This window comes from Dermochelys coriacea, chromosome 1, assembly GCF_009764565.3.
Source record: "Dermochelys coriacea isolate rDerCor1 chromosome 1, rDerCor1.pri.v4, whole genome shotgun sequence".
Lineage (NCBI taxonomy): Eukaryota > Metazoa > Chordata > Testudines > Dermochelyidae > Dermochelys > Dermochelys coriacea.
The window spans coordinates 309,694,885-309,839,063 of NC_050068.2; the positions used below are offsets into that span (position 1 = coordinate 309,694,885).

At 42.7% G+C, this 144,179-nt stretch overlaps 2 protein-coding genes and 1 long non-coding RNA gene across 6 annotated transcripts; 1 reads left to right on the forward strand and 2 right to left on the reverse strand.

Moving 5' to 3' along the window:
• The first annotated feature begins 202 nt into the window (after positions 1-202).
• On the forward strand, positions 203-10,976 carry WNT16 (Wnt family member 16). The gene is given in 5 exon segments (XM_038395253.2): positions 203-489; positions 603-844; positions 3,004-3,290; positions 10,513-10,615; positions 10,618-10,976. Coding segments are annotated over 5 exon segments (1,086 nt in total). The 5' UTR covers positions 203-394.
• On the reverse strand, positions 10,898-70,775 carry FAM3C (FAM3 metabolism regulating signaling molecule C). 4 transcript variants are annotated; one of them, XM_038395308.2, is made up of 11 exons: positions 70,415-70,589; positions 57,733-57,794; positions 54,019-54,123; positions 53,004-53,033; positions 51,271-51,394; positions 36,890-36,948; positions 35,329-35,379; positions 34,538-34,622; positions 31,525-31,651; positions 29,891-29,999; positions 10,898-11,034 (listed from the first exon to the last, which is right to left on the reverse strand). In XM_038395308.2, the coding sequence occupies exons 2-10, from the start codon at positions 57,743-57,745 to the stop codon at positions 29,910-29,912; spliced, it is 684 nt and encodes a 227-aa protein (XP_038251236.1). In that variant the 5' UTR covers positions 57,746-57,794; positions 70,415-70,589; the 3' UTR covers positions 10,898-11,034; positions 29,891-29,909. The 4 variants fall into 4 exon arrangements, with proteins under 4 accessions (XP_038251236.1, XP_043351622.1, XP_038251194.1 ...); XM_043495687.1 differs by lacking the exon at positions 10,898-11,034 and adding an exon at positions 60,158-60,228 and having other exon boundaries at positions 28,108-29,999; positions 70,415-70,503; XM_038395266.2 differs by lacking the exon at positions 10,898-11,034 and having other exon boundaries at positions 28,108-29,999; positions 70,415-70,775.
• A 37,986-nt stretch (positions 70,776-108,761) lies between these two features.
• Positions 108,762-132,925, reverse strand: LOC122457827. Its single transcript, XR_006277502.1, has 3 exons — positions 132,915-132,925; positions 123,261-123,264; positions 108,762-108,884 (listed from the first exon to the last, which is right to left on the reverse strand). It is a non-coding gene; the product is annotated as an uncharacterized LOC122457827 (long non-coding RNA).
• Positions 132,926-144,179: the final 11,254 nt, after the last annotated feature.

The following is a 144,179-nucleotide window of genomic DNA, read 5'->3' on the forward strand; positions in this document are numbered from 1 at the left end:
CGCACACAGACGGCGCGTACCTCTCCCCGAGTGAACCCCGCCGCTCCCCCCGGAGCCTGTTTCACACCGGGAGGCCTGCGCGGCAGCGCCCCCTAGCGGGCGAGCCCTACGCGAGCTCTCCGGACCAATGGGCGCTCTCTCTAATATTCATGAGCGGCCGCGGGCCAATGGGCGGCCAGGCGCGGCTGGAGGGGCCGAGAAGGCTGGGCATGGAGGAGCCCAAGAGGAGCCCGCTCCCGTTGAAGCGAGGGGACCTCGGCCCGGCCCTGGGCTCCCGCGGCTGCCCCCAGGCCGCTCTCGCCGGGCGCGGAGCAGAGGACGAGGCAGGATAAGGGGAAGCGGCCGCCGGGGCTTGTCACCTGCCGGCCCAGGCCCGGGACGGCGGGCTGCCTCCATGGGGAGGGCTGGCTGTGGCTCGCCTCGCCTGTGCGTGCGGTGGGCAGCGCTGCTGCTAGCGCTGTGGCCCTGCTGCGCCCACGGGAACTGGATGTGAGTCGGCGGGCGGGCGGCGATGGGGCGGGCGGGACGGCCGGGGGGAGGGGGCAGTGCTGTGGCCGAGAGACTCCGGCTGCCTGGCTCTCACTCCCGGGCTGGTTCCGCAGGTGGCTGGGCATCGCCTCCTTCGGGGGCCCGGAGAAGCCGGGCTGCGCCGGGCTGCCGCTGAGCGGCCGCCAGAAGGAGCTGTGCAAGAGGAAGCCCCACCTGCTGCCCAGCATCCGCGAGGGCGCGCGGCTGGGCATCCAGGAGTGCCGGGGCCAGTTCAGGCACGAGCGGTGGAACTGCCTCCTCCTGCCCCCCGACTCCGACGCCGCCTTCTCCGTCTTCGGCGCCGAGCTGAGCAGCGGTGAGTCCGCGGGGGCTGGGGGGAGAGCGCCCAGCTGCTGGGGGGGAAGGATCCCGAGCCCGCTGAGCGCCCCCGGGCGCCTTGGCCGCCGACCAGCGGTCGAGCCCCCCCTCCCCTGCAGCGCAGCGGGGCGCCGGGCTGCGGAGGCCGCTACTCCCGCCCCGTCCCCCGGGAGGGCGCGATCCGCCCATGCGCCGGGGCCAGACGGGGGCGCCGCGCGGAGACGAGCCAGAGGCTGGGGGCGGGGGGGGGGGGGTGAAAGTATCAGGGAGAGCAAAGGCGACCTGTCCTCGCTTGTGGAGGGCAGAGGGGCCGGGAGGGGGGATCCCGGGAGCCGCCCGTGCCCAGCGCCCCCAGGGCGTCCCCTCCATCCGCTGCTCTCCAGATACTGGCTGGAGTAGTCAATGGGAATTGGCTGAATCGAGGCTTAAACTAGGGGTAAACTTGTCTGCATGAGATGAAAGCATCAGATCCTGCCAGAAGCTCTCTCCGTGCTTTCCTGGAGCCTTGCTGACTTGGCATCTATAGTGGAGCAGGTTGTAGGGTCTGGGCCCAACTTAACAATTAAACACAATTATTTTCAAATGTGTGTCACTAGAGCACGTTCTCTTTGAATATAATTATTTTATGTCAAATGTTTGTGGCTTTAGATACTGTTAATAAGTTACAACCAAGGCATGGATCGCAGACGCATACAGAGGAGTAGTGTCATTGCTCCCAAACACTTTTGCACATGGTTCAGTTTACTCACATGAGTATTCCCACTGAAGTCCTGTGCATAAAGTTACTCATCCATGTCAGTGTTTGCAGGATTTGGGTTCAATCCCACGTTACTTGCCTGAATGAAGAGTGCACAATCAGGTCCTTATTCAGTAGTTTAAGATTGTATTTTGTTCTTATGTAATGGTTGCTAAATGCTATCATACAGCACTTGTGAACTAAACCACAAAAAAAATAACTAAAAATAAGCAATACAAAGTAATGTAAATTCAGAAAGGGCCATCCTTGCAGTTACCACTGTGAATAACATTATTCATGTGTACTCCTGTGAACATCAGTTGGGCCCAAATTCAGGGACTGACCCTGCAGATACTTACACACAAGTGTCTTTACTAGTGTGAATAGTCTCATTGGTGTTTTTTAAGGGAAAAGTTGTTTTGGTGCCATCAAAACACTCTAGTAGAAATGAAGTTCCTTTTCAGTGAGCAGTATGGAATAACTAAAACTCTCTTTATAACAGTGGAGAAAATAGTAGTTCTTCAACTGGTGGCAGGATGTTTTAGGTGGCCTTAATGGTGTGCTAACCTTACCAGAGCCTTTAAAGATATCAGACCAGATTCCCTGCGGCAGTCGCTTTATGCCACGCCTCCAGCAGAGTTTGGCTCTAAAGCTGGCTTAACCAGCATGGGAAGAGTCATCCCAGGGCAAAGACCATCCATTGGTGGCATAAAGATAGCACTGGGGCTTTATTCCACTTCCCCTTCTTAATGCCAGCTTACCAGAGAAAAGGGGGTATGGCCAAAACACCCTTGTACCACTCTGATCCCTGGCTGTGGTTTCAGCTTCTTGTGATTGTTGCACCCTTTGTAAATTAGAACAGCCCTGAGGTTCTTAAAGGTGGTATACAGTGGGATCTGGCCCTGTACAAAGGCAACACTATGATCCTGGGTGTGCACAGGTGAGCTTCGGGTCACCCCATGATCTGAACCATTTTCTCCTTATTCAAATCAGTATTAATGGTGGAAAGCAGCAGGGCTGGAGAGAAGTTTTCAACTGAAATTTTTTTGAAATTTGGTTAAAATTTTCTGATGCCAAAACCCCCAAAATCCACTGAAAGTGGTGAACAAAATGACACATGCTCAGAATGAAGTAGCATAATTAAGGGAACAGTCCTGAAAAAATCAAATGTATGTGAGTAGTCCTTCCGCATCTGTGAAGTCTTGTTAGGTTGGAGTCTCAGTTCCATTACGCTGGTGTAACTCCATGAATCAGGCTCACTGACATCAGTGGAATATGGTGTAAATAATGACTGTAGAGCTTTTCATTATTGCCCTTGAATAACAGCTACTGGGGATTGACTTCCAAGATTCATTTGTGAAAATTAATAGTGGTCAGATGTGGTTAATCTCTAAAATAACATCTCAATGCATTCTTTTTAGGCACCAAGGAAACAGCCTTTATATATGCAGTGACGGCGGCAGGCCTTGTACATTCAGTGACTCGATCATGCAGTGCAGGAAATATGACTGAGTGCTCGTGTGATACAAACCTGCAAAATGGTGGCTCAGCCACTGAAGGCTGGCACTGGGGTGGCTGCTCTGATGACATCCATTATGGAATGTGGTTTAGCAGAAAGTTCTTAGATGAGCCTATTAAGAATATAACTGGAAAAGACGGGAACGGACTGATCTCAATGAACCTGCACAATAACGAGGCTGGAAGGCAGGTATGCATTAGAAGTTAGAAATCGAACCAAATGCTCGTTAGATTTAACTGCCCAAAGTGGCATTAATGCAAAGAGGCCTGATTCTGACTGCAGGTAAGGATTGGGCCCGTGGCAAGAGCCAAACTAAAATCTCCAGAGCAAAGAATTTCATAACTGAGGCTAAAAATCCAGGCTATCATCTATCTCACTCACTTTATAGTTAAAAATAAAAACCACAAAATAATTTTGAGTCAGAGGTGGAATGCAGTAGAGACTTTTACCTTTCATGCCCCTCCTTTAGTAAAATTTAACCACACACTTCTCAGAATAATGCTTGTGGCTTTATTTCTTTTCTGTTATATACAGTGGGCTGCCTTTTTTTGGAACCTTTTTGTGAGTTGACAGAGTGGACATCAGGTTTTTGAACTGGTATAGTCTATTTTTTTAAAAATTGCTCTTTACTTTGTTGCCTACAGTGTATTACATGCTGTAATATAGACCCATGAATAAGCATTTGTAGACAGTTTATATACAGTCTTTTCCTGAAAGAAGCTGAGCACCCACAACTCTCAGGGAAGTCAGCATAAGCTTTGAAATCAGTTGCAAAACTCCCATTGACTTCAGCAGGATCAGGATTAGAGCCTGCTGTCTGCAATGATCAGGCGCTTGCCTATCACTCTCTAAGCTCTATCTACACTTAAAAATTAAATAAAAAATGTTAGCGTTGAGCACCATAGTTAGATAGAGGTAGCCCCTTGTCTTGACCGCTTCCATCGATGTACGCAGCATCTATGCTATAGCAGCATAACTGTAGCTGTGTGGCTGTAGTGTAGATAATCCCAGGGTAGTTCTATTGAAATCAATGGACTGTTTGCAGAGTAAGGTACCACTTTGTGTGAATGAGAATGGCAGAATCTGCCCCAATGAGAATCTAGGAATTTAGGACCTTACAGGATTGCAGGCATTTTGTAATACAGAACTCTGCAGTACAGCACAGAAAAGAGCACTGTAGAAATCATTTGGTGCACACATCTTAATATATGCTGCATTTTTCTAAAGCGCAGCACTGGTTTTTTGTATTAAAAGAATTTCATCCATAGCAAGCTTGAAGCAGTTAATGATCTTTAGCCACACTGTTTTTGCAGAAGAGCTGGAATTGTTGTTAAATACCCTTGGAGAAAGTATGCAGACTATTTTGTGTAATTTCCATACAGTAAATATTTTGCAATTTAGCTGTGAGCTGTTGGGTAAAGCAAATATTGCGGCCTTTATGCAAAGTGAAAGAAAAAGCAGCCCTCATTATTTGCAGTTAGGATTTTACTCTAACTATGGTATTAGTGAGTAAAATATCAGCATAAATTCTCTTGATTGTCCTAATTTCAAAATCCTTAACGAGACGTTGGAAAGAATTTAAACTGGTGTTCTGGGGCCTACAAGAAGGAGGTTTTGCAAGATATTGTGCTATCCTGTGACCTTTCATAATAAATACCATTGTGTTTCTGATGCTATGTCATTGCAAGAATAGTCTTTCAGGGACTGATGTGACACCGTTCATTTGGAATAACTGGTACTGGTTTTGGTATGTGTAGAATACTCCAGTTCCTGTTCCATCTCCATTCCGAACCCTATGTTTAAGCTTTGATATCCTAGTTTGCTCTAGGACATGTAACTTAGAAAGTAGGAAGGATCCGAAGATCAGAAAGGAAGAGTGGTCCAGTGTTTACTAGTCTGAGACTTGGAAGATCAAGGTTCAATTCCCTGTTCTGTCACAGAGTTCCTTTGGCAAGTCATTTAGGTCCAGATCCTCAAAGGCATTAAGGGAGTTGGGCACCTAAATACTTTTGAGGCTGAGGGCCTTAGCTTCACTATGTCTCAGCTGCCTTTCTGTAAATGGGAGGAAATAATTCTACTTTACCTGACAGGTGTTTTGATAGGTGAATAGACTTGTGATTGTGAGTGCCCAGATACTATGATACTTAAGATTTCTAGATAGACTGGGGGCCAAACACTCCCTTCTGGTTCCACAAGTAGAAAGAAGAAAAAGGAATCAACCTGGGTGGGTTGGGCTCCATCGTATGCAACCCCTGTTTCTCGAAGCACTGTAGAAACGTCTCCCTGGATGCTTCTTGAAAATAAGTGGGTACAAGTGAGCTGGTGACAGGAAGGGTTAGTCTCAGGAGTCTTCTTCCCAGTTCCATGAAAATTCCAAGTGTATGTTAGTTCTGACCCTTTCATAATGAACATGCTCTGTACCCCTCTTGCTAAGAGGAAGTTGGAGGCAGCAGCAGTCCGGACTAGGGCTGGTGCAACTACTAGGCGGTTGCCTAGGGCTCCAAGTGGTTGGGGGCGGCGGAGGAGTGGAGGTGAGCTGGGGCAGGGGGGGCGGGGAGGGCCGCCTGCAGCAAGTAACGGGGGGGAGGGGGCGGCGCACAGGGGAACTGCTCCCTGCCCGAGCTCACCTCTCCTTCGCCTCCTCCCCTGAGCACCGTCCCGCTCTGATTCTCTCCCTCCCAGGCTTGCGCGAAACATCTGATTGGCGCCGCAAGCCTGGAAGGTGGGAGTAGCGGCGGCGTGTTCGGGGAGGAGGTGGAGCAGAGGTGAGCTGGGGCAGGGAGCTGCTGCACGCGGCTCCCCGGGCCAAGGGAAGGGGCGGCAGGGAGCTCCCCAGGCCAAGGGCGGGGCGGGGGGGGAGCGACAGCAGGGAGGGCTGCCCCGGCTGAGGGGAGGGGGCAGCGGGGAGCTGCTGCAAGGGGGCTCCCTGGGCCAAGGGGAGGGGACGCAGGGAGCTGCCACAGGGGGGGCTCCCCGGGCCAAGGGGGCGGCGGCGGCGGGGAGCTGCTGCAGGGTGGCACAAGGTGGAAGTTTTGCCTAGGGCATGAAACCTCCTTGCACCTCAGGACCATTATGAGAACACTGCTCCTACAGGTGCTGGGGAGGGGAGATGTGGCAGCATGCAGCTTCCACATGGATTTCCTTGGTCTCTGGTGGGTCTCAGAGGAAGGAACCTCACACCTTTCTCTTGGGAGTGGGTGCAAACCCCTCCTCTCTCAGGGAATGATCAGGCTAAGATAGAGAGTCTGAACTCACCGGGTTCCATGTCCCATAAAGGAATATACTAATTGACCCATCAGAATATTTTATTGACAGATAGAGGAACTCACAAGTGTATTACATTTCTTAGCTCCAAACATACTAGATAATGATTAGGGGACAGGATGGCTCAGAGGATGGCTAATGGAGCCATTTGGAATTGGTTATTGGTATGATACTGAATGAAATGTCTCCTGCTCAGTGGCCTGTGTGAAATGAGATGATGGTCTTATCAAGGTCCAGGTAATTGTCATCAAAACCACAATCCCTGTTGGCACTCTTGGTGACCACATCGGCAGAGTGAATTGAATGGGTGTGGACTGAAGTACTTTCTCTGCCCTGTCATTGCTCCCACCAGTGTGTATGGTCTAAACAGAGGATTCAGTCACCAGTGTAGCACCTTTCACAAACACTAAATTCACCTCACATCTCTGTATACACACCTGCATACATAACCCATAAAAACACTGCAGTGCATGTGACAGTGACCATATCGCATGAGGTTCTAGCTGTAGTGGTTCAGAACATATTGTACTTTGAAATGCCCTCAGATTATGCAGAAACAGTAGACCATCATTTCCAGCATTCTGACACAATCTGGCCTGCTTTCATTTAGATGCTCACCATTAGGCACCAAAGTTTGGCCTCATGCATAGAAGCTTGTTCTATGGCAATCTGTTGTTGCTGTCAGAATATGAATACACAGCCTCAATGCTATCCTTGCAGTCACCTTTTACAGCAGAACCACACTTTAATAAGGAAGGTGCATCCCACATCATGAAGTACCATGGGGAGAGGTGATCAGAAACACTTAGATACTCATAGACCAGACTAGGGGTGAGAGTGAGGCACATCATCCCTTTGCCCTTTTTCATTTATGTAGCCCCAATCCTCCAAACACACACATGCTTAATTTTACACACAAGAGTAGCCCCACTAACTTCAATGGGGCTGTTCATGTGTGGAAAATGAAGTTTGTGAAATTATTTGCAACATCAGGGCACATGTTTGTACAGCGCCTAGCACAATGTGGTTTCAGTCTATTTGGGGATGCTACATTTTATAATACATATAATAATAATGATAACTAGGATAATACTTTGAAATAGCATCTCTTTGTAAAACAGGCTTACTGTTTACATTCTCTATATGGTTTCTGTTTTTCTTTGTCATTTTTGTAGCTTCTCAGGTTATTTACATTGTAACAATGGCCCTCTCCTCTCAGAGCATAGCTTCTCCTCTGCCTTAATCATAGTGAAGTCTTAATGCCAAAGCTGTGACTATCCAATCATTTCCTTATCAACTGATTCTGAAGATACAAACGCAGGATTATGACTGTACAATAAGTAGTGAGGAAGAGAACACAAGTGTCTGTTGTAATTGCAGCAGTGAATCAGAGTGTTACTGGAAGACTGTTGTAAATTGGGGATGCCCAAGAGTGGTCTGGGCATAGGTCCTATCCCCCATTCTTGCAGAGGAGCAGTTTGGGTGTTCCTACTGCCTGCTGCCCATCCGGACATAGCAGCTTCCAGCTCCAGATATGGCCCACAGGCACTGTTCCCTGTAAGCTGTGCATGTCTGCGTGCGCGCACAGATCCTAAACCCAGCGCATACGGTGAAACACCATGTGCACAAAAATTTGCACAGAAGCACAACAATTTGCACAGAAAATTTTTTTTGCGCACACGGCCTGTCAAAAATTAGAGGGAACATTGCTCACAGGGTCTAGAAATGTTGCCTTCATCTCCTTCCCAGTTAACTAGGTTCCATCTGCATTGACTAATGGTTCTAACAGGTCAGGGCACACACCTGCTATTCCTCTTTAACGGCTCTGTGAATGCCTCACTTGTTTGACTTACCAGCGACCTCGAGCAACAAGCAATTTCTGTTCATGCACAAGGAAGGTAAAAGTCCAAGCAAATATGGTCATGTGTATTTTTAATAATGTTTGTAGAGTTATACATAATTAGGTGTGACCTTGAAGATCCAGGCACGTTGCCAGCGCAGCCCTCGGTATCACTCTGGGCTCAATCTGGCAATGTGATGAAAGCCCTGAACTCCCACTGAAGTCAATGGGACCTAGTCAGGGCGGGGTCCAGAGCTTCAGCCACGCTGATAGAAATGTGTTCATTTTTTGTTCCAAATTTACCATCATGTTAAAACTTAAGGCAGGGACAAATCACTTCCTCTGCACCAAATTATAACAACTACTCATTTGTTAAACCATGGTGTGTGGAGGGGGGCGGGATTGGTGCCAGTCAACACACAAATAAAGATAGTCCTTGGCTCTTGGAGTTTGCAGCCTAAGACCCTGATTCTTAAATCTGTCCTTTGTGGATGGAGTAGTCCCCCTGATGTCACTGGGGCTCTGCATGAGGGCAGGGCTACAGTGGCTCTGATCAGTCTGCAGGATAAAGTAAGAGTTGCTGTGAAACCCAGAGGAAGGTGTTAAATTGGTATTTTCCTCCCCCCCCCCTTCTTTCTTCCCCTTTTATAAATGCTAGGGTGGGGAAGGCATGTGATGGACATGGGCGAGTATTTGTGGGCATCATGGAGAAAGTGGGTCTTTGGGAGGGATTTGAGTAAACAGAGGACAAGTTTTTTTCCTAGGGATGTTGAATAATTTGCTGCGTAGTTTATGTGGAAGCGTGTGTTCCTGTACAGATCTTCTAAGATCTTCGTATTGGTGGTAAAGATACTCAAACTGGAAAACATACCAAACTCTATTGCCTTATTAGTCTGCTGTAGGCTTACCCCAAGGGCCCTTTTACACTCAGTTGTTATGAATCAAAGTAAATGCCCCTTAACCTTCTGCACTAATAGCTTAAAGAATGTAGCTACTTTGCTGTAAAAAGAGTTTAAAGAGAAGCTTGTAGCTCCACTATTAAGTCTTAAAAATCAGCCTTTTTTAACACTCTCCAGCTACTGGTGCTTCAAAACAATGTCATCAATAAATTGTTTTGTGATTAAAATATACGTGTTGTGGGAGTGTAGGACAGGGACAAGTTAGATACACTACAGACAACTATAATATGGACTTTTCCACACAATTACCAATGAATCCATATGGAGTGTTAATAATGGAGACGTTAAAAATTTTTTTGGCTTCATCATTTTGCTAAGTCTGTGTATATGATAGTTTTTTAAACTTTTCCAGAGTTGTGTCATGTACCAATAGACACACCTCATTGTTTACTTCTACATATGACCATCCATGAGAGATTGAAGGGGAAACCATTACACTCAGTCTGCTAAAGATCTGAGCTGCAGTTCCAGCTGTAGGAAGTTAGTGCTTTGTTTACAGTCTACAGTTTTTCAAGGCTGGCTCCAATATAAGCTCTGCCTAGATTCTTGTGTGTGCTACAGAAGCCTAATTAAGGCTGCAGACACCCTTTGCCCTGCAGACAGTTTTTATTAAGTCAACTTATATCTGAAAAGGATTTCAAATTTATTCCACCCAACAGAAACACTTCAAACAGGAAAGTATTAACTCTACTAATATTTCTAAAATACTGCAGTTATAAAAAACATGGATAAGTTACACTATCAAAACACGTTAGCTAGTATTTGTGTGCAGTGAAAAAATGCATTGAAAACAAGACATTAATGGCAAAATTAACTTAATACCTACCCTACCTACCTACAATAGGAGAGCCTGATCCTGTCAGTGTGACAGCCACCTGGGACTTCACCTAAGCCCCTGGATCTAAATGTCCTCGGTTAAATCCACTCTCATTCCCAAACTGTGCACTGTTAAACATCATTGCTATGTTCCACTGAAGAGGTGGATGCATTTCAGCGATGGGTGGAATGATTAAGTATATGTAGTTTGGGGGAAACGTTGAATCCTTCAGAATGAAAAAAGGCATATATGCCAATTTTGAAGGAGTAATAATGGAAACTTACAACTTATTTTGTCTTGCTAAGATGAGCTGCACCTGTTCAGCACCTCAAAAAAGTCAGGCCCTGTGTGTGTCTCCAGCTAGGTACCCAGAATGAGTAGCCACTAAAACTTTGTCCCTGCTGTGGCCTTGTTTCCCCATCATTAAAATGCTTGGAGACCTAGGGATTACCAGCGAATGAGCAGTATTTTTAATGAATGAGGGAATATGGTGGAATTAAAGTCTGAATATTGGTCTTGATTTGTTTTCAGGCTGTAGCAAAGCTGTTGTCAGTGGATTGCCGTTGTCATGGAGTTTCTGGGTCCTGTGCTGTGAAAACTTGTTGGAAAACTATGTCTTCATTTGAAAAGATTGGCCAGTATTTAAAGATAAATATGAAAACAGTATACAGATATCAGACAGACTAAAGAAAAAGCTACGCAGGAAAGAAAAAACCCAACGGAAAATACCAATCCGCAAGGAAGATCTTCTCTACATAAACAAGTCGCCCAACTACTGCGTAGAGGATCGCAGACTCGGGATTCCTGGAACACAGGGAAGGGAATGCAACCGCACTTCAGAGGGACCAGATGGTTGCAACCTTCTCTGCTGTGGCCGTGGTTACAACACTCACGTGGTCAGACACGTGGAGAGGTGCGAATGCAAGTTTGTCTGGTGCTGCTATGTACGCTGCAGAAGGTGTGAGAGCATGACTGATGTTCATACCTGCAAATGAGATAATCTGCCTCCGAAAACCAAAGCAACTTCTTCCTGCTGAACAGGACTTATTCCTCCTGTGTTGGGATAACAAGAGGATCAATCTCAGTAACAGAGCTCACAGAATGTATTGTATTCCAAACCATTTGGTTTCTATCAGAAAGAGCAAATCAAGACAAGTAGTAGCCTGCACAAAGTGATAAAGTAACAGCAAAAAAGGCCATGCCTTCTGAGAAGTCCAGGTGGATAGGTGACATATTTGAATATGTAACTCCACAGCTAGTTAGGGGTATTAAACTTTTCATCAGCAACAGCCATAACATGATGATCAAGAATTGCCTTAACGTTGTCAATAAATACAATGGAAAAAAGTCAAGAAGAGGTATTGGCTTTTAATGGCCACAGGCTAAAGGGATACTGGACATGTGAGAGGTGTCATGGAGTCCTCACTCCCATCTGTTGTTAATGGGAACCATTCCGGAACTAGAATTACCCAAGTATGGCTTGTTCCTGCATGCTGCTGAAAGAAATGAGAATGCAAAGCTCTACTGTTGAACATGCAGTGCTTGATTAGCCACTGTGCAGTCATGTAGTGTAAATGTGTTGGTGCTCAGTAATGTGAGCTGATTACGTGGGAGAGTGGGGATAACGGGTATATTTCAGGTGGAGATGGGGCATGGCCAGGCAATTAGTGCTGGAGTTCATTCTAGTGAATGCAAATAGTGTGCACAGTAGCTGCCATTTTTAGTATTTTGACAAGCCCATCACTCAAATGTGCTTAGAAGTGAAAGGGGGGCAATTGTGTAGGACAGAATGGTAGCTGAAGGAAACAGACTGCTGCAGCCAGCTCCTCCAGGTCTCATATGCGTGGGGCACAGTGTTCTTGCCAGCCCCATACCTTTAGCCCCACTGCCCTCAGCGTACTGTACTATTGGGTCAAAATTAACAATTCGCCATCTTCAGATGTTTTGGTGGTGGCTTAGCTCTGGTTCTCTTAATCCTCAGCCACATCACATGCAGGATCAAACCAGGAGAAATTTATCATAAAGGGAAATAAATTTTTTTCCTCCTGCCTTTAAGAACATAAGTATGGTCATACTGGATCAGACCAATGATCCATCTAGCCCAGTATCCTGTCTTCTGACAGTGGCTGGTACCAAATGCTTCAAAGAGAATGAATGGAACAGGACAATTTATTGAATGTTCCATCCCGTCATCCAGTCACAGCTTCTGGCAGTCAGAGTTTAGGGACCCCCAAAGCATAGAGTTGCATCCCAGACCCACTTGACCAATAGCCATTGATGGACCTATCCACCATGAATTTTTGCAGATACAGTAGCTAGAATATTTCAATAGATCACTCCCCAGCCAGTGTTGCTTATAAAACAAGATCAAATGCATAATGTATTTGATAGATTGGCTCACACCATTAAAATATTTACTCTATTATTTTTCTCCATTTTTGGCCCATTTTTATTTACATCTGTGAAAGGATGGGAACCATTCAGGGATTAGGCATTACCCATGCATAGCTTGTTCCTGCACACTGCTGAAAGAAATGTGGATGCAAAGCTCAACTGTTGAACATGCAGTGTTTGCTCAGCAACTGTGCAGAGGCATCCATGTAGTATATGAAATGCATCTGGTGCTCATTGTTTATTTGTATGTAATTATGTGTTAAATACTGCTTTAAAAGCATTGTGTGAAAGGGTTTTGGTTGCTGAAACATACAAAGATGTATTTTTGATAAGAAAGTTTATATTTTGTAAATATTTAAATTATGCAAGTTATAGAAAAGGCTTTAAAGGCATGTGTATTAATTTCTCTGAACTAACATAAGATTACATTTGACATTTGCTGGTTAGATCTGTTACTCTTGCAGTAGCTTTTAACTGACTTTTATTTGCTCGTGTAAGGGGAAAAACATGTATTTGAGCTATTACATAAATGACTTATTTCTTACCACAGGGCACTTTTAGATATTACAGCTAAAATACACCTATTATAACACACTGAGAATTTAATTTTTTAAATGAGCAATTGAATTATATTCTCTACATTTTCCTTTTCTCTTAATTTGCTTTGCAACTTATTCGCTGAGTGAAATCCTGGCCCTTTTGAAATCAACGGCAAAACTCCCATTAACATCAGCGAGGCTAGGATTTCACCTATGGAATCTTATCAACTGTAATTTTTAAAAACAAACTAGCATAGACGTTTTAGTTGAGAATTTAAAAGTTGTTTGGGTGCCTAATTCTCATTAACTTTAATTAAATTTCTAATTTAATTGGGTGTTGAGGTCCCTTAGCTAGGTTTGAAAATCTCAGCCTTTACTCTCATTTGTTTGAGGAAGACCTAGAGAACACAACAAACACTTCCATTTGTTTTGTACTTATGTTATTTTTCTTGTACATGATGATACTGGATTTGTTCTCATATTTCCTGTTAGATTTACACATGAGGTTTTCTAAGGAAGCAAACTACATTTACTGACATCAGAACCACTCAAGAAAGATTCCAGTTGGGTGAAATTCACCACTGTTGCCAAGTCAGCACAAGGCCTGACTCTATTTTGAGGGCTAAAAGTGTGACATACATGGTTCATATGCTTTGTGCGGGCCCTCTGCTCAGAGATGGATTTCACCTACTCATTTATATCACAGTAGTGGAAGGCTCTGAGGCACCTCAAGAAGTCAGTTCCTTTGGCTGAATCAGGTTTAAGTATATCTAGACCAATCCTTGATGGATATGTATCTTACAAACCACCAGTGACAGGGATTCCATAATGGGAGTTTTTCCTGTATAATGACTGCAAGCTATAATAATTTATAAAATATGGGATTACGGTACTCTTGAAGGGAATATGTTACCATAGAGGGGCAGAATATATAATTTCTCCTTAAGAATAGATTTCCCCCAAATCTAAATTGGATTAAAGAAGGGATAGTAGAAAGAGATACTCCATCTTGGTACCTCGATGGAGAAGCTGCTTCTCTCAGTCACGTTCCTTATCACTCTGTCATTTTGTAAGCAGGGAGCAGCAATTTGTGAAAAGTAGCAAAGCTGTGAAAAATGCCACAGGTCTATTTTTCCAAACAAAGATAATATGATCTCTTCTTTAAAACTCACAACCTATGTTAATTATTTATGTCAGTTTCAGAAAAACCATGGGCTGGTATTTTAGGGAGAGAAGTTTAAGCATGATGGGCTAATTCATCCTGGGAAACAATTCTGTCAAAGTCAGTGAAGTTACACTAAGGATGAATTTGGCCCATTTTGGTTTGCATGCTAATTGTGTAATTTACCAGTCTCCATGGACGATTGAAGCTAGAGAAAACCACCTATTGAGTGGAGATCTCGCTCACTAAAGGAAAAAAAATATATTGCTATGGAAATTCTCTCATCTTATCAGCCAAATTGCTCTGTGCTGGGGCAGCACTTTCTAGTGCCTTGCCTAAATTGCAGGATACATAGTGTAATACTACAGATATAGTAGGAATAACCAAATGAGGGGATTAGAGAGCAAAGTCAGCATGGGCCAGTCAGAGGAAATAGTCAAAAGGACACATATTAGGACTGAGATATTCAAAGGAGCATATGAGTGTCAATGTCCAGCTTCCTTTGATTTTTATTAGGAGTTGGTTACATGACTTCTTTGAAAATCTCAACCTAGGATGTTTGTGTCACACTTTTAAAAGTTATAAATGACTCATTGGGCAGTGAGCACTGTAGCAACAATATTTGTTAAGAGATATGGCTCCGTTAATATTAAATAACCTAGCTCAAATATAGCACTTTCATCTATAGATCTCAAAGTGCTTTACAAAGAAAATTGATACCATTAATCCTATTTTACACATGGAGAAGCATAGAGAGGCAAAGTGACTTGCCCAAGGTCATCCAGCAGGGCAGTAGCAGTCCTGAGACTAGAACCCAGGTCTCCTGAGCCCCTGTCCAGTATTCTATCCTGCAGCTGTTTCCTACTTCAGCTTTTGGGAAAAGGAAGGTGACTTACTTTATAGTAACTGGAGTTCTTTGAGATGTGTGGTCCCTGCAGGTATTTAGAATGGGTGCATGTGCCCTCGGGACCGGAAATTCTTCAATAGCAGCATCTGTTGGGCTGCACCTCCTTGTGCTGCGAACTGAGGGCATTTAAGTAGAGAAGTGGACCCACTGCCCCTTCATTTCCTACTCTACCACAAATCACATGCAGATCCAAAGCAGAGGGGAAAGAATGTGGGTTGTGAATACCTACAGGGACCACACATCTGGAAGAATTCCAGTTACTATAAGGTAAGTAACTTTCCTTTCTTTGAGTGCTGGTCCCTATGCGTACTCACTGTGGGTGGTTCCTAGGCAGTGCTTATTTAGGAGGGGTGTGCGTGGAAGTACATGGCACCACAGTCTGCAGAATGGCTGAACCAAAGGATGCACCATCTGCTGAGCTCCAAGTGACTGCTCTGCAGATTTTAGAAAGAGGGACACCTTGCAGTGATGCTACTGCGGCAGCCTGTACCCTAGTTGCGTGAGCTGATACCAAGTGGAGGAGGAGTTGCCTGTGAGCTACTAGCAGAGGAAAATGCACCCACAGATCCACCTTGAGAGTCCTCTGAGAAGATAGTGCCTTACCCTTCCTTCTTTTGGCAAATGAAGTGAGCAGTCAAGGAGATTATCAAAATGGCTTTGTTCAATCCAGGTAGAAAGCCAGGGCCCTTAAAACATCTAGACAGAATAATCTCGTGTTGTTTGTAGTATGGTGGGACTTTGGGTAACATGTAGGCAGATGAACCATGTAATTCAGATGAAGTTTCCCGGGACCTTAGGAACAAACGTCAGATATAATCAGACGGACATTGTCTGTATGAAAGACAGTATAAGTTGGGTCTGCCATAAGGGCACCAAGCACACCTACTCTCTGAGCTAAAGTAATGGCCGTCAAAAAGATAGTTTCATTGATAAATGCAGGAAGGAGCACGAAGCCAAGGGCTCAAAGGGTAGCCGCATAAGTGCTGCTAGTACTAAGTTCAGATTGCAGGGTGGTGTAGGTTGAGACACCAGAGGAAAAGTTCTAGCAATGCTTTTGTGGGATGAGTAAAAACTGAGTAGCTCTCTACAGGAGGGTGCAAATGTGCTGATAGTTGCGAGATGCACTCTCAGTAAGCTGACTGGAAGTCCTGGTGTCTTTCGGGAGAGGAGGTAATCAAGGTGATAGGGAAGTTCTGGAGGAAGGATGCTAAGTGGAAGCACTTTTCCCTGTCATCTAAAACATGTAGAAGGGTTTCTACTATTAAGCAAGATGGATTGTGCTGCTTTTGAACAGGTTCATTTTAAGTCTGTTCGCTATCAAAAACCCAGCTGTCAGCTGGAAGGAAGTCAAGTTGGGATGGTTGGTTTTGTCCCCCATTCTGAGACAGTAACGTGAGAAATGACTGTAGGTGGTCAATTGCCGGGCTATGACACAGCCATTATTGACTGACCACAGCCATTATTGTGCTATTAGAATTACTGTCACTGTGTATTTTCCAGAGAACACAAGGTATGAGGGGAATGGGAAGAAAGAAATACGTTACACTTCTGAAAATAGGAATAGGAAGGCATCCCCTCTGGAGTCTGGACCCTGGCCATTGCTAGAGTAATAAGCTCGGCATTTCATGTTTTCTTGGGTGGCAAAGAGGTCCCAGGATGGGTACCCTCATTGTTGGAAGATTCATTGGACCAACAAACAACAGAGATCCCACTTGTCATTGTTAAAATGCCTGCTGAGCCTGTCTGTCAGGGAATTCATGACTCCCAGAAGAGGTGCTGCTAAGAAGATAATGTTGGGTTGGATGCATCAGTTCCCTATTCATACTGCTTCCTTACAGAAGGGTGTAGACCACTTCTCACTGCTTGTTTATGTAATAAACAGCAGTTGTGGTCTCCCATCCTGGAAAGACATGGGGTAGGTGTCTGCTGAATGGGGGTTGAAGGTGGTGACAGAACATATGGTTAGCAGCGATTGAACAATTTGTGAAAATACCTTTTCAGAATGTCATATCTCCGCTGGGGCTGGGAACCAGGGAGTGGTGGATGGACAATGTTTTGATGTCCTATACTAACAACAGTTCCATCAGAATTGGGGACTCCAGATCACAATAGGTAGCCAAATCCATCTAGAAGGGTGTATCCCTCTTTCGCTGGAGGAGAGCTTGTCGGAGTCTTGTTTTGGGATGGATAGTTGAGGCTAAGACCTGTGGTGTGATACCATCGGTGTTCAGGGCATGTGCTCCTTATCATCTTTGCATCACTCAGAGGACAGTTTTGGAGTAGCAGATGTTCCTAGTACCACAGGTGCCTGCCCAATCTCACCATGAGCTCCAGGTGAACGCTGTCTAAGGCCAGGCTTCAGCAAGACTCCAGAAGGGGAAAAGCTGCTCTCTTCTTTGAAGAATAATGAGCAGACTTCTCAGTCGTCTTGTGCATCTCCTTACCCTCATCGTGCTTGCTCTTAATTGAGTCTGTCAGCTTGGTGGGGCATTCTGTCAGTGCTGGCAGAATGTTACTTAGTGGTTCCGGCTGATGAGCTGGAGAACAAGAGGACCGTGGATCTGATCTTGGGCCTCAAGCTAGCTTCATGAAGTGTTGGCAGAGCTGGAACTCCCGAGCTTGCCTAGCGTGAGAAGGAAAGGAGTGGCAAATCCCACACTTAGATGGGATGTGTGCCTACCCTAAGCGGTAGAGGCATGTGTTGTGAGGGTTGCTCACCCGGAAGACTCAGGGACAGGTGAGGCAAGATTTAAAGCCCAGAACCCTGGGCATAAGGCCCCAGAGTTTGGAAAAGACAGGGGGAGGAATCACACACACCACTCCCAACTCTATCTAAAAATAAATAACTATTTACATGTAAATATCAAGGGGAAGAAGGGAATACTGGCACAGGAGAATTTCCATCACAGACCACAAGCAGCAAAAGAGGAACTGAAGGGTGTGGTTGGTCCATGTCACCACTTATGCCCTTTGTTTGAAGCACAAGGAGGCATAATGCACAGTGCAGACCAGCAGACACTGTATTGAAGAATTTCTGCTCCTGACCACCAACAGTGATTACCCACAAGGACCAGTACTCGAAGAAATTGTGGTTTATCAGTTACAACTATATGGTAACTGCTGGCATTTTAATATCAACCACAGCATCAGCAATAAGAAAACGATCCCCACTGTAGCCTCCAGTAATTTTTTAAAACAAGCAATAGTAATGTAAACAACTCTGAAAATGCATTTCTTAAACATGGACTCTCATGATTCATATTTCTGGAAGGCAGTTGTGTTTCTTCTACAGACAGGTGGCAAATTCATTGCTGGTGTAACTCCATTGAATTGAGTGGTGTCTACAAAGTCTAATTACAACATTAATTTCAGATAACTAATGCCAAAATATATCAGACCCTGATCTAGGTTCTGCTGTCACACTAGGTTAACTTCTGTGTACTAGCTCATGTTTTACACCAACATAGAGAACAGAATCAGTCCCTTTACCAATGCGCCAGTTTAGTAGGATTGAAAATATGGTAGAAGATCTGGAATGTGACACTGAAATTCATTTTGCAGATATCTCAGTGATTTGTGATCACGGTAGATGGGACTGGAATCAGGATTCAAGAACTTAATCTAAATGCACCATTCCTGATGTACAGTAGGTATCTTTTAGTTAGATTGCTAAACAATGGGATGTAATAAATAATGGCAAAAGTTACTAAACTTTTAAAAAAACCCACAACTAATTTAGGGCTTGTCTACATGGTACATTAGTGTGCATCAGCTTGGGTGCAAATTCTAGTGCGCACCAGATGATACAAGCTAACTGTCCATGTGGAACCTTCTAGTGCACATTAAAATTCCCTAGTGTGCACTGACAATCCTGTTTCAAATCAAACAGTACTAAGTCAGCATCCACTAGGGAATTTCTCGTGCACAACCAGCAGGGGGTGTGAGGACAGTTGGTGAGAGACACACCTCAGCTGGTGAGCACTAATGCACCAAATATAGAAGATCTTAATACACTAATTGAACAACTGGATGTAGGTCCAGATATTTATTATAGCTACATGACATATAGTGCCATGTATCTTAGGAAATCTGCTACTGATCTTGAGTCCACTAGCAAGGTAGAAATTCCATCACATACACGAGATCAGAATCTGTCTTGTAGTTTGGTCATTTTTCTAACTCTCATGTGTTTACAACCAGGCAACTTAACTGTTAAACAGCTGTGCACTTGCCCATGTTATTGCTTAAATCAAACACAGTTTCGTATGATCAAACTTGCAATATGTATGATTCAAACTTTTTAATGTTAAAAAACTTGAAACTTACTATTGGGAAGGATTTTTGTAACCTCTTTCCCAGACCTCTGAAAATTTGTGTCTTATTGGGAAACAGAAAGAAATGTCTTATGATCACTTCTGTTTTCTACAGCCGAGACTAGAAACTTTAAACTATGAGTTAAAAAAAATGATCATTCCTAAGGTTACATTATTCATTTCCTTTTGTGCTGAAGGGTACATTGTACTCCATCAACAGCAAAGAAACAGGTCCATGACTGAAATAATATCCTTTTCTCCCCTGAAAGAAACCCGCACACTATCAGCTGAGAAACTGGAGAGCCACTGAAACATAACACAGTGGATAAATTTTGTTTCAAACATCTTAAAGGTCAAATGCATTGAGTTAGAGAATCTATTTGTCTATCATCATTAAAAGGTTCTGCATAGAACAACATAACTTTGACATTGTCTAATTGCAATTTGGAATGTATTGATGTGGGATTGCTGATGTTTTGATTTTTTGACTTGCTATTCATCCGTGATTACACCAATTACTGCTAATTAAGGAGTTACCTCTAATTTAGGCCTTGTCTTCACTGCTAAAAAAGGGTGTATTTTTTATCTTGGAATAGCTCACGTCCGTTAGTTACCTGAGGTAAGAAACAGATCTTTTTAAGCAGCGAAGCCAAGCCCTTAAAGAAAAAAGTAACTTAGTTTAGTGCTAACTGGTTTTGGAGCTTCACAGTCTTTGTGCACTTCTTGAGATTCCACTCCATAAAGGGTAAGACGATTGGTAATCCTATAGCACGTGCCATGATGTTAGTGACTCCTGACCCAATGTTTATGATCATTGTCCGCAAGAACAGAAACTTTGATTCAAGTGTTGTAGACAAAAATAATCTAAAGTCCATTTATTGAATAGACATATTGACTATCATGAATTAGTGATGAGCTAACACGAATGTTTTTGGGTACCCGACTGTTACATTAAAATCATACCATCTCCCACATTGGCTCTCAGAAGTTAAAGCTCTGAGTGCTAAGATAGATTTCCCACAAAAACCCAGGTACCATGGAAAGTGTTGGCAATTCAGTGGTTAGCACTGCTTCCTTTTACTCAACACCTTACTACTGCTTTATTTTAATATTAAGAGGCAATATGCTACTGGAGATGTAAACGGAGGTCCTAATTACTTACAGTCATTAAAGATCCCAGGGTACTTAGGCCAAATAGTGACATCGCCCCTGCATTAGTTTGGATAATAAAATTTTGCCTACCAAAATGATCCTGAAATTTCAGTTGGATACAGTATTCTTCGCTTCTTGACCTAAGCAATTGATTATTGTTGCCGTTATGGTCCAATTCTGCTCCTACCAAATCTCAATACGAGATCAGCTATTAACGTCACTAGGAGCAGGATTGGGCCCTTAAGTAGCCAAGATGGTGTCATCCCACAGGGATTAGGATGAAATGATATTGCTGCAGATATTACTTTCATGGATCAGTAACTGTTTTAAAAGACAGGAAACAAAGGGTAGGAATAAATTATCAGTTTTCACAATGGAGAAAGGTTATTACTGGGGTCCCCTAGGGATCTGTACTGGGACTAATGCTGGGCAACATATTCATTAATGATCTGGAAAAAGGGGTAAATGGTGAAGTGGCAAAGTTTGTAGATGATACAAAACTACTCAAGAGTTAATTCCAAAGCAGACTGCAAAGAGTTACAAAGGGATCTCAAAAAACAGGGTGACCGGGCAACAAAAGGGCAGATGAAATTCAATGTGGATAAATGTGAAGTAATGCACATTGGAAGATATATTCCCAACTACACATACAAAATGACAGGGTCTAAATTAGCTGTTACCACTCAAGAAAGATCTTGGAGTCATTGTGGACACTTCTCTGACACAATCTGCTCAATGTGTAGTGGCAATCCAAAAAGCTAACAGACTGTTAGGAACCATTAGGAAAGGGATAGATAAGACAGTAAATATCATAATGCCATTATATAAAGTCATAGTAGGCCCACACCTTGAATACAGCATGCAGTTCCTGTCATCCCATTTCAAAAAAGATATATTAGAATTGGAAAAGATGCAGAGAAGGGCAACAAAAGTGATTAGGGGTATAAAACAGCTTCCATTTGAGGAGAGATTAAAAGACTAGCGCTGTTCATCTTGGAAAAGAATCAACTAAGGGAGGATACGATCGAGGTCTATAGAATCATGAATGGCATGAGAAAGTGAAAGTGTTATTTTCCCCTACACAAGAACTAGGAGTAACCTGATGAAATAACGGGCAGCAGGTTTAAAACAAACAAAAGTAATTACTTCCTCACACAATGCACAGTCAATCTGTGGAACTCATTGCCATGGGATGTTGTGAAGGTTGAAAGTATACCTGTGTTCAAAAAAGAATTAGCTAAGTTCATGGATGATAGGTCCATCAATGGCGATTAACCAAGATGATCAGGGATGCAACCCTGTGCTCTGAGTGTCCCTCTAGCCTCTGACTGCCAGATGCTGGAACTGGCTCACTCAATAATTGCCCTGTTCTGTTCATTTACTCTGAAGCATCTGCACTGGCCACTGTTGGAAGACAAGATACTGGGCTACATTGACCACTGGTCTGATCCAGTATGGCCCTTCTTATATTATGTTCTGTGCTCTACACAGGGATCTCAAACTCAAATCACCACAAGGGCCACATGAGGACTAGTACATTGGCCTGAGGGCTGCATCACTGAAACCTTTTCATAAGATACAGAAGTATAGTGAAAAATAAAAAAAAATGAAAAGTAATATAGTATGCTATTAAAAGTAAATGTATTAACTTGTTAAAAACTTTAATGTAAAGAGGAGTTTTAATAAAATCTAAACACCTGTAACTATTCCTTATGTGGTCAGTAACACTGATGATTATCTACAAACAGTCTATCAACATAGCTGTAATGGCAGGAACTTTTTAAAAGTAACTATTCATACAAAATACGTTGCCACTTTTAACAAACGTTCTTCCCAACTACTCTCAGCATGCCTTGCTCCATCTCTAAGGCAGCAGCTCAGTGCAAGGTGGATTAGAGCATGCTGGGAGTTGTTGGCCTCTACTGAGTGAATTTACTCAGCAGTCAGCACCTGTGTTGAAGCATCCGAGTCCCCTAGGAGGGTCGGGGATTTCTTTCCCACTCAAGCGTCGTTGAGGGTGAGAGGCACGGGGAACAGGCTTGGCTTTTGTAAACTGGAAAATCCAACATCCCTGTTCCCTCCCCACCCCAGCCCCATGTATTTCTCTCTGATTCGCCTTCCCTTTCCCTCCCTCCCAGTGTTAAAGGAAAAGGGCTTTTCCCAGTGACTGGCTGCTGCTCCTGCTTTCCCAGCTCCCTTCTCCCCAGCGTTTCACACTGTGCATGGGATCAATGGCGACAGATTTAAATGGCGAGTCTGTTTGGCCCTCCCTTGAGGGAGGGGAGATTTGAAGAATGGCGAAGGGGCTGGCTGCGGGTTGGTGTGAGTCAGGGCACAATTGGAGGGGAGGATTAGGGATGCAGGAAGAGCAGGCTCAAAGGCCGTTTGTCAAGCTTGGGTAGTTTGACTCAGGTAAACTTGAGAGAACTGTGGAAACGGCTCATTGAAATGCATGCAGCAGACATCCCCACCCCCCAGAGCGAGAGAGACTGTAAACACTGCCTTAAACAGCAGCTCCGAGCGTCCTCCTGCCTGCCCTCCTCCCCAGAACACGTGTGGGAGCTGGCAGCAGCAGGGCCAGAGGTGGGTTATGTTTTGCTGATCCAGCTAACTTCTTCCCTGCCCTGCCTCTTCCTACCCCTTCCCCGCCCTCATTCCAACCCCTTCCGCAAAGTCCCCTCCCCAATTCCACCCCTCCCTGCCCCATTCCAACCCCTTGCCCAAATCCCCGCCCCAGCCCTGCCTCCTCCCCGGAGCGCGCTGCATCCCTGTTCCTCCCCCTCCCTCCCGGAAAGTCCTAAGTGCCGTCAAATAGCTGTTTGGTGGCGGGAAGAAGTGGGAGGTAGGCGGAGGAGTAGGGATGTGGAGTGCTGGGTGAGGAGGCGGCGGCGGGAGCTATGGCGGGCTGCAGGAAATAACTCTGCGGGCCGTGTGTTTGAGACCCCTGCTCTACACCAATTCTTCACCTCTTCATTTATGTTATAGTATTTATTATAAAAGTTAAACATGGTCTCCATTTTTCTTCATGTTATGTAGAATCAAAAACATGCCTGTTAAACTATGTCCTTTACTAATGTTCTACACACAAAACTTAAGACAAAGAATTATTTGCATAGTGCCTCCTGCGTATTAAGCACTTCACAGAAAGATACAAATCAATGAGTTAGATCCACAGCTGAGGTGGGAAAGGGACAAAGTGGCTTTAAAACAACTCATTGATCCCAAGAGGTAACTGAGGGCCATCCTGGCTTCTAGCATTACTTAGAGCAGCATCAGAGCTGCTCTTATGTTATGCTGTCTATGGCCCAAAGTGCCCATTCCACCAACTGAGGATCATGGATACATTGCAGTGCAGCAGCACCTCTCTCTCTTCCCCAGCCAGGCTTCCTATATCAGCAATCAGGCAGGAGAATGATGCAGAGCCAGCTGAGATTTCCCTAACACAAAGGGAATCCTTAGCTGTTCACGTCCACAGGTTTTATGGCTGCTTTGTGCTGACCAAAATGGCATAAAACTAGCAGAATAGGGCCACAATTCTGGTCCAAGATGTCTGTTCCACAGAGTTTATTGCTAGATTAACAATGTAGTTTCTTAACATTAGTCCAATGGGAGAACTAGCATCAACAGATTTTTTGGAAGAAGCATGTTTTGACAGGGGTTTTCAAGAAGGGACAGGTGTAGGCAGGGAAAACTAGATCAGGGACAGTACCAGCTGCCAAGTTTCTACTCAAGACAGGCCCAGGACTGAACTAGCAGGAATGCTGCAGGTCAGGAATTAAGTACATTGATGGGACAATACAGACAACCATCACAGTCTGCACTATGCCTGACTCAAGCCGCTGATACCAGTCCTCACATTCCTAAATAGTGAAGTTATTCTGGTTTTTCCTCCCCTTTTCCCAGAAAGTGCTGGCTTCATTTTTTATGTTTATTGGTTCTTTTAAACACTTTTTCCTAACACACACACACAATACTTCTGGGAAATCACAACCACACTTACAACCATTATGCACAAGCTAAGAAACCAAGGGCTGTATTTTCAAGGGTTCTCTACTTGTGTGCCCAGCTTAAGACCTGTGAGGGGATATTAAAGCTGGGCAACCACAGTTAGTGGAAGCTTTTCAAAATTCGCTATCAGGAGACAGATAGTCAAGATCACTTGTTCTGTGCAACGCAGACTTAGGTGGGAAAAGGCACTGGAAACAGGCAGAAGGCTCTCACAACTACCCCACTGACCCCATCAAGCTCTCTCTTACCTTTACAGTATGTGAAAAGCTCAGTAACCACACAAAGTATCATTAGCAGGGCAAGAAACTAAGAGTGGCAGTAACACTTTGATTTGTGATGCAGGACTCTGGTTGGATTAGATCCAGGCTGAGCTTCCCTTTGGGAAATTGAAACCAGTCACACTCCCCTTCAATGTGTTGTAGATATTAAAATATGTAGGCCTTTAACATTTTCCTATCTCTGTCCTCTTTGCTACCCCCAGCTAGTCCTTTGTGCCTCGCATTGGGAAATGCTAGTATGGATCTTCATAAGAGGATACTTATCCTTTTTTTCATGCCTTAAAATAAGTAAAATAGTTAATACTAACAAAATATCATCACTGGCATCTGAATTAGCTACCACTGAAATAAGACAGCTCATACCTCAGAGCTATAGTTTCAGGCTCTCTGCAAACTCATGCAGATCAGTTACATTTGCTCCATCTTTTGTTTTGGTTCTACTTTGTTTTGCAACCATAGTAGTTAAAAGTTTTAATTTTTAATCAAAGCTGACATCATGAGCCATGGAGGAGAAGATTTACACAGCCCTCAGCTAGTCCCCTCACTCACCAACAGGGAAATGCACCCCACTCTCTAGGGAACACTGATGTACCCGACACTTTGGTATGTTAGTGATTGAGACACCTACCCACATTGGAGTCCCTCATGCAATTCAGCGACAGGGCATTGCTCAATGGGGAGTTACAAAAACAACTTGCTGTAGATTTTCCAATGACCTTATGCACAGACATGCTGAACCAAAACTGGAAAATTGCTACATAGAATCATAGAAATGTAGGGCTGGAAGGAACCTTGAAAGGTCAAGTCCAGATCATCCCTGACAGGATACTGGGCTAGAGGGACCTTTGGTCTGACCCACTAAAGCCGTTCTTATGCCTAAACTTGTTGATAGTTTATATCCATTTGTTCTTGTGTCCACATTGGTGCTTAATTTAAATAACTCCTCTCCCTCCATGGTATTTATTCTCCGATGTATTTATAGAGAGCAATTATATCTCCCCTCAGCCTTCTTTTGGTTAGGCTAAATCAGCCAAGCTCTTTGAGTCTCCTCTCAGAACAAATATACCTCCTCCCAGTTTACTGCAAACCACAGATAACTACTCTGAGTATGGTCTTTCAACCAGATGTGCACCCACGTTATATTAATTTCATATAGACCACATTTCCCTAATTTGATTATTAGAATGGCATGTGGAACTGATTAGGTTGGTTTGGCATGATTTGTACTTGACAAATCCATGCTGGCTATTCTTTATACCCCTATTATCCTTTAGGTGCTTACAAACAGATTACTCCAGTATCTTTCCAGGTACCAAAATTAGGCTGACTGGTCTATAATTCCGTAGGTCCTCTTTGTCCCCCTATACTACGCTATGTTTGCCATTGGCCGGTCTCTGGGACCTCAGGTGAGGTTTTTCGTAGGAGTGGGTGGGTGAGATTCTGTGGCCTGCGTTGTGAAGGAGGTCGGACTAGATGATCAGAATGGTCCCTTCTGACTTTAGTATCTATGAATCTACCTGTCCTCCATGAGTTCTCAAATATAGTTGATAATGGTTCCAAGATCACCTAAGATGAACTTCCATCAGGCTCTGCCTACCAGAATATATCTAAATACGATTTCATCTGTTCTTTCCCTATTTTAGCTTGCATTCCTTCACCTTTCTTGTTAATATTGTGTGGAGGATCTGGTCACCGTTAACCATATTAGGAAAGACTGAAGCAAAACAGGCATTAAACATCTCCACCTTCTTGATGTCATCAATTATTAGTTTTCATTCCCCGCTACGTAGAGGACCTACAATTTCCTTCATCTTGCTCCTAACGAATTTAAATACCATCCTATTACCTTTTATGTCCCTTGCTAGGTGTAACATTCATTTAGTGCCTTACCCTTTCTGATTTTGTCCCTACATACTTATGCTATTGTTTTGTACTCCTCCTCAGCAATTCATCCATATTCCTACTTTTTGTAGGTTTTTGTAAGTTTACAGGTAAAGAGCTCCTGATGGAGCCATACTGGCCTCTTCCTATTCTTACCATCTTTCATTCACAGTGGGATAATCTGCAGTTGTACATTTAATACTGTCAAATTGTTTAATACATGCTCTTTAGGAGTCACATCATGGGTTAAATTCATCCCTCCACCAAAGTCAAGCAGCTCCCTACCTTCATCTGTGTGAACAGTCAGAAGCTTGTGAAACATTTATTGCCTCAGGAGTTAATGATAATAGTATTAAAAAAAAATGTATGCAGATTGCATTACTTGGCTCAAACCACAAAGCACAGATTAGAACACGAACCTCTGCAGTTACTAAAACCTGTTTCTTGTACACCCTTCGACATTCAGCACATATATCCAATCATTGGAAATTTGACAATTTAGTATGAAAACTAAGAATTGGTCTACATTACAGAATTAGGTCGACGTAAGACAGTTTACGTCGACCTAATTAGGTCAGTGTACACAATACAGCCTTGTCCTGCTGATGTAAGTGCCCTACTACACCAACATAATAACTGCACCTCCACGTGAGGCATAGGGCTTACGTCAGTGTAGTTAGAGCAATGCAATGTCCGTGTAGACACTGCGTTACTTAAATTGGCTGTCATTCTTGTCAATTTCATGCTCCATGTTGGAGTGGTGAAATTGACAAGAAAGCCTGGGGCTTGTGGTGGACTCCAGGTACAGCCTGGTTGCCCCCCAGCTTGGCTCCCCACTCCCAACCAGATTGCTGATTGTGCTTGCTGCTGGGAGCCATGCTGCCTCCAGGCTCCCCTCTGGGCTGGTTTCTCGTCTCCCTGAGTGGGGAGCGAGGGAGCCTCGGAAGCTGCCCCCCTTGCCCATTGGGGAGGAGAGGGGCATGAGGGGGTAGCTGGTCTCCTAGCAGGAAGCCCTGGCTCTCAGCTCCCCAAACTGCCTGTCTTTAGTTGGTGGAAGCGCTCCTGGTGAGGATGTGCATCACCAACAGAAGGAAGGTAGTGCGGACATCAGCCACCACAGTAATTACTGCGGTGGCTGTAAGTCAACCTAACATAGGTTGATTTAAGTTTGTAGTGTAGACACGCTCAGTATGAATGTCATATTTTGTTGGCACTCATATCAGAATAGTATTACACAGGCTAGTAAGACAATAGCCTAGAGAGATTATTCATATACAAACTGGATTTTTTTTTTAATATAGCTATATATACCACTAACTACTGTATCTTCAAGATTCTTTCAAATGTTAACTTGAAGATGACGAAGATGATGTTATCAATCATGGAGTATTCACAGTACAAACAAAATGTATTTTGTCATTACCTAAACACTAAAGTTTATACATTCATTTTCTTGATTAATCTCACATTGTGAAATAAAGTTAATTTCCAGTTTATAGAACGGAGGGGATTTTTACTTTATTTGATGAAAAAATATACATGGTTTAACACATATGATGTAACCTCTCTCAAATAAGAACTAAAAATCTGCATGATATTTTACAAATAAAATGGTTTCCCTGTATAAGGTGCATTTACTTCTGTTCTACATTAAACTTGAGGGGAAAACATTACAAAGCAGGCTAGTTAAACAGAAAACAATTCAAATTCCAGTCTTACTCATGCCTATATTAGGAGGTGGACATTATTCTGAACAAAGTTATTATTCCCTGTATTGCTTTAAAGATTTTAGTGCAAACCATTTTAAGTTTGTCTCAGAAGATACTGATTATAGAACATTCTCAGTGGCACTATTTGTGATTCAGATTGAAGTTCCTGAAAATTTTTTGTATAGTACTGCTCAAAGATGTTGACCATTTGTACTAGAACATACAGTATAAATAGAACTCCAAGAGATTAAACAGAATTCTGCTCTAGTGCCTGTACAGTGCCTAGATAGTCAGTTTCACTGTACTCACTTTGTATTCAGAAAAAGAGTTTTAAGTTTGCCCTACTAAAAATATAAGTGATTAAAAAATTAATTTCTACAGAAAGTGTTCGGTTTTCTATTTATTCTTATATGAGCTATGGTATAAGGCCACTTTAACTTGGTCCAGTTTTTTAAAATCCATTGCTGAAAGGGATGAAGATAACAGTATTAGCTAGTTTTTCAATACCAACTGATACAACTGATTCATATTTTAAAAGGTGCTCTCTGTAACATCCCATCCTAAGTACTGATTGAGTATCTTGATTCACATTAGAAGTAGCACAGGTAGTAGTGAAACTGTGCATAATTATGTATACTAAATTAATTCCTATGAGGAAACTGCCCATTTTCTAACATGCTTTCCTCACTGGGAAATCTCGCTCCTAGGACTAGAATTAAAACAGAAGGGCATTCCATCATACAGCTCTCTCATTCAGCTAGTTAGTATTGCTGAACAGCAGTAGGTAGAACTGAAGGTCAGGCAGCTGGTACAAAAATTGTAATAAAAACAAAACAATTGAGTCATAGAACTGTTATTAAGCCAAGTATCTTCTACAAAGTAAACACTATTTCCATGTTAAATACAAATCTTTTCAAGCTTTTTTTAAATATCATGTACAAGTATTTATATATTTACTTTTGTTTTAATAAAACATTTATTTAATTGTGCTTCTCGTGGCTGATCTACTCTGTTGTATAAAGTACACTAATTTTGTTGATTATTAGGTTTTTTGGGGGGGCTTCAAAACAAAATTCTAAAGCATTTGTACTAGAATAACTGAATAGATCTTTAATAAAAAGTGATGCTGCCATCAAAAGGCAGAGAATAAAAAAATTAAAGCTTTTTAATTTCTCACTAAAATCTATATATTCCACAAAGGTTATGGACTCAAAGCAACATTTACATTGTTATAGGACAGTACAATATCCTTCAGTATGAGCTCATTCCTTTACTGGGTACTTAATTGCTTAGTCGGTAGATCTAAAATGATTATTTACCATAGGCAAACTAAATTTTGCACTTTGACGAATGCTGTTTAGAAATGTTTCACTGTCTTGTTTATTTTGGGCCTATTTACAAAACGATTTCTATATGTGTTAGCAAATAAATAATTCTGATATTCAAAATGTCAATGCTCATGCGCACACCGACAAGATGGATGCATGCTTTAAAAATATTTACATAACATAGTATCTTCTTCATAGCCCTCTCCCTTATAATAGCAGAAAGTGCATTTGCTCTCACATTCTTTGTTTTGAATCTTTTAGTCTTGCTTCTGAGGGATACAGCCTTCCATCTCAACAACTTCTGGCCAGCCTTCGTATTTGTTAGTATCCTTATTGTTCTTTATATGCTACAAATAGAGAACATGAATCCATTGTTAAAAATAAGACCATTTGTCCTGTTACCATTATAAATATTGCTACGCTACCATGATTAAAAAAAAAATCATGCCCTCCAGAAATGCATATACATCCTTTAGCAAAGGCTACTCTTTAGGTCTGAGATAGAACTAGAGAGACAAAATACATTCTTTTCCCTCATCAATGACACCCATTGCAAATAACCCAAATCTTAACCCAAATCATGAACCATACAAAATCAATGACCATAATAGAATATCTGCTAATAGCCATGAATTTGGAAAACTGGATGCTAAACATAGGCTCCTTAGACCAGAGTTTCTCATGGTCTTTTCTTGCGGTCACAGCCTCCTGGCTGTGATTTGGGGGGGGGGGGGGGGAAGAGCACTAAGCAGTGCTCCCCCCACCTTCCAGAGCCACCAGCAGTGGTTGGGCCCTGCCCCCCTCTGGAAACACAAACTCTGGAGGTGCAGACAGCTGGTGAGTTCCCCACTTTCCCGGGGGTAGAGCAGGTAGGCTTTGGCCACGGGGCTTCGGGCTCCATCCACATGGTGGCAGGCTCTGGTTCTAGGCTCACCACCCGCCATCATCCCTGCACCCTGCTGCCTTCCTGTCCACCTCTCCATCCAGGGCTTAATTTGTCCCAGGGCTTGCGGGGCTGAGTAAGTTTGCTATGAAAAGTGATACTAACAAACATACAAATATCACTTTTCCCAGCAGAAGACTTAACAGCTCGCAAGTCTGGAGGAGGAAGAGGAGGAGAGTGCAACCAAAAAAGCAAAAGAAACAACAACAAAAAGACAAGAACATGCAAAGCATCTTATTTGTGTTTCTGTTCTGTTTAGGTCCAGTAAAGAATAGACACAAATGTAAATTATTTTTATTACTGAGTCTGAAAAAAACCCTACATAAATACATTTTGATTTGGCCACATATATGTGCATATTTATTTTGTTTTTCCTAAAGTAAATTTAGTATTTTAGGAAAAATTGTAAATGCAGCCACCAGCAAGAGTTGGTGGTCACACTCTGAGGCCACCAAAAAAAAATTGCGAGAACCCCTGCCTTAGACTGTATGTAGGCACTGAAATAAGTGTTCTATTTTCAAAAGCAACTTGAAATCATTGGGATCTGTTGCATGATAGGCATTTTTGAAAATTAGGTTGGTTACTTAGGTGCCTAAATTTTGAACTTCAAACACTGATTTCTGAACTGACCTACATGACCATATTATAGCTACTTGTTTTTGTTTTTAAAGTAAGAAAAACTCATGTTACAGAGTTTTAATTCATCAGTTTTAATGTAGATCTATGCATCATTTTTCTAAGGTGCTTATCACAGCATCGTTTTGTATATTTAAAAGAAGTTAAATATTCAAATAATTTTTTGTGGAACTTAAATACTAAATATCTACTGTGATATGTTTGAGACAATGATTGGTGTTCATATAATAGGCTAAGCCTCGGTTAGTATAAATTGACTTATCGAACTCTGAAAAGTAATATTAGCAACAAACCTGTTCAAATGGACTTTTAGTCTTAATTCCTTTTCCACCACAAAAGACCCAGTTGTCTCTAAAACCAAGGTTAGTAATAGATGTGCTTCCCAGTTCAGCAATCAGTTTCCGTGCCTCCTCATTAAGCCTTGAACAAAATGCAAAGTGTGTTAAATGTTAAAAATATAATGCATGTAGCTAGATCCTTTATTGCTTAGTTCACCATTCAGCTTCTAATTCACACAATACGATTTCCAGTTAGTTGGTATTAGGGCTAGTATTACAATTAGAATTGGGAATGCCCCTCTTTATGAGGCCAGGTTTCCGTGGTAGCCATGTTAGACTGTATCAGCAAAAAAAACCGAAGGAGTCCTTGTGGCACCTTAGAGATTAACAAATTTATTTGGGCATAAGCTTTCGTGGGCATGAGGTGGGTTCTAGTCCACGAAAGCTTATGCCCAAATAAATTTGTTAGTCTCTAAGGTGCCACAAGGACTTTTTTTTTTTTTTTTTTTTTAAATGAGGCCAGTTGATCGAATGAGATTTCTACCATTTGATGCCAAAATCTCATGTGGCCAGCACAGGGATCCAAACCTGTAAAAACCAAAGCCTCCAATCCCACAAGGATCTATGCACATGCTTAATTTTAAGAAAGTTAGTACTCCCACTGAGTTCAGTGGGACTACTCATGTGTTCACAATTAAGCACACATGAAAGCTTTCATAGGATTAGGGCCTAAATCTGGATCAGGATCTGACCACCACCTGCTCAGCCCATATCAATAGAGAACAATTTTTGGAATACTATCACTCACTCGGGCCATAAGAAGGTAACAATCAGCCTTTCCAAGATAGGTCTGATAGACTTTAGATTATAATCTATCACATGAATTATTTATATGCTTATCTCTAGGTTTTGACTTTATATTTTTTGAATATTTTGATGTCATAAGCAGGCCATTTAGTCTGATCACAACTAAGTGAAAGATGAAACTATGATTGCTCAGATCCCAATTTCAAATTAATGATGCTGCCTTTTGCCACAATTATGCCTCTAGATCTAAACAAACCAGTTATAGCAGGGAAGATAAAGCGATGATGTAACAAGATAAATTTTATTCCAAAATTTTTGTGAGGCAACCCTTTTTTTTCCTGACAGCTACTATATTTTGGCCAATAATTTGGCCCATTTTCAATTTCTGAGCACTCCACAAAACTTTTGATTACTGTTAACTAATGTGGTACGATCATATCGTATGAACTCAGAATACATCACATTAAGCCAGAGCATAAAAACTTTGGGCACATCAAATTAAGTTAATTTTGGGGCTACTTTCCTGTGATTATACAGATTATTTAGATGGTTACATGCCCCTAATGCAGCTCTACAGATAAGGCACAGATTTTGTTGAAATAGTTTGCATTTACTATTACCGGGATGCAATATTGATGAGGTTTTTGTTATTCATGTGAAGTTACTAGTGAACATTAAAGTCTGGTTATTGACATGCCAAAACCCACATTCCTATTGACCTGTTGAGCTTTTTTTTTTTTTTTTTTTTTTGCTGTTGTCATACTTAGACACCAGCTCTCGCAAGTATACAGCTGGGACAAAGTACACACTGAAACAAAACAAAAGAAATCTCTGCATCCATCATATTAAGTATCATGAAAGGAAAAACAGGTAATAGACAGCTTGTCAAAAGGGAAGGGGATGGTGGAAGAGACACCTTCAGGGGTGGGGAGAAGCAGAAGGAGATGTTGGAGGAGAAAAGTGATAATTTTTAACTGCCTTCTTTCCCTAGCACTCGTAGTTTGAAATAGGCAGCCACTGTTAACCCACTCTATTGTACAACCTAATTTGGGAACAGTTCAACGTTATAAATCTAGGCTTTACCATAGAAAGTGGCTATTGTGCCATAATCTGCTACTGAAAGAACAGCTGGGTTGGAGGGTGATGGGTTAACAGAATTTGAAAAATATTTACAAAAAATATTTTGAATATTTAATTTTTTTCCTAATTAGGAAAAAGTTGCTCATAACTTTTTTGTTAGTTCTCATATTCTTCCACGGGGAATTATTTTTCATAGTTGAAGGACAGGTTGCATAAAACTTCCAAAAATTATTTGTAATGGCTATTTAGTTTTCAAAATGGAAACAATAGATAACCTGTAACCTAATAGCAATACGACATCAGAGTCTGCATTTGTTGGCTGTTGGTGAACACTTTGGTGGTTTGACTGTTTGCCTCATATAATCTCCTTGTGCAGGCCAACAGTTTACTAAAGCACAACCTATTGTAGCTTACTGATATAGTGCAAATGCCACCACCTCAGTCACATACAGTGGCAATTACAATACTTAAGCAAAAGAAAATCAATTAACTAATAGTCATGACGACAACCTTAACTCTTGACTTATTTGCTTGTACTGGTTTAAACAACATTTAGGGCCTGAGGTTGAGAATGATGAGATGAAACCTGAGATGCATGAATATTTATGTATACAAAACTGAATCAACTGCACTGCAATGTATGCACAAACTATGGACCCAATGAGTTCTTTGATTTCATATTAACTTTATAACAAAAAAAAATAAACATGCACAATCTATTGATATGGTAATGGCAAACAAACAGACATTACATATGTAGTTATTTAGATGTCAAAGTTGTGTATGGGACACTCTCACCGCAAAAAGCCCTTTGATACCAAGTTCTGTTGTAAACTTTTGAAAGAATAATCATAAAGTTTTGTTCAGAGTTATGAACAACCTCCATTTCCGAGGTGTTTGTAACTCTGAAGTTCTACTGTATGCTTTATTTCTGCACAGCCTGGAGTATTCACTCTTCAGGTTACAAGATCATAAAATTAAGAAGCTTTCCCATAAAGCATAGTGTCAATGATATTTTCCCAGAAGCAAAACTTCTTCAGACATGTTTTTGGAACAGTTTAGATTTTTTTCAGTACACATATATGATAAATATTTAAAAATGCAGGATAAGCAAAATTTACTATATTTGGTCAATACATACTTGGTTGCACCATCATCATAGGTTCCCATTAACACTACAGTTCCATCCTGAATGGACTTCAGGAAGTCAATAAATGGTGCCACATCTGAACAGAGACAGAATACACAGAATTACCGCAAAATGCAATTACAGTACCATACCAAATCTAGACAAGACACTATTCCTTCGGCAGTGCTAATTTAACATTGAGACATTCCTTATACATAGTTTATACATGGAGTCAAAGAAATTAAGTGGGGAAAAGACAACTAAAGCATCAGAGAAAGTATACCTTAATTTTATAGCTGCAGTTTCACCTATTCTGTGTAATAAAATACCTGATGTTTTTTCCATTTAAATTCAAAATGGTAGCAATAAACTGAAGCTCTGGTAGCCCAGATTGGGAAAGTACTCAACATCAAATTAGTCTAGAGGGAAAAAAAAATAAGCCAAACTTATACAAACACAAGAGCTGTGTGTTAGTCATTTAGGAAACCGATTTATTAGCACTACGATAACTCTTACTAGTACAGTTTACATGCCATTTTGGCATACGATGGCTTCTTTAGTCTGCTGTCAGAATTGCCATTAGGGGGATAATTAGTCAGGAGGGCAAATGTCTTTATGTGCATGTGTATAGATAACAAAAAATATGTGTGCTTCTATTTACCTGTCCTCTCCTCATGACTATAGTAGTATATATGAAATGACTACATAACTGCTCAATTCAAACGTTTAAAATGTAATGAGAAGCGATTTATTTTTGCCATTCAAAATTATTTTTATACAAGAAACAATTCATGAACACTTACCTCCTCCCCACATGTCGAAAAACTTGGTGTCCAATGCTTGTCCTGTTTTGCCTAGAAAAAAAGCTTACATTGTGTGTCTATATCAAAAGTTCTTTTAAGAATATATTCAACATTTCATAACAACCAACCAGAGGTGAGAGTATAGCTTTGAGAGCCTGAAAAAAAAATACCATACTAATTCTCAGTTGGTATGTTCTCTTCCATGAAAACAACACCTTTAACTTCCTGTTCCTGTACTACTATGCACAGTCATAGACAAGACAAAGAAGAGCACTGCCATCTTAGTGACAGAACTACTCAGGCAGCAGTAGAAAGGGGAGTGTTTTTTTCAGTTTAAAGAACAGTATAAAAATGGCACATTCGTACTCAGAAGACCTGCTTCCTGTATCTATTTAATAAAAAAATTAGCTTTTACTACTTTTTATCCCTATTAGCAATGAGTGTGTGGAAAACAGGGCACTTTTTGCAGCTGACTGAAAATTTCAGTCATGGCAGCTTCATTTAAATTAGAGGATTTTAATGAATTAGATATGAAAATGAATACTAAAACCAGCAGAGTAACCTGTTACTCATTTTGATGAGAGTTTATTTTATGCTGTTCCAGTCAGTTTTTGATATGCACTGAAAATACAAAAATCTACATCATAACTGCATTGTAGAAGAGAGCAGGGCATTTCAGCTGTTCCCTACCCAACTGCCAGATTTTGGTCTCTGGTCAGGTGGAGACAGTTTAAGATTGAGGCATAAGTACATTAGCTGGATATTTCTGCTGAAATCATCATCAGTGAAATAGCTGACAAATTTGACACTTAAATGGTCATCTTTACTACTGAAATCACGTGTGTGTGCGCGCGCGCGCGTCAATCACAACATATACATTTTTCAAATTTCTCTCTTTCACAATCATATGTGCAGAATTCATCTGTTTTTTAATGAAAGCTTAAAATCTGGAACATAATCCTGTAGCAAACAACATTTGGTGGGAAGCTCTGTGGCTGTGGAATCATGGCATATATTGATCCTTAGCTATGAAAGAACAAATGATTCTATTCCAGCATTATCAATGGAACTTTTAACTAAGCTCCAATGAAAACAAGTGTAAGAAGAATTTGGCTCACAGAATCTTTACCACTGGTGGTGGCAAATTAACAAATAAAGAACACCATTTGACTTTCTGATCACAGATTATGTTTGGAAGCCTGGCAGTTTTTTCCATTTTACATGTAAACAGAACATATATTAGCTGATAATCATTGAAATAAAATGAACATGGAGCCTGTGAACCCATTTTACAGTAAATTTTTAGAGAACTGCACTAAAATTTGAAGATTTCCACACTGCATTTCTAAACTAAACTAAATTATAATTAAGAGATTTTTGCACATTACTTTCAATATAAATCTGAGAGTTTGCTTCCTATGACTCCCCTCCCCACTTTTTCTTCTCTCTCTCTCTCTCTGTCTCCCGGCTGTCTTTCTCCCACCCTCTCTAAATGCCTTAAGAACTATTTGAGAAATGGTCTTTGAATGAAAATACTTTGCACATTTAAAATATGACTTACCATTTACCAAAGCTATATTTATTCCTCTGCCAACATTATTCTTAACACCACTCATTAAACTGAAACAAAAAAAAATGTTTACATCTGAATTATGAAAGACCTCTGAAACAAGCATTTCATATTTTAAAAAAAGGCAAGACTTAAAAGTTGGTGGTAGTGAATATAAATCTGAAGTTAGGAACTGTAGAAAATTGATAAGGGAAATCAAGGGACACAACGCGAAACCTATGGGCAGAGTTAAGGACAATAAGGATTTTTTAAAATATAATCAAAAACAAAAAGAATCTGGACAATGGTGCTGGTCTGTTACTAGATGGAAATGGTAGAATGATCAACAGCACAGAAGAGGCAGAAGTGTTCAATAAATATTTCAATTCTGTATTTGGAGGGAAAACAAACAGATGATGTAGTCTCATTATATTGTGATAACACACTTTCCATTCCACTCATGTCTCTGTAGGTTGTTAAACAGAAGTTACAGAAGTCAGACATTTTTAAAATCAGCAGGTCCAGATAACTTGCATAGAAGAGTTTTAAAAGAGCTGGTTGAGGAGTTTGCTGGACATTAACATTTACTTTCAATAAGTCTTGGGGTGCTGGGAAAGTTCCAGAAGAAGAAAGCCAGTGTTGTGCCAATTTTTAAAAGGGTTAAATGGGATGATCCAGGTAATTACAGGCCTGTCAGCCTAACATTGACCGCAGGGAAGATAATGACCTTGGGCTGATATGGGACTCCATTAATGATGAAGTAAAGGAGGGTAATGTAATTAATGCAAATCAACATGGGTTTATGGAAAACAGATCCTGTCAAACTAACTTGATATTTTTGTTTGATGAGATTACAATTTTGGTTGATAAAGATAATGGTGTGAAGATAATATACTTAAGACTTTTGACTTGGTACCACACAATATTTTGATTAAAAAACTAGAATATAAAATTAACATGAAACACATTAAATTGATTAAAAAGTGGCTGACAGATCCACTTGGAGATGATTCCCCATTTACAGTTACATTTTGAAATCTGTTTCCCATGGGGTCCTGTATGGACTGGCTCTTGGTCCTACACTATTTAACAGTTTTATCAATGACCTGGAAGAAAAAGTCATCGCTGGTAAAGCCGGCAGATGACCAAAAATTAGGGTAGTGGTAAAAAAAAAAAAAAAAAAAAAAAAAAAAGGACAAGATTCAGAGCCATCTAGATCACTTTGTAAATTGGGAGCAAGCAAACAATATGTGTTTTAACATGGCTAGATGTAAATGTATACATCTGGGAACAAAGAATGTAGGTCATACTTACAAGATGGGGGACTCTACCCTGGGAAGCAGCGACTCTGAAAAAGATTTGGAGGTGGTGGTGGAAAATCAGCTGAACACAAGCTCCCAAGTGTGACACTGTGGCCAAAAGAGCTAATGAGATCTTCAGATGCATAAACAGGGGAATTTGAATAGGAATAGAGAGGCTATTTTACTTTTGCATTTGGCAATGGCGCCACCGCTGCTGGAATACTGTGCCCAGTTCTGGTGCCCACAATTCAAGAAGGATGTTGATAAATAGGAGAGGTTTCAGAGAAGAGTCATAAGAATGATTAAAGGATTAGAAAACACGCATTATACTGATAAATTAAATAAATAGATTGAGCCCTTTGAGTCTAACAAATAAAGGTGAAGGGGTGACTCGATTACAGTCTCTAAGTACCTACATGGGAAAATAAATATTAAATAATGGACACTTCAATCTAGTGGAGAAAGGTGTAATGCAATCAAATGGCTGGAAGTTGAAGCTAGACAAATTCAGACTGGAAATAAGGCACACGTTTTTAATAGTGAGTAATTAATAATTGTAACAATTTACCAAGGATCTTGGTGGATTCCCCATCCCTGACAATTTGTAAATCAAGATTGAATGTTTTTCAAAAATGCTCTGGGAATTATTCTGGGGAAGTTCTATGACCTATGCTTTACAAGAAGTTAGACTAGATGATCACAATGGTCTTTTCTGGCCTGGGAATCTATGATTATGCTTTTATGGAAGCTCTGAATTGAGGCCAGGGACCAGAGTCATTCATCCTTAATTGTGCCCTGTTTAACTTGGTCAGCTGACTTCTTCTATCATGGCTGTTTTTAATAGACTAACCATTTTTATATGGCTGGACTGTTAATTTTATTTCTTGATAATTTAAACAAACATTAAGTACATTTTTGGCAAGTTTATTTGTTTTAAGAAGTGGTAAGAATTAACCCTAAGGATACAAAATGTTTATTGAAGTTTTATTAAAACATACAACTTTAACAAGATTTCATCTCAATACATTTGAAGTAAAAGGCAGGCACTTATGTACTAGGTCCTAGTAACTAAGATATATTCTCTGTTCAGATAAAGATTTAAACACTTAATTTTGACCAATATAAGGACTCTATATTCTTCCAGTAATACTATGGAAAGATATGCAGAAATTAAAAAATTTAAAAGGGCTACAGTAACATTCAAGCAAAATAAACGGACAGTAGTTCATAACAAGGTATGCATGTATTCAAAATTTCATGGAAAAAAACACAGTACTTTAGATCTTGTTATTAATACACAGTATTTTGAATGATTTAATTAACAGTAGTTTAAGGATCCATTTGCAACATTAATAATTATTTTCTGAAGGGATACTGTCAGGTCAAATTTGGCCAAAATGTTATGCTTTTTTATAAATATACAACGAATAGAAATATTTCCATGACCTTAAAATAAATTCCACCAAAAAAGTATCAAATAAACATCCTCCCATGACACTGCAGAACTGTGCTTGGATATGAGAAAGTGAAAGCAACTAGTCCTATTTTCATTGGTCACGTGAAAGAAATGCAAAAAAGGTTTAAAAAAAGCACAAAATGAAAAAAATAAAATGAGATGTGTAAGAAGTTTTGGTACTCAAAGAGTGCAGTTACACACCTATACAATGGTAGTGATCTATGATAAAAAGTTATTTCACTGCACCCAAAGATGTATTAGGCAGTTCAAAGAACAGACAAATAAGAACCCTGTAATGAGCAGCTAACGAGTTAAAAATAAACACAAATGAGGGTGAAAACAAATGAGAGGAGCATGGGGTGGTGGTTCAAGAAGGCTGCCCAAATAAGATGCCACAGCTACCCTTAGGCTCTGATGCTAGAAAGCACTTAAGCATGTGTCTAAATTTAGGCATCTGCTCAAGTTCCATTGACTTCACAGCGAGATTTTAGGATGTGTTTACATGCTGGCTTGAATAGAGTGCTCTCCTGAACTGGGACCTCAATTTGTGCTCGCTTCTTAAGGAGTATATTTTTAATCAGTTTACTTCTCTGGTCAGTTATTTTCAGTCCAATTCCACAAACCCCTGTTGGAGAATCTGCTTCTGAAGGGCAGTATCCATGCAAACAACAGCAGCAACATGAGCTTCAACACAATGGCCAACTATTGTTCCCCCACACTGATGTCAAAATACCACCTATTAAAAAAGTTCTTTTATCTATGATGTAATCCACCTTGGTTGAGAGTGCAAACAAAGGCACTATTTAGTGCCGTTTTGACAGACACCAGCTGATTTCAGATTGGAAATGAAGAGCTATCAGTTGATACTAACTTTGTCACTATGACTGTATCTGAACCAGTAATTAGAGATGAAAGGTTCCATATTCCTCTACTAATTCCCTGAGTTATGTAGTCTGCCAAGAATTTTGAGTAAAAATACAACCCACAACAGGATTTAAACTCAATAACCTTTAAAATATAAGGCAGGAAATTTTCAGCTAGGCTACAAAGTTAAGCTTTGGTTAACACTCAGGAGATATCAGGAGGTATTTTGGCCACTGGAGGGCTTCCATATTTCTCCATTAATGCAATTGAAACATATGGCAAATGAAAATACAAATGTGAATGAAAGGGCAGTAAAGTTCTAAGTACATTCCTTAGGACATACTAAATTCTCTGTGTAGTCAAAGTTTTGCGAATGTTTAATTTATCATGTTTTTATTCAACACAAAAGTTAGAAGAATTTCCCTTTAATTTGGCTATAGACTTCTTCATAAAAAGGTACCTATCAAGACAGCGTAATGTTTGAGTGATTAGATGTCCATAAAACCACAAAGACTGAAGTTACAGCATTCTGTACTGTAAGGGAAATACACTGGATTTCCCAAATTCAATCATTCTTCAAGTAGATGGAGACAGGTATTTCACATGCATGTGCCCTGCACACAAGAGCCAGAGTATCTTGCCTACCAGTACCCGCAGACGAGCGGTGTTTACGCCTAGTGGCCATAGCCTCTACCCTGGCTATATGAGATGGCACCATCATGACTCCCCTCAGTTCCTTCTGACTGCCTGCGACTAGAGTCAGAGCTCTTGTATGGTTTTTAACCTCACAATTCATCTTTCTCTTTTAGAGACTTATTCTAGTTGTATATACTGTAGTTAGTTTTTCCCTGCTGATACTCTCACCAGGATTCAAACATTGTCTGTTGCGTGAGGGAACAACCCCCAACACAACCCCACACTCGGTATTGCTTTGCTTAGGTGAAGCCTATGTCAAGGAGCTGTGTTTATTTGCAAATCATTCAGAAAACACAATAAGGTGGCAAGGGATCTTCACTTACAGCAGCAGCTTCTCAAATAGGCCATGTGGCCTGCATCAGCACCGATGTCTGTGTGGGATTGGACGTCACTCTCAGGTTCAGACTGCGCTGATGTTTTGCACTTTGGAGCCGGCACCTCTCCAAAGAGGCAGAGAAGTCGCTCTCTGTCTAGCGCACCAAGGAAAAGGTTTCATAATACCAACTGTGACGGGGCAAGGCCAGATGGCTATGGAAGAGTTGTGGGAGATAGATATATTAGCTCCAGGCTAAACAAATCCTTGGTACCAGGATAAGTGAAATGGCAGCTGCTCCAGGTCAATTAAGACACCTGGGGCCAATTCAGAACTTTCGAAAAGGCAGGGAAAGGCTAGGTTGATTGGGACACCTGAAGCCAATCAGGGGCTGGCTGAAACTAGTTAAAAGCCTCCCAGTTAGTCAGGTGGGAGTGCATGTCAGGAGCTGTGGGAAGAAGTTGCACGGTTGGAGAGGCTGAGTAGTACACACCATATCAGGCACAAGGAAGGAGGCCCTGAGGTAAGGGTGAAGTGGAGCTTGAGGAAGTGAGGGCTGCTGTGGGGGAAGTAGCCCAGGGAATTGTACATGTCATGTTTCTAAAAGGTCAGCTACCATAGCTGATACTATTAGGGTCCCTGGGCTGGAGCCTGGAGTAGAGGGTGAGCCCGGGTTCCCTCCCCTTCCCACCTTTGCCCCCTGATTAATCACTGAGACTGGGAGACAACAGAGATTGTGCAAGGAAGGATAACTTCTCCTCACCTCCCTCGCTGGCTTATGATGAAAATGGCTCAGTAGACTGTGACCCTTGTCTCTAGAGAAAGAAAGGTTATGTGGAGGGTCACAGTGAGCCTCCGAGGCTAGCGAAATTCTCCAGGAAACGCGGGATCCATGGAGGCAAGGACAGAGCTTTGTCACACAACCAAGACCACTGCAGGCCTCATGAAGAGTCCTCCTCCTCCAGAAAGAGTACAGATTGCACAGCATTACTGCTGGCACGCAGCATGAAGCAGGCCCTTCCTATTGCTCCCTCTAGCAGGTAGGGAGATGAGACCCCATAGCATCAACTCCAGCTCTGGCCCTGGGGCATCCGTTGAATCCAGTATTGACAAAGGTTGTGATGGCACTAGCTGTTTTCACACTGGCAGCATATCAGGCATCAATGGACCTCCTCTGCCTTTCTGTCCTGAGCTCTCTATTGGTCCAGATTTTAGGCCAGGCTACGACATTTACAGCCCTGCTGTCTGGATAGGCTTTTGAACCCTTGGGTCCGTGGGCACTGCATCCAGACATTCCCCATGATGCAGACAGTAGAAGCAATGCCAGCACTGGGCTCAGCACAAGGGACCTCCTCAGCTCTTTGGCATGCTGCCGTGGCAACACTCTCTGCCCTCCACCTCCGCTGACTTGAGAATCACCACCACCTTTGGCACTGGAAACAATGGAGGTTCACTTGGTGCCGGCAGTACCATTTCCACCAGCAGCACTGGTCCCTTCTTTGCTTTGGGCGACAGATTGATCGAACCGCAACTTCAGTGTTGGCTCTATCCTTATTCCCATAATCCCGAGACTCCTCAGTGTCCAGGTCAGGATCCTCCTCCTGATCTCCATCGCCCAATTGGGGGACTGTTTATGGAGCAACATGAGTACCAGGATCAGCAATCATCTCGCAGTAGAGACGGGCCCATGGCCTGATGCCTCCTTGCCACTAGTACCCTACCCCTATGCTCAGTTGTCTCCAAGGAATCAGTGGAACATTCCTCAGTCACAGAGGTCTCACTTCTCATTTTGCTCCTGGGTGAGATCATTAGGCAGGTCAGTGGCTGAGGCCATTGACCCATTGCAAGCTCAAGCACTGGAGGCTCTGCCAGGCGAAAGTTAATTGGAGTTGTCCCATCCAGGTCTGCCACTTCAGGAAAAGGCTCCAGCCCTTGCAGAGTTAACTGCCACCTCCTCATCCCTGGATGGTTCAGCAATACCCAGCTCTTCCTCCCCTCCAGTACCTGAGGGCTTCAAGGCCTACCAGACCTTTTGTAGCACGTGGGTGCTTCCTTGCATATTCAGGAAACTACCCACAAGTTACTGGATATTCTGCAGCTGGCCAAGGAAGAGGGCCCTTCCCATCAAAGACATGCTCCAGGAGCATGCAGAGGTTCTTTGGAGCATGCTGGCTTCATTGCCATCTACTGCAAAGCAATTGGAAAAACACTACTTTTCAGTAGTGCAGGGATTTGAGGGTTTTACTCCCACCCAACCACTAATTCCCTGGTTGTAACCACAATTAATAACAGGAGCTCAGCAGGGCAGGTTCAAGTCCACTCCTAAGCATGAGGACTCAAAAAGGATGGACTTACTGGGTAGATAAATCTATATCTACTCTTCCTTGCATATGCAGATTGCCAACCAGGAAGCATTGCTGTCCAAGTATGATTTTGTAAATTAGTCAGCCATGTTGAAAATTGCAGACCAGCTGCCTGAAACCTCCAGGGATGTTTTGGACATTTATCACAGAGGACTGCTTAGTGGCCAAGGTGGCACTACAGTCCACACTAGACAGCGCAGACACTGAAGCCAATCTAATGGCCTTGGTGGTGACCATGAGAAGGTCATCCTGGCTGCAGAGTCCTGGCTCCAGATATGCAGCAGGCCATAGAGGTCTTCCTCTTTGATGATGGGCTGCTTTACTTATTTATTTATTTAAAATGGATGAAACTCTGCACTCTTTCAAGGATTCTAGGGCTACCCTATATTCCTTGTGTAGGGGCTGCACCAGCAATGCAGAGGTGCTATTATAGCGGACCACAGCAGCAGCAACGGTACTGCCTGCAACACCCCTTCGGGCAGACTTTCCCTCCCATGAGAAAGCAGGACTACCCCAGAAAGAGGCTCAGGTCCCAGATGCGGAAGCATCCAGGGCCAGGATTAGGCCAGTCCACACATCCTCCCCTGGCAGCTACCACATGCCAATTTTGACTCACTGGTCCAGAACAGTGGTCCAGTCATGACTTCTACAAGTCCTCCCCAATCAGGGACAGCCTCGCGCATTTTCTCAGTGTTTGGGATTCAATTACTACTGACAGTTGGGTCCTAAGCACGGTCAGACTGGGCTATGCTATACAGTTCCTCTCCACACCTCCTTCTCACCCTCTTTATGCTTTTAGGGACCCCTTTTATGAGATACTCCTCCTCAAGCAGGTCCAGTCTCTTCTGGCTTTGGGAGCAGTGGAAGAGGTTCCTCCGGAATAACAGGGTCAAGGTTTTTACAACCACTATTTTCTGGTTCCCAAACCCAAAGGAGGGGTAAAACTTATCCTTAACCTCTGCAGCCCTAAGAAATAGATCAGACACATGAAGTTCTGAATGGTCAAATATCCTCCCTGTGTTCTCTCAGAATGATTGGTTTGCTGTTCTGGACCTTCAAGACACTTATTTCCTTGTGGCGATTTTCCTGAGCCACAGAAGATGTCTCTGGTTTGTCATGAGGAATTATCATTTTCAGTACACGGTCCTGCCTTTTGGTCTGTCTTCTGCTCCCCAGGTTATTACCAAATGTATGGTCATAGTGACAGTGTAACTCACAAAGAAGGGAATCCATGTCTTCCTGTACCTGGATAACTGGCTACTAAGGGGTAGGGCCAAAGAAGAAGTCCTTTCTTATGTATGCATTACACTGCGCTTAATCAATCATCTGGCTTTCACCCGAAATACTGAAAAGTTAATGTTGGTCCACGCTCACAAAATAGAGTTCACTGGGGGCCCTAATAGGCTCTACAAGTTTGAGAGTGTTTTTGCCAACTGTTTCCAGACAATTTCTTGTCTTTGTCTGTCTGCAGCCTCAACTTCCATGACAGTTTGGATGTGTCTGAGGCTCTTGGGCCATGTGTCAACATGCATGCAGTTGGTTCTATTTCCAAGGTTATGCCTTCACCCTCTTCAAATATTGCCCAGGACAGTTTACCATCCAACCCTTCACACCTTGGATAGGTTGGTCCGCACCTCCCTCCATTGATCCTGACTCCTTGCACTGGTGGACGGTTCAGGCCATATACAATGCCTGTCACACTTCCCTAGACCTCATCAAGTGTTCAGTGGTTCACATACTTGCCAACAATACCACTGCAATGTATTACATGAAGAGGCAGGAGGGAGCACACTCCAGAGTGTTTTGCCAAGAGACAATCAGACTATGCCACTTCTGAATCAAAGAGCGTATCTCTCAATAGCTAACCATTTGCCTGGAGTCCAGAATCATCTCATGGACCATCTCAGCAGGAATTTTTCCCTATATCACGAGTGATTCCTGAAGCCCAGTGTTCTGGCAAATCATTTTTGTGGCTTGGGGCATCCTGTTTGCTACAAGGGACAACAGGAAATGTTATCCGTTCTGCTCTCGAGCGGTCCTCAGTCTGGGATCCCTGACCGCCTTTCACATCAGCTGGCAGTTGACTCTCCTGTATGCTTTCCCTCCGATACCGATCATTACACAGGTCATCCTGTGTCCATCCACAGCTGAAAATGGATTAGGCCAAGGTCATCCTCATTGCCCCATTGGCACTTTTTTGGTCCTCTTGCTATGTTTTTATTAATTTGGGGGTATACATTTAAATTCAGTCTCTATTACGGTAAGGTGTCAAACTATCTCTGCATCCCGTCCTGAGGTGACATGTAGCCAGTCAGTATGGGGACAGCTGAAATCCCCAGTATTGAGTTTATTTTTATAGCCTTTCTAATCTCCCTGAGCATTTCACCGTCACTATCACCATCCTGGTCAGGTGGTCAGTAGTATATCACTACTGCTATATACATTATTCAAGCATAGAATTACTATCCACAGAGAATCTATGGTACAGTTTAGTTCATATAGGATTTCTACTTTATGTGGGAAAAAAAAAGCGTAGAATCAAACAAAGTGCCACTCCCCCACTAGCATGCACTATTTTGTCCTTCCAATATATTTTATACCCTGGTAGGATCACATTCCATTGATTATCCTCATTCCACCAAGTTTATATCATGCCTATTATATCAATATCCTCATTTAATATGAGGTACTCAAGTTCAACTACAACAAGAGGTACGGAATACAAATATGGGTGAAGTGTCTAGCACTTGCCAGAACACAGCTAAAACTGCAGTAACTCAGAAATAGTCTCTGCTTTCCTTCAGTAATTACCTAATCTGTTCTCTGGTCAGATTAAAAACAAGTGACTAATTTCAATAAAGAAAGATTAACTATTTAGGGAATTTTACAACCAAACATTCTACTTCAGTATAATATTACTGGAACATAGCAAACAATTGTTTTCTATTAGACCAAAACTGCCTTCAGGGAGCAATTGTAAAAAGAGATATGACAGTATTCTGCAGTAATCATTCAGACCAATCCAGTACTGAAATAATGAGATGCAAGGCTTTGGGAATCATCTCATCTCATACTTACATGGATCTTGTAACTGCACGAGCTCTACAGGAAAACTGTATTTTCCCCAAAAGTTGCCAAACATCCGAAAGAAAATTTCCTAATGAAATTTAGTCTGAAATGTCAACAGATTTTGGACTTCTGCGTAAAACAAGTAGCATTCATTTATGTTTAATGTTCATTTACTTCTGTAACAGTGCTATTCAATTTGACTTGCTTTATTAGCTGGCTGTTGGATGTTTGTTGTACAGTAACTCCTTACTTAACGTCATCCAGGTTAAATGTTGTTTCATTGTTATGTTGCTGATCAGAACATGCGCGTTTAAAGTAGCGCAATACCCCCTTATAACGTTGTTTGGCAGCCTCCTGCTTTGTCCACTGCTTACAGGAAGAACAGCCCATTGGAGCTAGCTGGTAGGGGCTTGGAACCAGGGTGGGCCGGCAGCCCCCCATCAGCTCCCCTAAGTTCCCTGTGTGGCAGCCACCCAGCAGGCTATCAACTGCCAGGCAGTTCAGGTGTACCTCCCCGCACTGCCATGTGCTGCTCCTGCCCCCTGCCTTGGAGCTGCTCCCGGGAGCCTCCTGCTTGCTGTGCAGGGGGGAAGAAGAGAGTTGCTAATGTCAGGGTGCCCCTCTCCCCCCAGCTCCTGTACCCTATCTCCACAGAGCAGCGGGGGAGGGAAGGGATAAACGTCAGGGCTTACGATGGAGGGAGCTTGCTGGCAGCAGCTGCTGTCTCAACTTGCTGATCTTCTTTAAAAGGCAGTGTACCTAGAGTGGGGTCAGCATATTTAAAAGGGTCAATGCGCATCTCTCAGACACCGTGTGTGTGTGTGTCTCTCTCTCTCTCTCACACACACACACACACACACACACACACACACACACACGGTATGTCTGTCTCTCTGTGCCATGCCGTGTGTCCTTCCTCCATTCATGCTGCCTTGTAGAGTGTGAGGCTACATTAACAATGTGTTAACCCTTGAGTGTTCAGTCAAGTACTAGATCATCATTTAGCAGTAAGGCATTCCCTGGGAAATATCCCACCCTCTTCCACCCTGACTCCACCACCTCAACCAAGCTTCACAATCATCATTGCTGTGCACAGTATTAAACTGTTTAAAACTTATACTTTGTCTGTGTGTATACACACAACTACAACGTTAAGCAAGGAGTTACGTTACAAACAAATCTGAATAATCACCTGAGCACAGATAAAGGGCAATTTGAAGCAACCATAAAACAGCTGCATTATCTAAAATTCTTGCAAAGTGGCTAGATCTTTCTCCTCACCCTCCAGGTGGCAGCAGCAGTCATAAGCATGTACAAATGTAACACTGAATTTCTCACAAGAAAGCAGCAGCTTGTTGGTTTTAGAATACTAATCCAAATTTCAAGTCAACATATTATGTGGGCTTCTAAAATATAAGTCAAAGGCATTGCATTCAAAAACAAAGACGTCTATAAATCTATAAATGTAGATTCTTAATTGTGTATATAAAACCAAGAGATATTAAAAGGTACCCTCATAGGAAGTTAGCAGAGATAATACTTTTTGTAAATTGATGCAGAAGATCCTATACAGATGATGCAGGATAATAGTACATCATACAAACAGAACTATTAAGTTGTTTTTTTACTAAGAAGTGCCTCTTGCTTTTTATCACCTGTTCCAGAGGAGAATCTGACACAATTACAGCAGAAGCTTTGCCAAACAAATCAACACACATACCACTCCTTATTTAACTATTTGAGATTTAAAAAAAAAAAGAAAACTGATATGATGCACATATATAGCATTTCATCTCTGGCTTTCCAAAAATCTTTTCAAATATTTTGCCTCAAACACCTTGAGAAGTTGGTAAATTTTACTACATCCATTGTATAGACTGGTAGACTGAGGGACCAAGGGATTAGATTAATTGCCCAAGGTCACAAATTGAGTCATTGACAAAATTGGAAACATAACCCAGTAGCCCTTCCTAGTTCTGTGCTATGAGACTACACTCCCTTTTTACACACATAACATAATCTTGTGTTAAGCTTGAAAATACATAAAGATGTTTTTTCCACTACAAAAGGTTTTTTTTTCTCCTGCTGAAAATAGCTCACCTTAACGGATCATTCTTGTTATAGTGGGTATGGCAACAACCATTTTTTCATGTTCTCTCTCTCTGTGTGAGTGTGTGTGTGTGTGTGTGTCTTCCTACTGTATTTTCCACTGCATGCATCCAATGAAGTGGGTTTTAGCCCACAAAAGCTTATGCTCAAATAAATGTGTTAATCTCTAAGGTGCCACAAGTACTCCTCGTTCTTTTTGATGATACAGACAAACATGGCTACCACTCTGAAACCTCAAACCATCTTGATTCTCATCTTGATGGATCCCAAGCACTTTAGAAACTACTTTTTATACGACTCTATATAAAACAATATTGGGACCAGTCACTCCCCCCCCCAAGAAAATTAGGGCACTTCTGAGGCAGAACGCAGCATTCACTCAGCGACATTAGATAACAGGGTTTTAGGAGGGAATTAAAGAATAATTTCCTCAACTACACAAGGAATTTTAAAGGAGAATTTTAGGCTGATAGAATATAACTACCTAAGTTAAAGTTTGGTCAAGAAACTGAAGTTAACACTTCTGCTCCACTGAAAGATTTCAAGACGGTTGTGTCTCATTTGAAAGAGGCAAAGTATTATGATTGATGCCTAGCTAAAAAAGAGGGGGGCAACTCCTAAAGAATCCAGTTATACCAACCATAATTAGTTTCATGTTCTGGAACTGACTTATTTCATAAGTACCTGTTTTCTGACTAAGTTCTAAGGAAAATTATATCACTGAACTATAATGAATGTGGCTGGCCAGTCAGTTAACCAAGTTTGATAGTTTGTTTAAAGTCCAATTCGGCAGGGCAGTGAAAAATCTAGCCAAACTGGATCTTAAGCAGTCTAACTTGCTGAGTCTGTGGTAGGTATAGTACTGGCTGTGCAAAGAAGGGTTGAAGGAACATCTGTCCATAGTTAAGCATGTTAACTATCTGCCTATTCTTCAGCACGTTAGCTTAATATATTCCAGCCTCAATGAATCTGTGTTACTAGAGTTAAGTGACCACGACAGGGTACAGTCTTGAAGACAAAGCCAATCCTTTGGCTCAAATGCTTCTAATTTTACAAAGACTCTTTAAACACAGTACACTCTGATGACAATCTAGTCCTCTACTTGCAATTATGTTGTAGTTAAATTGTTATCTGCAGCATAATACATTGTGTTATGATGGTCACTGAAAAATTGCCAGTTATTTTGGAACAACTCTGCATAGTTTGACATAAGACATATTGGAATTATGCAGCACCAGAATAATGTGTGCTGGGAGAATTATACTGTACAATTATGTAGTTCAATTATAACGTACTATTTTAAAGCCAACCTTCACATGAATGCTGATTAATTGTGACTGGAATAAACAAAGTTCTTAGTAGTTGTAGCAATACCAAAAATCCTTTTGCAATGCAATTTATTCAGAAACTGAGCTGGTAAGCTGTAACCTATAAAGTCACATGTACTCTATGGGGTAAAATCAAGGGTAATCATGATGTAAGAAGTGAGATTGTCTGGAACAAAATTAGCACACTGATGAAGTAATCCAATTAGTTTAATATTAAGGAACACAAATAGCTCAGGCATAAAACAGATTTTGTATTTTTAAAAGGGCTGGATTCAAAAACTACGACGTTTTTATTCAATTTAATAACCTCAAAGAATACAATTTTTCAAACGTTCCCCTACAGTGCATGCAACCCAACCTTTGCAGCAAAACTAGTGGATATAAATAGTGAAAGTTACTAGAAACGGAAACAAAACTGAAACTCATTAGTCTAATATTATTAATCAAACTAAGTGAATTTACTGTAAATAGTGAAAAGTGAATTAGATTTTTAAAATTTAGGTTTAGTAATTTAAGATACCAGCAAAATGTAATTACCTTTTTATTATTAAAATATCTGTCTTTTTACCCTGTCAGGGCTCTTTTAAAGAAATGCTAAAATATATATTTTATCTGTCATTGGCCTGATGGAGTTTAAAAAGTATTTTGCAAACCATAACAATTCCACAATACAATCCCTCATACAGCTAGCGAGTGTCAAAAGTACGTGAAAAAAGTGTGTTTGCACCAATTCAGATATTTGTCTGCATATTATCTAAAGAGTAAACCACAAAATGTTCTATTTACTTCAGCAAAACAATCAATACATTATAGTCTGAATTCAAGAGATTCTGACTGAGCAATTATCCAAAATAGATTTTAAAAAGATAATCTGCCAGATAAGCAAATACTTACACATTATCTTCTACACAAATTTTTGGCCCAACTACGTTGGCTGCTCCACTTGCCATTTTGAAGGCAAAGTGCTTTTCAGGACAAGCTTTTGAAATCCCACATTTATATCTGGGTGGTTTTGTAGCTTTAGAAAGGAAATAAATATGATTTAGATATGACAGTAAATAAAAAAAAAATATAAGGAAAAGGTGGAGGAAAGTCAAAAATAATCTCAGCCTATACAGAGACACAAGGTGGGTGAGGTAATATCCTTTACTGTACCAGCTTCTGTTGGTGAGACAGATGAGCTTATGAGCTTACACAGAGCTTAGACCTTGAGGAAGAGCACTATGTAAACTCAAAAGCTTGTCTCTCTCACCAACAGAAGTTGGTCCAATAAAGGACATTACCTCACCAACCTTGTCTCTCAAATATTCTGGGGTCAACATGGTGACAACAGTGCATAACTCAGACTGAATACTCAATTCTGGGAAAAAGCACTTCACAAACATTCATTTAATCTCACTTGTGAGGTAGGTGCGTATCTCCTTTTTATAAATGGAGAAACAGATACAGAAAAATTATGGACCTGATCCAAAACACTAAAGTCAACGGGAATCTTTCCATTAACTTCTGTGGGCTTTGGATCATTCCCTAAATGACTTGCCTGAAGTCACATCAGAATTTTGCGGCAGAGGCAGAAACAGAACTTACATCTCCCAGATTCCAGTCCTGTGACATATGAACACACACAACTTTTCTCCTTGCTTAAATAATGTAACAAAGACATCTTGAATCAAGTGCTTAAAAGTAGATCCCTGCACGGATACAAATTTATATCCGCAGATACAGATATAAATCGGTATCTACAGAACTGCAACTGCGAAAGAAGCAGAACGTGGGGCTGCCGCCCCCAGGAACCAGCGCCCCGTGCCGGCAGCTTCTCCCATGCGGCTGTACTGCCCCGAGCCCTGCCCCGTCCCTTCCACACAGAGGTTTGCATGACTGCGTCTCCTGTCTGGGGTCTGTACAGCCGTGCCAGAGGACAGGGCTGGGGGCGGTACAGCTGTGCCGGAGGGCAGACCCACGTTCTGCTCCTTTTGCAGCTGTGGTTCCAGGGAGAGTCCTGCGGTACTACAGATATCAATTTATTTCCGCAGATATCCGCATTTGCGGATATAAATTTGTATCCGTGCAGGGCTCTACTTAAAAGCTGGGACAGAAGATTTTCAGGGAACGGTTTGGTCACCTTTTTAAGGGCTATCGGGAACCCTCTTCAAAATGTATTAATACTCAAGAGCCGCATCATATATCCTTCATAAGAAACTTATTTATACTTCGATTAATAAATAAATAATACCAGTTAGTGTAATCTGACTCTATCCTGGAATAAAAGTAAACTTATTTCCCACATACCCTAACTTGTACTTGACCAAAACAGCACAAAGAAAATACTGATCAATACACACACAGAACTGCAGCTTAAATACTGTATATGTAACAGTAAAATTAATTAGGTACAATATCACAAACCATTAAAATACCTATTCTGGCATATGCTGATCTAACAAATGCAATTCTCTGGTTAGACATGAAACAATCTTCTACTTTGAATCTATTCTCATTGCATTTTTATGTGCAGGTGGCAATTTTCATATCAAAGTGACAGTCAGTATTTAAAAGTCACAGCAATATTGTATATACAGACAAAAGTAAATACACACTGCAGTAACTGTGGCATATGAAATACTTACGGCGTGCAGCTGCCTCCAATGCTGATCTAGCTAAAACACAGAAGAAAGTTTTTGAAAAGCTTTAGTTACAATGTTTTTTTTAAAAAGCTTTAGTTACAATATTTTATTTGTAAAATGATTATAATCCCATTAATTTAGTCTTTTGCAGATCTATAAAAATAAGTTTGATTGTTTATGATACTCCATTTAATACCTCCCACCATCATATTCAAATATAAAACAAACATTTACAGTAAGACACACAAAAATTAAGGGGCCAAATTTTGAAATGCAGTCTAACATTTTGTGCTTCAATTTTTGGTTGGCCAATTTCAGATACAGAGGATTTGGTACTAGATATGTTGAGCTCCCAGAGATCCCTGAAGTTGTAGGTGCTCAATCCCTCTGAAAAAAAAAATCAGAGTGTAGGTGTCTAAATTTGAACTTGACAAAAAATAATTGACTACCCCTGGTTTAGCATAAGTACTTAGCACATATTCATGGTGAAGTGGTCCCTTAGAATATGCATTAACTACTTATGCTAAACTAATTGTTTGATCTTGTATTTAGCTATGACACAGAAGTAACTTTCCCAGGCCTGAAAAAAAGCTGTGTAGCTTGAAAGCTTGTCTCTCTCATTAAAAGTTGGTCCAATAAGAGATATTACCTAACTCATCTTGTCTCTCAAACTTCCTGGGACCAACATGACTACAATCACACTGTGCACTCTTGTTATACCTTCAGTCTACAGACCATTTGACTAAAACTACAAATACTATTAAACATGATCTGTGCATGGATAAAATCTTGTGTATATTTTAAATGTGAACTTTTTAAGCTAAAATATTCATATTAAAATTTGTAAATATTAATATTTTACCTTTTAGTGCAGAACATAAAAGTATATTCTTAAAAACATGAATTCTTCGGCAGCATGAACATGCCAGGCTAACCATGGAAAGAGCATGTAGTACTTAATCTATATTCAAGGCCAATCAGATTTGTGCGGGGAAAACAGTTAGAAGTCATCACTTACCAAACAGGTTTCCTAAGTTTGTATCCATTTTTATCTCAAATACTTGAGATATGACATAAAATGTCAGTAGAAATATTGAGACAGCTACCACCAACTTTACAGCACCTATTCAGAACCACAGAAAATAAAGTTTTCGGCATCTATTTATATTTTACAATTTATACATATCAGTTTTAAACACAAAAAATAAACTGCATGAGAAATCCACAGTGAATTGTGTTAAATAAAGCTATTACAATGCTGCCAGAAATATGTTACAAACAAACTGTGAAATGAAGTAAACAAAAAAGTATGTACATGAAAAAATCAATCAAAAGTGAAGCTTCGTACTGTTAAGGTGTGAACTTAAATCACTGCAATGGATAACAATACTGTGAGGCTCAGCTGTACCTCTGACTGCTATGTTCCACCCTGGGATGGGGCACCAATTCACATCTCACAGTTTATCAATAGCTTGTTGGAATCATAGAAGATTAGGATTGGAAGAGACCTCAGGAGGTCATCCAGCCCAATCCCTGCTCAAAGCAGAACCAGCACCAACTAAATCATCCCAGCCAAGGCTTTGTCAATCATATTGGCATTTACAGAACAATATGTATGCTAGATTGGGATAGTCAATAGGTGAACACTGGCCAAATCTGGACTGCCAGACACTTCTGAGTGGACTGCAAAGGTCAAACGGGCTGAAGCCAAGCTGGGGCTGGAGCTGTACCTGCTCTGCAGCACAGGGTCCTACTAGCAGGGGGTGGGTGGCTGGGCTGGGCTGAAGTGCACAATGTGTCCCCGAATGGTGCAAGCGCAGCCTCACCCCCACCAGCTCTGTCCTCCGCCAGCCGGCAGCAATGCAGAAGTGGGACGAATGGCCGTGTGAGCGAATGAGCAAGTGCTGGCATCCAGGCTCAGTGACTGAGGCAGCAGGAGCCTCTCCGGGAGGGGTGGGTAGGGAGGTGGCAGGCGATCGGCGGAGGGGAGCCCGAGCTGGGTTGCTGGCCCACCAGGAAAGCGGAGCTGTGAAGTGTCTCTTGCTGGGCCACCTGCCCTGCCATGGGGCCTCAGAGCCCAGCCAGGAGGGTGACAGAACCAGGCCCTGGTTATGGGAAGGGGGAGAGACCCATGATGGGCTGGCGCTGGCGAGGCGCTGAGTGATGGGCTGGCATTGCATCCTGGCCCTGTGCCAGCTGCTCTGCCAATGACAGGAAGCAATACTGCCCCCCACTTCGAGAGTGAGGCTGCAGGTATCCCTAACAGTACCCCCCCAAAATTCCTGCCAGCACCCCCCAAATACCCACTCCCAGTATTCACAAACCCCTCCAACACCTCTCCAAATATCCCTGGAAGTGTCCTCTATCTGGGAACTTGAAATATGGTAACCCTAAGCTGGGTGGGAAGCAATCGAGAGTTTGGGGAGGGGAGCTGGGTGGTGGCAATTGAGGGCTATATGCCTACAATAATTTTATTTGACAAAACTACAATTAAGGCCATGTTTTATTAATGGGTATTTTTAGCAAAAGTCATAGACAGGTCACTAGCACTAAACAAAAATTCACAGCCCATGACCTCTCCATGGCTTGTACTATATACCCCGACTAAATCTTGCATGCTCTGGAGGGGGGACTCCAGGGGTGCCACAGGTGCTCTGGAAGGGGGCTCAATGGCAGGGGGTGGCCCGGGACCACTGCTGGTATAGAGTTGCCAACCCTCCAGGATTGTCCGGGAGTCTCCAGAAACTAAAGATTATGTCATGTGATTAAATCTCCAGGAATACATCCAACCAAAATTGGCAACCCTAAACTGGTGCTCCAGGGCAGGAGGCGGAAGCCTGAGGACAGCCGCAAGTGCTGGGGGGGTGGGGGCCAAGACTGCCCCAGCAGCGGCTGCGCCGGGGCCACCCAAACTGATCGGACCAGGAAATCCTTGACCTTTGTGACAGACTCACAGCCTTAACTATAGTTAATACTCTTGGTAACTCAAAGCAAATTCAAAACTTAAAACAGTTTTCTGAAAGTATTTTAATGCTAATATTTGCATCTATTTGACATTTTATCTATATACTTTCTCAATGTTTCAGATGTAACTTATTACATCTTTCCTGGAGGTTATTTTTAGGTTATACAGTGGTTTGAGTTTATTTTTCAAGGTCACAGCTACCAAAAAAAGTAGATTTTGGAACAGGATATATAGTAAATTAGACAGATGGTGCATGTTTTGTTGATCTAGAATAGGCAAGAAAGTGTGGGAAGACAATACCAGCACCAAAGAAACACCGCAGAATTCTAAGCCCTCCTGTGGAATTGTATGGGCTCTCTCTATAAAAGAAAAAAGACATTTCTAAGAGAGCACTTCCTTTAAGTGCTTTGAACTAAAAGCACTCCACTAAAGTACTTGCTTACTATAGCTAAGAAATGTCAACAGAAGAAGAGAATGTGTTACGGGGTTTAGCAACAGATTTCATAGAAAAATTTTACCAGGTTCTGCCCTAATTGTGAGCTCTTGGCAGGGCTGACAGCAGGAAATGAAATGGGGAAGATTATCGTAGCAGACAACTACCACTGGTGAGCTGATTCACCTTCCAGAAAACAGAGCATTTCCCAGTCTTATCAAAATCTGCCCACTCCTGCTGCAGCATAAAATGGACTTTCACCAGACCCCCAACAGGGAGTCTGTTTGAACTAAGCTCAGTTTTCTGCAGGCAAGCACAGGAATTCTGCATGGGGGGGGGGGATTTCTGCATGCACACAATTATACAGAACCCCCCCAGAAATAATGCTGTATTCCTTCTATACACAGGACATTTCTAGTTATTTCTTCTCTCTGTTTTCGAACAGTTACCCATTTCTAATTCCTTCATCTTAGTGACCTTTGCCTCACAAATACCAAGAACATTCATAACATTTACAAAACATATCTTGAAGTCCTGAAAAATTTCAAATTCCATTTCTTCCTATTGTACTAAGCTTCACTGTATACATTTGTTAGGTTTCCTGAATTTCTAATGTGTATATCGCTTCTTTGGGATTATTTACTAAAATGACTGGTGTTTCTTTGCACTACGATTAGAACAACTGATATTTGTTTAAAAGATTTAAAGATGTATAAAAAGATTCATCAGACATCTGATGCAAAGCGTGCTAAATATACTTTTTAAATTTAGTGATGTATAGAGTATTTTTTGCATTCCTTTGAGATGTCTCTCATATCAAGGATACTAATAAACAAAGACTGGACTGCAGGAGGAGTTATTTTGGCTGAAAGTGGCAGATAAACGTTTAGCCATTTTATTAAACAACGTTTTCTTCCAATAAACTTGAACCTCTCTCTCTTCTGCAAAAAGTCCAGTTTAGTAACTGAAATGCATATATAATAATTCAATGAACTACATATATAAAGCTGGAAGCCAGGGTTCCTCTGAGAAACTCAGAGGAAGACCAAATTCACATTTGCTTCTTCTTTCTGACCTTCAGGGAAGCTGGATGTTACTGGTATGGAGAAAATAAACATACATGATTTTTTCCACCATTCATGATTGCTTAATGCCATGCTTCACAGACAGCTAAAAATAGCAAAGCAATACTGTTTCCATTAAATTAAACCTGTCATGCTTCTTTCAGAAGTTAGATGTAATAAAAACATCAGGATTATCCTTTACTCATTAAAGCAGTATATGGCTTATTTTAAAAGGCACATCAATCTGATCCCAGTGACTGTTTTTCTTACCTGCTACCCTCATGTTTAGTCTCGTCAGTCAGTCAGTAGCACAATTGCACTAATCAAACCACCTAAAAAGAGAAGATAGAAGGCACAAAAATTAGAACTCGAGGCAAATAAGAAATTTTACTACTGTTTTGTTTATTAATTCCATCACAGAATTAGGGTTTCCAAGCTAGTAGTGCTAATGGCGATTTTGCTGATCACTTAATAGTTAGCCCTTGATTTTTCAGTGAGTATAGCGAAAGAGTATATTGGATTGATTTCTGATGCACTGCTCTCATTTGTCACTCAAATATAAAGCAAGCTACCTGAATGTTTTGTTATTCTAATCATTCATTTCTGAATTTAACTAAATCCTTCATAAACTCACCTTATTTTCAGCCTGTTTTGATATGACACATTATACTCTCAATCAATTACCAAAGAAATTGGATGATGTCCCTTGTTTTCTTGAAGGTGTTCAATTTGTATTGTACAAATGTAAACATACAACATGGAGGGTGCACACACACAAAAAAAACCTATCTGCACTCTTTCAAATTTCTAGTGACCTTTTGTACCAAGATTATGTTTTATTGAACAGTAGCATGTCAAACTTGAGGATTTTCTCTAAATTATAGTTAAATAGTTAATGACCACATTGCAAAGTCTGTGCACAAAAAACTCCACTTTTCTTCAGCAAAGTAATTTCTGAAATGCAAGAAGAAAAGATATGTACCTTGATAAATCTATTCACCTATATGCATTTTATTAGTTAAATTTACAGATGGCAACTGTTGAAAGTTGGTGCTTAAAAGGGCACTCCAAGAACAGTGCTCAGAAGAAGATGGAGCTAAGGTAACCAAAACACCCATCCCACTCCCCCCATCCCCCAAGCAGTAAGTACACTTACCTGAGGACTACATATGATATGTAAGTTTGAATTTTTAAAATTAAATCTTCTGAGTTAGTTATCAAAATATTGAAAGTGAAAAGATATACATTTTGATATGCTCAAACAACTAAGAGATGTTAATTACTAAATTAACATGCATGCATGCACGCACGCACACAAGAGCTCACAAGAATGAGAAATTTAAATTCCAGAGATAACTTTTCTGGAAAGTTACAAGTATCTGAAAATAGGGGATTAGACTGATAGTACTGCCTCAACCAGAACTTCAGCATCTCTACAGCGACAAGCTAATTCTAATCTAAAAAGGCATTTTAAAAAACATCTGCAACATTTATAAAACATTCACATAAAATGGAAAAAGAAAAGGAGTACTTGTGGCACCTTAGAGACTAACAAATTTATTTTTAATTTATTTATTAGTCTCTAAGGTGCCACAAGTACTCCTTTTCTTTTTGCGAATACAGACTAACACGGCTGCTACTCTGAAACCTGACATAAAATGGAGTGTTTGTAAATAAATTATTGTTATTGCACAGATTATCTTTCAGTTACTGGAAAAATCAAATGCACTTCCATAGCACCTTCCAACTGAAGATCTCCAAGCACTTTACAAACACGACTTGCACTAAGCCTCAAACAATCCTGTGAGGATGGTTAAGTATTATCCCCAATTTTTAAATGGCAAAACTCCCACAGAAACTTCCAAAATTTTCAAACTAAAACGCCTAGAGATTCTGAGCACCTGCTGAGAATCCAATGAGAGGTTCAGGATTCTGATCCACTGAAAAAAATCAAGCCAGAGGTGTCTAGGTTTAGTCAAAGTATTAAAATTTTGGCTATTCTGACACTGGATAAGTAATTTAGGAAGCATTTGGCTGAACACTGGAACAAAGGAGACAGCGTTTTCTAATATTTATTGATAAGGCCTCAGAGGCTTTTAAGAACCACTGCAATATGTACTTCCGTACCTGTGGTGTGAAAGGGTTTTCACATTTTTCACTGATCTGAAATTAGATTCTGCCTGGAAACTTAGCAGGAAAAGATTAGGCTACTGAGCTATTTCCTATTTCATTCGCTCATTTCTTACCATTTAATAATGCATAAGAAACTCAGATTCAAGTTACTAGAGCCTGCAACCTGACTCAAACCTAACAGGACCCAACTACAAATGTCAAGTTCGCATTGGTTTGGAAAACAGACTCCTGAAGGCCCAGGTCGGCTCTCCTCCCCAGGCCTATGGTCATGGTGCTGCTTGACCTGCTCCTGCTGGACTCCACCACCACACTGTGCGGTGCTGTGTTTTCTGGGGAGCGCATGCGCCACGGAATCACAGAGCCTCATCCCGCAGTGCACACAACTACCGCCGTGCCAGCCTCACAGGAAGGAGAAGAGCCAACCCGAGCCCAAGAGGATCAGTTGTTTTCCAACCTGACACAAACCTGACATCTGTAGTTGGAAAATGACTCGACCCTCTTAGGCTTGGGTCAGTTTGGGTCTGGGTTAAAAATCAGGCCCGAGAAGACCGCTACAAGTTACCTTAAAATGCACACGATACTCAGACCAATAATGTAGCCTGTAACCATTATCTCCTTTAGATAAAAGGAAATCTGTGTGGAATGGAAAAGAATGTGTAAACGAATGGCTGATGCCTAATATAAGGCTTTATGAAACAGCTGTATACAACAGTACTACAACATCCCTGAGACTCTGTGCTTTTGAATGCTACAACAGTGAAAAAATCCTGTTATTTGTCTCTAGCACCTGTCTGTTACTATTTGCTTTACATCGTTCAGAAAACTCTCTCAACCCTACATAAGCCTGATGTTCAACCCCTCATGTTCGATGGGAGAGGGTGAACTTTCCACTATTCAAGCAACTTCTTTTGGCTTGTATTCAAAGTAGCACTCTTGAGTTCAGAGACCCATGTCCAGCCCTTCTCTGCCATAGGTAGGGTGACTATGATATTCTGCTTAAAGTTTTAAGGGAGTAAGAGTTAGTAGTGAGGATATTAAATGAAAGGAAAAAATGGAAAGACGTGAGAAACCTTCCTTCTCTCCACACAAAGAAAAAGACCAAGACCTTAAAATATCAACAGGCACTTTCAAGAGTAGAGAGGAAGTTGGTGCTAAATGTTCACTGCTTACACTAAGAGTGAAACTTTCCTAGCATATCCATCACAAGCTATACAAAATGTCCAGATGACAAGTAATTGGCCATGAGGAAGCACATGACACTGTAGGAGATCACTATCGGTGTAGGCAACTGAGAAACCTCCTGAGAATCCCCCCCGCCCACCACACACACACACACACACACACACACAATTTATTTAAATATGCAGCTAAATGCAGAATCCCTCACCCTCAATACAGTAAAAAGAATAGGAGTACTTGTGGCATCTTAGAGACTAACAATTTTATTAGAGCATAAGCTTTCGGGGGCCACAGCCCACTTCATCAGATGCATAGAATGGAACATATAGTAAGAAGCTATATAATATATACACACATACAGAGAAGGTGGAAGTTGCCATACAAACTGTAAGAGGATAATTAATTAAGATGAGCTATCAACAGGAGAAAAAAAACTTTTGTAGTGATAATCAAGATGGCCCATTTAGAAAGTTGACAAGAAGGCGTGAGGATACTTAACATAGGGAAATAGATTAAATATGTTTTTTTCTCCTGCTGATAATAACTCACCTTAATTAATTAGCCTCTTACAGTTTGTATGGCAACTTCCACCTTCTCCTAAGGTATCCCTTGTTTCCCTTACTCACCAGGACCTAGTTCCAGTGATGACAGGGGCTTTTTGTCCGTACCAGGCCTGCAAACCAGTACTGTCTTGAGACTGGTGAAAGCTCTTGCCCTTTTCCTTCCAGATATTGCATAGGACAATACAAATGGCATTAGGAATACTGGCATTCAAATGGGTATGCAGGTGAGTGCCATCTTGCCTTCAGTTGGCGAAGTGCACATTCTGTCACCATCCTGCAATGCTATGTGTGCAATTAAATCTCTCTCTTCCAGGTGCTCTTGTATCATGGTAAAGCGTCCTGAGCTGTGGCAGCAGAGAGGAAAAACAACAGTGGGCACAGACACCCCATTCATAACCATGTTATTTGAATGCAAAAGGACTTCATTCTCGCCTAACAAGAAAATGCCAAATCACCTCGGCACCCTTGCCAGTGCATCCCACACTGTTGTTAATAAACTTGCCTTTATGGTTGGTCATGTCATAAATATAAAGGGAAGGGTAACAACCTTTATGTATGCAGTAAAATAAAATTCCTCTTGGCCAGAGGTACAGAATCCCCTTACCTGTAAGGGGTTAATCAGTTCAATTAACCTGGTTGGCACCTGACCAGAAGGACCAATGGGGAAAGAAAATACTTTCAAATCTGGGGCAGGGGGAAAGGCTTTGTTTTTGTGCTCTGTATGTGTTCTCTAGGGAGACAAAGAGATCCAGCTCCTATTGAATGATACATCTAAATTACAGGAATAGTAATAGCAAGGAAATGCGTTAGTGTATCTTTTGTTTTAGCTTGTGAATTTTCCCTATGCTTAGAGGGAGGTTTATCCCTGTTTTTTGTAACTTTAAAGTTTTGCCTAGAATGGAATCCTCTGTGTTTGAATCTGATTACCCTGTAAAATTACCTTCCATCCTGATTTTACAGAGGTGCTTCTTTTAATTTTTTTTTCTTTATAATAAAGTTCTGTTTTTTTTTTTTTTTTTTTTTTTAAAGAATCTGATTGGTTTTTAGAGTCATAAAAACCCAGGAATTTGGTCTGTTCTCACCTGTACCAATTGGTGAGGATATTATTCTCAAGCCTCCCCAGGAAAGGGGGATGAAGGGGTTTGGGGGGAATATTTTGGGGAACAGGAATTCCAAGTGATTCTTTTCCTTGAATATTTGTCTAGCTCACTTGGTGGTGGCAGCGAATACCGTCCAAGGACAAGAAGGGATTTGTATCTTGGGGAAGTTTTAACCTAAGCTGATAGAAATAATCTTAGGGTGGTCTTTCTTGCGGGTCCCCTCATCTGTACCCCAGAGTTCAGAGTGGGGAGGGAACCCTGACAGGTCAATACCTGAATAACAATCAAGTAATATCCTTTACAGTTAACATATTTGTATGTTCCTTGTGGTAAGCAAACCATGGGCACACATGCACCATCAATGATCCTAGCACCGTTCAGGAACCCCATTCTCTCAAATCCAGCTATTACTTCAGGCACAATAGTTATGTCCATCACTCATAGGTAATTAACAGCAATAACTGCCTCACAAATCACCACCACCACACCACTAACTGTCAACTTGCCAACACCAAACTGGTTAGCTATAGATCTGTAGCAGCTAGAGGTAGCCAACTTCCAGATGTGCTAACATGCCACTTCTGGACTGGTACCAGCCACCCTTATTTTGGATATTCTGGTGCTGGAAGATTGGGCCAAGCTCCTAACAGATCTCCATGAAAGTGGCCGTCCTCACGCAGAACTTCTGGAGCCATTGGTATTCATCCCAGGTTTGCATGACTGTGTAGTCCCGCTCTGTGTTTATGGTCCTGCACCAGATGTACTGGTCTTCACAGGGGGAAATCTACAGCAATTACAGCATGCATCAGCTGTCTCCACTGTGCATAACAGCATCCAGCCAGCATGATCATCTAAAGACCTGCTGATGCCTCCTGAGGGTCACCAGCCACTGCTGAAATGATGTCAACCATGCCCCATACCTTCAATCCAAATCCTGCTCCAATAACAGCACAGCCAAAAGCAGGAACAGTTCATCCACTGGTGCTGGATCCATGACTTAGCACCAGCTGGAATGGACAGAAGTGAGAAGTATGCACAGCTGGAAGTCCCTCAGTTTAAAGTGCTGGAGATTGAAGAAAACTTCTGCACAGGTGCTCAGGAAGGACAGACAATTTCTTCCACACCACACATGAAACAATTCCTAGAGGGACTCGAGTTAGTCAGGTGTAAAAACTGTGGAATTCACCCAGAAATATTAGCTGTGAACCTGAGTTACCTGCAGTGCCAGTGTGGATGTGGCTACAAGGGTATGAGTCAAGTGCAGCTCTGCAGAGTGGGTGTCTGCAGGCAGACTTGGCTAATCCGGGTACCAGAAAGCTTGAGACAGGGAGGATTTTATTTATTTTAATACTATGAGAAATATATTTAGAAGTTGAAGTGTAGCAGCAACTACCACCTATTTGATAGCTCACAAAAAACCGCACACCACCACTAGGGTGTTTTAATATATTCTGAAGTATACATAGCAAATTATAGCAAGGTTTGTTCAATCATTCCATAGTAGCTAAGAACAAAATAAATGTGTTAATTAAAATCAGAAAGCAGTTACTTGCCAACCCACTATTCCCACTGGTAAAAAGCATGACTAGAACATGCATACACTGTATTATAATCATATTATGTACGTATTTGTTTTTTGTATCGCTGAAAATATCTAGCTTTGTCAGGATAAGCATCCCCATAAAGCACTGGGTCCTAGTAGCTAGAGACACCTCAACAAAAATAAAAGAAGTCATTACAAATACTTTCTATTGCATCAAGCCCAAGTTTACTGCAGAACAAGCGATTTATTCCCCCAAGCTGTTGAAGAATGATCAAATCCCAGTGAATGGTATCAGGACAACATTGTAAGAATTAGATCCACACTTTTTAAGAATGAAATTCACATGCTGCTTGGAGAACTGATGCAAACACATGATTCACATAAATGCATGTGGAATACAAAGAGACTAGTCACACAAGGGAAATCTATATCTTTTGCAAGGCTGAGGAACTCACAGGAGTATCCATGCAACCACTGAACAGGCCATTATTTGCGGGAAGGTGTGCTGCAGTCCCTGAAGCAGGGGGATAAAATCCTAAGCAGCTCCAGTGGCCCAAAACCCTCATATAAGAGGGTGCAGAGAGGCAGTAACCACTATTCTAGTCACTGGGTGGGAGTTGCAAGTTGAAAGGGGCTGCGCTGAGTTATGTTCTGCCTACAAACTGATGGTCAAATTTAATTATCCCATACATAGATCATCATGCCAAGCCTAATCATATGATCTGTGAGAGGAATTAATTTCACATCAAATACAGTTCCTATATACAGTTCTTTCTTAATACTTAGCTTAATATGTGGTTCTTATATACAGTAGAACCTCAGAGTTAAAAAACACCTCTGGACTGGAGGTTGTTCATAACTCTAAAGTGTTTGTAACTCTGAACAAAGTATTATGGTTATTCTCTCAAAAGTTTACAACTGAACATTGACTTAATATAGCTTGGAAGCTTTACTATGCAGAAGAAAAATGCTGCTTTTAATAATCTTAATTTAAATGAAACAAGCATAGAAACAGTTTCCTTACCTTGTCAAAAAAATTTTAATTTCCATTTTTAGTAGTTTATGTTTAACACAGTACTGTATTGTATTTTTTATTTGGTTTTGGTCTCTGATGCTGCATGACTGCATACTTCTGGTTCCAAATGAGGTGTGTGGTTGACCGTTCAGTTCGTAACTCTGGGGTTTGTCACTGTAAGGTTCTACTATAGCACTTTTCCTACACATATCTCAACGATCTTTACAATACTACACAATTATACTGACCCCTATTTTACTGATGGTGAAACTGAGGCAGAGAGGTGAAGAGACTTTCACAAAATCACGCACCAAAGTAAGCACACAAATGGGGGGAAAAATTACAGGATTGAGCCCTGAAATCTAATCCCTCCTACCCTATTTATAATGAAAAAATTAAATCCTAGTATGAACATGTAAATCTTGAAAACTAAATCTGCCTGAAATTTTGACTCAGTCCTGCAGCCCTTAGTCACATAAATCATCCCTTTGAGTTTAATGGGATTGTGTCTGCAAGGATTAAACAATCAAAATTTAAATTAACAAATTCTACTGAATTAAAATACAACATTTTAAATCAACATTTCCCTCCCACCCCCATCTGGCTCTGCCAGTGATTGGTGTCTTAACTGTGACTGATTTATATACTAAAATAATCTAGATAGTGAACTGCTTATTTTTGTGACTATACACTACCAAACCCATCATGAGCATTTAACAAGCAGTAAAATCCCCCAAGCATTATGCCCTATCACCCTATACAAAACAGAAAATAAGGATTCAGAACGATTGCTACACACAAATTTCAGAAAATATTTTACAAATATTTATCATTAAACTCCTAAACTCTTTCTGTAGTATCCTTCTCTTCTTAAAATATTGCCATTTATGCTTCTAAATCGAGTTCTCTCCTATATGCCCTGTCCCACCTGTGCCGGATGTAGAGCTGCTCTATGAATACCATATAGATACCTGCTTATTAGGGTCTTTACTGTATGGTTTCAGAGTAGCAGCCATGTTAGTCTGTATCCGCAAAAAGAAAAGGAGTACTTGTGGCACCTTAGAGACTAACAAATTTATTTGAGCATACGCTTTCGTGTGCTACAGCTCACTTCATTGGATGCATGCAGTGGAAAATACAACAGGGAGATTTTACATACACAGAGAACATTAAACAATGGATGTTACCATACACACTGTACAAAGGTGAGCAATTACCAGCAGGAGAGGGGGAAAAAAAAACCTTTTGTAGTGATAATCAGTTTATCTTCAGGCTCCTTACAAAACTTGTTTTGCCACATGGGCCCTATGTTGGGAGCCAGCAGATAAATTGCACTATCAACAGTTAAAATGACTCTTTGTCCAGAGGGCAGTCCTGCTGTTGCTGGGGAGCTGTTCAAGCTGACACCCAGGGTCTGCTGGGGTGTCTAAAGAAGCTAGGCCTATCTGGCCCACAATCACAGAATGGTATGGCTTTAACTAAGAGGGACTGTTAAAAATATTTTCTCGAAGTGCTTTATTCCTATTATTAAGATTAAACAATACTTTGGTTTAAATCAGCTGTTTGGTGTCAGACTCCCAAAGAGAAGAACAGGTGCCAAATCCAGTCAGACTTGGCTGGGAAAACATGCCTGAAACACGGGGTAGTACCACACCTGGTCTAAATGTGGGAGAAATATGGAATTCTACCCCCGTGAGGTAAAGATACAAGGTCTAACACTTTAAGAGGTACACTCAAACAGAGGACAGAGATGCAGCTAGTCCTCCAAGCGTACCACCACTCATTTAGTTAAGCATAGAGACAAACTTGCCATGAAATTAACAGAAAATTATGTGTCACTGAAGCCTCCCCTCGAGCCTTTGACATTTAGCTATCACACACAGGTATACTCTTGACTAGTGAGAAATGCCAGCGCATCTGTCTTACTTAATTTCTGTGATATGTTAAAAGCAACTGGTATGTGTGTATTTATGGTATTTATAATCTGAAAGGAAGAGGCTGGATGGAGACGATACAGTCTTTACTGCTAGAAACTTTGACCTTGATCCAACTATCAGCTATTGATTGCACTCTGATTCCAGCACATTAGGGCTACCAGTACTGCTACAGCTACTAAGTACTATTTACGTTCTGTTGTATGGGGATTAGGTTAAATGCTTTAGTGTTTAGTAGCAGAATGATTACAAAAATAAAAATAACTACAAACCTAAAAAAAACCTTCCTCACAAATAGTAATCCTACTGATATCAAAAGGACCACTAGAGTGTGAATAAGCATTTGCAGTATAGGTGCCTACTCCTTTAGACCTCAACCCTACAAATACTTATGCATAGCCTTTATTTCACTCATGTGAGTAGTCCCATTAATTTCAATAAGAATACCCTGGTGAGTAAAATTAAGCATATGCACAAGTGTTCACAAGATCAGGGCCTTAGTGAATTATTTCTATACCACAAATGCACAATTGAACTCTATAACTTAATATAAAATATTATCTGGTTATCCAGTGTTTTCAGTCCTTGACAAGCGAGTAATTTTAGTGTGAGCCATTTAGATGGGTTCATGTATTTTTATGTAATTATTATTAAATAACTGTTCACATTTATATAATGCTTTTCATCAGTTATCAAACGCTTTTGTAAAAGTAGGTAAGTATCATTCTACCAGTTTCACATGTGGGAAAACTGGAGTAAAGACCAAGGTCCCATAGATAGATAGTGGCTCAGGCAAAAATGGAATCCAGGGCAGACAGGGCTTTACACTATCTAGTCGCATGTAGCTACTATAGTGACAGATGCTCAAAGATATAGATTTATTATCTATATTTACCTTTCTACTTTACAATCACAGAAGTAGAAAAACTGGAGATCAAAGTGATGTATTAGGTCATTTAGACCCAGATCCTCCAATAAGGTCCATGAGGATGTACCCAACTGCAGAACTGGTTCCTTAGCTCATTACCCTGCCAACGTAGGATTGGTCCCTACACCAATGTCTCTAGTGCAGGGACGGGCTAACTTTTTGGCCAGAGGGCCACAACAGGTTTTGGAAATTGTATGGAGGGCCAGTTAGGGGAGGCTGTGCCTGTGCCCCCGTCCCCATCTTCCCCCCCTTGCTTCTTGCCCCCGATGGCCCCATCCAACCCCGCACCTGTTCCCTGACAGCCCCCCAGGACCCCTGCCCCATCCACACACACACACACACCCCGCTCCTGTTCCTGACCACTCCCAGAACCCCTGCCTGCCCCCCACTGCCCCATCCAAGCCCCCTCCTTCCTGACTGCCCCCCCGGGACCCCTGCCCCCATTCAACCCCCACCCCCCCATTCCCTGCCCTCTGAACGTCCCAACCCCATCCACACCCCTGCCCCCTGACCACCACCTCAAACTCCCCTGCCCTCTATCAAACTCCCCCTGCTCCCTGCCCCCTTACCGCGCAGCACAGAGCACTGGTGGCTGGCCACGCTGCCCAGAGCACTGTGCTGGTGTAGTGTAGTAAATTGATCACCGTAACTGCTACCAGTAGCACATTCCTACACAGAGCAATTTAATACATTGCACAGGCAGCATGGTGCACTGAGGCTGCGGGGGAGGAGGAACAGCGAGGGAGGGGCCAGGGGCTAGCCTCCCGGGCCACGAGCTCAGGGGCCAGGCAGGAGGGTCCCACAGCCATAGTTTGCCCTTTGCTTTAGTATTTTGTTGAATGTCAGGTTAACCATAACCATAAAAGTTCATCAATACAAAAGTTATTGATTATTTCCATGATCAGTTAAAGAACATTTAATAAAATGCTATTTTAAAAAATTACTTTTTCTTCTTTACAGCAGTATTTCCTCCTTCTCCCACAACATAAGGGCTTTGTCTATATTAGAAAACTGACAGAGTTAACATAGTACAATCCCCTTCGTATGAACACAGTTCTATCAATATAATGGCACTTTACACTGGCTTTTCTATTCCCAGACAAGAAAAGGTACAACTATGCTAGTATGATATATTTGTATGACTGTCTCCACAGTAGGGCTTTTACCAGAGTAAAGTCACACTGGTTTAAAAAAAAAAAAAAAAGTCAGCCCCTTAAGTGACATAGTTATACTGGTTTCAGAGTAACAGCGTGTTAGTCTGTATTCGCAAAAGGAAAAGGAGTACTTGTGGCACCTTAGAGACTAACAAATGTATTTGAGCATAAGTTTTTGTGAGCTACAGCTGATGCATCCGATGAAGTGAGCTGTAGCTCACGAAAGCTTATGCTCAAATAAATTTGTTAGTCTCTAAGGTGTCACAAGTACGCCTTTTCTTTTTATAGTTATACTGATAAAACTAGGCTAGGTCTTTAGGGAAACTAAAGCTTTTCACTGTTGGATGATTGATGGCATCAGAACTGGCATCAGGCTACAAAGTCACATATGAGGAAAGTTGAGCTGAGAAGAAAAATCATGCTTACTTATTATGCATCAAAGATAAACTGTTAGGAATGCATTTCTACAAACAACAGGATAAAGATGTGAAGAGCTAAACAAAGGTACACAATTCAAAACTGAAATGGAAGGGCTAATTCCATTTTTTTGTTAAAGTTGTTTTGTACCAATAGCAGCTGACTGCAGACAACATTAAAAAGCAGAAAAGCCCTTTCAGTTTACACCTATTAATACTGAAGTCCTAAATCACTGTAAGCATACCCAGTCAAAAGTTACCAGATATCTGCACACTTTATCTCCTCTCTGCGAGGAATGCATCCATAGTACTAGTTTGGGAAGCGCCCAGCTCTCTCTCTCCACCTGAGCTACCTCTCTCCACACACTTCATCTCTCATTCAATGGCCTCGAGCCCCCCCAAACTCTCATGTCCATCCTGCTCCGTCCTTCGGTCCTCTGCAAGCTTAAGTTTACAGTCATTTGTCCCTTTTGTTTTTCCCCCCCACATTGGAGCAGGGGGAGATACAGAGAGCTGGTGTAGATCCCCCCCCCCCTTTTAGGAGCGCGAATTGGTGGGGCAGCGGCCCCAAGGAGGAAACTGGTCTGTGGAGAAAGGGAAGAAGAGCCAAGGGCGCAGGGCTGGAGGGCGGTTTATTGTGCCGGCAGAGGAGGCAGCCAAAGGGGAGGAACAAGGGGCGCAGGCCCGGGGGTGAGGAAGGGGGAAGCGGGACTCTGTGGGCGAAGGGGGACAGCGGCGCAGGGCACCTCCGAGCTCCTGCCGGCCCGAGCGGGAGGTGGGAACGTGGCAGGCGAGGCGCAGCGCCGCTAGCGCGCAGAGGGCAGCGGCTGGGGCGGAGCAGAGGGCACCGGCTGGCTGGGAGGAGGGCGGACGCTCGGGGGGGGGGGGGGTGACCTGGCCGGGCAGGCGCCGGGCGAGGCGGGGGCGGGTTGCGCAGGGTCTCTGAGCCGAGCGGGAGGCCAGGCCGGGACGCGGGGAGGCCCTTACCTGCGCTCCGGCTGGCCGCCCGGCCCCTCCTCACTCGGCGGCGGCAGACTCGACTCGCCCCGGCTCGGCAGGAGCCGAGAGGGCGGCGGCGGAGGAGGAGGAAACCGAGCGCTCCTGCGGCGACAGACGCGGGGGGGGGGGGGGGAGAGAGCTCGCCCGCCCCCTAGCGCTGGCGGACTCCGGCCAGAGTCTGCTCCACGGCCTGCCCCGCCCCCCGACAGCCCCTCCCCCACAAACCCGCCGACCCCCCCCCCCTCACTTCATGCCCGGAGGCGTCTCCGCTGCCCGGGCTGCTGGGCGCGCCCCAGCCGGGGGCTCCTAGCTGCCGGGCCGGGGAGGGGTCAGGCGCTGCCCTTTCCCTGCACGGCTGCTCTTGTTGGGGAGCTCAGACCCCCCCCCCTCCGTTGGTCTCAGGGCTTCGGCCTCCCGTGGCTCCAGCTAGGGCTCGGGGTGCCTGGGCTTGGGGCTTCCCCACCCCAGCCCCCTGCCACGCTCCGAACCCCTCGGTCCCACCCAGTCCAGAGCCCACACCCCAGCCCCCAGCCCCAGCCTGGTGAACGTGTGTGTGTCGGGGGGGGGGGGGAATGGAGTGAGTGGGGCAGGGCAAGGCTGTTTGGGTTTGTGTGATTAGACACTTGGCAGCCCTACTTCCGCCCCCCGACGACTCCTGCCCATGGGGGCTCCTGCCAGGGCTCCCGGCTTCCATCTCCCATGACTCTGATCAGGCCTCCGGGCACCCCGACTTGGGGCTTCCGCCCCCTGTGACTCCAGCCGAGGCTCTGGGTGCCCGGGCTCGGGGCTTCCGCCCTGCAGCTGGGACTCGGGGCATCCAGGCTTGGGGTTTCAACCCCTGCGGCTGCAGCCGGAGCTCGGGGCACCCGCACTTGGGGCACCTGGGCTTGGGCTCTCCAGCCCCATGGCTCCTGCTAGGGCTCAGGGTGACGAGAGTCAGGGCTTCCGCCCCTGGGGCTTTTCCTGGGGCTTAGAGCACCCATTTTTCTGGGGCACCCCAAATTGGCCAGGGGCCCTGTATTAATCCTCCAGTGGCCGGGACTAGCAGCCACGAGCCCCCAGTTGGGCTGCTCTCAATAGCATGGGACCCGCCTTCGCCTCTGGGAACCTCCTCTAACTGCAGGAAGCTCAGCGGCTGCTCCCTTCTGAGCCCAGCTCTGAAAGCAACGCTGAGGGTGGCAATCCTGTGACCCCACTATGACAATACAGTCCCATTTTGGGTTGGGACCTTCAGGGTTACACCACTGTGAAATTTCAGATGTAAATATTTTTAATCATTAAATTGACCAATTTTAAAATCCGCTGGCTGTGAAATTGACCATAATGGACCATGAATTTGGTAGGGCCCTACTCATGACTTCAAGTGAAACAGTAAAGTTGCTGGAGTGGAGTGTGGGGAAGAAAATGGCTGGTGCCCATCTTTTGCAGGGAGAAAGGGCCACTGAGACATAAACACATACTTTATCTCCAAGGCTACCACAAACCAGCCTCAAACCCCTAGCCTAACCTTTACACAAGGGCTCTTCCCTAGCCATCCCTCCTACTGTCCCCCCATACACACAATTAACCCCTACCTTCACACAAGGTCTCTTCTCAAACTCCAAGCTACTGCCCCCATCCACCCCCTTTCACCCCAGGGCTGTCACCTCGCTCCCTTCCACTGCCCCCACCCACAGAGCTAACCCCCACCTTCAACCCAGATTCTCCCCTCCCTCTAGCCACCCCCAATCCCTACTTCACATCCCACTTCTCCTATCCACTGACACAGAGTCACCACTAGCTTCCCTGTTACACCTGGAATTGCCCCACAACTTCCCCCCCCCCGTGCTCTACCCTCTTCCCTCCATGGAGTGTGGGGGGAACTTTCTGTGCATTCCCACTGACAAGGGGTGTGGTAACCAGCACCGCCCAGTTCTGCTGTCACGGTCCCTTAGCCCTAGGGGCAACAGACAACCAGCCTTCTCTGTGCCGGCCCCCGGTGGTGATGGAGGACACCCCCCCGCCGGTGAGAACCTGCAGGTGTCCAGGAGCCCGCAGCCAGGCATCAGGGTTGCTGGGAGGGTGACTACCAGGAGTCACAGCACTGCTGCCATCCCTGGTTCTCCACTCCAGGAGAGCCGGGGAGACTCGGGGCAGGAGGAGACCGATCCAGGACCGGAGCCCCCCACGCCATGCCACATGGGGTAAGGGGATGCAGCGGGATCAGCGCTCCAGCACCAGAAACCCTCTCCCTGAACCATTCCCTTGTTTTAGATAATTTTTTTTTGGTTCCCTCCACTGCCACCAGCTTCAACTGGGGTGGTTTGCAGCGTGGTGCAGGGCAGTCTGGGAGTAGTAGTGCAGCTAGTGGCGCAGGTCCAAGGACCCGGCGGAACGCAGGGAACTACGACTCCTGTAACACCCAGTCCCTGTTGTCCTTGTGCACTGCGCTCCCTGGGCTTCTGAACATTTCAGTGGGCTCTGAGAAGTTGCTGACTCTTTGCATTGCTGGGCTGTGGCCAGGGCCAGATTAACCTTTTGTGGGCCCCCATGGAGTTGTTATGGGCCCCTTCCAAGTGTGAGCCTGGCGCCATTGGTGCCATTGTAAACCTGGTACTGGCCCCAGAGCCCTGCCCCCTCACACCAACACCCCCACCTCAGGACCTCAGCCCCGCACACCAACACCACTGCTCCACCACCCTTCTCCCCCACAAGAGTCTCATGCCACGGCCCCACCCTACACAAACCCTCCTCAGAGCCGGTCCCACAGCCCCGTCCCCACACAGTGACACATTCTCCTGAGGGCCTGCCCACGGCCCCTCTCCTCCACACTGACACCCCCACTCCAGGGTCCATCCCCATGTCCCCTTGCCCCCATGAGAGCTCCACCCCATGGCCTGTCCCCCACATATTGACAACCTCTCCTCTGGGCATGAGCCACATCCCCTCCTTCACATCGACACTCCCGCCCTAGGGCCCCTCCCCCACATACTGGCACCCCCTCCTCAGGGTCTGCCCCAGGGGTTCCTCTCTCCAGGTATGTCCCGCCCAAGTGCCACTCTCAGGAGGCTTCCTTCCACCAGGTTTGGCCCCCACAGCTAGGCTGCAGTGACTTGCCTGCAGCAGCAGAGATCTTGCAACAATAATCAATGCAGCAATTCCACATTCATTTTTGTTTTTGGGTGGGCAATTTAAATCAATGGACAAAGATCAACATTCACTGTTGAAGTCCTGTGCACCTGAGCTTCTCCCGCTTTCTGTATGCTATCAGAGTCATGGCCACTCAAGTATTCCTGGTAGGGTGACCAGACAGCCAGTGTGAAAAATTGGGATGGGGGTGGGGGGTAATAGGAGTCTATATAAGAAAAACACCCCAAAATCAGGACTGTCCCTATAAAATTGGGATATCTGGTCACCCTAATTCTTGGTGGCTGCTATGTTGCATTCCATGTCATTTGGTGCCCTGGGTTTCTGCTGTGTCACACACAGCTGCCACTCAAGACACTGATTGTAGAGAGGAATAATAGAACTCTGGTTCTGTCCTTCCAAAAACATAGGTCCCAACACGAGCTATAGAAGAATCTTTTTTTGCTGTATTAGTATTAGGCCTTGTGACATTCTCTTGAATAGGTTTGATATACCATCCACTAGAGAGCACTGCTGCATACAAACTATGGCTAGTACATTAGAAAATTATTATTTCATAGGGAATAATGCTGTCCCCAGCTACTGACAGTTAATTTAGTGAATCCTCTCTATAAATAAATCATAGCTGTGTATTATGTCAGATTTGTATTTTGCTATATGCACATGTAACTCTACAGGTGCTGCGAGAATCATAAAATGGAACCTTACTTCTGTTTATTTAAATTCTCAACTTGTAATAGGAAGTATTATTATATTTGTTTTAGAGGCAGCGTAACTGGAACACAGAGATATTAAGGGCATGATTTTCAGAATTGTTGAACATCCACAGTGGGAGCTAAGGGTGCTTTGTATCTCTGAAAATAACCTTAATTGATTTTCCTAATGTCACACACAGGAAGTCTGTAGGAAATCCAGAAATAGAACCTAGATGGTTGTCTTTTCTATCCTAACCAGTAGTGCAAGTAGGGTGGTACTCTCCAGTATACCGTACTGGCAAGAGATTTTTAGTGGGTATGGGGTACCAGAAAGACTTGGGGCTAGCCCCTGCATCCGGGGGTGGGGGCTCCTTAAAGGAGCAGAACACTGCTAGGAAGGGCATTCATTCTTCATATGGCTTTAACAATGCTAACAAATTAACAATGTTAACATATGCTGACAAACTTAAACAAAGGCCTTTTTAAAGTTTGTTAGCATATGTATTGTGCTGTTAAGTTGGTCAGGAGTCCTGGGAGGGTGTGAGGGAGGGAGGAAAGGAAGTAATTTAAACAGTGTTTTTGATTCTGTTTCTCTCAGTTGGTCTGAATTGTCCATGACATTCATCTCAAAGAGGCAGAGGTTCACAGATTTGCAATCCTAAAAACCTGTGTTATGCTTTAAACCACCTCAGCACATACGAGGTTTATGAACATTAAAAAGTTAACTGCAAAGGAACACTGAAGCCCATTAACCTGAATGTGTGCCAACCAGTATGCCCTCACTGACTAAAGGTGCAGTCACACCTGAACAGCTGAAAATTAACCTTACCCTTTTAGTCTAAACAGAGTCATGTCACTGGCTCCATCTCTGTTATTGTATAACAGATAACAAAACTCCAATGGGGCATGGTGCTAGCACACAGGGTCTCACGTACATGGTATGATTTTTCAGAATCTATTTTGGGAATAGTCATGTAGGTGAAATAGCTGGTACTTATGATTATGCTATTTCTATGCATGTATTTCTATGCATGTATATTAATCTTGGTATCTGAAGTTATGAATATTAGCTGTGTTTGCTTCTTTGGTAATGCCCACAAAGTATTTAACTAGCACATGAAGGGACAAGTCAAGTTGAATGGTCCATTAAGGAACACTTAGCTCACAATGGACCCTGGAAAATGCCTGTCTACACTTAATGGACTTTTTGTGAACGTTCTAACTAGAATATGGGTGGGGGTGATGGACATGTAACTTGCCCATGTGACTCCAAACACCATCTTTCACAGTGAGAACAGATTTCCCTTTACTTGTCACTTGGCAGAAGCTAAAAGGCCCTGGCCTGGAAACATCTCCATTTTGCCTTTTTTTCTGCTCCAGCCTCTGGACTATGAACATATACTAAGGGTTTCAGAGTAGCAGCCATGTTAGTCTGTAATTCGCAAAAAGAAAAGGAGTACTTGTGGCACTTTAGAGACTAACAAATTTATTTGAGCATAAGCTTTCGTGAGCTACAGCTCAGCTCACAAAAGCTTATGCTCAAATAAATTTGTTAGTCTCTAAGGTGCCACAAGTACTCCTTTTCTTTTTGCATATACTAAGGGAAGCATTCCAACCAAGGGACTGAGGACCTTAAGGTAATCTGGAGCCTTCATATTTCCTTGATCCTTTGCGATGGACTTATGAGTTGGATATGGTACAGAGACTGTTCTAGCCTCATTGATTGCTGATTTCTCCCTTGCAATGGACAAAGATCAGATGTCTGCTGACTTTCTCACATGAATATGCAGCCTTTGATACTTGTGGTATAAGTGACATAGCCCTTGCTTGAGTGTCTTTGTTCTTTCCTCTCCAAACGTCAAAGCCTGTTCCCATTGAACTCAATAGCAAAACTCCTTTTGATTTTAATGGGAACAGGATTTGGCCCCAAGAGATCAGAGAATGTGATTTTGATCAATTGCTTATCTGTTCAGAGACAGTTCTGCCAGGCTGATTTTGATTTCCCTGCCTGTGTGTCATGCTGAGGAAAATAATAAAACAATTTGGGCTGTAGTTCTATCAAGATGTAAATGGCACACATGGTTCTATGCCTCTTTTCCATCAAACCCAGATGGTGCAGCATCTTTGCTTTCCTAGTGTCTGGTGGAGAGCAATACTTATATAAAGGCAAGCTGGCAGAAGCTTAGTTTGGACATAAGAGAGGCACTGATAGTGTGTTAAAGGAAAGTGCGGTGATTGTCCTTCTTATCCTTCTTTCATTAAACAAGTTTTCAGTTTGGGATGCTGCTGGATCCTCAATGACAGCTGGAAGTACCGGTGGCACCGGGGGCCCAGAGCATCATTTTACAACTGCATCTATTTAACAGATGCAGTTGTAAAATTTTAGACAGGTAAGGGGGGTGTTGGAGGGGATGGGGAGAGTGTGGGGGCCCCGGGCTGGATTCACATGGAGGGTCACATGGGGAGGTCACATGCCTTCCCTTGTGTCCCTCCCATGAGTGCAGTACCGGCAAGAAATTATTTCTACTTGCACCACTGATCCTAACTATCCTGTTGTAGTTCTAGAGTGCCAAACATCATAGTATCAAAGCCCTTATTTGCTTGACTCTTAGTCTTATAGGGCATGCCTAATCTATAATTAGATATCTGTGGTTGGCTTATGCCAGTTACCTTGTGTTGCAGGGCTGTTCAGTTGTGGTGTACACATTCTGACTCAGGCTGCAGCCCGAGTTCTGGGCTCTTCTGCCATCACAGGGTCCTAGAGCTGAGCCTTCAGCCCAAGTTGGAATGTCTACATTGCAATTAAATAGCCCCTTGGCCCAAGTCCAGTGGTGAGCTGGAGCCAATTTGCAGCGGTTTGCTAGAACTGGTTGTTAAATTTAGAAGCCCTTTTAGAACCAGTTGTCCTGCCAGGGACAACCGGTTCTAAAAGAGCTTCTAAATTTAACAACCGGCCAAAAGTGGCGCCTTAGGCACCGACTCTGTGGGTGCTCCAGGCCTGGAGCACCCATGGGGAAAATTTGGTGGGTGCAGAGCACCCACTGGCAGCTCCCCGCCCCGTGCCCAGCCCCAGCTCACCTCCGCTCTGGCTCCGCCTCCACCTCCTCCCCTGAACATGCCGCCCCACTCTGCTTCTCTGCCCCTCCCGGCTTCCCGTGAATCAGCTGTTCACGCGGGAAGCTTGGGAGGGCTGAGAAGCAAGCAGCAGCTTTGCACTCAGGCCCGGGAGGTGGAGGCGGAGCGGAGGTGAGCTGGGGCGAGGGGGGGGGGCGCGAGGAGGGCCACCCGCGCCACAGCAAGTATCCCGGTGGGCGCAGGGGAACCACTCCCCGCCCCAGCTCACCTCCGCCTCTGCCTCCCTGGGCCTGAGGGCGAAGCCGCAGCTTGCTTTTCAGCCCTCCCAGGCTTCCCTCACGAACAGCTGATTTAAAGCTGGTTTAATTTTTTTGTGTGTGTGGGGGGGTGAAGGTTCATTTAAAAAATTGGGAAAAATAGTTTTAATTCTATTTGAAAATTTTCACATTTTTTTCTTTTCTTTCTTTTTTTGATGAATAGAATTTTACATGAAATTTTTAACACCAAAACTAAAATGTTTGTTTTTTTTTTAAATAAATCATTTTTGGTTTTGTCTCCCTTCTTTCACGGTTTTTATGTACTGAAAAAATGTTTTTGGGGGAGATAAAAAGTGAGAGAAGGTGAGGATAAACACTATCTTTTGGATCCTTTCCAAAAGTGGAAAAATTTGTCATCCAAAATATTTCAACCAGGCCTAACCCTGAGCTACCCCACATGATACTCTTTTAAAAGAGATATTTCCAAAGTAGTAACAAAAAGAAAAGGATAATAATGTATCCAACAGTGTTCGCTATACTTAGTATAAGGGTCACTGATACTTACCCTCACTGACCATCAGTATTAAAAAGAATAATTTCCCTTTATCACCCTAGGCTCCCACCATAGGAGAGAAGGAAAGAAATAAGGCACATGATTTCCCATAGCAATAGCAAATCAGGCTACCAACACCAGGTATGCATGGTTTATAGAGCTCCATAGCATTGTAGTAAGCCAGCCGGAAGAACAATACAGAAATTCTACTTTGCAGTACACTATGTAACATTTATTGTAACGTATGTAACAAATTGTAATTTGATAAAAACAGAATTCAGAAAAGGCTGGAAACAATGGGCCAGTTTTTCAGCTGCCTTCAGTAGGAACAGGGCACAGATGAGAGAGGGAGTTTTGTGATTCTGGAGCAGGCCCTGTGCCAGCCCTCAAGCACTCAAGGGTGTCAGCTAGGAAAAAGCAGAACACAGTGCACTCTGGCTCTGCTTCCCTCCCAGTGGGATTTTCAAGGGGAATCATGGCCATCTAGAATAGCTGGGAACTTCATACTGAGGAGATTCAGCTTTTTGTTGCTTTCTGGCTGTAATCATGCCCTCTGGATAGGATCAGCCAATGAGAGTTTGCTCTGACAGTGAAATCATTGTAATGCTTCTAACTTGTGGTTTCATTGGTTGAGAGTACTTTTCTTGAACTCCTGACTGACTGTTTTAGAGTCGAAATCTATAGAATCTCCATCAAATTTCTACCTCATAGAGTATCGTTTCTTTCAGTTACATGATTATTAAACCAAATTGTTATTTTTCCAAATCACTTGTAATTGCTATTGCTCTGAACACAAAGATGATATAGGCCTGAACTCTGCCTACCCAGCTATTTTCACTTATATTTCCTCTAAGATTTCACAAGCCCTGATCCTCGTAAACACACTGAAAATAAATGGTCATACTTTTATATTCAAGAAGAACAAAGTATGTATTATTTTCTGTTTCAGAATTTCTCTTCCATTGTACTCAGATTCTACCAACAGCTCAGGAGAGGAATTTTAAAGTTCCGGGGGTGTCTGATTGCTACAGAGCTTCTACCAGAGTTGCTGTCTAAGATGATGGCTCCTTTGCAATCCATTCTCCCATGGACAGGCACTGCCCAGCTCACTGGCACAGCTGTCCTGGAATCAGCAGCCAGGGAGTGGGAGTGCCTATGTCTGTGGGGGAGAGGAGCAGAGTGGAGCTGGCTGAGACCTGAGGGCAGCACATGCAGCAGTTCTGGTGGGGTCTCTGCCCTGGTGCAGTCTAGAAGCAAGAAAGGAGTCAAGAGAAATGACAGGGGGGACACATCCGATCTGGCTGGCAGAGAGACTGGGTGGGGAACAGTGAGAGGGGGAGGGAAGAGGTAGCACCCCAGGAAGGACAGAACTCCTGGGCACAGGCCTCAGGGACTTAATGTAGCCACAAAGATTCACCCATTCTCACTGCTTGTCACTTCAGCTCTTTGACCTCACTCTCACCCCACTGGATATTGCAGTCCTTAATATACAGGTTTGTCCCTTAAACACAGGCCACTCTTCTCTGTTGGAGTCTTCAGTCTTCTTCTGAGTGTCTTTGTTGCTTGCAGCACAGGTGGAGGCAGGAGAAAGGTGAAGCATGGACCCTGTGTTCTGTTTCATATCCTTAGTCCATGTGCTTGGAGAACACAAGTCCAGACGTGTCTGGTAGACATTGCTGAGTCCCCAGGCAAGGTTGAGCAATTCCCCTGGTGTGGCCTTAATCAGGTGAGTCATTGAATTGTAGCTCCCTTGCTGGACAATGGCTGTTGATGGTTGTTTGACACCCCGCCCAGGCATTGGTTATTTTCCTTGCTGTTGTCTCTGGGGAGCTAATATCTGGCTGATTCCCCAATTTACAGCATGTTTTAGTGACAACCATAAAGCACAATCTCATAACTTCATGTGCACTAAAGATATACATATTTAGATAGAACAGTGACTTTCAGCCGATCATAACCTTTTCCCTGATACACCACATGGCATGCTTTATATGCAATACCACAATTATATACAGATGAAGAATATGGGGATTACAAGATGCTCTCCCAAGGTATAGTATGTAACAACTGTCACTTCACCCTGAGAGGGACCCTATCCAATGTTCCCTCTAATTTTTCCCATCCACGTGCGGAATTAATTTTGCTGTGTGCACCAATATGGAGATGATGTGTGGTGGGGGTGTGGCTGAGGGGTTCGGAGTATGGGAGGGTCCTCAGGGCTGGAGCAGAGGGTTTGGGTGCAGGGGGTGAGAGCTCTGGCTGAGGGGTGTGGATTCTAGGATGGGGCCATGGATGAGGGGTTCAGGGTGTGGGAGGGGGCTCAGGGCTGAGGCAGAGGGTTGGGGTGTGGGGGGAGGGAGCGAGGTCTACCTCGGAGTGCAGGCTCTGGGGTGGGGCCAGGGATGAGGGGTTTGAGGTACAGGCTGCCCCAGGGCTGCAGCGGGGAGAGAGGACTCCCCCCCCCTTCCTGCAGCAGCACCTGAGCTTGGAGAGAGCATCTGTCCTCACCGTAGCAGCTCTGGGGGCTGGGGCCAGGAGAGAAGTGCCTCCCCCACCACAGGTTTCAGAGTAGCAGCCGTGTTAGTCTGTATTCGTAAAAAGAAAAGGAGTACTTGTGGCACCTTAGAGACTAACAAATTTATTAGAGCATAAGCTTTCGTGAGCTACAGTACTCCTTTCCCCCACCACAACAACTCTGGGGCTGGGACTGGGGGAGAGAAGCCTCTTCCCGCTGTATCCCCTGGGCTGTGGGAGTCATCTCTCCATGTCTAGGAGAGATAGGCATGTCTCCTCACCATGCTGGAGCCCTGGGGCTGGGGGAGTTAAGTGCATGGCCCTTGGTGTCCTCCTCTGCAGATGTGCAGGTGCGCACCTTAGAGGGAACTTAGCCCCTAACCCCCTGAATTTCACCACACACCCCAAACTCCAAGAGACCTCCCAGGTTCACTGAATGTGTAATGAGACTGTTGGCCCCTTACTAAAACTCAGTGGGGGTTTGGCTGGCTAGCTCCCAGGACCAAAAGAAAAGGGAAGGATCTATGGGAAATCAGGACCCTGAGACTGACAATGGGGAGAGGCCAATGCTCCAGGTCAGCCTGATTGACAGGATGGGGAGGCTAATGAGGGAGAGCCCAAGGGTGTTCTGTCCTCCATGTGAGCTGGAATTGCCTGGAACAGAGTGGGGCTGAGCTAAGGAGAGAACAGGAGGCTGAGCTGAGCTGGGGAGCAGGGCCGTGCCTGCCAGAGAGAACCAGAGAAGCAGCCCAGGGAGCAGATCTGTGTTGGGAGCAGGATATGGGCAGCGGGTATAATAGGCCAGGGAAGGCCTTGCCTTCCCTGGCATTGCTGCCGACCCACTGCCGGACACCTGTACCATGGTGGCCCTAGCTCTTCCCCGAGACCTCCACCACCTCCTCCACTCCACACACCCCGTTCCGCTGCTCGCCATGTCCCTCCTTCTCAGGTGCTGGGGCCAGCAGCTCGGCGGGGCCTTCAGGGGTGGGAGGAGCTAGCGTTAGGGGGCCGGCAGTGGCTCAGCCTCATGTGGCTGGGGCAGGTGGGCCGGGGCTCCTCCGGTTGTGTGGGCCCCTCAGAGTCAGGGCTTCTCCTTTTACAGGGTGGGTGGGGGGGTTGGGGTCTGTCGCGTGGGGGTCGGGGCCTTGGGTGGAAGGGCCGTGGCCGGTGGGCTTGCCTCCCCAAGCTGGGGTTCACCTGCCGCCAATGGAGCAGGTCCACAGAAGCATCCCACAGAGCAGACCTGTGCTGCGAGGAGAGCTGCAGCAACCAGAGCTAGAGGGGCCAGAGAGGCAGCCAAGGGAGCTCGCTGGAGGCAGAGCAGCATCAGTGCTTAGGCAGAGTGGAACTGGAGCTGGGGCTGGAGCCACCTGGAGCCAGGTGTGGTGATCAGCTGGGGAGAGCGATGCAGGACCCTGGGCAGCAGTCCCAGTGCAGAAGACACCACCAACCAGGAGGCCTTGCAGGCCAAACTTGGAAGGGGATCAAAACCCGTGGAGGGATGGGGGTTGATACTGGAAAGAAGGGTCCTGCCACCTAGAGACAGGGGGCATGTGGCCACCCCCAGAGCAAGTGTGTGACCCACAGCATCCCTGCAGCACTGCCAGTGCCTGAGAAGAAGGCCTGGGACTTGTGAGGAACAGACTGTGAACTGCCCTGACATTCCAGAGACGCTGGTTGCAGTGTCCCTGTACCACAGAGAGGGGTTATGTGTTTTCCTATAACCTTTCTCATTTTTTCCTTTTTTTAAAAAAAAAATTGATTGCTGTTCAATAAATTGTATTTGCTTTGAATTGTATGTAATGATCAGTGGGTCATGGAAGCATCCAGTGAGGAGAGAGTACCCCAGAGTGGGGACACCCTAGCTCCTGTCCTAAGTCACCATGATAAGGTCGCGGGTTGAGACCCCCCAGGAATCATGGGCCCAGCCCTGTTGGGGTTATGAGGACTCTGCCAGACAGGAGAGTGGAAGGGGAGCCCTCAGGCAGGCAGGCCTCTGGTTAAAGGAAGTGGGAACGAGGACTCAGATCCTTTCACTGGCTTATTTCACCAGGGTAGTGTATAAGCCAGGAAAGTTCCCCACAATAGCGGGACCATTCCCCCACTTATGAATGTCACAGCACCCTCAGCCATCTATACTTAGAAAGACCCCAATCCCAGAGAGACCCCCAAACCCCACTGTATGTCACCACACCCTTCATCCCTCTGTCCCAGTGAGACTCCTAACCCTCCTTCACTCCTTCTTCCCAGAGAGACCCCCAATCCTGCTAAATCTCACCACAACCCCAGAATCAGAGAAACCATCAAACCTAATGAATCTCACTGCATCCCCTTGACACCGATCCCATAAACTCACAGGATGTATTTTATTTAATTGATTTGTATGAGGCCTTTTGTCTCAATGAAAAACAGTAACAAACAGGTATAGTTTATTGAGCTAAAAATTGAATGCTTTTGTTACGTATACAAAAATTGTGAATTGTCTATATCAAGTGCACAAATATTTATTTTGACTGGGATTACGGCACCCCACCACCACTCTTTTCAGTCTGCTGTAAACACTGTGTCAGAGTGTAATCATATTTTAAGAGATACTTTCATGTTAAAAAGCATTTTAAACAAATCATGCTTGTGTTATAATACTGCATTTATCATTATTTAATGTAATCTATTCATTAAAAATAAAATTCTTACTTTTTAAAATTTTGGAATAAGAAACAATATATTGAAATGTTTATGTTGATCCTGTGTAAACGTCTATGATTCCAGAAAACATATACACATATACTTGCCACCATAATGAATTGAACAAAATCCCTTAATCCAAACACCCCTGAGTTTTGAGCATGTTTGTCTTAGCTCCTGATCTTCATTTTAGGTGTGTGGGGTTCAGCTCTAATTTTTACAAACCTAAACTAAGCGGGTGCTGCCCCTTTAAGAAAAAAACATGATATATTCATATAATTATTCATAGGCTAAAAAATATTATAGCCAGGCCTATGTAATCTATGTGGATCTAAGGACTCTGTGCCAATACATGGTCAAACTACATGGTCAAAACTTTCCAGTACTATGTCTCCAGGCTGCAGATTATCAACTGAACTCTTTGGCTGTGGCCCGTGGCAGTGGATCTTCTCATAAGAAATTGTCAGTCATAGTTCACTGATCTGGTGTCAAAGCAGTTTCTCATGACTTTTTAAAAATATGGCTTATCATGAGTAAGTATAGACCTCACGTTCATATATTATTAATTAATTCTCTGCCTTAACTGATCTTACCCTGAAGTTGTGAATGAGCCAGCTTGTTTTAGAAACCATTAGGCTGCTGGTTATGAGCGCAGAGCCAGTTTTTTGGAGTTTGGATATTTGGTGGTAGAAAAAAGATATTGCTTTCCACGCAGTAGTATAATTTCAGGAAACATTTATCTTGCAGACTTAAGTGGATGTTTATAATGATGCTCTCTTTAAGTAATAAGATGCAAATCCTTGGACAATTTACAAAAAATGAAGGTGAAATAAACGTACCCAGGAATTTGTAGAAAAATTGATCAGGAAATGCTCTAGGTTTTTTGCTGCACAAGTCAAACTGGAAAATACTATTTTCCCAAGTTTTCATTCACTCAAATTATAAATAACAACTAAAAAGTATAATCACAACACAAAGGCACTTAAATCTGCTCTTCTTTCCTCTTCTACCCCCTCCTAAAAAGGAGAGAAAATGTGCCTGGAAAGGTCCACTTTGAAGCAGCATTTGAATAGCTTCTTGGGTGGGTTTAATTGTGATGGTCTATAAACATAGCCTGAGGGTATGTATAATATTCAGCACTCTCCTTACAGTGAGAAAGACATACAGAATAAATATGCTCTGTTAAGAGGTCTCCTCTTTTTATGACCTACACTGTCAGATCTCGGTTTACAAGCAACGAATACATCAGCTTTTTTAAATAATAAATCAGCATGACGATTGGTAGAAAAATAGTAACAAATCAGAGATGAACCTGAAACAAAACTCTCCAAACTCTTGGACATCTCCAAACTCCTCTGGGTGGTTTGGCTCAAAATCCTGATCCAGATCAGAATTTCACAGATGTTCCCTATGTGCAAAATGGGCTAAACCAAAATCCCAATTCCAAATGCTCACAGGTTTCTAGGGGCTCAGATTAAAATCTCTGTTTTTGTACATGACCCCGTCTTTATACCATATTAACATAAAAAGGCAGGGCATGTAAGTGGTGTGGTGTAAATTGTGGTGTAAGTGGACAAAACTCCATTGGAGCCAATGAAAGTGCACCTACTTGTACCTAGGCTGAGTTTAGCCTTCTTATTTCACTTCCCTGCCTCCCTCAAATGAATCTCGTGCTATTTAAAGGTGCTAGTTTGACAGCAATGGGGACTGAAGAGCTCTCTTTATCCATCCAATAGATGCATCATGAATAGAGTAATGAAAGCTTCATCACAGTGCTCTGTCAATGTGTCTTAAACCTTACCTGGAGGGAGAATTTCTAGCACATAGGCCAGGGCTACACTACAATCCTATATTGGTATAATTACGTTGCTATGGGGTATGAAAAATCCACACCCTTGAGCAACGTAGTTATACCAACCTAACCCCTCCATGTAGAAGGTCTCCCGTCGACGTAGCTACCGCCTCTCGGGGAGGTGGATTAACTATGGCAATGGGAGAAGCTCGCCTGTTGGTGTAGTAGCGTCTCCACTAAAGCAGTACCACGGCACTGTACAAGCCATGGGTAGGTAATCCATTCTCCAAGTCATTTAATCTTTCTTCTCTTCTGACACTGCCAAGCCTGGTGCTAATGAGGATGGTGTATTTTCTAATTAGGACAACTGTCAGTTAGGAGTCAGACTGAGCCCATATACTCCTTTCACTTAGGCACCAGAGTCATAAAATGCACCTCTGTACATTTGCTACCTAAGAAGTCTTAAAACAGACACAGCCATATTTTGTCCAACTGAGATGTGCATTGGCTGTAGAATCAATTTAATCTGTATACAGTGAAAAAGAGTGACGCTACAATCATTTTTAATGTGAAGGCACAATCCATAGATACTACAGATTCACCCCTCCCCCACATGTGATGTTCTATCTTGATGGAGGCAGTCCTAACCATCAATGCTCCGTCTTTAGCTGAGTAACATCTGTGGAGTTCAGCAGGTGGAGACCTTTCTCATTCACATCAAGGAACAGGCATAGGAACTCCCATGGGCCATACCCTATTATAGATAGTATTGTCCATGAACTATATTACAGAAAGTCATGGGCTGCATTCTGGACACCTTGTTGTTGATCGAGATCTTCTTTTCCATACAATGTAGGCTGGTCAGATGATTACTCCCCTTGAAAGGGTACATACAGAGTGTGTCTCTGAGTTTATTAGTGCTTCATATCAGCAAGAGAATGTTTCTGTTTCTCCTTTATAATATTCTCAGAGGTTTTCTGCAAGTACCATATTTAAATATCAGGTGCCTGTACCTTTTGTGGAAAGTAATATTTGATCTTGGATAAGAGAGAAAGTTAATAGCACACTTTGCTAATTCAGTTGAAGTGTGTTCCAAAGGCAGTTGAATGACATACCTACTTATATTGTTACAATTCCCGTTACAAAAGAACAAAAAGGTTTTAACATCTACATTTGAAGGTTAATAACAATAACCTCTCCTTTCTACTTATAACTTTTCTGTTCATCCACCCATTTCAGCAGATGTTTGGGTTTTGTTTTACTTCTCTCTTTCTTCTGCCATTCCATGAAAGGCATAGTTTATTACATAGCATTAGATATACAAAGCTTTCACCACAAAATTCAGATAACAAGTGTAACTGATAGGCAGACTCCCCACATGCCCCTGCCCTTTAAAAAGTTAACAACTATTCCTGTCTTGCCAACATATAAACAGTTTTCTGTAGTTGTCGTATGTCTGTTCTTATAGTTGTTATGCATCTGGAGTGAGAGAATCCTCTCTCACAGAGACACCTGCAAGGTGGTGCGGCAAGGCAATGGGCAACGTAGCAAAATTGACCCTGCTGAGCTTCCAGGAAATTGTTCTTTTGTGTGAGAGAAGATTTGGGAGGTGAGGAGTGGGCAGAATGCAGAGTAAATCCAGATCCTGGGGTTCCACAGAGAGGGCAAACTAGCATGTAAGCTCTTAGGGGCAAGGAATGACTCTAACTATATGTTTGTATAATACCTAACACAATGTGCATAAAATCTGCTTTGAGCCTCTAGGTAATAGCATACTATAAATAAAATAAACTCTAGATACCCAGAAATAGGAGGTGGCCACACGGAGGGCTGGCCTTTCTGCAATTGTGGAGCTCCCCACTCCAAAAGCTTGTGTCACCAGCATGGATGGGCCAACCCTACCCCATGTAAGCCTTGATTAATTAGGAGAAAGGCCAAGAAAGGAGTGGCCATTCCACCCCAGAACCCTAGTTAGCTAGAGAACTAGGAAGAAATCCCATTCCTGACTTCTTGCTTCCAGCTTGCCTCCCAGTGGACGAGAAGAATGCCATTCCAAACTGGGAGCTCAGTCCTGCCCAAATGTGGGTAGATAATTGGGTGCAGGCCACTGGTCAGTGCTGGGAGAAAGCCAGGGGCTTGGGCAGTGAACAGATGTGGGTGCTGTGGTTTCTGGAGGGAGCAGGCCCAAATGCAGTCTGAACCCAGAGCTAGGAGATTGGCCTAGGGAGCTGGCTAGGCACAGCAGCAGCCAGGCTGAAAAAGCTGCTCAGAGTAATGCACACTCGAAAACATAATCCCACCTATACATATGAAATGATGGGGCCTAAATTAGCTGTTACCACTCAAGAAAGAGATCTTGGAGTCATTGTGAATAGTATAATAGTCACTCTGAAAACATCCACTAAATGTGAAGCCGCAGTCAAAAAAGTGAACAGAATGTTGGGACTCATTAGGAAAGGGATAGATAATAAGACAGAAAATATCTATTGCTGCTGTATAAAATCCATGGTACGCCCACATCTTGAATATTGCGTGCAGTTCTGGTCACCCCATCTCAAAAAAGATTCAGAAAAGGGCAAGAAAAATGATTAGAGGTATGGAATTGCTTTCATATGAGGAGAGATTAATAAGATTGGGACTTTTCAACTTGGAAAAGAGATTACGAAGGGGGGATATAATAGATGTCTATAAAATCATGACTGGTGTGGAGAAAGTAAATAAGGAAGTGTTATTTCTCCATCTCCTAACACAAGAACTAGGGGGTCACCAAATTAAATTAATATGCAGCAGGTTTAAAACAAACAAACGGAAGTATTTCTTCACATAACGCACAGTCAACCTGTGGAACTCTTTGCCAGAGGATGTTTTGAAGGCCAAGACTATAACAAGGTTCAAAAAAGAACTAGATACGTTCATGGAAGATAGGTTCATCAATAGCTATTAGCCAGGATGGGCAGGGATGGTGTCCCTAGCCTCTGTTTGCCAGAGGCTGGGAATAGGCAACAGGGGATGGATCACTTGATGATTACCTGTTCTGTTCATTCCCTCTGAAGCACCTGCTATTGGCCACTGTCGGAAGATAGGATACTGGGCTACATGCACTTTTGATCTGACCCACTATAGCCATTTTTATGTTCTTATGAGTCCAGCGTTCACCAACCCTGAGCTCATGCTGCACCCAAGCAAAAGTGATCTCCAGAAGGGCAGGAGATACCCTACTCTGTGACTAAAACACTGATGCTGGAGGGAGGAGGGCGAATTTGGACACTTAGGTTAGAAGATAATGCTCTCTCTCTCTCTAAGAACTGGGGACTCAGTGCAGCAAAGGGCTACGAGTTGCAGATGGATGCCCCGATTGTCAGAGCGCTGGGCACCTGGGACCCTTGCAATGAGCGTGTGCTGTGGACCTTCAGTATCAGTCGACTCTACGCACAGCTCATGCGGCGCCTCATGGTCTCAGACACCATCTGATGGTCCAGGGACATCTATGCTGATCACACCACTGGGCACCAACAGTACCAGGAGGCATGAGCCAGAGCGACATCATGCATCGACTACAAGAAAGGGATCGAGAGACTTTGTCCGTTGGACCATATGAACTGCAACCATAAACTCAGTGAACGTTAACTCCCACCAAATAAGCATCAATCCATCCTCATAATCATATTCACACATTATACTCCACACCTGAACGTAGCCATTATATGAACAACATACCCTCATATCTCAGTGTCTGTACTTTGACCCGTTAACCTTTTACCCCCAGTCAGGGATATTGCAGAGTATGTATTCCTTACGCCATCTGATCTTAAACCGAACTTCGCACCCCTTGATAATCTGTACGTTATTCCCTGATATCCAGAAACTTCTACGCTTAAACTCAGTACCGTTCACTTTTTTTTAAAAAAAACCCATCATCTTAATAAGAGTGGTATGTGTGACTCCCTATAGGAGTCCCTCAGTGGTCCCTTTAACTAATTGGGAATTGCCCAGATATAAGGATTGGTATTGTTATGCTTGGAGTTTAGTGAAATCTCACTGAAGCTGTTGGGCATAACATCTATCCTTCATTCAGGATAAAGGTAAAAAGTAATTATGCTCCATTATGGGATATATTGCTGAAACAATAGGAGTCACCATCCAACATGCAGGCCGCATGCAAAGCCAGTTAGGAATTTGAGCATTGCAGATGGAGCAACTTCACTTGGGAATTAATGCAAACACAGAGGGACGAGTATTGCTTAAAGGAGGGATGTGTGTGTGTTTGTGTGTCATAAATATAAAGGGAAGGGTAAACACCTTTAAATCCCTCCTGGCCAGAGGAAAACCCCTTTCACCTGTAAAGGGTTAAGAAGCTAGGATAACCTCGCTGGCACCTGACCAAAATGACCAATGAGGAGACAAGATACTTTCAAAGCTGGAGGGTGGAAGAAACAAAGGTTCTCTCTGTCTGTGTGATGCTTTGGCCGGGAACAGAAAAGGAAGGGAGTCTTAGAAATTAGTAAGTAATCTAGCTAGATATGTGTTAGATTCTGTTTTGTTTAAATAGCTGATAAAATAAGCTGTGCTGAATGGAATGTATATTCCAGTTTTTGTGTCTTTTTGTAACTTAAGATTTTGCCTAGAGGGATTCTCTATGTTTTGAATCTGATTACCCTGTAAGGTATTTACCATCCTGATTTTACAGAGGTGATTCTTTTACTTTTTTTCTTCAATTAAAATTCTTCTTTTAAGAACCGGATTGCTTTTTTCATTGTTCTTAAGATCCAAGGGTTTGGGTCTGTGTTCACCTATGCATATTGGTGAGGATTTTTATCAAGCCTTCCCCAGGAAAGGGGGTGTAGGGTTTGGGGAGATTGGGGGGGGAAGACGTTTCCAAGGGGGCTTTTTCCCGGTTATATATTTGTGAGATGCTTGGTGGTGGCAGCAACAAAGTCTGGGGCAAAAGGTAAAATAGTTTGTACCTTGGGGAAGTTTTAACCTAAGCTGCTAAAAATAAGCTTGGGGGTTTTCATGCAGGTCCCCACATCTGTACCCTAAAGTTCAGAGTGGGGAAGGAACCTTGACAGTGTGTGTGTGTGTGTGTGTGTGTGTGTGTGAGAGAGAGAGAGAGAGAGAGAGAGAGAGAGAGAGAATGAAGCTACAAAAACACACCTGAACTACACAAAGAAGGAAGCCCTAGAGAAAGCCAGAGAAGCACTTGTAGCATGACCCTGAGGAAAAAACTAAGAGATAGAGATACTGAGCACTTTTGGGTAGCTAGCTAAAATGAGTCTTGGAACTCTGAGCAAAATGAAATTATCTCCAGTTATTTGATTCCTACTGTGTTTAGGGAAACAGGACTTTGTGTACATTCTTTGTAAATAAACAGGATTGTATCAAAGAAATCCCTGGTTCCATCATCAATTTCTTTTCCTAACAGAAACAATCAACAAGACCCTAAATACTGACTAATTGCTTGGGTCAAAAAGGGTAATAATATTATACCCGAGTACAACATTTATTTCTGGGGTTAATTCCTGATTCCTCAAAAGCTGTGGAAGTCCAAGAGATTGGTACCTAGCGGAAGGCAAGTGGGATTCTCCACTCCCAAACAGAAGGTTTGGAATTTAGGGACTGCTCAATAAAGCTGGTGCCCCTACCACACTGTTCTACTAGTCTTCTTCCCACTGGCATTATGACTCTAGTAGAAGCCCAGCTGCTGTGGCTGAGTGTCACAGCTACTCAGTAGCAACTTAGTGTAGAGTCCTGTAAATGATACTATTAAAAGCAACTGGTCCCTGGTTCCATTTGTTCCTGCTTATGAAAACCTGCAGATCCCAATCCCCGTGGTGCACCCATGGCGTGCTTCTGTGGTATCTCAGGGACCAAAAGATGGAGCATAAGCAGCAGGAAAATTCTGCCCAAGTTGGGTCTCGTGGGAAAGAAAAGGGTAATTTTAAATTGTTGTATGCCAGGTAATTTTATTTAAAAAAATTACTATCATTAATTAGCTTAGAGAAACAAGAAACGATAGACCAGCTCTTACTAATTGTTTCTCTTACTGCCAATTGTGGGAATGTGACTCCTGCCAAAGACCAATATTTCTTTGTATATGTTCCAAAGTACACATTTCCATGCAATGAAAATTATATGTATCGTACATTTTAATTCATATGATGCTGGCAGGATGTTTACTCTGTGTCAGGATGCTGCATTGTACAAACAGTATAGGAAAGATAGAAAATGTATTATTCATCCCATGAGGCACACTCAATTGCTGCTCCTGAGTAGTTCAAAGAAACTTGCAGTTTCCTAGCCTTTGTTTCAATGTGAGGAACCACTCTCAATAACTGTTTCCCAATCTGCTTCTCATTGTGCCCTTTGGTCAACTCATTTGCAAAGAACTTTTCCTATTCATCTTCCAGGGAGGGTTGCCAATACTATTTAAAATGCTATGGGACAGACCTCACACGTCCCCAGTCTTGACTTGAACCTCTGGGGGCAAGTCCCTTTGCCCCCAGCCCCATGCTTCCTAGGATTTCTCTCTCAAGCTCAAGATGCTGCAGAAAACCCAGGGCCTCAGGTGCTAAGACAGCAGCTGCTGCAACTCCTGTTCACATTAAACTTGGAGGCTTCAGTTGCTGGTCTTTGCCTGCTGCAGTACTGTGCACTCTGTTGGGGATGTTGGCAGAGCTACTGGGTGTACTGATGCCCCCCCCCAACAGAGCCCCTTCCTGACCCTGGCCCTTCAGCACAGCTCCAGGGACCAGGGCACACAGCCGTGTCCACTTGCCCTGCCAGACAGCCTGTGCAGGGAAAGCAGACGGGGCTGTGCTTAAGGGCTGGAGTCAGTAGTAGGCCATGTCAAGCAGGGGCCAGTACTCATGGGCGCATCTTTCCACTTCCCTCCCAATGCTGGCCCTTGAGCACAGCCCCGTTTGCTTTCCCTGCTCAGCACTGAAGGGCCAGGGTTGAGAGGGGAGTGAAAAGATACACCCAGGAGTACTGGCCCCCTGCTGTTGAAATCAGGATAAAAGGCATCCTGTACTGTTTTAGTACGGGACAGGCAATTTTCTATTTAAATAAGGGATGTCCCTTGTAATACGGGACTGTTGGCAACCCTGCTTCCAGGAGTTCCCCAAATTGTTCATAGCATGGACCATATCTTAATGCAGAAGTTGCCATGTGGTCACCTCTCTTCCCATTCACTATCATTTCCTTCCCAATTAGGATGAAATAACATCCCGGTGATGGTACCAATTGCTTACATGGGAAATGGTTATTAGAAAAGCATTTAATGCATTCTTTGTCTTTCTTTCAAGGCAGCATAGAAGGTGAAAACAAAGGGAAACCAGCTTTAGGGAAATGTGTGCTGATTCCAGGTATGGTGACCGGATGTCCTGATTTTTTAGGGACATTCCTGATAATCCAGGCTTTGTTTTATATAGGCGCCTATTAGCCCCCACCCTCTGTCCCGATTTTTCACACTTGCTATCTGGTCACCCTAACTCCAGGCCTGCTTTGCATGTGTTTCTACGTTAGAAGCTTACAACAGTGTAACTAGTTACACTGGGTAAATTTACCTAATTTAGACAAGCCCTAAGTGTCATTGCCTATTTAAGTGTATATGGCATTTAGCCCTCCTTAAATAAGGTATTAACAATCCATTCCAATAATAGTGCCTCCAAACCTAGCATGGTTCTCACAAATTAACTTGTTATTTGGACTGTTTGTATTTGTCTGAATTTGTTGTTATTATATATCTTAGAGAGAAAGGAAACTTTTTCTGAAACTACTACTTTGGGGAAATGGTCTAGCAAGAACCTTTTGGATTTCTCTTGACAACAAATTGTTATTTTTAAATGAATTTGGGACACAAATTCTAAAATCTTTATACTCTACATGTATCTATCATCTTAGAAACTGAAGCAGATCAATACAAATTAATGAAGAATGAAAGAAAGGAAACAAAAGTACTGGAGGAGTGAGTCCATCATATTGTTGCATGGTTCAGTTTTTAGACAGGCCATACTGAAGCAAAAGTCACTCTGATGGATTAGTATCAGTCAGAAGTATTACTGTCACAGATTTGTGCTAAGCAGGATGTTTTGAGGTATATTTTCATTGACATACTGCTGCATCTCTGTTAAAAATGCACTGAAGATGTTTCACACAATATGCTATGTTAAATTATCTTGTGATCATTGCACTGTACTAAAGTTCGGTGGGCCAAAACTATCAGGGTATTCACCAGCTGAAGTCAAGGGAGTTACACCACACATGGATTTGGCCCTGCTTGTCCAACTCACTGATACAATTTTATTCCTCTTTATCCCATAGTTGCTATTTGTCCTCTGGTGCTTATCTGAGGAGAGATGTTTGTTCCTTAGGGTGTTTTGAAGAAATATTACTGCTGCAATAATAGATTCTTCATCAACTTCACTGAACACAGGTTCATTAGGCATTAACTGCATAGCTGACTACAAAATAGATTTAGAATCACAGAATGGTTATATTACTTACATATTATTTGTGGATTAAAAAATCCAGCAAACCTTACACTTTTTAAAAGCTGCTTTTCATGGATTCAATTTGACTGTCACTTTTAGATCAGTTTCAAATCATTTAAATGAACACAAACTGCCTACAGGAACATATTCCAGGATTTCCATAGGAAATCTTTCCTGCCCATATTTAAGATTAATCTGATACTAATGTATGTCTTTAATGTATGTCTAACTCCAGTTCAATTAGTTGTGCAAGTGCTTCTCTGAAGAAAAAGGCAGTATATACACGATTAATAAATATAGTAATCCAGTGGAATTGATTGCTGTCTTGAGTAACAGTATGCTTAATTTGATACAAGCTTCTTTACTTGTAGTGAGAATTCTGGATTCAGAATTTATACTCATGTTGTACAGAAGTGGGCCTGAACTAAACCATCAGATCAAAATTGGAGGAGTGCAAAAAAATCCAGATTGCCGTTTTTGTCCATATCAATAATATTAGAATTGGTTAGAACATTCTGACAAAACATTTTTTCATCAGAATTTGCCATTCATCGATATCAAAATGTGCTGGAAATAGCTTGATTTTTGATATTGTTCTAAAGGAATCCAGGTGACAGAACCCTGCCTGGTGCCTGCCAGTTTGCGCACCTGGCTCCTTGGCAGCCTGCCTGGTGGGTTGATGGAGAATTGAGAGCCTGGAAGATTTAGCCTGACCCCAAGGCTTATGACTCCTTTGCAGCCAGGATCCCAGGATTTCCAGGATCCTTGGATCTGGGGCAGGCCACCAGTCAGAGTGCTTGGACAGCATAAGAACCAGGGACTTCAGGGTCTAGGAGTGGTGGGCTTCCCTAGAACTGAGACTTCCCCTTTGGAGAACTGGGAAATTTTTGACTTTTGTTCTAAATCGTAACAAAACCAAATTTCAAAATACCAAACTCCTCCACAAAATAGAATTACCTTTCTCCTCCCAGCTGTCATCAACATCTAGTGCTGACACTTAGGGCCCGATCCTGCAAACAATTCCTTACCTATGTACAGCATTCCTGCCCAGAATTCTGCTGATTGTAAGCAGATGCTGTGTGTAAGTAAGTGAATGTGAGTAACTGTTAAAGATCTTAATGATTACATGGCATTCTTATTCAAAACATGCCTAGGGAAAACCCCAATTTTCCTCTTGTAATACACCACTGCCATAAGTATAGGTTAATGTCAAAAAGCAAGTTACACATGCTCAGGAGAATATCAGAGTTGAATATCCTAACAAGAAGCACATGTTTTGTCTTTAGATTTCATGTGACTTCCCATTAGGGTGACCAGACATTCCGATATTAGTGGCTTTGTTTTATGTATGCAACTATACCTCCCCACCCCCGAAAAAAAATAGTGTCCTGATTTTTCACACTTGCTATTTGGCCACTCTACTTTCCATCTATGCTAGACTTTTGTTGGATAGGTAGGGTTGGGATATTAAGTTGCCCTCACATGGGTTCTAAACTCTGTTTCTAAAAATTGTTCTAATAAATGTAAAATGATCTAAAGTAATTTACATTGGATGTATCATCTCTTCAATTCAATGTTACTTTTTGCATTTTATGAATGCTAACATGATGTATTTATCTCCTGGAAAGAGAGTCTTTAGTTTTTATGGCTGGTGCTAATAGGATCCAACAATTCCAAAAGGCCCATTGAGATCTGCTTCTCTGAGCTACACCCAATGATTTTTTGAAAAGGCTATTTAGATGTAGAATGCTTCATTGAGAGTGTTGTAAATACTAATGTGTTTGTTCAGATAATCTCCACATAATAAGGTACACTAACTTCCCCAACTCATCAATGGGATTATGACGGCTTCCCTCTTCTTGCAATGTATGGACTGATTTACTGGAGTTATTTTTCTCCAGTAGGTCCCATTTCTCCCTTGTTCTTTAAGGATGAAGCATGGAACAAAAGCAACCTTCTGGATTTCCAGTGGCAGGAAATTTGAGTCTTTGAAATTTGTGATCCCAGCAAAAACTTGCTAAATCAAATAGTTTTACAGACTCCCTCCCTGTCCAAGTCTGCCAGCATGAATTTCAAATATTTGGTAGCTCCACTGATAGTAGAAGATTCCAAGCTGGGGATAGGTATCTCAGTCTAGGGATATGAAAACAGTACAGCAAGCAGAGGTGTTTGCTGCGTAAATTACAAATTTGGTCAAAAGACATCTAGAGATGGGTCCAAACCAGAACCGCAAATTCAAATCTCCCTGTCCCTCTCAAGAGCTGAACTCTGCAACTCAGACCCATTTCTAGATATTGACAGGTTGGTCAGTTTTCAGTGGAATTTACGTGTGTTTAGATAACAAGTTGACTTTTTTTTACCCAGCCACTGGAGTCTATAAATGAACATTTGTCTTCATTTTACTGCTAGCTGCTGCCTTATGAACCTGCCTAGATGAAGACTGAGGCTTGTCCTTAAACAGCTCACATCACAAAGCTATGTTTAGTGTGGAGAACCATTAAACACTCTGTGACATTCTATACCTTGGGGGAGCATCCTGTAACCTCCATATTCCTCATTTGAAATAATTGTGATCTTGCATATAAAGCATGCCTTGGAAGGTATCAGGGAAAAGGTTCTGATTTGCTGAAAGACATTATGTGTACCACCAATGCATATGAAATTAGAAGAATTGTGTTGTATGGTTTTCACTAAAATATGCTGGGGGGTTTGTGAGGCACCCAGATACTAGCTATACAGAGACAATGACAAGAGAGGTACTTGAGTGCGTGCTGTTGAACAGACATCACTAGCCATTGTCCAGCAAGGGAGCTACAATGCAATGACTCACCTGCATGAGGCCACACCAGAGGAATTGCTCAACCTTGCCTGGAGACTAAGCAATGCCCACCAGACATGCCTGGACTTGTGATCTACAAGCATCTGGATTAAGGGTATAAAACAGAACACAGTGGCCACATGCTTGGCCTTTCTCCTGCCCCTACCTATGCTGCAAGCAAGCAAGACTCTCAGAAGAAGACTGAAGACTCCAACAGAGGAGGCTGGCCCAGGTTTAATGACAAACCTGTATATTAAAGACTGCAATATCCAGTGGGGTGAGAAAAACAGCTTAATCTAGACGTTGCCCAGTCTAATAGGGTTGAGAGTTTAGACTGCATGCTTACATTTTATTTTATTTTGGTAACTAACTCTGACTTTTTGCCTATCACTTATAATCACTTAAAATCTATCTTTTGTAGTCAATAAATTTGTTTAACTGTTTATCTTTATCAGTGAGTTTGTACGAAGTATGTGGCAAAACTGCTCAGGTTTGCAAAGGCTGGTGTATATCCACTTTCCATTGATGAAGTGGTGAACCAATTAATAAATTTGTACTGCTCATCTTGAGCAGTGCAAGACAGTATATTCCTGAGGTACAGTGCTGGGAACTGGGGAGATTTGGCTGGTGCCTTTCTCTGTGCGATTCATGAGTGGCTGTGGGAGCATTGATGCAATCTAACTGAGTATGGGTCTCCAAATGTGATTGTGCTGAGTGATAACAGCACCTGGAGGGGTTTGCTGCTGGTCACTAGCAAGGCATTGTGAGAAACAGCCCAGGCTGGAGAGAGTTAAGGGGGCACAGCGGTCCCACAGTCCCAGACTGCACCCCGGGGATCCCGTCACACACTCTTTCATACTTAAATTAACAGTTAGCTGCTCTTCTAGGTCACACACTCAGCTTTTGCAACCTATCAGAGCATTTGAGGAAATGATGTAGAAGAGATATAGCCACACAATGACTCAGCTTTATATTCTTCACCTTTGCAACCCTGTTCAGCTATTGGAGTAACATGAAAAAGTGCTAACAGTATGGAGGGTTTTATATCATGTCTTTTACTACATATGTACATTTTTAAAGGGCACTGACTATGAGAAATGAAATAATTTGGAAGATCATCATTGCTAAAGATGCCACCAAGCACCAGCTAACCTGTCCTATGTAATTTTTTCTTGCCACACAACACAAAAACACTGGAGCAATACATGCAAATATCGTTCCAAAGCTCTGAATACAAATATTTGCCCCTCTGGTTTAGTTTATGAATTAAATAATCCAGTGAACTTTAAGAAGTGGGTAGTGACATATATGCTGGTAGAAAAATGTATAATACTCACAAAATGGAAAACTAATATATCTCCAGTTTATTCAGAATGGTTTGGAAGGATTGTCAAACAAAAATTTGATGGAGAAAATAACTTTGCATCAGTGACAAAATGAAAAATAAGTTACTATTGTGATATATGCCATCATGTGCCAGCAATGCCCCTCTGCCATGTACATTGGCCAAACCGGACAGTCTCTACGCAAAAAAATAAATGGACACAAATCTGACATCAGGAATTATTCATTCAAAAACCAGTAGGAGAACACTTCAATCTCCCTGGTCACTCAATAACAGATTTTAAAGTGGCAATTCTTCAACAAAAAAACTTCAAAAACAGACTCCAACGAGAAACTGCAGAACTGGAATTAATTTGCAGACTGGACACCATCAAGTTAGGCCTGAATAAAGATTGGGAGTGGATGAGTCATTACAAAAACTAATTTCCCCATACTAATTCCCCCTCTACTGTTACTCACACCTTCTTGTCAACTGTTTGAAATGGGCCACTCTCATTACCACTACAAAAGTGATTTTTCCTCCCTTGGTATTCTACTTTTATTGTATTATTGTAGCTTACTCTGGAGAACCAGCAGTCTCACTCTGGGAAGTAGGAGCATAAGTTGAGACAGGAAAAGCTGTTCCGGGAAGGATACAAGAAGGAATGCAATGCTAGTGAGAGATGACCAGGAGACTTGTCCCCTTATTGGGTATGTGGAGAGTTGTAGGAGCCCATCTGAAAGTGGAATCAGGGGAAATCAAGGTTGGGAAGGGCTCTGTACATAAAGGACAGCCAAGCTCAGGGAAATGAAGGAGCAGGGATAGTCTGAGGTGTTTTGCTGCATGGGGTGGAAGATGTTTCCAGCACCCACTAAATGGCCAACCCAAAACCAAAACCAAAAACCAGATTTGGTGCCCTCTTCCCTCCCCTGAATATTGATTTGGTGTCCCCAGTAGTTGGTGTCCAGGGCACCCACCATGATCATCTGCCTCTATGGCCAGATCTGTTAATCAGACACCCGGATAAGTGAATGTTTCAGTCTCATTGCTATAAGCCTGTTTTCAGCATCTTAAACAAATGTTTCTCTGCTTTTACATCCCTCACCATCCCTTCCTTCTGTTCAGAGTACGTACAACATAAACTTGTCCTATCTGGGCCCAAGCAGGTTCTAGCCCAGTCAATGAACCTGCTTCAAGTTTACACTACAAAAGAGAATGTATTTTGTAACCAGGCAATTGTGTTGTAACAGACCCAAGTACAATTGTAGTGTAGCCATACACTATAATTTGAACTGCACTAGCAACAACCATTTTGGAAAACTGCTCTCAAGCACAGTTCTCCCAGGTTTACACTTGAGAACTGTTTATAACCATAGCTAGAGCTAGCACAGTGTCCTTGTCCACCATAGACTGGGATTATTTTTGAGAATGTTGCTAGCCGTGACTGTGCTGGAGGTAGCATGTAGCACATTTATAGACATTTCTGAACACAGCTACAACTGTTCATTACCAGGTTAGCTATGAAACCAAACCATCAATAGCTCAGACATAGGTGAAGTTTTTTGTAGGAGTGGGTGAGTGAGATTCTGTGGCCTGCGCTGTGCAGGAGGTCAGACTAGATGATCAGAATGGTCCCTTCTGACCTTAGTATCTATGAATCTATATATCACCTGTGTTGGCTGTTGGAAGCCATTTACAAGCTATTGAGTGGAAAGGGGCAAGAAGAGGACAACATTCCTTCTCTGAAGACCCAATTCTGACTTCAGTGGGATTACTTACATAGTTAGATACTACTCACACACACAGAGTTGGCATAAGCGGGCTCAGACAACATGGGTTCTAATTCCCAAGGCAGTGTGTGTGGTACTGTTAAGAACATAAGGCCACACCATGCATGACGGGGGAAGACAGCATATAGCCATCTCGCCCCACTCTCAGACCTTGTAAAGCAAGCACAGCCCCAGCACACAGGGACTTTGCAGGAACCCCACTCTTGATGATATGTGTAGGTGGCAGGACTATCCTCTCCTAAACACTGCCTGGCGGAGCTGACCAGCTACACAGGGGATAAGAGCAAATAGGCTGCACCCTATAAAGTGCAGTAGCAGGTGGCATGCTGCCTTTTGCACCAGATTGCTCCAAAAAGCTTTTCCTGAGGCAGAGCATGACCCAGTACTTGCTATGGGGCAGTGCAGTTCCATTTCCTTAAACTGTTGTGTGTGTCCTTATTTTGGGGTAAGCATAAGCATGCAGCATTCCCAGCATGACGACACAGGCATGAATCTAGTATGCAGAACAGCATGTGTTTATTACTGGTGGTGCTGCAGCTGACCAAAACCAGTTTTGTTTTCTCCCCGTGAAGGAAGCACAGACATTCTCTGAACTTCCTCTCTGAAACAGGGGGCTTTCCTCTCTGGGAGACACTGTAGCCAATTGGGGCTGTGTGTGAATAAGTGACTTTGTGTGTGTGTGTGACCATTATAAGACAATCTCTCTCTCTCTCTCACACACACACACACACGCACACGCACCGTCGCTCCGTTACAAGACATAGTCACTCACCATCGCTATGTACTTTATTATTTTACCAATTTATTTGTAAAACACTGTATAAAGCTACTAAAGAGTCTACCTAGTAGCAGTGGCTTGAGGGGTGAAAGCATACACAGGTGCAAGCTTCTCAACAAGCTCTGCCAATGCATTTCAGCACTATGTACCGTATTTCAGTTGTTCTGATCGCAGGCCTCTTTTGAGCTTAAAATGCCAACTGTAATGACTTTTTTTTCATGTAAGCCTATGCCCACTAAAGCCTAGGATGAAATCACTAAATTAGTTTCATTCTATAAGATGTCAACATGTATTTCTTTTATTGCTAGTGTGTAAAATGCTCTGAGTTTCTAGTGTTAAGGACACTATATAAAAGAAAAGTATCTGCTTAATATTTCAGAATCTTTCCCTGCAGAGTGAAACATTAACACAAATAGGAACAAAATTATTGTATTTGACATTAGAAATCTAGTATTTATTATTAATTACTATTATTTACACATCAGTAACAGGATGGTCTGCACCTTCCAGACAAATATGGAGACAAGGTCTTTGCCCTAAATAGCTCAAGGTAGATAACATACAAATGAAAGATGAGGATGGTTGGAACAAGAGATATTTTAAGATTTTCATGTGTCATGTAAGTTCCAGAGGAGCTTTTCAGATTTTTTTCCTCTTTAGATTTCAATTTATTTCAATAAATAACTATTCTCTACAAGGGCTTGTAGGCCTTTTGAAAGAAATGTGTTTAAAGGACTTGTAATGTTTGTACTGATAGTTTCATGTTTACGCCCCAAAACACTCCTCAGCGTACTTGTTCAAAGGCACAGTGGACCAACTTCAGCCCTGGTGTAAGTTTGAGTAACTTCACCAAAGACAAAAAGAAAAGGAGGACTTGTGGCACCTTAGAGACTAACAAATTTCTTTGAGCATAAGCTTTCGTGAGCTACAGCTCACTTCATCGGATGTTAGTTTCTAAGGTGCCACAAGTCCTTCTTTTCTTTTTGCGGATACAGACTAACACGGCTGCTTCTCTGAAACCTGTCATTCACCAAAGACAGTGGAACTGCATCCATTTGCTCCAGGGTTGAATTTGATCCAGCATTTTCAGTATAACTTTCTTTTACACTGACACTTTTTACAAGACACATCAGGCTTATCAAAATAAATACCAACCTTGCTTTGCTCTGGAATCTTACAGATCAAATATTGCAAAGACTCATCTGACAAAGTAATGACTCATATGCAGCACTGTCATCTTGGGCCAGACTCTCCAATAGATCTTGCACCACCATCTTAGAGACATAACTATGAAATTATGTGAAAACAGAATTAACCAGAATGAAATCTTGGAGCAAATTTACTTTATCATTCATTCTTGAGAGTATTGAAAGTCTACATTGACCTGAACGAGTATAATAGTTTTACCCCACTGACCCAAACAAAAGGGTGGGAAATTATTTATTCTCTCTTTAGATCTGGTGTCACGGTTCCATAACTCTTTCCTCAGGAGAACAATAAGAAATGTATTGCAGTTCTTAGAATTTAATAAATTGCCCCGGCAGCTCACCAGGATCTTTCATATGAAGCATTACTCTGGCTCTGAGGGCCAGAATTGCTACAATATTTTATGCTATCTGCCTGACTGTTTAGCACTTGTTCAGAGAAAGCTGGCATACTTGACATTTTTCATTTGGTTTTCCACTAATTGTAAGGACATGTTTTGATGTTTCCACAACAGTCCTTGGGAATTTTAGGTCCTATCACAAAGGAAAGAATTACAAAATATCACGGTGGTTATTTCAATTTAAAACTTCTAAAGCAAATTTAGTGCACATAAAAGATGCTGATATGAAAGTCCTAATGAGTGCAGTTCTCAGATTATCCACAGAACAGAAACAATATGAGCTGCAGCAGAGCAAACTTGTCCAAAGAGCCCTACTAATATGAATATATCACCCATCGTACATCTCCTTATCAATACAATTCTGGCTCTTATGCTGGCATCTAAACTGTGACTCTCATTTGCTATCACAGAGGCCTGGATTCTGACTTAAGACACAGCCTTGAGGTGCACAAACCTGGGAGTAACCTTCCTGGCCACTGTGCCTCAGAGATACTCTGCCGTTACAATTCCCTCTCTTCTTGCTCCTCGGATAGCAATGGACTGCTGGCCTCTACCAAGTATACTCAATTATTCCGGCCCATGAGAAGGAAGGATAAAATCAAGGCTCTGCCTGTTCCCTGCTCCTCCTCACCCACTCCCTGTCCACCTGGTCCAGGGAAAGTAAGGGTTATGGATCGGGATGTAGGCGGTCTGACATAATAGTCAGAGCAGGAGTCAGGTCTGATAAGCAGAGCAGGCATCCAGTTGGGGAACAAAGCAAAGGGTCAACACCAGAGTCAACTGCCAGTTTCCAGAGCCAGGGGTCAAATCAGAGTCAGAAGCAGGAATTGAAGCTGAAGGTCAGAGCCAAGGTCAGATACAAAATGTCAGATCCAAAGGTCAAGCCAGAGACAGGATCAGAAGTCAGAAGCTGGGCTCAGAGCCCTGACTGGTAACTGATGATTGGAGGGAAGGTGTAAGGCCAGGAATTAGAGGAGAGGCCAGGATCAGGCACAGAGCAGGAGCACAATGGGAACAGGAGCAAAGATAGGAACCAGGAGCAGAGCAGGAATCAGGAACAGGGTTGGGTGCAGGAGGCAGGCAGAAGCAGGGCCCAATGCAGCCACAACAGAAAATCACTAGATGCTCCAACAAGCATCCTGTGCCTCCTTCTGTCTTAAATAGTGTGGCTGGACCAAATGGTGAAGCTGGGTGTTCCTCCAAACAGGTCTCCTGTGGCTGGTGCCTTGGCTCAGGCTATAGTCCGACTAGTTTCTTGGCCTACCAGGTTTCAGCAGACATTGGGTGGAGGTCAGGATGCTGCTACTGTCTGGGGACTCCCAGCCCTGGGTTCAGGACATCAGAATGAACAGGCAAATAGCCCTGTTTACTCCTGTGTGCCTGGGGTTGAGGTTCATGTAGCCTGAGGCATGGTGTAAGACAGCCTTACTGTCCTATGTAGTTGGAGTCACAATCCAGCCCAAGCAAAGGGTAAATCCCTGTGTGAAAGGGTAAAGACTAAAAGCAACAGGAAGCTTGTTTATATAGAACTTCCTCCCTTGACCAGATATATAACTCCTAGCTGAGGAGCCTTTGCTTTTTGTCTGCGTAGATTTCAGCATCAGGCAGACAACTCCCCTGGAAATTCCCTCATTCTGCTATAGACACAACATCCATTCCACTTGCTTGGCTGAGAAGGATGTAAACGGTTTTCCTGTATTGGGCCCATTTGTAGTAACTAACCTGTGACATTACAGTACATACTGTAAATGACTCCGTCACTGTGAACAGCTGGAGGTCCTCCTAATTAAGGCAGGAAAGACAAGACTAATGGCTGAAGAAGATTTGACTAAAGACCTGGATTCATCCTGAATGAACATTCAAAGCATAAAAATGGAGAAATGGAAATCCCATAAACACATCATGGAAGTATTATATACACTAGATTATAGTACTTAGAAATTTTTGGATCGTCTTTTCTGACTATACATTATAGTGGGATCTGGAGTGGGAGTTGTGTGTAGAATATAAATGTTTCTCTGTGGCAATTTATATTTAAAAGGTTATCCCTTAAGTAAAGGTATTTTGTTCTGGTGACAATGTTGGAAAGTCAAGCCCTCTTTCATCCAGGGGGAAATATTATCACCCCTGAATGAAGCCTGAGTGAATTGGCTTTGAGCTGAGTGACTCCTATGCAGTCCTTTCGGTTGTTCTGCTGAATTTGCTTACACAGATGTCAATTAGTGGCGTTTATAGAGATGATTTTTGTGATGCAACTATTCAGTCATTTGGTATCTGGGCTGAACCCACCAAGTTCAATTCAGGTGGCTCATTTCTTGGTCTGAAACATCTTTCATGGTAACATCTTTTAGTTTAGTGGGCAGGAAGAGAAAAGTTGCTACAGGGTAAGCCGGGGGGGGGGGTGGGAGGAGCAAGGAAAAGAGAGCTCTGCAAAGACACGGGCCAGGTCATCCTTTCCTCTCCCATGCCTCCCCTGTGGCTGGAAGCAGCTCCTGTCCCTTCCCTCCTGCACAGTGCCAAAAGGCTGCTGCTGGCCACATTCTGATGTGAACCCTAGCAGAAATCTGGGGAAAGGGCATGTGACCCTCCGTGCCCCTCCATGTGTTGCCTTGGGAAGACCAGGCGCCAGGTACCAGGAGAGGTAGGTCTGGCCCAGGGGTCCAGCCAGGCATGGAGGGCAGAGAGCACCGGGCAGGGAGTAGAGGGTCGGTTGGTCACACCCACCCGCACCCCCCCCGTGTTAGAGAGGTATATGGAAGAGTTTGTGTGTCACCTTTCCCCATGTGAACCCTAAAGTCTTAAAGATAAGAAGGCAAATAAAAAGAATACAACTACTGTATGCAGTATTTCTTTTTAACAGGGGCTCAGTGAACTTGATGGTAATTTGAACATTTGTACAGTAACTTCTCACTTAAAGTCGTCCCGGTTAATGTTGTTTCGTTGTTACTGTGCTGATCAATTAGAGAACATGCTCGTTTAAAGTTGTGCAATGCTCCCTTATAAGGTTGTTTGGCAGCTGCCTGCTTTGTCCACTGCTTGCAGAAAGAGCAGCCTGTTGGAGCTAGCTCAGGGGTGGGCAAACTACAGCCCGCGGGCCGGATCCAGCCTGTCAGGGCTTTAGATCCAGCCCATGGGATTGCCACCCACGTGGAGCCGTAGGCCCTGTGCCACTCCCGGAAGGCGCACCATATCCCTGTGGCCCCTAGGGAGGGGAGGAGGGAATCATTGTTTTTTTTAGAATTATTCACTATAAACCATTATTTATTTTCAGTGGTGGGTTAGGAAGGGGAGGAGGGTGTCCTTGTAGGGATTTGTATCTAGTAGCTCATCCTTTTTATTTTTTCTCTAATCTCATCCATCAATCTTTTTGACGTTTGTTCGGATTGCCATGCTACTGTTGTACCCCTCCCTGTAGTAGCTCCTGAGTTTTCTGCAGCTTTGACTCCAGAAGTCTTCCCCCAGTTTAACTGCCATGAGGTCTGAACATCTCTTTTGGTTTTCCTTCAAATGTTCCAATTCAGGCTTTTAGACCTGACAAGATTCCCTTCCATTAGTAATTGTTCAGAAACATTTTTCATTTATTTTAAAAGTAATTTTTGTTTTTATTTGGTTGGTTGTCTCCCAATGCATGAGAAAAGAACCAAAGGTGAGAATGTGGGATCACCTTTCTGCATTACTCTAATAAAATTACCAATAATTCCATCTCCATTCCTCCCCTCACCCCAAACTAGTCAGATGAGAAGCAAGTTAACTATTCCATCTTTTGTTTGTTTCTCCAGGTATCAATTTTAGTAATCCAGTATTGGCTTTTCTTTTGGTAATTTTAAATTAAAATTACCTGGAGCTCAGTTCTTTGAAAAACATTTTTTCACCTCCAGAAGGGCTTTGCTAATTTTGCAGATACATACAGGGGCCGTAATAACATCAGTAGAAGCAGCACAAGTACACACAAATAGAAACACAGAAATTTAGCCATGACCCACAAAAAGGCTGCTTGCAGATTACATGATTTTATAACAATTGTTTCAGGAAGTGCAAGAGCAAAAATCATGATGCGCACACACATATGCAAAGCCTATATACAATAATCCAGTCATCCCAAAATAACTATCCACAACTACATTTGGTTTTTCAAAATTATTTTATAGACCACACTATAAAATACACACATTCATTGAGATGTATGTGTATAATTATCTGTACAATAGATTACAAGTTAGCTTGAATGTGTTCATGAATGTTTTGAGAAGGTGCTGTTAAGTTTTACATTAAAATTTGTTTTAAAATTCTTTTAGTACATCTCTGTGTTTATGGATTTAAGATAGCACTATCTGAAAACTGGGAAAAACCAGTTTCTGGGTGAAAACTTAGGCCTGGTCCAAACTAGAAAAATGGGTGGGTTTAACTACATCAGTCAAAGGTATGAAAAATTCACACAACTGAGAGGCATATTTAAATTGACCTAAGTCCTCAGGTAGACAGCATTAGGTCAACAGAGGAATTCTTCAGTTGACTTAGCTACTGCCCCTCGGGTAGGTGGATTGCCTTTGCTGATGGGAGAATCCCTGCTGTCTGCATAGGAAGTGTCTACACTGAAGAGCTGCTGCAGCTGCACTGATGTAGTGTTGTAAGTATAGACAAGCCCCTAGTGTTTTTTCGGGATTTATTTTAACCAAAATGTCCTGATAGAATGGTGTCATGCTGATGTCACGCTAGAGTGGCTCACATCTGTGAGTGCCAATCTCAGGTCACACCAAAGACAATGCTGGCAGCCAATTCTCGAGCAAACTGATTGATTAGCAATCCCTTGATTTGAGTATGATCTCTACCACAGACTTACATATACAGCCTGAGATGACTCAGGAGTCTGATCCTGGAATTGCAAATCTGCCCGCAGTAGGTACAGACATTTTGTGGCAGGCTAGTGGCCTGCTGGGAGAAAATTATTTATTTTTCCTTCCTCCTCTCTCTCTTTTCAACTTTGAGGGCAAAGCTCTTCTCCTCAAAGCGGGCCACTATCTGATGGAGGATATGGCCTCATTGGGGTCGGTTGGTGTCTTGCTCTTCCCAGCTTGTGATGTCCACATCAGTTTTCTTAAGATACTCTTTCAGCGTGTCTTTGTAGTATTTCTTCTGATCACCACTGGATCTCTGACCAGGGGTGAGCTGAGAGTACAGACTTGTTTTGGGAGACAAGAGTCTGGCATCCCCACACAATGTCCAGCCCACTGAAGTTGGTGTATGAGGATCATTGCTTCAATGCTGGTGACATTGGCTTCAGTGAGGATGTTGGTGTTAGTGCAGCGATCTTGCCACTTGACACAAAGGATTTTCCAGAGGCATCATTAGTGATACCTCTCTACACCTTGAGGTGTTGTCGATAGGTCACCCAGGTTTCACATCCATAGAGGAGTGTAGGAACAACAATTGTCTCAGACCTGGATTTTGGTGTCCTGCTGTAGGTCCATGAAAATGCGTCGGAGCAATTTCCCAAAGGAAGCACTTGCACACTGGATCCTGTGCTGGATCTCACTGTCAATTTTTGCATTTTGAGAAAGTTGGCTACTGAGGTACCAAAAGTGCTCAACTGTCTCCAAAGTCTGACTCTCAATGGTGATTTGTGGTGGCTCAAGTCTGACTCTCAATGGTGATTTGTGGTGGGTGTGCAAGGCCTGGAGCAGGTTGATAGAGCACTTTAGTCTTCTCAGTATTGAATGAGAGTCCTAGGCTTCGGTAAGCTTGTGCAAGAAAATCCAGGTCATTCTTAGTGTGCAAGACGATGACACTGTCATCAGCATACTGAAGATTAGTAATGGATGCCCTGAAGTTTTTAGACTTTGAGAGGAGACATCGAAGATTAAAGAGCCGCCCATCCATTCTATATTGAATGTCAACTCCATTGGGGAGGTAATCTTTAACAAGGACCAAAATGACTGCTAAATAGATGGAAAACAGGGTTGGGGCAAGAACGCATCCTGCTCAACCCCAGTTTTGATGACGAAAGGTTCCATCTCAAGGCCATTACAGAGAACTGTGGCAGGCATCTGATCATGGAGAAGCCTTAGGACCTTAATAAATTTTGGAGGGCAGCCAAATCTGGCCAGCGCATTCCACAGGGCTTTGCAATTGACAGAGTCAAAGGCCTTTGTCAAATTGATGAAAGCCATGTACAGGTCCTGATTTTGCTCCCAAGACTTTTCCTAGATTTGGTGGGCAACAAAGATCATGTCGGTTGTCCTGCAGGATGGTCTAAAACCACACTGAGATTCCGGCAGTATTTTCTCAGCAAGGGGAAGTAATCAGTTTAAGAGGATACGGTCAAGAATTTTCCCTGCTGTAGCTAGCAAGGCAATGCCTCCATAGTTTCCACACTTCGACTTATCTCCCTTTCTTAAAGATTGTAACAGTGTTAGCGTTTCTCAAGTCTTCTGGAATCTTCTAATTATACCAAATATGAAGAAAAAGTTTGTGGAGCTTTCCTACCTGTTCTTCACCTCCAAACTTGTAAGCTTCAGCTAGTATGCCATCTAGCCCTGCTGTCTTGTTGTTCCATCTGGCTTTGATGGCTACGCTGTCCTTTAAATACATTGACCCATCTTGGGCTCGGAGTGGTGTGGGTCCATGGGAGCATGGGCTGTAAATGGCCTTATTGCCTGAAAGAAACTCCTCATGTTGTGTTTATCAGCATAAAGATCAATCTCTTTGGCCTTTTCTTGCCACCACTTATTTTTGATGTAACGGGTTTTCCTTTGGGCTCATATGACTCTTCTGCTGGTGTGATATGTCATTTTGCCACATGCGATGAGCTTTTCTTTTCTGGTCAAGCAGGCCCTGAATCTTAGCATCGTCCTCATCAAACCAATCTTGGTGATGGCAGGTGACATAGCCAATGGACTCAGCACATGCTGAGAGAATGGCAGTTTTTAATCCCTTCCAGAAATTTTCATTATCATCTGTTGCTGCTGGCTGGCTTACAGGACAACTGACACAGTTGCTGGTAAAAAGCACTTTATTTCCCTTCCCACAGCAATATATATACAGCACTTGTTTATTCCTTTTCTGTTGTTTATCACCCAATGTTCTCATCATTCTTATCTTTGGGTTCCATTATCTTGTGGTAGTAAAGACTCTCAGGTGCTGCTTATATCATTAGTCCTTAGTTCAGCCAAAGTTTAGTCCTCAGTCCAGCCAAAATCTTCTGGCCTTGTCCTTTATCTCTTGTACTGTTATTTTCCATTACTTGGCACACATTTCTAAAACATCTGATACTCAGCATTTTCCACAATCATCATCAGCTGTAGGCATAAGCAGCAAACTTCTCTTGGAGACACTGCTGAAGTTTCTCCTGAGTCACTATATCTTCAAGGGACTTGACGTTGAATTTATTTCGTACTGATTTTGCCCATTTGTGATGCCTTGAGGAGATCTGGAAATTCATGATTGACCTAACAAGGCGATGGTCTGTCCAACAGCATTGGTTCCATGCATGGCCCTTGTGATGTGGACATCCTTCCCATCTCGAGCTCTAACAATAACAATAAGAAGGTGCCTGGAGCGAGGGTATCTCCAGGTGGTTTTATACTTCTCACTTTATCTAAAGAGGGTGTTTGTGATGACCAGGCCATGTTCTACGCATTTGCTCAGGAGGAGGATGCTGTTGGAGTTAGCCTTTCCTACTCCTTCTTTTCAGATAGTGCCATTCCAGAAATCTGATTCCCACCTGACTCTAGCGTTAAAATCTCTGAGAAGAATGATCTTGTCCTCCTTGGGAATGTTGGTCAAGACTCTGTCAGGATCTGTATAGAATTGTTCCTTGATATCCTCGATGGAATCAAGTGTTGGGGCATCCGCGCTGATGACAGCAGCAGACAGGTTGTTGTTGAGCTCAAGATGAAGAGTCATGAGACATTCATTGATTCCTATAGGAAATTCTGTAAGATGACTGACAAACTTATTTCTAATTACAAAACCGACACCATGAATGCGCCTATCCTCTGAAGATTTTCCTTTTCAGAAAAAGGTGTAGCCTCCACCATCTTCTCTCAGTTGACCTTCATCTGGGCACCTTGTCTCACTCAGGGAAGTGACATCGATGTTATATCTCACAAGTTCCCAGGGGACGACAGCAGTTCTTCTTTCCGGCCGTACATTATCTTTGTTATCCATCAGGGTGTGAACATTCCATGTAGCAAAAGTCACTGTCTTTTTATAGCTTCAACCACAAGCAGAGTCATCCCACTGGACAAGGTAATCCAGCCAGAAGTGTATGAGAGAGCCTAGTTTAGGGCACCTTTTCTAGACCTCTCCCCATGTGGGGTGAACAGAGGGGATCCTAAGTCACAAGCTGAATTGCACCCCTATCTCAGTCCAGGTGCCAGATGACCATCTAACTACCTCTGCCTATGTTTAGATTCATGACTAGGGATGGCCAGATTCACTAATCCTGTCCCTGTCACCACTAGTCCATCGCTGCAGGGCTTGGAAGTTTGGAAAGATGTTATTTCCCATGGTAGAAGCCTGTGCATGATTTCTTTTAATGGGGGGAAGCTTGTGCGCCTATAGCAACCACACGATCATGACAAGTTGGAGGTCTGGGGCCCAGTGGCAGGGAAAGTCCGAGACATCTGGAAATCTCCACTAGTGGCAGCCTTCATCCGCTTTCACAGCCGTTGAGATACAAGGACCTTTTTCCGCCTGATCCACCATTGAGGGACTTGTGGGATTGGACCGTGCTTTGTCTGGGACCTCCCCTCAGACCTGTTCTCCATGGGAGACCCTACCTGGAACATGAAGCTCCCAACAACCTAGGTCTGAGGATCATTGGAAAGTGCAAGTCCCTTCACCACAAGAAGGTGACTGTTCCCAAAGCAGTCTATTAAACTAACTAACTAAAGATTTATTAGCTCAGAAAAGAAATGAGAGTTATTCAGAGGCTAAAGCAGGTAAAATACATTAACAGGTGAGTCAAAGTTTATAAGTCCAAAATGATAGCAGAGATGTAGTAATCTCTCAGTTTCTGAAGTCTTTTCAGGGAACCTAGATGTTTCTGGGAATCTCCACTTTGCATTTGGTATCTTCCCTATAAGAGTCCAAACAGGATAAAGGATCTTTCTTTGAATTCATATTTATGTGTTCTTCTCGGAGAAGACAAACTGGCAGTCTCTCTAACCATGTGGGTTTTTCTTTGATGCTGATGAGTAGGAAATGCAGACTGAGTCTGTGAATTCCCATTGCTGAACACAATGGTCCTTGCACTGAAGTTAGCACTCTTCTTCATTTACATTTCCAGGGCTCCAGTTGTGTTTGATGGGTAACTCAATTTCAGGGATATACACAGTGTGAAAGGTAATTTAATAGCAAACAACAATCCTTCATTAGTTTTCATGAAGTTTACACATCAAGTACATTCTTATTTTAACACTAACACACACTTTTGATTTAGGGTTAACTATTTACAGGGATATACATAATGTAATGAGATAGCATTCAAGAAGTAATAGATAAGTGAAAACAATATCACTAACATTTTCTTTTAACTAAACTGACACACAAGTGAATTGGCCTAATTACACTACAATACTTTTAGACACACCTTTGATTTATATTAGCATTTGAGTGAATTAGCTTGCAGCCCTGTACTGAGCATCACACATGGCTTTTAATTAAAGTATGTACTTTGCAGATATGTTACAAGTGTTTTTTCTCCATTCATTATTACAAGGGCCTATTAATATAAAAAAAATATTTTTGGCTTAAAGTCAAGCAAACTAAGGAAATTGAGGCAAGAGTTATTTCACGTCCCCCTTCTCCTCCCCGCCCCCCCAAGCTCCTGTGACTATAATGTCAGGAACATAACCTGATATATCTAAAGTTAAATAAATACAGATACTTTATTAGAAATAGATTTTAGAATGACTCTGTAGGGGGTGTATCTTTTTTGTATCCAGAATCAGAATAAAAGAATTAAGATAAATGTAGTGACTTATTGCCTGTATTCGATTAACAATTAAGCAGTTTAATGAAAAGATTGGCCAAATGGGGTAAACTAGGCTCTAGATGGGGAATGTATGTCACAGGGTGGGGTGGCCCCTTAAAGATGTTAGTCCTACCCACACCTGTGATTGATCAGCTGCCTCCCAGCTGATGCTGTATGACCAGGGATCATGTGATAGCTTGAAGATCATCTGGGCCTAGATCCACAAAAGGACATAGGTATCTAACTCCCCACTTTTGGTGCCTAATCCTGTAGACATCTAAAATCCTTCAGCACCTAAATTTTCACTGTAAAAATTCCCTAGATACCTACGTTTTTGCCATTGGGCATGTGCACAACTCCTTGCTCTAGGTATCTGGACCCTTATCTTCATGCCTAAACCTTAGCAGGATACTCAAACCAGATGAAGGTAGGTCTTGCCCTGTCTATCTCAGTTCTGGGGCCTGATAGAGTAGGTGTGCTCAGGCCACAGACTGTGGTGCCATTTCTCTTATAACTTTTAGCTCAGTGGTGAGATCACTCACCTGGGATGTGGGAGAGCCAGGTTCAGATCCCCCTTCCATCTGATGGGGAGAAAGGATTTGAAGAAGGGTGGCCCACCTCTGAGGAGAGAGCCCTAACCAGTGGGGTATCGGATAATCTGCTGTGGGGCTCCCTTCCTCTCCTGACAAAGGTTTTCCACTTTGTATAAATATTTAAACAGTCACTAAGAGCTCAAGAGAAAGTGACCGTGTATCCAAGTGGTTAGGGCACTTACCTGGTAGGTGGGACAGCCAGGGTCTAGTCCCTCCAATGACTTAAAAATAAATAGAGAGGCAGTGCCACACCCCTCCCTACTCCTCCAGCAGCATTTCTTGAAAAAACCCAACGGGTTATGTACCTGACTCCAGGAGACAATTCTGAGCTGTGGATCCCAAGCAGAGAGAGGCCCCTCTCTCCAGCCTGGACTTAGGCATTGCAATCCCAGAGAGGGGTGGGGGGTTATGACACACTCTTCACATTGGCATCTGCTATTGGCTAGTTAGGCAGTTCCTTGCTCAGCCTTGTTGGCTTTTGTGGATCCCCTTCTTATTACCCATCTCTGTCCATTCATTGCATAGGGATCCTGGCTTTGTGAGTTCCAGTGATTTTCTAGGCACCTGAAAGTTAGACATTGCCACGCTGGGTGCTGCAATGCCTACATCCCTTTGTGGATCTGGCCCCTGGTCTTCCAGAAAACCAGCAAATAGTTCTGCTGAGCTGCAGGGATCCTTTGGATCAGGGAAAAGGACCCAATTTATATGCAACTCGTGCATGGCTTACAGAGGATAATCCTGCCAGGAGCCGGCTTTGAAGGAAAAGGGAACAGAAAGGCTCACCTTGACTCCCAGCAGATGGCCTGTGAGGCAATCCTGTAGGAAGTAGATAGAATCCTCCAGAAGAGGTAGATAGGCTCCTCCCAGGTTGGGGGAAGGGACATGATCATGTGTTAAACTTGTGTTATTTTGAAGAAATCAAACCAAGTGTTGAAAAAAAGGAACTGAAAATCCTGTGGCTGAATTCTTTGGTGCATCAGCTGGTGAATTTTCCTACTGGCTTATAATACGCATAAATTTGGATTTAGGAACTAAAATTTAGGCACCCACTTTTGAAAATATTTGCTTAAAGTTCTCATTTGTCATTATACATGAATACAAACCCACCTATACCCAATGATATCTATGGCAACTGTTCCCCATAAAAGCTACTTTATTATGCACTTCATCTGATATGAAATGGCATCCATGTACCTGTCAGAGAGAGATCAATAAAAAGTCAAAATGTGAATTAATTAAATTAATGAGAATTAATTAAATCAAATGCAGGATGCTTTCACTACAGTAATGAAATTGGACCTCAAATGTTTCCCAACATCTCCTATAAAGGATGCATTCATTTACTATCTAAAATGTAGGATGAGGAACAACTGCTTCCATCACAGCAATAAGGGGAACAAGCATTAAGAGAAACTATATCTCCAGTTCTGTTCAGCCATAAAACATTTGAGCACTAAAAGATAAGTTGTTAATGTCTAAACATTTTTCTCCCGTTTCTCTTAGTTTGCCATTCCATCTACTATACGCTTGCTTTGAATTTGAAAAAGGAGTAACCAGAATGCTCTCAAACAGGCTGTCTTCCCTATAAGAACACTGACAATGATCATAGTTGTCTTTGTGGCTGGGGTAGCCAAGAGTGAAAATGAAAAGATTAGATAAATGGATGTAGGGAGATTTCTCATTAATGGCAGAGAATTTATAACTGATGCATCAAATGCTATTAAACAGCTGGGGAAGCCTTAGGATTATATTGTCCTTTACATGAGATCGATCCTGTAAGGTACTGAGCAGCTCCTGCCAGTGCTGAGCACTCTCAACAGTCATGGGAACTATTGCTCAGCACCAAGCAGGATTATACTCTTAATGCATGTGCAATTCCAATTAATGGAAATGAGAGCTATATGCTCCATAAAGAGACTGTATAACTGCCCTCCCACGCACATACATTTTAGACTGTATCCTACAGTGCTAAAGAACATCTAGCAGTTGAAAGGAAAATTTGTTGGTTTAAGTAAAATCGATTTAAGAACTGTCACATGATCCATAAAAGCTACAAGGAATACAGAATCTGCCTATGAAGCAAGTAATAAAATTAATAAAAATTGAGGCAACATTGCAAAGCAATTATTCATCATAAACACAAGGATCTTTTTAAACGACAAGATGTTTCATCTAGAGTGCAATGAATTAATTGTGGTTTCAAAGAGACACTATCAAGGCTAAACCCAGAATTTAATCTGCTCTCTCATCCCTTATCTGTTTGCAAAATCCATGTAATTTCCTTTGGCTTCATTTTTTTTTTCAAAACTAGTGATTTGAGTGCTGCTTTTTTAAAATAACCCCACTTTGCACTTCTGCAATATATTCATTATGAAATTCTAGAATTGTGGGCAGAATTCACTTTTCAGAGACCTTTGCAGTGGATCAGCTCTAGATTTGCTGAGATCGTACTGCTTCCTGCTGTTTCTTGATAGGTATATGAATGGAATTATAGGATGGCGGTGCCTATGATATCATGAGACTAGATTCTATGATCCAGGAGGTCCCTTCCAGTCCTATGTTGCTATGATTCCTCTCCTACTCCGCCCACTTTTCTGTGAGCTGCAGGAATGTTGAAAGTACCTCATGTAATGACTTTTGCCCTCTGCATAGTCGCACTACAGCTGTCCTGACTGTCCCTCCCAGTATACTAAAGTACATTACTCTCTGAGAATTGCTTTGCTCAGTGTTCTACTGTTAGAGTAGCAGAAATGCATATTTGGTTTTGCTAATGTTATGCAATTGAATTCTGAATACACTCCAAGCAATTTGGCCTCTGCCTGTATTGCTGAAATGCGGCAGATGCTGTATAAGCCCTGCAGGTCAGCTAAAGAAATGTACACTGCAACAGTCATACCAACACATGACTTGATCCTGTGAAGGGCCATGCTCTCTGAACTACTGACTTCACCAGGAGTTGAGGGAGTTCAGCACTGTGAAAGATCCATTATGTTACATGCTGCCTGCTGCACAAATATTCCTTCTGGTGAAAGTAATCTAATTAATACAGTGTAAGTCAGTGAGAGAACAGGTTTTAAAAAAAACCCAAATCAATACTCTTTCACTTTTAAATTCTTCACTGGAACTGCACGTTGCCACAGTGGGAAGGTTTGTGTGCTCCACTGATCCTGAGAGCTATTCCGTCAGGAATCTTAATTCATGTTATGGCTAGCTAATACAGACAGATCAAAGAGAAGGGACCACTGGCCACCCACGTTGAGAGCTGAGTGATAAGCCAACTATCTAAAACATTAAATTACAGAAACACAATTTGATAGCCATTCCAGCCAACAGCATGAAAGACAGGGACGGCAGAGTCTTGTTCATGTCTTAAGTGACGACTAACAGTGAGGGAAAGATTCAGATTCAGGACTAAAATGTATTCATTGTGCATTCTAGAACATATATTTGGTGGACAACTTCATCTGTGTAACAAACATGGGGTTTAAACATGCTCTGATTTAAGTCACTGAAGTTTTCCCATTGAAGTCAATGGGGTCAGGATTGGGTCTTTTAGAATTCACTGTGGGCCAGATTGTGACTGACTTTTTCATGGGTGTGCAAGTTGGATGAGTATCCATCATCTCCTTTGTGCACACTCTCTTACACGCTCAACATGAACAGCAATCTATTGGCTGCTTTTATGAACTTCTATGTATCTGTAAACAGGAAAGTTGGAATATACACAGATTCCACATCACTGATTTCTCCTCCACTGGGAAGCTAACCTGCTAGGCCCTGGACATCTGCTACCTCTTGGCATAAAGGCAATGTGATTATTAGCAGTCTCAGGCAAGCACACAGAGGCCCCAGTCATGAGACCTTATTCTAGTTGGTGCTGTAGAAACACACAGGAAAACATGGTCAAACCCTGAGAAGCTAACAGTCTATGATATAGGTAAAGTATTATTGGACTGTTAATTGGTTTCTTATTTAAACAGAAAAATGTTAAGTTGTGTTATTTTTAAAATTGTGTGTCCTGAATTTTCTCTCTGATGCATTTTCTTGTGACGCACCCTGTCTGATTGATGGATAATCTTTTATTTAAATGATGCAGATTTTTTTAAAAATGGCTGTAATATAGGTTCTAGGTAGGATTAGGACTATAGATGGGTAGAAGTAATGAATATTTACATATTGGCAAATTACATTGTAACCTGAATAGAATTCAATGGACGGAAGTAATCTCTGGTAAAACTCCACTGATGTCAATATTGGGGATCTGAAAGGAAAATATATTGGGCCAAATAATTCTTTGGTGCTATTATTCCTTTCCACAGATTTTCTTCCCTCATGCCCTGGCAGCAGAAAGAGCATATCAAACTTCCTTGAGAGTTATTGTTTCAGGCTATCTCTCTGCAGACTCACACGGACATCACTGCATTGGTTTTACAGGAGATTATTTGCCCCAGTATATTTTCCTGTCAAACTCATATAATTAACAATCGTACCTGTAATATAGCCAGCAGTCTGTGCCATAGCTGGTCAATTTAGGGAGCTTCTGTGTGGTGATGTCTGTCAACACAGGCTTTGTTATTTAATTAGGGATCAACACAGAATATGTCTGTTTGCAAAAGGCTCAACAGAGAATCTCCTTTATAGTCACTGCAATCTAGTATTGCTTTTATCTACCACTAGTAAAGATAGTATCAAGGGCCTGATCCCACTATCATAATGCTACAGAACTCCTGTTGTTCTGAGGGCGAGTTTTGTTATGTTATGGATGAAATCCTGAGCCCACCAAAGTCAATGAGAGTTTCATCATTGACTTAAATGAGGTTAGGATTTCACCCAAGGACTGTGGGATGAGGGTCCCAAATGGAATTCATGGCAGCTAGTAAGTAGTAGTAAGCTAGTAGATAGCTTGCCACTAAATAACAGAATAAAACTGTAGCCAGTTAGAAACTGGCTTATTCATAAAAATACATACTGTAATTGCATGTGTGCTGGTTTCTGATTGTCTGACGTGCACAATAAGTCAATTATCTAAGCAAATGAGACTACAGCAGATCAATAATGGTACAGGGAGCAAATGTCACTAATGCATGACCAGCCATCAGATAAGCTGATTAAATCTCTATCAGTCACTGGGCACAATACAAATAGTCATTATGAAAGAACATTGTTATGTGATCTATAGTTCCAGCTTGGAAAATAAACATTTGGACTTTGACGACATAATTTTCCAGAAATGCCACTGTTTTCCTTTGATGTTTACATAGCTACCAGAGAGCATTATTCTGTACAAGGCTAGCAAAACAAACAAAACCCACAATAGTAACCCTTAGAACACAAGGGACAAGTCTACTTGTTTTCTAGGCCTTGTTTCTCTTCAGTAGCAGCCCTGCCTTGTTCCCTGGTCCTCATTCTCTGATCTCTTTGAGCTACTATCCACTAACTCTCAAAAACTAGACTGCCCCACACCCTTCTCCACTGGTTCTGTGGTCTCCTGGTCTCTGCACTCTTTTCCACAACCATTGGCCATGCTTCTTTACATGGAACCAACCTGGCTTCCAAGTTGTGTCTTCCCTACTTATGGGACCTGCTGGCTCTGTAGTGGTTCTATTCCCACACACCCTCTGGTAGCATAGGTCAAACTGAACCTCCCTCTTCCAGCTACTGCTGTTTCCAGAACCTATCTTAAGTGGGTCTCCCCAACACTTAGGATATTATGGAACAGTTAATCCAGGCTCAATTTATAGTCTATTGTTTTTTCTGGGGAGAAGAAAGCTGCACATCACCCCCTGGCCTTTTCCTCTCTGTCCTGTGCAAGCCCATCTGTAGATGGGGAAAGGAAGAAAGAGGAACAAGAGGGATCTGTATAGCAAGTCCCTTCCCTTGTGGGTCATCTGGGAAAATGATTTGAGCCCTACATTTCTCTGTCTTGGACAATTTTTCATATTTGACAATCCCATGATTATCCCAGTCCTATCTGTCTCTTTCCTACAGTGAAACTAGTTGATCCAAAGAGTAACAAATGTGTACGTTTACAAAGAGTTACCATTTGGGGATGCTGGTTGTCAAGCTGTTCTTGCAGAGTTTATGCAATGTAGAGCTACTGCATAAGAGAAATAGCTTTTCTCATAAAGAACTAAAGTTAATCTTAATCACGCATTAATGCCTGAAAATATGAACATATAAGAGGATGTTGTTCTGTGAACTAATTTAGATTTAAGAATGACACAAAATTCTGTTCACAGATAATAAACCACAAATAAAGGTCAATGCACATCTTGCGTGTTTTAATTGCAAAAATCAGACAGTCAGTGTTTTACCTGTACTGTCTTTGGTTTTATGAAAGTTATTTCCTGCTTTAAAAATAATCCCTCAAGGTCAGGACCCATTGAACCTGATTCTTCTATGCAGTCTGAAGTATTATCTGAACAAGATAATGATAATCAAGTTGCTGAATACAAAGTGCTGCATTAATTTTAGTAGAACTGTGTCCAAAAAGCACTCAAATACAAATTAAGAATCCATTCTGAAAAAACTTTTGGCCTGACCCTGCATAAGTATTCCAGAAAAGCTCTCTTTTGCCTTTTGTGTGCAGGATCAGACCCTTAGGAATCAAAATGACTGAGATTAGCAAAAGGAGCTTTAATAGCAATAAATCACTGAGCTGAACAGGGCATCATGAGTTTGAAGGGGACACAGAATTCCATCCAGAACTATCCGTAGGGCAGAAGGTGTGTGATAGGCAGAGGTCTGAGTGTGATCCCTTTGATATTTATGGAGGGGATGTAACAGAAGTCAGAGAAGACTTAGCTCCCCACCCCCGCTTCCACTAGAGTTGCTAAACAAACTCATTTAGCCAGTTTACTGTAGGTTATAAGTACCTCCCTCCAGGGTAGGGTGTAGAGGCCAGTTTTATATGCAACACTTTTCAGAGTAGCAGCCGTGTTAGTCTGTATTCGCAAAAAGAAAAGGAGTACTTGTGGCACCTTAGAGACTAACAAATTTATTAGAGCATAAGCTTTCGTGAGCTACAGCTCACTTCATCGGATGCATTTGGTGGAAAAAACAGAGGAGAGATTTATATACACACACACAGAGAACATGAAACAATGGGTTTATCATACACACTGTAAGGAGAGTGATCACTTAAGATAAACCATCACTAGCAGCAGGGGGGGGAAAGGAGGAAAACCTTTCATGGTGACAAGCAAGGTAGGCTAATTCCAGCAGTTAACAAGAATATCAGAGGAACAGTGGGGGGTGGGGTGAGGGGGAGAAATACCATGGGGAAATAAAAAGAAAAGGAGTACTTGTGGCACCTTAGAGACTAACAAATTTACTAGAGCATAAGCTTTCGTGAGCTACAGCTCACTTCAAGTGAGCTGTAGCTCACGAAAGCTTATGCTCTAATAAATGTGTTAGTCTCTAAGGTGCCACAAGTACTCCTTTTCTTTTTGCGAATACAGACTAACACGGCTGCTACTCTGAAACATGGGGAAATAGTTTTACTTTGTGTAATGACTCATCCATTCCCAATCTCTATTCAAGCCTAAATTAATTGTATCCAGTTTGCAAATTAATTCCAATTCAGCAGTCTCTCGTTGGAGTCTGTTTTTGAAGCTTTTTTGTTGAAGTATAGCCACTCTTAGGTCTGTGATCGAGTGACCAGAGAGATTGAAGTGTTCTCCAACTGGTTTTTGAATGTTATAATTCTTGACGTCTGATTTCTGTCCATTCATTCTTTTACGTAGAGACTGTCCAGTTTGGCCAATGTACATGGCAGAGGGGCATTGCTGGCACATGATGGCATATATCACATTGGTAGATCCGCAGGTGAACGAGCCTCTGATAGTGTGGCTGATGTGATTAGGCCCTATGATGGTATCCCCTGAATAGATATGTGGACAGAGTTGGCAACGGGCTTTGTTGCAAGGATAGGTTCCTGGGTTAGTGGTTCTGTTGTGTGGTGTGTGGTTGCTGGTGACTATTTGCTTCAGGTTGGGGGGCTGTCTGTAAGCAAGGACTGGCCTGTCTCCCAAGACCTGCGAGAGTGATGGGTCGTCCTTCAGGATAGGTTGTAGATCCTTGATGATGCGTTGGAGAGGTTTTAGTTGGGGGCTGAAGGTGATGGCTAGTGGCGTTCTGTTATTTTCTTTGTTGGGCTTGTCCTGTAGTAGGTGACTTCTGGGTACTCTTCTGGCTCTGTCAATCTGTTTCTTCACTTCAGCAGGTGGGTATTGTAGTTGTAGGAATGCATGATAGAGATCTTGTAGGTGTTTGTCTCTGTCTGAGGGGTTGGAGCAAATGCGGTTATATCGTAGCACTGGCTGTAGACAATGGATCGAGTGGTACGATCTGGATGAAAGCTAGAGGCATGTAGGTAGGAATAGCGGTCAGTAGGTTTCCGATATAGGGTGGTGTTTATGTGACCATCGCTTATTAGCGCCGTAGTGTCCAGGAAGTGGATCTCTTGTGTGGACTGGTCCAGGCTGAGGTTGATGGTGGGATGGAAATTGTTGAAATCATGGTGGAATTCCTCAAGAGCTTCTTTTCCATGGGTCCAGATGATGAAGATGTCATCAATGTAGCGCAAGTAGAGTAGGGGCATTAGGGGACGAGAGCTGAGGAAGCGTTGTTCTAAGTCAGCCATAAAAATGTTGGCATACTGTGGGGCCATGCGGGTACCCATCGCAGTGCCGCTGATTTGAAGGTATACATTGTCACCAAATGTGAAATAGTTATGGGTGAGGACAAAGTCACAAAGTTCAGCCACCAGGTTAGCCGTGACAGTATCGGGGATACTGTTCCTGACGGCTTGTAGTCCATCTTTGTGTGGAATGTTGGTGTAGAGGGCTTCTACATCCATAGTGGCTAGGATGGTGTTTTTAGGAAGATCACCAATGGACTGTAGTTTCCTCAGGAAGTCAGTGGTGTCTCGAAAATAGCTGGGAGTGCTGGTAACGAAGGGCCTGAGGAGGGAGTCTGCATAGCCAGACAATCCTGCTGTCAGGGTGCCAATGCCTGAGATGATGGGGCGTCCAGGATTTCCAGGTTTATGGATCTTGGATAGCAGATAGAATACCCCAGGTCGGGGTTCTAGGGGTGTGTCTGTGCGGATTTGTTCTTGTGCTTTTTCAGGGAGTTTCTTGAGCAAATGCTGTAGTTTCTTTTGGTAACTCTCAGTGTGATCAGAGGGTAATGGCTTGTAGAAAGTGGTGTTGGAGAGCTGCCTAGTAGCCTCTTGTTCATACTCCGACCTATTCATGATGACGACAGCACCTCCTTTGTCAGCCTTTTTTCACAAATACCTTCTGAAGGGATGAAATAATCCCTCTCATGTCCACTCCCACTGCTGTGTTTTTTTGAGGGTGTAGGGGGAAGAAACAGTCAAACAGAATTTTTCTGTGTCACTGTCAGGACCCTGCCCCCATCATAGCTGCCTTCAAACTAACAATGGCAAAGCTTATAAATTCCACCCTCTTGTGACCCCAAACAATTCCAGACAAGGTGTCTCCATGACACAGATGGGGCGAGTGCAGGAGTAGGGAATGAGGCTGCCCTGCGGGGAGGTTAAGATGCCCCTTTTGTCTATATCTCTTTCCAGTGAAGAGCTCTGACTTGTGCATTCTCCAGAAAGAGCAATCTGGCCCCTCAGAGCATGGTTTAGGGCCAATTCATACTCTAATGCTGAATAACAAGCCAGGTTTGTTTTGGAAACATGCTCCTCCAGCGTGGCCTGGCTGACACATTAATTACACCCTATTCCTGGCATTGGATTGCTCTGACGGAATGCCCTTTTGAAAATTGCTGATGAGAACTAAGCACGGGCTGTCAAAGCCTAGTGGCTACACAAATTATTTGTCACTGCCAGGGAGTTTCAGCAAGGGTGCTGCACACAGGGAAGCTGCAAATGTGGGTAAGGAGGAACTGTTAAACACCATCTCTCAGTAGCCAGGGTTAAAGCCACTTCACAAATGAGCCATGAGAAAGAAAAGGGTTAGAATAATCAGATAACTGATTTGCAATTAATAATTTGACCTGCTGTCATATTATACTGTGAGTAGTTGTTGGAGAGTCGTAGTTTTTGCTATGCAAGATGTATGGGAGGATGCAGTAAAGGGTGACTGATCTCTGTATTCATGTGAGTCAGATACTTCATTATGTCCATCTTTGGTATTCTTCCTTCATTTATTTCCCTTAGTGAGGGAAATATTTTGAGGCGGTCACTGTTCATTCAAGCCATAATCTGAAGTAGAAATGCAACATTCTTTTATTTCTACATGCCAAGGCAGAGCCTTACTCGCCCCTGTATTCAGTAGCAGTGAGGGAATTCATGGGAGAAACGAAGGTTGAAATAGTTGTTTTCTCATGAGTAAGGACTATATAATTGTTGTCTCTATAGCTAGCTCTCTTATTGCCCCTGTGCTCCCTTCTTCTTTCCCATGTACTAGGAGGTGTTCCTTGATGTGCTTTTCTTTTGGTATATATTGTACGTGCATCACAATAAATTCCTGCTGCATTTTGCACAGAGCTATTTTTTGTTTAAAAGTGTCCTTCCTAATTTTGGACACACTTTTGTGATTTGCTTGCTTCTTTGTGCCATTTTGGTTCATTGGCTGTGTAGGTAGTTCATTAAAAGTGCTGACACTTTCTTGCCCAGAGGACACTGCATTTTAGCCATGAGTTCTACTGCAGTGTCTTCTCAGCATTGTATGCAATAAGAAAGACAGTAAAGACAAACAGGCTGAGGTCGTTGTTTAGCAGACCAACCTTTCAGCTCTGGAAACCTGAGTTTGTACTTGGCAGAATCTGTTGGTTTTAATGTAGATCTGGGCAACATTACAATAACGTACATTAAAAAAAAGCTGCCATACAGAACAAAATATTCCCAAATCAGAAAATCACATGAGGGGAAGATACCCAGAGTATGCAAGGCTGTATGTAAACAGTTCATGATGATGCTTCCTGGACTACAGCATTTGCTCAAGAAACTCCCTGAAAAAGCACAAGAACAAATCCGCACAGACACACCCCTGGAGCCAGGACCTGGGGTATTCTGTCTGCTACCCAAGATCCATAAACCTGGAAATCCTGGACGCCCCATCATCTCAGGCATTGGCACCCTGACAGCAGGATTGTCTGGCTATGTAGACTCCCTCCTCAGGCCCTTCGTTACCAGCACTCCCAGCTATCTTCGAGACACCACCGATTTCCTGAGGAAACTACAGTCCATTGGTGATCTTCCTAAAAACACCATCCTAGCCACTATGGATGTAGAAGCCCTCTACACCAACATTCCACACAAAGATGGACTACAAGCCGTCAGGAACAGTATCCCCGATACTGTCACGGCTAACCTGGTGGCAGAACTTTGTGACTTTGTCCTGACCCATAACTATTTCACATTTGGTGACAATGTATACCTTCAAATCAGCGGCACTGCGATGGGTACCCGCATGGCCCCACAGTATGCCAACATTTTTATGGCTGACTTAGAACAACGCTTCCTCAGCTCTCTTTCCCTAATGCCCCTACTCTACTTGCGCTACATTGATGACATCTTCATCATCTGGACCCATGGAAAAGAAGCTGTTGAGGAATTCCACCATGATTTCAACAATTTCCATCCCACCATCAACCTCAGCCTGGACCAGTCCACACAAGAGATCCACTTCCTGGACACTACGGTGCTAATAAGCGATGGTCACATAAACACCACCCTATATCGGAAACCTACTGACCGCTATTCCTACCTACATGCCTCTAGCTTTCATCCAGATCATACCACTCGATCCATTGTCTACAGCCAAGCGCTACGATATAACCGCATTTGCTCCAACCCCTCAGACAGAGACAAACACCTACAAGATCTCTATCATGCATTCCTACAACTACAGTACCCACCTGCTGAAGTGAAGAAACAGATTGACAGAGCCAGAAGAGTACCCAGAAGTCACCTACTACAGGACAGGCCCAACAAAGAAAACAACAGAACGCCACTAGCCATCACCTTCAGCCCCCAACTAAAACCTCTCCAACGCATCATCAAGGATCTACAACCTATCCTGAAGGACGAGCCATCGCTCTCTCAGATCTTGGGAGACAGACCAGTCCTTGCTTACAGACAGCCCCCCAATCTGAAGCAAATACTCACCAGCAACCACACACCACACAACAGAACCACTAACCCAGGAACCTATCCTTGCAACAAAGCCCGTTGCCAACTCTGTCCACATATCTATTCAGGGGATACCATCATAGGGCCTAATCACATCAGCCACACTATCAGAGGCTCGTTCACCTGCGCATCTACCAATGTGATATATGCCATCATGTGCCAGCAATGCCCCTCTGCCATGTACATTGGCCAAACTGGACAGTCTCTACGTAAAAGAATGAATGGACAGAAATCAGACGTCAAGAATTATAACATTCAAAAACCAGTTGGAGAACACTTCAATCTCTCTGGTCACTCGATCACAGACCTAAGAGTGGCTATACTTCAACAAAAAAGCTTCAAAAACAGACTCCAACGAGAGACTGCTGAATTGGAATTAATTTGCAAACTGGATACAATTAACTTAGGCTTGAATAGAGACTGGGAATGGATGAGTCATTACACAAAGTAAAACTATTTCCCCATGGTATTTCTCCCTCCCACCCCACCCCCCACTGTTCCTCTGATATTCTTGTTAACTGCTGGAATTAGCCTACCTGCTTGTCACCATGATGGCTTATCTTAAGTGATCACTCTCCTTACAGTGTGTATGATAAACCCATTGTTTCATGTTCTCTGTGTGTGTGTATATAAATCTCTCCTCTGTTTTTTCCACCAAATGCATCCGATGAAGTGAGCTGTAGCTCACGAAAGCTTATGCTCTAATAAATTTGTTAGTCTCTAAGGTGCCACAAGTACTCCTTTTCTTTTTGCGAATACAGACTAACACGGCTGCTACTCTGATTCCTGGACCTTGTTAGGGGGCTTATTCCTTCACCCACTTACTTCCCTGGTCCTTCTCGCATAAACAGAGAGCAACAATACCCGAAGTCCAAAGATGCAAACAATTTGATGTTTATTGGGGTGAACTTCCAGCAAGCATGATTCCAGTTTCCTTCCTTAGTGTTCCCTTCCCAGCTCTGACACTACAGAACCTTGCCTGTGTCCCTGTTCCCATTTCTGCCCTTAGCTAAACATGATTCCAATTCCCCCACCCCCATTCCCTGTTCCCATTTCCCCCTTTAGCAAAACATGATTCCAATTTCCCTATCCCCATTCCCTGTTCCCATTTCCCACACACATGCCCACTCACTTCCTCATTGACTGCAGACTATATAGTAAAACTTGAGTTCTGCTTAGCTATACCTTAACCAATCATTTTCCTGAAATTTAACTAACCAGTCCTAACATATTGTAACATGATTATATAATCAATTATATCCCACCACCTTAATTAGTTTACACCCAGCAAAATTAATTATACAGCAGACAGAAACAATCACAGAACCAGACAGAGATTATACAGACAAACAATAGCAAAGTGGGAACTATAATGACAAAACAATACAGAAGTGAGGATTTCACATCACAGCTATTGATAAGTGAGTTCTTGCCAGACAGGATGCTATCAAACTAAGTTTCCTTTTACATCTTCTGGGCACTTCCCTTTCTCTGGAGGCTATAGGCATTATCAGGACAGGATTGTATCCTAACAGCCCAATGGCACCTTATTTCAATGTGACTAGTTTGGAATGTGAGGAGGTGACTGGTCGCTTCCCAGCTTATGGCTGCCTCTGCTGCTTAGCCAAAAGCCTTAGCCTAAGAACAGGGCCTCAGATTGTCACAGTCAGAGAAGGCCCTTACACTGGCAGACAGTGATTTTGATTCTTTCTTTTATACCTCTATAACTAGCCAAGTGATAAGAACACACCTAAATTCTTAGAGTATAGGCCTTTACAGACAGGCCTGAATATCTTTATCCTAACAGACCTCTTTAGTACAACTCCCTGGGGAGCCTCCAAATCCTCCTAATCATGTTGTGTCAATATGGAGCATGCAGATGCTCACGCTAGCAGAAATTGTTCAGGATTGAGGCTTTCCTGTGTGACCTTGAGTCATTTTGCTTTCCCTATGCCTGTTTATTTATATATAAAATAGGAATAATAATGCTTGTCTTCCTCAAAATAGTGTTGTGAGGCTTAATTCATTAATATCTGTAAAGTGCATTGTGATCCTTGGCTAGAAGTCTCACAACACCACTGTGACGAAGACACATCACCCTCAAAATGGCCTCCCTGCATCCTGTTGAATATATTAGTTATTAGTATCCCTTCCTTAGATATCAGTTACCATTTAGAACAAAAAGAAAAGGAGTACTTGTGACACCTTAGAGACTAAAAGAAAAGGAGTACTTGTGGCACCTTAGAGACTAACAAATTTATTAGAGCATAAGCTTTCGTGAGCTACAGCAGAACAGTTTTTTGAAGTCCATGTCTTTTAAGCACCTGGTTGTTGAGAATTTCTTCTGTTTGATAAAGTAGCGAGGTGGATTGGCAACAGCATCTTGCCAGGTTTCATTAGCAAGTGGCCTTCCTTATAGTAGATATTTAAAAGGCTTGGGGCAATATTCAGGGTTGTATACAAGGAATGTGGTTTTATGGCATGTGGATGAGAAACAGTCAAGATGAAAGTACCTTTTCTTTTACAGTAAAATGTGGCTTTGTTTTTCTCGCATAAGAAAAGGCATTTGTGGCTTGACCACAGCAACATGCTGGGACTTGAAATTAATAGGTTGTTTAAAACAGAATTTTTCTTGTAGTGAATTTAGTGCTTGTTACAAGAGCAGGCCTGTTTGACTCCCACATAGGTGGGTGAAGTCCCCATTGAGTGAGCCTCATCCACAAAAATATGAGGTGGACTACATGAATAACCTTATTACTGGGGACAAAAAATGGGGGGTGGAAGGAGAATAAAAAGGAATTGAAGTGAAGCTATAAGGATAAAATTAACCATCCAGAAAGGGCCACCAAGCAGAGAACCTCAGATAACCTGCACTGCTCCAAGAAGATATGAAGGTATGCAAAGAAATTCTGCTTGGATGGGTGATCATAAAAGTGTGATGAAATAGGCCCCACAGTCACAGGAAAAGCCAGTGCCCCTATCTTCCTAACTTCTCCCTCCTGATATATGAATGACCATGTTAGCCAGTGCCAGTAGGAGGTTGACAAGGAGATCTCTGGGGTTTGGGGAGGCTCACATAAGATATGCAAAAAAATAAAAAAAATAAAGTGTAGAGAGAAGAACAGCCACAAATATAATAATGAATTATGGAGAAGCCAGGAAAGGGGCTGCAATTTGGATATACCCAGGGGTCTCCCTCTTGCCAAATCTGGGTGGTATTAACAAACTGTGCCAACCCCACACCCATGCTCACACCTCCATGTAAGAGCTGCCAGTTTACATGCTTGGGAAGCCTTGGAACCCTTGTCAAAGGAGTTGGACTGACATCCCTAGAATGGCCATTTACTCACAGGATGGATATCAGCATTGCAAAACTCTCCACACTGTGCTGTTATCATAGAATCATAGAAGATTAGGGTTGGAAGAGACCTCAGGAGATCATCTAGTCCAACCCTACTGTTCAAAGCAGGACCACCACCAACTAAATCATCCCAGCCAGGGCTTTGTCAAGTCAGGCCTTAAAAACCTCTAAGGATAGAGATTCCACCACCTCCCTAGGTAATCCATTCCAGTGCTTCACCACCCTCCTAGTGAAATAGTTTTTCCTAATATCCAACCTAGATCTCCCCAATGCAATTTGAGACCATTGCTCCTTGTTCTGTCATCTGCCATCACTGAGAACAGCTGAACTCCATTCTCTTTGGAACCCCCCTTCAGGTAGTCGAAGGCTGCTATCAAATCCTCCCTCTTCTCTTCTGCAGACTAAACAAGCCAGTTCCCTCAGCCTCTCCTCGTAAGTCATGTGCTGCAGCTCCCTGATCATTTTCGTTGCTCTCCACTGGACTCTCTCCAATTTGTCCTCATCCTTTCTGTAGTGGGGGGTCCAAAACTGGGTGCAATACTCCAGATGTGGCTCACCAGTGCCAAATAGAGGGGAATAATCACTTCCCTCGATCTGCTGGCAATGCTCCTACTAATGCAACCCAATATGCCATTTGCTTTCTTGGCAACAACAGCACACTGTTGACTCATATCCTGCTTCTCGTCCACTGTAATCCCCAACTCCTTTTCTGCAGAACTGCTGCTTAGCCAGTCGGTCCCCAGCCTGTAGCGGTGCATGGTATTCTTCCGTCCTAAGTGCAGGACTCTGAACTTTTCCTTGTTGAACCTCATCAGATTTCTTTTGGCCCAATCCTCCAATTTGTCAAGGTCACTCTGAATCCTATCCCTACGCTCCAGCATACCTACCTCTCCCTCCAGTTTATTGTCATCTGCAAACTTGCTGAGGATGCAATCCATCTCATTATCTAGATCATTAATAAAGATGTTGAACATAACTAGCCCCAGGACCCACCCCTGGGGTACTCCGCTTGATACCAGCTGCCAACTTGAAATCAAACAGTTGATCACTACCCTACAATCTAGCCAGATTTCTATCCACCTTATAGTGCATTCATCCAATCCATACTTTTTTAACTTGCTAGCAAAAATACTGTGGGAGGCCGTATCAAAAGCTTTGCTAAAGTCAAGATATATCACATCCACTGCTTTCCCCATATGCACAGAGCCAGTTATCTCATCATCATAGAAGGCAATCAGGTTGGTCAGACATGACCTGCCCTTGGTGAATCCATGTTGACTGTTTATGATCACCTTCCTTTCCTCCAAGTGCTTCAAAATAGTTTTCTTGAGGACCTGCTCCATGATTTTAATGTGTTTCAATTGCTTGTGCGCTGGATGAGTTAAATTGAAGATATTACTAGATCTGGAAGAAGTGTTACTTCTTCTATGCTCCTTCTGAATTTGCCATTCATAAAGCTCTTTCCCTTCTTGTCAACACCTGTGCCTCAATTGTACTACAACATGCTAGGAGTGAAAGGGTAATTCACTTTCCATTCCAATTCAACCTTTAGGCTTCTCTGTTAAAACTGCAAACAAGGGGGCATCTGTGATAGAAGTTTTATGATGTCAACATCTTTCCTTTGGGAACTGAATGAGACTGCAAACTCATTTCACATAAACCATCAGCTAGCTTTCAGATTAACTTTTGGTCACTGCTAAACTGGGTTTTCTTTCAACAAAAAGATGGAGCCGAAATGCTCCATATGCCACTATCTCCATATCCCTTGAGCCATCCAGACCCCAGCAAAATAGCATTCACAAAGAGACAGCTTTGTAAAAACCTTCAGTACAGGGCAATATCAATTTTGTCTTCATGACTATTCACATGTGAAGAATGACATATTCATTAATCTAATCAAAGATAATACCCTACCCTTTCCTCTAGTTAAACTTTTTTTTGCAATAAAAAGGTCAAAACTGACCTCTTTTTCCTGGAAAATTTGAGCTAAAAATGAAAAATGTATTCTGAAATATATATTATATTGTTTTGCATGTGTAGTGGGATAGCCCCTCCTTCCCACACAATTCTGTCAGACCCAGAATAAAGAATTAATGGAATTAGCTTGCATTCATCTTTAATATACACAGCTAAAGAAGCAATTTAAGTACCTCAGATACAGTTTGTGAACATCCATCTGGATTCTGAATTCTGTTCAGTTCCACCATGTCTAATGTCCCCTTCTCCAACCCAATAAACATTTGGGAAATAGCCATATAAGGCAGCAGAAATGGTGTTATCACAGTGATAACCTTAAGAAAACTGGTTAAAAATGGTTTCCTATGTCTGGGGGAATAGCCAGTACCTGAGTTTTTGAAAGAAGGTACAAGAGCCCATAGACAGTTATGGAGTAGTACACTTACAGGAGAAGTTTCTTCCTGACCTCCAGAAGTTAGTGCTTGACTCATGTCCTAAATCATAGTGAGTTATATTCCTTACAAATGCTTATTCTCTCTAAGAAAATTACAGACTCTCTTATTCATATAAATAAGGGGGAGGGGAGAAAGATAGCCATGTCTGCAGTTCATGCTTTCAGGAGCAGAATTGGGTATTGCAGAATAGAAATAATTGTTTATAGCATTATAGCTAACATACATAGATATATAAATAAGTATTATACATCTGATCCAAAGCCCAAGTAAATAAGAATATTTTCAGTGGCTGCTGTGAGCTTTGTATTAGCTGTATATAATAAACATTCTATCTCTTTCTCTCACCACACACACTAAAATAATACTTAAACTGTAGCCTTTTAGATAAATCCTTTTTTTAAGTGCAGTTTTAATAGCTATAATCCTTAAAGTTATATTAACCGGATTAGATTTAAAACAAGAATGAAATTGAACAATTACAACATGTATAATCAATATATAATATACAGATTTTAGAGATTAGCTGAAATATTAGTGTCCTTTAGTAAAAGCAGCAAGAAAAATGTGATTATTAGTCTTCCATGATTAAACTGAGAGATTCATATTTGTGGAAAATGAGATGACATAGCAAGTTTCTAACAGACATGATGAATTTTAAAGAGAATGAGTGGAAATGGAAGTAGAAGATAATCCAGTTTGGGAAAACCTAAATGCTCAGACATTTTGTTTTTGTTGTACTTTTTTTTAAAAAAAATCCTTAATTTGGGCTTTATGAAACTGATACTTTGAATTTTAGGACAAACTATTAATGATGTGAGAACGGTTCCCACAAAGAGAAAGGTGTTGTGTGACAAAGCATTCCCAGTGGAAATTTTAAGAATCAACAAGATGTTCATATGGTCATATTTTCCACTCATGCCAGACAGATTTTATGTCTGCAAATATGTAATATAACAAAAAGCCTGGTGATGGAGCCGCCCAAGCCTTATTCGAGAGTTGCACAATGTACATTCCAGTTTGATTACATCAAATTATATATGGCCAAAACTACTGTTTTAAAACTGCACCTACTCTGGGAGATAAGAAATGTATATGACGGAATACAATACTTATCTTCAGGGGTTACATTCACTGTTGATCTATATGTGTAGATTAATAGGTTTACCAAGGATCCTATTCTGCAACCCGCTGACCACCTCTGCAAAATGCCAAATACCTTCAACTCCCACTGAAGTCACTGCTGTGGAGTTGACATGTTCCATGGTTATGGGGCAAGCTGTGTGTTGGACCCTTTTTTAGTCCCTCGAGTGCACCCCTCTAGTGATAGGTTTCTCTACCTTCACCCTGTCTCAGGTCCTACCACTCTGAGACAGGGGAATGGGAGTCCTTCCCGGTTTCTCAGTCATGTTAACCTAACAGGCCCATCTCTGTTTGGCATCTATTACTTTCCTAAAATAAGTGTCAACATTTTTGTGTCAGCACCTGTAGTTTGCTTTAAAAATCCTTGCTGAGAAGTTCATGCTTTTCAGCGTGTGGCTTATCAGTCTTGTATTATTGCATCAAAGCCACTCTGAAACATACACCAATTAATTCTGTAATTTTCTTTTGCAGGTTCTGGGTGGACATATTCACTGATATAACACATGTTCCTTCCTGATAGATGGCTAACTCACAACTCCCCTCTCTCCTCACAGGATACTATAATAAAGATCTGCTGAGGTCCTCACATTAACAATCCCCCTGTGTAATTGTGATGGGGATGAGATTCAGATCTCAGTTACACCAATTTTACACTGGTGTAATCCTATTGTTTTCAATAGAGTTACTCCTGATTTAGAGCTGTCTAAGTGGGAGAAGAACAGAGCACAGTCCATTTTAGTGAGGGGTCCTAGCTGATGAAATTTACCTCCCCTAAGTTCATTCGAGTCCAGATCTGCTGACGATCTTGGGGGTCACATAGCAAGACTTGTGAGGTGCTTCCAGTTAGAAGAGAGTTTTATGAAATTTGAGAGAGTTGTGTGTATTATATTGGTCCACACTGGTCCTAGGTCTTTCTGAAAATTTTACATTTATAGGCTTTACAAGGAACGAACACATGCCCGAGGCTTTGTTTTAACTTAGACAGACTTTAAAAAAAAAACCCAGTGACAGTTTGTAATAAAGGGAACCACTCCTTAGATAGAAATTACTTATACAAATCCTTAAAACATTATGCAGAACCTTGGGAGAAATGGAAAAAGCAAAATAAAACTCCAGAAACCTATTTTGACTGAAAATGTACAGTTAACATCTGTTAAAAGCTGTGGTCCAACTGAGTTTAGATTCAGACCAAAAGGCACAAGCCTATGGTTGGTACGAAACACAGCATGTTCCAGATTCCCTGGAAGAAATACCTTGCAAGATCAGTAAGCAAACAATCTAAAACCCAAATCCAAAATTTCTACCCCATGTGCTGTTCAGGCTTGGGCACTGTAGGTATAGATCTCCACAGCATATTCCTCCCTCGAACCATGCATTCCTATAACCCAAACATACCCTTTAAAACAATTAGCTCATTAATGAGCCCTCTCTGTCAGCCCCTCCCTCTAGCTCATTACTCTCTTCTAAGTGGGACAGGTATTTCCCCTCTCCTTTAGGGAAGCCCAGTAACCCCTTCTTTCCCTTGCTAGCATGTATACCCTGTCACAGTTTCTACATCAGTGTCCATTCTCATCTTGTCAGAGCTGTCCGAAAAATTAAAGAAAAATTATTTTTAGCCTTTTTCTCTGAAGAGATCTAAAATATTTCTGCTAACTTTGTTCTGTGTCGCTAGGATTTTGAAAATATTTAAAGTATGAATACAAAGACTTTGGAACTGGCTTCTGATCTGAATCAGTGTTCTGATGCAGGCTCATTATAGAAAATGATGAGCTGTGAAGTTTGGATCTGGATCCAGATTTCCCCAAGCTTCTTGGAAGCGAGATTCTTTGTTAATCGTAGAAATGTAGGGCTGGAAGGGACCCCAGGAGGTCATGAAATCCAGCCCCCCTCTCTGAGGCAGGACCAAGTAAATCTAGACCAGCCCTGACAGGTGTTTGTCCAACCTATTCTTAAAAACATCCAGTGGTGGGGATTCTACAGTTTTCCTTAAAAGCCTATTCCAGTGCTTAACTACCCTTTAGTTAGGTTAGTAGTAGGAAAACATTTCTAAGGCTATGTCTATGTCACAGTTTGGATGATGGGGTTGTGAATTGCAGTGTGCACCAAAGTGCCGTGCTGTAACTGTACCATGTGGCTGCTGCAGGTGTGAACTAAAAGTTGCTAGCTCCTGTTAACAGTCTTCTTCAAACAAGCCCTAAAGCTCCCTTGGTTCAGATTTAGTCAACTGTTTGTTGTCCTACCTTCAGTGGCCACAGAGAACAACTGATCCCCTCCTCTTTATAACAGCCTTTAACATATTTGAAGACTATTATTATGTCCCCCGCTTAGTCTTCTTTTCTCAAGAGTAAACATGCCCAGCTTTTTTTTTTTAACTTTTCCTCAAAGGTCAGGTTTTCTAAACCTTTTATCATTTTTGATACTCTCCTCTGGAGATTCTCCAATTTAGCCACATCTTTACCAAAGTGTGACAACCAGAACTGAACACACTACTCCTGCTGAGGCCTCACCTGTGTCATAGAATCATAGAATATTAGGGTTGGAAGAGACCTCAGGAGGCCATCTAGTCCAACCCCTTGCTCAAAGCAGGACCAACCCCAACTAAAAATCATCCCAGCCAGGGCTTTGTCAAGCCGGGCCTTAAAAACCTCCAAGGATGGAGATTCCATCACCTCCCTAGGTAACCCATTCCAGTGCTTCACCACCCTCCTAGTGAAATAGTGTTTCCTAATATCTAACCTAGACCTCCCCCACTGCAACTTGAGACCCCCCCTCACTGCTCCTTGTTCTGTCATCTTCCACCACTGAGAACAGCCTAGCTCCATCATAGGTGCCAACTCTGTGGGTGGTCCAGGGCTGGAGTACCCATGGAGAAAAATTAGCGGGTGCTCAGCACCCACTGGCACCCAAGCTCCCCCTCTCCTCCCTTGGTCCCCAGAGCCTCTCCCCTGCTGGCGGCCCCACTGATCACTCCTCCCCCTCCCTCCCAGCACCTCTCGCTCTCTGCGAACAGCTGTTTCACGGCACGCAAGTTGGCTCCGGGAGGGAGGGGGAGGAGCAGGGACAGGGCGCGCTTGGGGGAAGGGGCAGAAAGAGGTGGGGAAGAGGTGGGGTGGGGGCGGAACAGGAGCAGGAAGAGGCGGGGTGAGGGCTTGGGGGAAGGGGTGGAGTGGGGGTGGAGCTTGGAGTGGAGGGGGTTCGAGCACCCCTCTGGATTGAAGGGAACCTGGCACCTATGAGCTCCATCCTCTCTGGAGCCCCGCTTCAGGTAGTTGAAGGCTGCTATCAAATCCCCCCTCACTCTTCTCTTCTGTAGACTAAATAACCCCAGTTCCCTCAGCCTCTCCTTGTAAATCACGTGCCCCAGCCCTCTAATAACTTTCGTTGCCCTCCGCTGGACTCTCTCCAATATGTGCACATCCCTTCTGTAGTGGGGGGGCCAAAACTGGATGCAATACTGCAGGTGTGGCCTCACCAGTGCCAAATAGACGGGAATAATCACTTCCCTCGATCTGCTGGCAATGCTCCTACTAATGCAGCCCAATATGCATTGGCCTTCCTGGCAACAAGCAGTGTGAGACAATTACCTTCATGTCTTACATATCACATTTCTGTTAATATACCCTAGAATGATATTAGCCTTTTTGGCAACTGCATCACATTGTTGACTCATTTATTTTATGACCCATTGTCCTTTTCAGCAGTACTACCACCAAACCAGTTATTCCCCATTTTGTAGTTGTGGATTTGATTTTTCCTTCCTAAGTGAAGTCTTTACACTTGTCTTTGTTGAATTTCATCTTGTTGATTTCAGAGCAATTCTCTAATTTGTCAAGGTCGTTTTGAACTCTAATCCTGTCCTCCAAAATGCTTGCAACCTCTCCCAGCTTGGAATCTTCTGCAGATTTTGTAAGCATATTCTCCACTTCATTATCTAAGTCATTAATAAAAATCTTGACTACCCGACCCAGGACTGAAGCCTACAGGACCCCACTAGATACGCCCTCCCACTTTGACAGAGAACCATAGATAACTGCTCCTTATAAGTCAACTTATCAGAATATTGTATACCAGCATTTCCACTAGAATACAGACGTGAGCTACTCATGAACAGAACCCAAAGAGAGGCTTTTGAAACCACTGCAGGTTTTCAATACATGGAAAGATATTACATTTCCTTGGGATGTCAGCCTGATTTGTTTATGTTATTGATGTTTAAGTAAATTGGAGCCCAGTATCCAGAAATGCACGTGACATAACATGAAAAATGAACGTTCAAAACTGCTTTACTTTCTGCAAAGAATTCTTATAAATCTTAATAAAATATTGACACAATGAAATCTCAGCCGTTTAGTTTAATTACAGTGCCATGAATTATTGCTGGTGCTCTTAGTGCCATCTAGTGAGTTTTGTGGGGAACAGGTTTCAGAGTAGCAGCCGTGTTAGTCTGTATTCGCAAAAAGAAAAGGAGTACTTGTGGCACCTTAGAGACTAACAAATTTATTAGAGCATAAGCTTTCGTGAGCTACAGCTCACTTCATCGGATGCATTTGGTGGAAAAAACAGAGGAGAGATTTATATACACACACACAGAGAACATGAAACAAGGGGTTTATCATACACACTGTAAGGAGAGTGATCACTTAAGATAAGCCATCACCAGCAGCAGGGGGGGAAAAGGAGGAAAACCTTTCATGGTGACAAGCAAGGTAGGCTAATTCCAGCAGTTAACAAGAATATCAGAGGAACAGTGGGGGGTGGGGTGGGAGGGAGAAATACCATGGGGAAATAGTTTTACTTTGTGTAATGACTCATCCATTCCCAGTCTCTATTCAAGCCTAAGTTAATTGTATCCAGTTTGCAAATTAATTCCAATTCAGCAGTCTCTCGTTGGAGTCTGTTTTTGAAGCTTTTTTGTTGAAGGATAGCCACTCTTAGGTCTGTGATCGAGTGACCAGAGAGATTGAAGTGACCTAAGAGTGGCTATACTCAAAGCAATATTCTGTAACAACAGAAACAGCACCCAGAGACTCCCCACCCTTTTGATGTATTCATCTCGCTTTGTTAACAATTGTGATTAACATAGAGATAGAGGATGCGTGGTATGGATAATAACTGAATGATCAGGGAGGTGCCAGCCTTACAATCCAGTGTCCATCGGCTGAAGAAGGTATCAAGTGGAAATCATAGAATATCAGGGTTGGAAGGGACCTCAGGAGGTCATCTAGTCCAGCCCCTTGCTCAAAGCAGGACCAATCCCCAATTTTTACCCCAGATCCCTAAATGGCCCCCTCAGGGATTGAACTCACAACCCTGGGGTTAGCAGCCCAATGCTCAAACCACTGAGCTATCCCTCCCCACCAGAGGACCCCTGGAGGGCAGACTGGAATCCACCCAACAGCCTCAAGAATGGGAGAACCAAAGAACAAGATAACATCTGGCAGCATGGAGCCGTCAGGAATGTGCCATCTGTAGATTGATTCAGCAACAGCATGATGAAGCAATTCCCATAGACTGGCATAGTAAGAAATTCCTATAAAAATGGATTCTAGAAAGTGAGAACTTTGGGGTCTGATTCTGCAAACCAACTTCCAGGAGCATCAGATGAGCATCTGACAAGGCCCTGCTCCCTCCTCATGTCCAGGCCACCTGGCCAGTGGCTTGGCATGAGCAACTCTATGGCTGGTAACTATGATAACAACCTTGCAGAACTTGTGTGTGTGTGTGTGTGTATGAATGAATGTGTGAATAAATATGAAATTGAATGGAATGTTATAGCTATAACTAACTGCTTACTATGATTCTTTTTGTATTCACAATAAATGTGGCATTTTGCCTTTTCCCCTTTAATAAGATCCTGCTGGTTTTTATTTTATTAGTATAACAATGGGAGTAGGAGGACATGCGTATAGTGATAGTAAAATATGGCAATATAAATTTTCTCTGGGCAAACCTCAGGTCCAAAATAGAACTGGTTGGAACAATTTTGACTAAAAGACTTTTAATCAAAGCTGAAACATTTTGTTGGGAAGGTTTTTTTTGTGAGCGAAAGCAATTTAGAGAGACCCTGCAAGCTGGTGATAAGGGCATGAGTTGGAAATGTGTAAGAAGCAAGTTCAAGTCCTTACTCTAAATTAGGTAGAGCGATTTAGTATGAAGATCTCTATCTTAACTTAGGCTGAGTAGTAACTTTAATGTGTGTCTCCCATGTCCCAGACCAGTGCCCTAGTCCCACTCCCCATCCCTAATAAAAAAGCACAGGTTTTGGTCTGAATCCGGACATTCTGACACCATTCTATTTTCACAAAATCATTGAAAAGGTTTTGGTTTTGTTCCAAATCAGAAAAAAAAAATGTCAAAACTGAATTGTCATCCTCAGTCCAGTTCTAGTTTGGATCTTTGAAAAAATAAAATTAAAATTAAAAACAAGCAGGAGATATTAATGATATCAGTAATTCTTCTGGCCACCTCATGTGCAAGACATTGAAGGGACTTGAGTCAAAAATGAGCAATATTTGGTTTTAAACATGAACTATTACTTCCGCTGCCCTCTTGAGACTATCTTTCAGCTAGCCCTGAGTAAATGTAACGATGAGGAGGATGTTCATGTCATAAATTTTCCATGAGATTCTATGCTGATTATACAAGAAAAATGTGCTGGAAGTTTAGAAGACACCACCAATTCCCTCTGAGTTCAGTCAGATGGCAGTGATGGGTCAGGGTCACAGCACTAGTGATAGCAAGCTGTGGAATAGAAGGAAATTACCTGATGCTCATGCATCTTCCACTTGCTTCCATCTGCCAGATCAAGCTATGAGGGAAGTAGAGTCTTGACTTGAATTTATGTTGAACATTAGCAGAAAGTAATCTTGGGGCATGTTTTATTTGTTAAAATGTATGCCAAATGATGAACACCATGATACCATTAATCACACCGTGTTTTTAGAAAGACCTCTTTTGGCAGTGATAATTTTTTTTTAAATTTGGAGCAACAGCTAGTCATATTGCAGATGTGATTTACATTCAGACCATTTTCTGCATTGTCAATACTTGAATATGAGATATACTGGGGCTAGAATATGCTCTAAGAGTTCAGAAACAGATGGAAGTGGAGTTTCAGATAGCTTGGTAAATCTCTGCAAGGTTTAGTCAATAGAATTAAATACTGTAGGTCTATTATAATTTTCTAATTAGTAAACAAATGCAGATGCTAAAAGCAGAGGTCTAGGTTTGTGCAGGCTTGGATTCATTGCTGCTGCTAGCCTTCCATCTAACAGCCGTGACTGGAAATGACTTCTTGTAGCTTCAGCATGTAGTAGATTGCACCTCTTTCCTTTCACATGTGGTCCTAATCTGCTGAAGTATGCTTTCATGACCTCCAGGCTGGATTACTGAAATATGTTGTGGCCTTTGGCTGATAATGAAGGCCATCAGGAATCTGAAATGAGAATTAGTGTCCCACCTCCTGAATGAGACAGCCTTGAGGCAGCATATTATACCTGTACTTTGTGCTCTAGACTGGCTCCAATTCCAGATCTGTCGGAGGGGTGCTGGTCCTGATATTTAAAGCTCTCAGAGGGTTACACCAAGCTGTCAGAGAGACTGCCTCCATGTCTCTGTGAAAAAACTGCATGGTAAATGATTCTGGGGGATTGCGATCCTCTCTTCCTCTGAATGCCAGCAAATGATCAGCAACAAGTGCTACTGCAAGTGCACTTTGTTTGTCTTCACGGGTGCAGTAAAGTGTACTCTATAGTACATCCCCACCAGCTAGCTGGGAGGAATCTTGGCAGAATTCTTGTAGCATAGGATGCATCATGTAGTGTGTCTGCTGCCTCTCACTATGACAGTCAGGTATAATTTGTCTTTGTGAGAAAGTATGTTATCTTTTACGTCAGCTGCCTGATGAAACAAAGTATACTTGGGTGACACATGGAAATTTTAGCAGCATTAACATCTGGTAGAATTCAGAAACCTATTAAAAGCCATTAAACTCTCTAACTGGCTGCAACAGGTTAAAAATTAATAAAATCAGCAAAGGTGAACCCAATATCACTTGTGTGTTGCGGATTATCTCATGCCAAATCTTTAGAAGAAAATAAATAGTTTATTTTTTGCAATTTTTCCTTCTGCGTTGCTTTTGCTTACAAATTCATGGATTTTTAAGGTCAGAAAGGACCACTGTGATCATCTAGTCTAATCTGCATAACAGAGGCCATGGACTCCCATCTTTTAATTCATGACTTGGGTAAATTCTGTTGTACAGCCCCAATTGAATTTAACTGGCAGAAAGAGAAAGAGCCCTTTTGATTAAGATGTTCATATACTAGAATTTTTTGTGTGAATTGGAACCACTGATTCTATAGTCTCTGAAGGCCTGGAGCCTGATCCAATGCCCACTGGAGTCAATATAAAGACTCTCATTGACTTAAATGGGCTTAAAAAGGCCCTAGGGAGGATCTTGGGATGCAGAGTCTCTTCTGAATGGTTTGATGTGCTGAGATTGTGGCCTATGCAACTATGGCTGGTTGTGTCTCTGGTTCCCCTGAAAATTTGTAGTGTATATTACTCTTGACCCACAGGGTAGTCTCTAGCAATTGTTTTGCATCACCCAGAAGCCACCATACAAGCTGTAATCTCTGCTCAGACAGATACAGCTGATACTATGTAGTTAGATAGATGTGATGAGTGAGATACATAGTTGAGCAGGTTATGCCCAGCTCTGGACAATGCAATCAGTTTTTTATGAGAAATAAAAGTTACTTATTATAGATGTAATCTTGCTTCTGCAGCTGGAGGCACTGTGGACAGAGCACCTGACATAGGGACTCACCCAAAGCCCATTAAAGTTAGTGGCAAGACTTTCATTGACGATGGGCATTGATTTAGACCTGGAGTTCTTTAGCAACTCCTGTTGGCCAACACCCAAGGCAGCAATTTGCTATCTTGGGGCTGCTGCAGGTAGTGGCAAGCAAAAAAAGAAAGGATGCAGCTTACCACCACCAGAAATTAATGTCTTCATAAATACTTGGTGGGCAGCAAGCAGTGTTTATGTTCTTATTTGCAAAAGAAAGTGTGGCAGGTATTCTCCTCCTGGCAAATCTGGTTGTTAATCAGAGCATAGGTGAAGCAGCCCTTGCACTATACTTCAGCCAAGCCTATGACCCTGGGAACTGATTTTATAACATTTTCTTTGGCAAGGTTCCTGCTGCAGAGCAATTCATTTTATATTTTAATAAAGAGTAATTCAAGATATACAATAGAATATCAGAGTATAATTCAATCTAGGGAGTTCCTGCTGATCTCTTTAAGCAGGGAATTCAGCTTGAGTAGTTTGTGAATGACAGCAAGTCCCTGGTATTAAATTACAGGATAGCATAAGTATTCAGTCATACATCCTTTACTGTTACTTATAGCAAGGAAAGGAAATCTGTAACACAGACAGTATTATAAAATGTGAATCCTGCCACGTAGTGTCAAGCCAGTAAATGGAAGTGGAAATACCAGAACAGACAAACCCGCTGCAGTTTCATTAAAATGAAAATCAAGGCTAAACGGGATTTCATTTTAGTCCCTTGATCTGTTCCACTTTGATGGTTTTTTTGTAATGGATATCTATCACAGACACCAAAGATTTACTATACATTACAGCTGAAGGAAGGTTTCTTCATCTCAGAGGAGATGGGGGCTGAGACTATGCCTTGGCAGCAGCTGTGTTTTGGTATCTGATGTGGAAGTAGGATTATATTTGATAGAGTAAAAAAGAAGGCTTTACAGTGCATCTGACAGAGGAGGGGGTTTACAGGAAAATTATTTGCCAGGGATTACAGGGGACATAATCCTTTAATATACACAGTAAATTTTGATTTTGGAGGAAAGATAAATAAAACATCTATTAACAAATTGCAACCTTTTGGGGTGCGGGTTTGTGTATGTAAGTTTCCATGACAGCTTACATGATTTCTATTTAGTCTTTTTTTAAAAGAAACAATGTGCTGTTCAAAATACTCATGGTAGGGAGCTTGTGGCACAAGTATAAAATCTCAGTTGCACTTAACAGACATGGAAACAATGGAGAATGTTAAAGCTCTTTATCTAGCATATTAGTGATATAGACTCCCTGCCAGGAAGTCATAGTTGTAAAATCATTTCCTTCACTTCTGCCAGCAAAGAAGAGATTGTTCAGAGAGTTTGAATTCCAGGTTCCACAATAATCAGATGCATGTGCTAGATTTTTGTGTGAAATTACTTGACAATATGTCATTGATTAGATATTGATATACTTCATGTCTTTTATTTATTAATTAAAAATTAATACAAAAGCTCATAAAAATAACAAACAATGTTGCCCTCTCCTGCTTCCAATCAAGTCTGGCCTTTAAAGCCTGTGTAATAAGTTTGTGTTATAGGAATAACAAACGTTACAGACCAAATTCAGTCTTGGAGTAAGAAATTGCAAATCTCACTGAAATCCTACAGCCTACCTCCAACAAACCATATTTCCCCCCATATACAGCAACTGCCATGGTGCCTTGGCAGATATGATGTGGAAGTCTGCCTACTGTGGCAAATTGACGGCACTACTTCGATGGGTCTCGCACTTTCTCTTCTTGGGGAGGGTTCAGGGCACCATTTCTCACCCCTGAACTAGGGTATTAACTGCCCCACTAGTGTCCTAGAGGAGGGGAGTGGAGAGGGAGGGAAATGGGCCTGCCCTCTACTCCAGGTCCCAGCCCAGGGGTCCTAGGGATAGCGGTAAACCACTTGAACTAGCGGTTCCTTCCCCTGGGCTACTTCTCTCTCCTGCCCTTCAGCTTGTGGGGCTTCCTGCCCTCCCTCTGCACAAACCAGGTGTCCCTTTACCTAGGGTCTTGGTCTTCTTAGCCCACCACAGCACTTCTCCAAACTCTCCTCTGCTTCCCTCCAAACTGTTCTCTGCTCCAACACCAATCCGCTCTGCTTCAGCTCCTTCCCTTGTCTGATTGAAGCAGGGGGTTTGAACAGGTGCTCTAATTGGCTTCAGGTGCTTTAATTAATCTATAGCAAACTTTCTTCCCTCTACAGGGAATAAGACTCCCTTCTAATACTCTCCTGCTGCCCTTTGGCCATGCTTTATCACGTATCCACCCCCCCCCCCGGCTCAACACCATGGGGTTGGGCTACTTGGGACGAGAGGCAGTGCTGTCGTGATAGGCCATCAGTGTTGCCGTGTTGGCTTCCGGCCCTATGCTGTACCTGGAAATGGAAGGGCTGCAGGGTTAGGAACCACCTAGTCACTCTTGCATTCTTCTCCTTGTTTCTGTGCATCCACTGGAGTGGGGCATGGTCTATCACGAGGGTAAACTGCCGCCCCAGTAGGTAGTAGCGGAGAGTCTCTATAGCCCATTTTACCACCAGACATTCCTTTTCAATGATGGCGTACTTTTGTTCCCTGGGGAGGAGTTTCTGGCTGAGGTACAAGATCAGGTGTTCTTCCTCCCCTACCATCTGTGAAAGGACAGCTCTTAGCCATACCTCCGAGGCTTCTTTTTGTAGAATGAATTCCTTCTCCAAGTCTGGGGCTATGAGTACTGGATGGCAGCAAAGGGCTGTCCTTAAATCTGCAAATGCTCCTTCTGCCACATCAGTCCACTTTACTATCTCGGGGCCTCGAGTCTTTATCAAATCCGTCAATGGCCCTGCTCTTGTGGCGAAATGAGGGATGAATCTCTGATAGTATCCTATTATCCCTAGAAATGCTCAGACCTGCTTTTTGCTGACTGGTTGAGGCCAACCTTGTATTGCCTCCACTTTGTTCCATTGGGGTTTCACCAAACCTCTCCCTACTACATACCTGAGGTATCTGGCCTCAGCTAGTCCTATCGCGCATTTGAGAGGGTTGACAGTGAGGCCGGCCTTCCGCAGGGCATCTAGCACCGCTTCTACTTTTCTGAGGGGCATTTCCCAGTCAGGCCTATGGATGACTATGCCATCTAGATAGGTGGTAGCATACTTGGCATGGGGTCGCAGCAACTTGTCCATAAGTCATTGGAATGTTGCAGGGGCCCCATGGAGTCTGAAAGGGAGGACAGTGTTTTGGAACAGGCCATCGGGTGTAGAGAAGGCAGTCTTTTCCTTGGGATTCTCAGACAGGGGAATTTGCCAATATCCTTTGGTCAGGTCTAGAGTGGTTAGGTATCAGGCCTTGCCTAACTGATCAACTAGCTCATCAATGTGTGGTATCAGATAGGCATCGAATTGGGACACTTCATTCAACTTCCAGAAGTTTTGCAAAAACTTAGGGTGCTGTCAGGCTTGGGGACTAGGACAATAGGGCTGGACCACTGGCTGTGGGATTCTTCAATAACCCCGAGTTCCAGCATCTTCTTCACTTCTGTCCTAATTTCTTCCCTTTTAGCTTCTGGTATTCGGTACAGTCTTATCATCACCCTTATTCCAGGACTGGTGACAATATGATGTTGGACCAGTGTCATACAGCCTGGCTGTGTACAGAACATGTCCTGGTTCTGTTGGAACATACCAATGACCTCTGTTCATTGTTCTGGAGTTAACTCAGAAGATATCTTCACCTGCCCCTGTGGGTCATCTGTCTGGGGTG

Coding starts and splice junctions, on each gene's coding strand:
- FAM3C (XM_038395308.2), bottom strand. Junction 53,034..54,018: donor AAACTTAGGAAACCTGTTTG/GTAAGTGATGAC, acceptor TCTGTGTTTTAG/CTAGATCAGCATTGGAGGCA. Junction 51,395..53,003: donor ATTGGAGGCAGCTGCACGCC/GTAAGTATTTCA, acceptor TCCTTTCTAAAG/CTACAAAACCACCCAGATAT.